Below are 144179 nucleotides of genomic sequence, written 5' to 3'. Positions count from 1 at the left end.
TCATTGAATTTTAATGTGCTTAATTATAAAAGATAAATAAGTTTAAATTCTTCTGAAAAAATAAAAAGAAAGTATCGTGCTATGAGCACAGGAATGTTTCCCCCCATGAACTTTCAAGACAAACACGAGAAAAACCCATTCGTAATAGAGGTAAACATTTAGTAAAACCCTTTCAAGTCGCTGTTTATGGCAAACGATAGGCGAAATTCCGGAATTTATTAAATAAATTTGATTATTCTCTTGTTTCTTCCTTTTGTATAGGAATATTTAATTTTCGTTTTAATAAATATTCATGTATTAATCGCCATTTATTATACAACAAAAATGTTCTAAAAATTAGACTATTTGTTCTTTTATTCAGTTTAATAAACGGAAACAGTCTCAATCGTTTCGTAGTGGTATTACAAACTTAAAAACTTAATGTTGTTTATACGTGCTACTTCACTTAAGAGGGCACTAAATGATCCTGCAGATCGCTTAGTATCCTCTTAAAAAGGCTAATAAGCGCATTTATTTTGCCGCTAATCCGTCTTTGCTTCATCGGTAATTCAAACATATCATTATAAGTTAATATCATCCTGCATGTTCTACCCGGCGATGAGTGTGGCAAACATCTTCTGAACTAACTGCATGATAAACACGTTTATTAGACTGTCAGGTAGAGAAAAACTGATCTGTATGATAAGTATCGAGAAGGACAAGTCTTTAGATTTTTTTATTTGTAACTCCGTCACGAAACGATTTCTGATAGAACTTTATTTTTATTTTTTCACTAAATAGATGGAAAATGTGCTCAATCAAAGTTTCTAACTGATTAAAATATAATTTAAAAATAACGAGTAATTATTTATTGTGACATCGTCTTAATGACGGGCTGCAATTTTTAATCATATTTTTAATTTATTTTATTTAAAGTATATGCTCTCCACCTCAAATTAATAGTGGATTGCCCCTGTATATCATACTTTTCCTTTAACGATAGAGTCGTGCCGGTCATGTATTAACTGCTTTCAGGGGAAGGAAAAGTTTTGAATTGAAATACTGACTTCCGGTTTGTATCGGAGGATCGTATATAGTTAATGATGGGGCTTCTGCCCCTAAAATTTCTATATCCAGTCTTGTCTTTCATCTATCTAACCCCGTTCTCGAGATTAAGGAAAGACAGACGGACGGACGACAGTGGGGGGATTTATAGGTCTACAAGTTTTTGAAATTGCATTTCATTTCGCCTATTTTTATCATTTTTCAAATGATGATTTTTAATAAGATTTCATACACTAAAATTTATGTGAAAAGTTTAAAGTAAAAATATTTTAATGTTATTATTTTAGTATCATTATTATTATTATTACGATAATATTTTGAGGTGTCTGTAATCTCGCACTGTTGTAATTTTATTGATAATATAATATTTCTCGAAACTTTATTATATCTTTTAAATATTAATTGTTAATATCGTAATAACTAAGCTGATTTATCGATGATGCTAAAACGATAATTCAGGGAGCCTTAGTAACATATTGTAATCTGGAATAATATGGATGAAACATAAACAATTATAATGCGATGACGAAAACAAAGTTCTGATTAAACAGCGAAAGATTTATTTTTGATTGCTCAATTAAACAGAATATAATAATAATAATAAATAAGTTTACTTAATCGATCTGAAAGAAAGAAATCTGGTAATCTATAATTGTATAGACGTGTTGCTTTTGTATACAACATCACGTAAACGAATTATATTGGACTATTTGAATCGGTGTCCTAGTTTCGTCATCGAGAGTACAACACTTCTGAATGTACTGTACAATACGTTTCCATACACTGCGAAGTGCCGTACGCTTTCGTAGTCGAGACCATCAGATGCTTCGGGGTGTGAACATTTAAGGACATCGACCCGCCGCAGGTTCGATCTCTGAGTAATGGTCGTAGGGCCGACCATCGTTTCTCTAGCTAGAGTTGTCCGGGTGCATCCGCCTCTTCTCTATCCATAAGTGGCCACTAACGCCCTTGGAGACACATCATCGATCGGCGGGTGGCACTGGCATTAGTCCCCGCCGCGCCTATCCCTTCGTTTCCATCTTTCGAGTTCCCGTAACCGACAACGGTCTCGTAAAACGAACGTATTATAGTGTCCAAAACTCGAACGTTTAAATTGGAAATGGGAAATGATGGAAGAAATTTGGGACTATGTGGCTTCCTTTAAACAATTTTCGAATTATGTATAGGTGCTGGCCCGTACGTATCTTGACACGGGGGTTCATCCGCCCACAAATCCGGGTGTATCCGGAACGACGCGTGCGTGCCGTCGTCGTGGAAACGGAACGTCGTTTCGTTTCCGGAGCGGCCCGTTTGGAAACGTAACGAGGAGAAGAAAAGTTTTCGCGTTTCAATTAGAGATGGAAACATTGCGGAAATAATCGACGACTGAAAAATTTTTTTTTTTTCCTTTTCCTTCTTTTCTCTCCCCTTTCTGTCGCCGCAGGAAATTTCTTTGCGTCCGATGTCCAAGAGACGAACTTGAATTACAATTATTCTTGTGTCTAGCGGTGCTGCAAATTCAGAAACGTTGGCAGAAGTTATAACTCCTACGAATATAGAAATACGGCTTGCAAAATTCCGCATAACTTCCTCGTACATAACATTAAAAAAAAAAAAAAAAAAAAAAAAAAAAAACAACTGGAGGAAGACTATGATGGACAAGGATGCAGAAAGATTAAGCTTAGTTCGATTAGTCGACCATTATTAGAAGCGAAAATTAGTCAAAATTATGTAACGTGTATTGTCACTTGTTTCAATAGAAGAAATATCTAAAATAATGGTAGACTTGTTCGTAATTCCTGTAATCGGATTCGTGTTCTTGCGAGGCATTCTATCGAATCCATACATAACAATGAAAATGAACTATATTCATACGAGTGGTGACCACGAGTAATACGATTACGTAAATTACGAATCAGTCAACCATTGTTTCGTGCTCCTCTGTACGTTTTATCGTATTGCGTAAATAATCTGTAAAATTATCTTATCGATAATCATGTTATTTTATATTTTTATTTTATTGATCTTTGTAAACGAATACATTAAGTCGCGTTTTCTATAAAACATTACTTTTCACCAACAAAACAAAAAGGTTCATGCTGTGTAAAAATCTCAAAGATTTTTAAAAAATACTTCAAACTGAGCAAACGATCGATTTTTTTTCCTCAAAACTTTTAAACTAAACACATCCAGTTTCTATAGATGCTCTCTTATAAAAGAACTTATAAACTTTCGAAACGGATGGCATGCGCCCTATAATTTTATCTCTCGTAATTCTAGAAAACGAAGGGTTGGAACCAGAAGTCTAATCAATCCATTAAACTGTAGTAAATTGAGACTCGTACGAAATATAAAAGCAAATTTCGATCCCTTAATCCGCCTGTTGAAGTTTATACTTCCTTATATAGGCTAGACATTATACGCATAGTTAATGAGCATTATGTCCTTTGTAAGAGCGAGTTAAGATAATTATTACTAAATACGTGAAGCATTCATTTATTTTTTATTTTGTAGCTATCAAATTTTATAAAATTATTACTATATTTTAAAGAAAAGACGGGAGAAAATGATAGTTGAGATAGCTTACCGATGGATCGAATCTCGACGTTAACCATCCGTAATACCGATACGTTAAATGTCTTGTCTACAAAAAGCGAAGAAAGCCGCCCTGTCCGTCCTCTCTCTTTTCGTCTCGTTCCCATGGTAACCCCCCGGGCCTGTGAAAAATGTTTCTCTTCAATTTAAGTAATTCAAAAGGATGATGAAATCTCGTCAATGCTAATTGGTCGCGTCGTTTGGCAGAGATGGCGACTGGATGTTGTTTCGTCTCCAGGTGATCATCCTCCGACCGGAGATGAAACAGGAAGAAAAAGAAAATAAATACCCAAATAAAATTATTCTGTCACCGATATTAAATTAATTGGAAAGAAATGGATTTAAAAACCAAATATATTTTCGTCTATGATTTACTTTTCGCTAGTGGATCCATTATAAATCTCATTTAATATTAATTAAAATTTAATTCCACTTTTTTACATAGTAATAATACGTTTAATCTTACCATTATACTCCATATATTCATCTTAAACTAGTCGAGAAAAATAAAGTAATAATTATGGTCTGGTTTATTATTAATTGCGTAGTAAATTAAACTTTATAGCTTTACTTTTTCATTTATCTTAATAAATAGAGAGTTCAACTTTTTAAACTACTTTTAAGCCTGTAAGATGGATTATAAATAAAATATTAAAGGGTAATTAAAAATATTTTACTTTTTATGGCAGAGAAATTGAAAACATTTTTCTTCCTTTGAAATTACATCTCCCTCTCTCTCTTCTTCCTCTCTTTTCTTTACGTCTTGAATATGCTTTAAAATAATGATTTTAAAAACTCATTTTCCTGGTTAATAAAACGAAAAACATTTTTAGTACTTCGTTTACCGAAATTGCTTTAAACTTCATTTTCATTTTGCACTGCATTTACAGATACAACTCAGAATAATATAATCTTTATTGACGTAATAAAATTTTAAAATCGAAAATTCTCTTTTTGTAGATCCTATATTTTCAATTTTTTTCGTGAATATATCAAAATATATATATATATATTTATTTATCGATTGAAATTTCTTATTTATTTATTTATTATTATTTTTTTATCTTTTGCGTTCTGGTAATAAATTTTTCCAAAATTTTTAGCACTAAATAATAAAATAAAAGTACGATTGATGTGAAAAAATTGTCATATTAAATTTACTTTAAAAATTCTATAAATGCGGGTCTCTTGTATAGCAAATATCTAATAATTATACAAAAATAAATGTATATGGACTCGACGTCGGGTTTCTAGTCAAAATGTATTTAGATCAGAGTATTCGATTCATAATATATAATTTCCCATGTGTACGTCTATCTGTCATTCTCCATATCGAAATAACTATTCATCGCTATTCATTGCATTTTGTTTCTATATACTTAAACATCTCGCTAACATTCAACTATATTTTTAGTATAATAAAACGATCGTTTAAACAGGTACACGTTTTTCCGCCCCGGGCTCTGTATAAAATTAACTAACACAATTTACTTCCCTAAATACAAAAAATAATAAGAAAAATTACAGAAGATATTAAACTTGTTATTCTTTACATTGCAAGAATTCGTTATTTTAAACATTATTATAAAAATTTTTATATAAGAGAGAAGATTTTCGTATGAAAATTCGAAGAATTTCGTCCTATATTTCCTCTTTAAAAATTAAGAAAAAATTAAAACACATGACACGAAGGAACAAAAGAGAGACACTATCAAATATTTTTCATTATTAGAAATAGATTTAATAATTTTTAAACTTCTTAAACAGTTTAAACAATATATTTTCGTGTGCTTTCGCTGTTAAATCTCCGTGCTTCCCCCAAAACAGAGGCTACTTGTAATATATGAGACGTAATAAAAAGAGATAAACAAAGAAAGATAAATGTAAATAATAAGTCTATTATTTTAATATAAAATAACAGAGTATTGTAATTCGTATGCAGTTTAGTAAATCGATGAAACATTTATTTCCGAATTCAATTTTTTATTTCTTAAGTCGACAACAGATGGCGATTAAGTAGATTATAAATATTTTTGAATTAAAATCGAATAAAAATCGAATTTTAATAATATTTAATCGTTGACGCAACAAATGGACAATATTTGTTGTAATTTTAAAGAAAAAAGCAAAAAATGAGGAAACAAAAATCGTTCGCTCACTTGTTTTACCTTTACGATAGACCACACCTCATTAGGCAATATTCATAAATTCGCGAATAATTCTGCAAATTTTATAATGATGAATAATTTTATTTAAACGATAATGGATTTTATTTTAAAAAATTTCAGGTAAGAAAAGAAAAGGAAAAAAAAAAGTGGATTAAAATAATAATTTTTTGTTGTATATTAAAAACTTAATTAATTTTTAAAATTTAATCTTTTAATTTATTATTATCTAAAGTCTTTAGACAAAAGGCATGTGTGAGATAAGTCTCGTCCATAATCCGAAATCGATAATTGTTATAATAGACTTTCTAATAACGTAAAAGGGAAAAAAATTTATTTTCATCCCAACGTAAACATCGAAAATCATAAAAATGTTTTTAAAAATAATAAAAATGAAATATTTTTTCGCTAGATAAATTAAGAGTAAAATTATTCAATAATATTTTAAACTAAAAAAAATTTTTTTAAAGTAAATAAATAAATATCATAATATAAAGTAATGAATAATTATTATGAATAAACTGTAAAGAACATAAAATGCACAGAAAAATTCTTTATTAATTGATTATAAAGGTAATGTCGATTAAGAATGAACATCCCATTAAAATCACATAAATAATAATAATAATGAATTGTTATAAGTTATAAAGTATAAAAAACAGCAGGTATTACAACGACATAATGAATTCACAAAGGATAAAAATACAGGGTGACAATAATTAACCCGTACAAGTTTTTTGCATCATAAATTTATTAAAAAAATAAAAATTAGGAAAATAACAGTAGATAGCAGTGACAATACTTTATGTATTAACCAGATTTTCAGCCGGTTTCAAAGTGGCCTCCTTTTGCCTTGATGCAGAGCCCCAAACGTGTTTTGAAATTCTTGGCGATGGGCCGCAGCTCTTTCGGAGACAATTTGTCCCACTCCCGGCGCAAGGATTGCTTCAGCGACTCCAAACTTTCATGGCGCTTAGAACAGGCCCTGGCCTCCAAAATGGACCACACACTGTAGTCCATTGGGTTCAGATTCGGCGAGTATGGTGGCCATTCCGCAGACAAGATGAAATCGGGAAAATGAGCCTTGCACACTCCTGAGTCTTCTTCGCTCTGTGTGTCGGCGCCGAGTCCTGCTGAAACGTCCATTTCGCACTGCCAAAATGCTGCTGAGCCCACAGAAGTACCACAGCCTCGAGAATGTCATGGTGGTACACATCTTGATTGATTTTGGCCCCTTGATCGACGAAAACAAGGGGTGTCTTGCTGCTCGCACAAATTCCGCCCCAAACCATGACTGACATTGGATTTTGTGATGTTCGATGACGGCTGAGCATCCAGGAGTCCCCGCGGACCAGTTCCTGTCGTTTTTATGGTTGTACGGAGAAAAGCTTCTCGTCTGTGAAGAGAATGCACTCCCATTGTCGACCTGCGGCCCGACGCTTGAGTCAACGGGATCTTTGGAGTCTCACGCACTTGTTTTCATCGGTGAGGAGCTGAACCTTTTGGAACTTGTAGGGCTTGAGTACAAGTTCCTTTTTCGCCATTAAACGCACCAATTCGCGATTGATTCTGATCTCACGAGCAATTTTTCTCATGGAGACCTTCGCATGTCAGTCAACTCGCTTTGTGATGATCTTGCGGTTCCTAGACGTGTTGACAGTGCACTTTCTTCCACGTCCGGGACGGTCACCATTGTGGCCAAGCTCCTTGAATCGCCGAACTGCATCTGAGACTGTCATTTTTGGAACACCAAGCAGACAAACAATTTCACATTGATGCTTTCCTTGCCGGAATAGCTTCAAAATTGCACAACATTTGTTCGACACCATTAAAAAAATAAAGAACTAACCCTTATTACATCGAAAGTACATCTACACGGGCAGGAAATCATGGAGAATTAAACAATATTATGTAAATTGGTGACAGTAAAAAAGTTCAGGTGCAGCATTGCTACAAACTTTGTACGGGTTAATTATTGTCACCCTGTAAAATAAAAGGTAAATTCATTTAGAAATAAACAATAATCTAAAATACATGATTACAAAATACGATTTGAAACGTAAATAGCAAATAATTATTATAAAAATGTAAATAATAATAACAAAAATCTTACATCATTATATATTAATAATTTAGATTTCAATTTTATATTTACATAGTGTAAATTAGAAATATATTGAATTAAAATGAAAAAAAAATAAAGATAGAAGTTATTAACAATTAAAGTGTGTATATATATTCTGGAACATCCTGTATATAGTCTATGTAAACTTTTATATACATTATGAGTATTGAAAAGTATAAAATTCTATAATTTTTAGTTGTATTTAGATACGTTATTGAGGAATATGATAAATAATTTTTAGATAAAATTATTCAGATATATATGCGTTAATTTCTATTCAATTAATAAATTTTATCATTAGTAATATTAGAGATCGGTAATTTTTTTTTACTTCTACTAGATTTTTTTCTTGAAAAAATTGATGATATATAACATTTTTTGTGTATTATTCATCCTTACCGTTTTCAATATTTTGTAAATTCATTTTTTATTACTATATTCACTATATCTAAAATGAGATTTTGAAAGAAAACTCAATGATCCTGAAAATAAAATAGCAACGATAAACATTGCGAAACACTTGGTATAAACGAAAGATCTATACAATATGTCATTTTGTTGATCTATATAATAACATCATAGACTTTATTTCACGTTAAGAGACTTTTTGATAAAAAGAAATAAAAGTATCGACTACTCCGGATATTGACTGCTATTTTGGTACTCTCTAGAGATATTATCATCATATTTCCATTTCTTAAATCGTAGACTATTTAATGTTAATTAATAAAATTATTATTATAAAAATTTGAACAAAATTAATTTATAAAAATTATTTATATTGAGGAAACTCAAAGAAGCATAACTGTAGCTTAATTGGAACGAGTAATTATTTATTATGACATCGTCAATACGCCGGGCTGCAGTTTTTAATTATAATTTAATTTAAAAATCACGTGACTTCCGGTCCTTACCGAAAGTTCGTATACAGTTAATACAGTTAAACTTTCCATATCTGGTCTCGGTTTTAGTAGGGTCTTTCCCCTGTACATCATACTTCTCCTGATGACAACCGAGTCATGCGGTCATTTACTTAACTCCTTTCTCCAGAAAATTTTGAATTGAAATCACGTATCCTTCTATTCAAAACCGGTAATTCGTATATAGTTAGTAGGATTCTGTAGTTTCTTAGATTTCTGTATCTGGTCTTGATTTTTATGTACCTTACTCAGTTCTCGAGATTAACGAAGGTGCAGACATCTGACGGACGACAGTGGGAACGGATAGTTCTGCATTTTAAAAATTGCAGTCCAACAAGTATTATTATTATGTATATATAGAGATTTTAATTTCCAAACTTTGAGTAATTTTATAATAATAACTTTCAGAATGTAATTCGTAAATTATAAATAAAACTTATATCGTTTTTAAAAAAATAGAATTTAGACGAACTAAACAAAAAGTGCTTTTAGAGTAATTGTAAGCCTATGTAGAATTTTTCTAATATACGTAGAAAAATAACGGTTTATCTCATTGAAAAAGAAAACATATAATAAAACTTTAGAATATATCATCATTGTTTTTATCAAGTAAATTGTAGAGTCTACAGATTTAAGATAACATTTCTTATGTTTTATTTTTGTTACTGTTGACAGTAGTCATGAAAAAGTTCTCTTCTATTGTCTTGATGATTCTCTAATGTTTTCTTCGTATATGTATTTCGACTTTTTTTATATCAATGAAATTACGCGTTGTAAAAATGTTAATAATATGGAAACGTTTGTAACTTTCTTTTGAATTTTACAGATTTGTTTTTTTTTCCTCTAATCGATGCATTGTTACTTAATATCGCATGTAATGCAACGTTATTTACAGCTCAAATGTAAGGATTGTTATCGTGGTTCTTAGATCCTGTACATGAGAAAATTATAAGTATTGAAATTTTAAAATGTTATCTAATTAGAGAGCGCATAGGAGCTTAACAATGGTAAAGCATAAAGATAGAGTAGATACAACTCAAAATTTGTGGGTATTACAGTTTTTTGTGCTTTGTCCATCCTCTTTTCTAACCGACTTATGGACAGGATTAGACCCTATCACTCGGACAGAATCCATCTCTAGATCGAGAGGCTGCGGGATGAGTGGGATGCGGGTTCAGAGAGAACGACTTGATCATCGATTCGGGAGCTAGTCACGACCTTCGAGGCAATGAAGAGCTTTTTTGGTCTAGGCCCGCAGCCGACGCTTGACGCGTGACAAATGTTAGAACTCATTATTTCCAAATTTCCTCTCTTTTTTCGGATTCAGACGTTTCTTTCTTATCTGGATAACCTTAATACAATAAGTTTCAATTAAATTTTTATATCTTATTCGAAATATATGTATATTAAGCATGCGGCTCAAAATAATAAATAATAGATTAATGTCTGTTCGAGTTATAAGAAAAACCTATTAAGATATTTTCTTTGATTACTGTTTTTTTAATAATTAGTTTTGCTTCAATAGTGTATGGTGATTAGAAAGAATTAAAGAAAGTTGCAATGACTAATCGCCGAAAGACAGACTCACGTGAATGATAACGATGATAATGATAATTAAGAATTGTAGGTTGATGTTCGGATGATGAATATTAAGACTAATTAGCTGAAATTTTACATGTAAATTATGAATAAATAATATACTTTTCTATTCAGCAGAATACTTTTTAAGTTTTCTTTTAATTAGTAATTTATCTAATAAATCGTTTTTACATTTTTACAAATAAGATTATATTTAAAATATAACATTAAAAAATAGTCATGTTTACGTAACTTAAAATATTTAAGTTATAAAACAATTAATACGGTTAAATAACTTAATTATTCTAAATCTTTGAAGCACCAGAAAATTCTGATGTACAAGTACAACAATATTTAAAAATAAACAAGAGAAATTATATGAAAACAAATTGAATAAATTATTTTTTTTAAATATTAAAATAAAGCCAGAAATTATAATTATAGCCAAATATACATTGTAAGTGAATTTATTTGTGTGTTGAATACATAAATTTTTATTGTTATTAATGTTTATGTCGTAATAACAGAACAAAGAACAAGTCATAATAAATTTACCTTCTTTCTTTTTGGATTCTTATAAATATTTATATCAAATTAGAATGAAATAAGAATATTATCTACTTTCCAATTAAGTAATTAAGATATTAAGGATATTTGATCAACATTATGTTAAATAATATTACGATTCTATAATTATCTACTTATATAATTACTTATGAATTATAAAAATTGCGTGAAGTTTTTAGAACCTATATTAATAGATAAAATATTAAAGATAAAGTAAATGTTATATTAATACAATAGCATTATTATCTCAAAAAAATGAAATTTTAAAGATATTTCTTGTAAATGTCGCATGAATAATTTATTTAACGCTAGTTCATTTACTTAACTTCTAATGTTCTGTAATTGAGTCAAAGTTGCTTTTATCTTCAACCCCATTAACATTAACGAAAGTTTATGCTAATTTCCAAAGTAAGTTTTATTTATAAATTTTATAGAAAATTGCTTATTTATCTTCTATTCCTTGTTATGAATTTCGTCATTTACTATTTAACGATACTCCTTAATGAAGAAGTGAGGATCATTTAGAGGAATGTGAAGACGTTACGTATCCATTAAGATCTTTTCTTCGGCTCGTTAAAAGCGCAAAATGCGGAAATTTAAGGATAACACTCGCTGAAAATATTATTTAACTTCTGTCCGTAACGAAATGAAATATTCGTTAAATTATTAATTAATTACTATGTTAATTTATCCCATAAATATTAATTTATTAAGACTGTACGTAGTAAATTTCTTCATACAATTTAACCTATACATTATTCAAATATCATATATCAAAGAATTTGTGGTTCAAATAAGAATAAAATTTCTCTAATGAATAAAAGATTCTCTAATTAATATATATGTATATATTATAATCCAATGGAATTGAGTTCTCTCAAGTAATTTTATTGGGCCTTTTATTAAAGATGTAAATAAGAATTTCCGGTTTTATAAGTTATGAAATTAAACCACAATTTTTACCTTAAATAACCGAATTAATTTATCACATTTATTTATGTATATAGTAGCTTTATAGTCCTTATGAGTTTATATATATATAAGTTGTATCAGAAAATAATTTCGTTCAGATATATATTGAGATTGATATTATTCTCTTATCTCAATGGGAACGTTTAGGTTCGGGTTCTGTGTAACGTTACGAATAATGACGTCATCCACTTCCGTACGCATGCGTTGGTAGAGTAATTCGCTTTATCCGACCCCCACGAAAGCGGGGTAGATGGACTCGACCGTCGTCACGGCGACGAATGAGGAAAAAAAAAAAAGGGAGGAAAGAACAAAAGCGGAGGATCGGGACGAAACGGGGGCGACGAAGCGAGTAAAAGAGAAAACAAGAAAATCCTGGGGGAGTCACGGAAGTGCGGGGAGGAGACGACCGAGTCGAAACTCGGTGTCTCCGGAAATCCTGCGGGTGGCAGACTTTGGTCCTTTGGGAAAATCGCGGATACCCCATTTCGGAGATTTCTCTCCGTTTTCTTTCTGGAGCTCTTTCTGCCGGCCGTTCACTCGATTTACTTCTTCCGCCGGCCAAATTCGTTTTCTTTTCCTACCGCGGGTCTCGGGCCAAAGGTTTGACCGACTGGAAAATTTAACGCCGAATCTTCCCTTTCCATTTCGTCCTCCGATCCTCTTTTGTTCCTCCACTTGCTCGGAAAAATCGCCTTTCTCTCGTGTAACCCTGCTCTTCTCCAATGACGCTACCACGCCTCTGGACTTTTTCGGTTTCGATTCTTTCTGGCTTACCATTAGAGAATCCACGTGCTGTCCCCTTAACTATTTAAAATCGGGATTAATTTTTTGCACATCCTCGAGAATTCCATCATCCGTTTCTCATCCTCTTGTTGTTTCTTTTCAGATGGAAGACGTGGGTGACGTCCTTTCCTAATCTGCATTCCGGTAAGTGCTTTCTACCTTTTATTTTCGTCGTATCCAATTTCGTTGCCGTTGTGGCTATTATCGTAATTACTAGTCGTTAATTTCTACACGACTCCTCCCAGCAGTAGCGAATATCGGGCGAGTCTCAGATAAGCCAATACGTGAAATGGCCATCTCTTAAATTCCATAGACGGCGTTTTCGTAAAAAAAAAGTACTTGTAGAACGTTGGCGGATCGACTTTCGACAGAATAAATCGAAATCTATTCGCGTATACGAATTATTCAATGATTTAAATGAATTTCTTCTCGATTTTATATAATAATATCTGATAATATCTGAAGAAAGATTTGAACCATGATACCCTTTGATGTGCATGCTTCCTCTCTTCTTATCTGTCGATAAAGATTTATTTGTTTGTTTATCGACTCTGTATTTTGGGAAGAAATGTCTTTCCGAGCTGAAAATCGACAAGATTTTTCTGCTAGATCCACCGTGAAGGAGGAAAATAAAATTATGTATTATCGAATAGCGTGTAACGAGCGTTATTACAGTCGTGGGATTTTCAATTTGAAACATTTTTCAACATTTATGTAGAAGAAACACTTTTACGTGTTCTCCTTATCTATTTATACGAATGAATATACAGATTTTATATTCATAAATCAATGAGAATAAAATCTAAATTATTTTAAAAATAATAGTTTTCTATATTTAAATAAATAATGTAGAGTTATCTCTTTTGATATTATATATAATATTGTATTTTAAAATTTATCTGTTATATATATATATACTATATATACTGTATTTTATTGCTAGCAACTTTAGTAAGTCATATTTATTAAATTTTAATATTTTATTAATATAATTTAGACGATAATAAATTATATAAAATTTCGAGAAAAAGTGCAAAAAGCCAGGAAGAATGGGTTATTCTCAGAAAACTCAAATAAATTATCTCATATATTTTATGAACGATATTTACAATTAAACTTTCTTATTAATCTACATAAAAATGATAAAGTAATTATACTAGACGAATATCGATCTTGATAATGTCATGTTTTTTTTATTAAAGAGTCTAGACTAATCTATAAATTTATTGCATAATCTTGCATAATATATATATATATATACACGTATATACATTTCAGAAACCAATGTATTAATTAACAATTAAATTATAAGTATGTAAAGGTAACTTGCGATAAATGTTTTTTGATTCGGTTACATCGTTTTCATACACTTCAAAAATGAGAAAATCCATGCATATTTTTTACACCTGCATCTTTAATCGTGTCAATTCAACATATCAAATTGTTTTATTATTATTATTATTATTCACAAAGCGAATCCTGCATGTTCAACTGAAGTAGCAATTATAATTGATGATGTTTTTGTATAACCAATATCAACATTTTTTTTATATGCACCTAACTTAGATAATGTCTAAACGAAATTTTCCTTAGTTTATCCTAATTACTTAATATTACAGAAAATCTTATTGAATAATTTATGAAATTAATTCCTGTCTCCAACTGTATTAACAAATAATATTTTGTAGTAGATTTATTTTTTCAATTTTATTTTCTTATTTCTCTTTTTTTTCACAGCAAATAATTTTCTTATTTTTTCGTTTATTTATTACTTTATACGTCATATTTTAAATAAATATGATAGATTTTTACCTTTTTTTTATTAAATATTTATGAAAAAGTCTCATGTTTTTTATCGAAATATTTTTGAAAGAGAATTATTAGTATTATTTTTTAATGTAATAAAATTGAATGGTTCATTATTCTTGTTTAATTTATATTCATTTTATTTATATTAAAATATTCAAAATTTAATGGGATTAAATTCTTTTTTTTTTCTATATTATTGTTGTTGTTATGAGATTGTTTACTTACTGTTTTATTATTATTATTATTATTGTTCTCCAACTATGAGGTTCTCATATTTTATTTTATGAAACTAAAATATTTCAATTAAATTTATCATTATATATTTTATTAAAATTAATTATTTCATTATATATTTTATTAAAAATTAATTATTTCATTAAATGTAAAAAATTCTTGAGAAAATTATATGTGATGGCTTCTTTTATATCATACACAACATGGGTATATCAATATAGAAAACTTTTCCAATTTGCAAAATACCCCTTGGGATCAAAGTTTTCATATTTTAAATATAATTTAAAGCTTTTTATTTTAATAAATTTATTTAATATTATGTTTATATAAAATTTCTATTACGTTGTACAGCGCATTCGTCAATTCATTCCTACATTTCGTCTTCTCTATCATTTAAAACAGAAGGGAATTTTAGGGATCGAAATTAAAAGTTTTCGAAAATATACATTGACGTTTTTCACATAATTCTAGATTAATCAACAACGTTTTCATTTGGATTTTTCAATATTTAAAGGCAGAAGTGATTTATTATAAAATTATATATACAGTAAAATTTATTTATTCGGAGGTTATTTATTTTGTGTGCATTTTTATCCAAATAAAAGACCCAGAAAATATAACTGCTGTTTAGAGGTGGCCGCTATTGGAGGTTCGACTGCATATATGCGTATGTTGAATTAATATTTCAAACGTTTGAGCTTTATATAAAATTCTATAAATTTAAATGTGTTTAAATAATGGCTGTTATATTATGCAAAACGTTTATTATATAAGCTTGAAGAAACTTATTCTCTTCCAGATTATAAATAAAACTTTCTAAAGCTGATTTTATTATTTACTTAAAATTTACTTATCCTATAGATGTAGACTATAAATACTAAATTAATTTTATATTCGACTCATTTAAATATTCATTTAGTTCGTCCCTTTAACCTTCATTTTTGAAAAGAATTAATTCGATAATTTAAATTTAATCCAAAAACTAAAAGTGCAGTGGTGCTATTATAGATCCAAATGGATTATCTGGAAAAGAACATTTCTGTAATGTCGTTTCAGAATCGAAAATATTACTAATTTTTTTGTTAGAGAATTTTGAATTGTATTGTCAATTGTCGTTTTTCATTATAAAACCTATTGTGATTACGAAATATTTCTCTACACCATGCCTTTACGTGACGTAATGAGACACGGCACATTGTATGTGTGGATATCATGCGTTGATCTCAAAAGATAGAAAACACTTTCGCATTTTTATTGAATTGTTTTCAATATCAAAGTGAAAATAGTAGAATTTTAAAAATCGAAATTACTTTTGAATACTTTGTACACATTTAATTGTATGATATTTACATACATAAGCATAAAAATGTTACTTCTAAGTAGTTAATACACCTCGAAAGGCGATATTAAGTCGAAATTTTTACATATATTTCTGGCATAAATAATAGCCCACATATACTGTTATTATGGAGAAATTAAAATTAATAATGGTTTATTTTAATTATTCAATAAGTTTTTTAAGATTTCTAATGCAATAACTGATACTTCTTTATTGTACAACTTATACGTCTTTATTTATAAAATTATAGCCAAGTTTTTAGAAATTATCGTAATTTTATATATGAAAAATTATCCAGAGAAATTAAGATGTAGATAACTTACTTTATTTAAAGTATAGTTCACATAGAATAAAAATATTTGTGGGATTTATTCGTTAATAAGGAAGGAAAAAAATCCATCATAATACAGAATAAAATAACTGAAAATAATTATTTTAAATTTAAATTCGCACTTTCTAATTTATATTCTTTTAATACATAGTTACAATAACGTATATTTATAGTAATTTGTGAATTGTGGATATTCTAAAGCTGTGTATTGTGTATAATCGTATTAGTTTTCCTTTAAAATCTTCTCAGCTATCCTCTCAGAATGCAAGACACGTACAAAATAGCGCCATTTGTTGGCTCGTCGTTGAATCACAAATCATCATATAAGTTAATTAACCTGGTTTTGCTAATGTTAATTTCAAAACTTCAGTCACTGAAGGCAATGGAAAATCACTTTGCGTAACTTATTTTCTAGTTAGATGGAAGGTAATAGAATTCTAATAGGTAAATAGAAGAGGTATTTCTGGACTGAAATTTATAGCTAGGTGTGTCTACAGACAGACACCCAGTCAACAAAAAGCGTGTGTGAATATTACACATTGCGTCGAATAACATACGGTTACAAAATAATTTCGACAGGGAGAATTTGATGGATAGATTCTGGCTTGGATTTTAAAATTTATAAAGGTTCACTGAAAAAAAAAGTATAATTGAAATGATAATATGCAGCTTTGAGAGTGATCTAAATGACAAATACGCAATTTAAAAACTATTTTAAGAATTATAAATATAATTACGATATTTTTTAATATTGTTTCGAATGTCTTAAAATGTAAGTATCGAGGATGTGTTATTGGAAGCAGAGTGTTATGGGAGACAATTAGAGAGGTTGGTACATTCGGTACAGGTAATTGTGCGAAGATTAAAGTACACTATTGCCTTCGCTGCAGTTATTATTCTCTATTTATACAGTTAATGAGCGATGAGAGAAATTATGAAAGAGCAAGAGTGGAATAGTTAATGATTTGAGATTTAATATGATGTGGCAATTGTGAATAAAAGAAAACGAATATATATCGTTGAAACATTACGAAATGAAAATCTTCCAGTGAAAGTTAACCATATTTTTTTTAATTAAAACAGATTTTTTTGATTATTTTACTTCGTATCTTTGTACTGTACAACTTGCACTTCATTCTGTGTTAAAACTAGTCGAAGAAACTCTCATCCTCCCTAGCGATGTATTTTATCATCATTAATAACAAAATATTTTCAATTATTTTCATTTGGAAATTCTCTTCTAAAGTGTAAATAATTTTTTTTTTAATATTTTACTTTTTCCGTCTTGTGGGCACTAAAATAGTTCCCTTTTAAAATCTATTATGAGTTTAGACAGGTCCACAATCGAATAGTGAGGGACTGAGCCAAATATCCGGAAACCATTCTAGGTTTGTATCTCACCCGTTGTTTATGAAGATTTTACTCCATTGAAAACAGTGAAAAAATCACTTGAACGAAAAAGATCATTTATTCCCACAAAAAAAAAATCATAAAATAGATCATATTTTTAAAATGCCAACTTTTTAACTAACAAAATTTATAAAAACATAAAAATTTTGCAACTAGATCCAATTCTAATTACTATTGAAAATTGAAACTTCAAAGACATACTTAAGTCCGATGACAATGCATTTTAATAATGTTTTAGGGGGTCATCCTACCACACCATTCTGCCCACTCCGAAATCCGATAAACCAAATGTAGGATCTAATCATGTGTATGTATAAATGCATTGTAGTGAAGTATATGTGGACGGGATCATTTCACCATACCTCACCCCAACCCTAATTATATTAAAATTCTTACAAGTATCGTACTATCAAAAAATTTCATTTTTTTTTTGTAAAGTAGCAAATAAAATAATAAGTATGCTCTATGAAAAATATCAATACAAGTAAAAAATGTCTGTTTTTTAGGGGGGAAAAGCGTTGTAAACAGCTGATAACTGATTTTCTGTTTCCGGACTGGTTGAAGATACGATGTTGATCAATGCAGAAACAGAAAATATTTTTTTCTTTCCCATAAAATTCTTTCTGTGAGAGCTTCAAACGGTATATTGTGCACGAAAAAAATGTGTCGAGTGAAATAATTAAAATTTGTTTCTATATATTTTTATGTATAGAAAAAGTTGCGATGCATTCTTATCCAATGATACAAGAGGAATTTTATAAGATGAGTTTTACTTAGTTTTTTCACAAAAAAATTCAGAAAATAACGACAAAATTTCATAATGCTTATTTTCTCAGCATACAATACTTATACCATTAACACTTGCATTGTTATTTTCGGTATCTTTAAGAATGGAAATTTGAAAAAATAAAATTTAAAAATAAAAATGATTCTACTTTATAAATTAATGCTTAAAATTTGAATATTATAAATATATCTTCTATTTTATATTTTTTTATTCGTCAAAAATATTAATTTATTGCACGTGTGATAGCCCCTAATTTTAGACTTTCATCTTTTGAGAAAGGTTAAAAAAGTATTGATATTTTAAATGTGCAATAAATAATTTTTATTATATAGAAAATAATGCAGTACTGAATATGTTTTTACTTAGCCTAAATAAACTTATCGCTTCATTACGATAATGAAAGTGGTGTGAATACAGAAAAAAGTTCCTCATTTCTTATAAAATGTCACATGAAAATGTTTTAAACGAATGGTCTTGGGTATAATTTAAAAAGTTATGTTTATTGTTAGACGGTAATTTGTCAAAATGAGATAGAATTGTTTTCTGTGTGAAAAAAATAACAATACGATATTAAGCTTTCGGAGAAGTTATCACGTCATCAGGAATTCTGTTCTAGTTAGCTGCTAGAATGTCGTGTGAACCCTGTCGTGTCAATATCCTTCACTTCTTTCCGTCCTGTAAGTGCAGAAAGAACTGTAAAGTCATAATTATGAATTAATCCATAATTTTGAACTAGTTCACAATTATGATATTCATAAAGTTTTCAAACATTTATGATTTCGTAATTGAATAAATCATTCCCAATGTCGTGATATGCTGCTGTCACGATATTGTCCGTTGAAAGGTAACTTTTTATTTTTATTATTTTTTATTTTTCCTAACGATACGAATAAAATTCTTACTCTTAATTTTATTTTCGTGTTCCAAAATGTTTTAATTTCCTTATTAAATTTATTATTAATTAATAAGAGATGAATGGCGTTAGCATGTTCTTTTTAGCTATTTAATTTCATTTTTACTATCTTACTATAAACCAAAAAATACTTTGTTGTTGCTTAATAACACTTCGGTATATATAATTAAAATAAGTAAATAACAATGTTAACTTACATAGGTGAGAATTCGATTTTATTATTTTGAAGCTGTTTAGTTATCGTAGGATGAGAAAAAACCTTAAAATATATAAAGATGTAACGCGAATTTCATATTTTTTGAATATAAATGATGTTAGTGAAGCATATATTATCGTCCTTTATAGATAGAAGGATTGAAAGGACTTTTCTTGTCGGAAGAAGGAATGATTTTCCTTTTGCTGTGCCGTCCGAATGAGATAAAAACTGGAGGAGACTAGTCTGCTGCACTTTTTCTAGTTTCCCCCAAACTGGAAAACAGTGGTGATGTTTCCGGAGGGATCTTTTACTTTGCTCCTTTAAAAAGACGCGATGAGATGACGATAACGAAAATCGATTATCGAAAAGTCGCATGCTTCATCGAGTAAATAAGAGAATAAAGACATCGTTCGATAACGGATAGTCCCGGTATTATCGGTGGCTAGACGAAAATATTTCTATTGTGCGATTTAGAGAGGGACAATAAGATCCAACGATGGGAAGAACGAAACGAACCTAAGTGGGTAGAAGATGATCGCCTTCATCCTGGCTACCATTCTGTTTACGGATCAGAATTACTTCGAAGGTCAAGTACCTGAAGGATATCGATTGCATAACTTATCATACCTGTCTGACTTTCTCCGATTGCTATGAGATTTCTCGAATCTTGTAGTAAAGTTTTGCCAGAACAAAATTTTCCTTGACGTAAAAATCATCTATCTTTTTTCCAAATGTTTCTTTTATATATAATTTTATGTATTATTAGATTCAAATCGAGAAAAGTAGCCGCATTCCTTAGCGAGTATTTAAAGGCTGTTTGTGTTCATTGGCTGAACAGATAACTCTTTATTACTTCCATTCCCGGTGCAATTTCTGATGGCCAGTTTAGGTAGATGATTGCAATACATTTTTTGTAGTTACAGTAGTTGGCTTTCCTCCAAAGTTGCCTTCTCTACTCTTATAATGGACGAATGTATACGGCCAACTTCCTCTCTCATTTTTAGAAGATAATGTGTATACGATTTCGGGGCTTTTAACCTTGTTTTGGTTTCTCTTTTTCTAACGTTTGAAGGGCGTCGGAATCGAATTTATGGGAACTTTAACTAAAAAAAGTAAAACTTTGCTGTTATATATTTGATACCTTCTTTTCGATACTTCTATGCCTATTTTAGTAAGACGTAGTTTCTGGAATTTTTCCTGTAAAAGCAAAATAATAGCATATTTGATCTTTTAAACATTACTTTCCAGCACAGAAAAACCGTCCGAAAACTTTCGAAATTCAAAAGATGTAACCATTTCTTTTATTAAGATTAGATCATTCAAGAATGGCCCAAATGGTCCAAGTCAAGATTGCAGTTTAAAGTTATATGCGAAAGAAAATTAAATAATAGATAACACATGAGAATTGAGTCTTAACTATCATTATAAACGTACTGTCAATTACTTACTTGGGAAAATAACGTGCCTTAGGCACATCGACAAACGAATTTCTGTTTCGCAAGAAAATCTATAATGGCTGGTAACAAATAATAATTAACAATTTCCATTCCTAGTAAATTACACTTAATTTTAACGTATAAAATACATTAAAATTCCTTGTACAATTTCATTTCTCCAACGATGAAAACTTAAATTAATGCAATGACGTTCTCTTTAAAAGGATAAAATATTCATCGCTGATCCACAACAGATCTTTATTTTCATTTAATTTTTAACAGATTGTTCTGAGAATCTATTAATTTAGTCCAATTTTGATTTAAGTTTTAATAAAATTCAACGTCCACTTTTCAATTTTTTTTTTGTGCCAGTTGACTTTCTGGTCTGCCACGATCTTCGATTACTTTTCGAATTCGCACAACTCTGTTTTAATTCGATTAGAGCTTTGTGCAGATCAAGACGGAAGTGAGACTCGAATCAGAAAACACGTAAAAAAAACTTAATTTAATAAAATGAATTAGTTTCATCCCACTGTTTTTCTTAGTTTAGTCTGATTTTTTTCCTTATGATATAAAAATATTTACAGACTAATTTACTAGATAAAGCAAACATTTAAAATTACACGGAAATGTAATATTGATATAAATTGCAAGCTATAAATGATAATAAACGTGCCTATAAACACAAATAAATAAATATATATGTGAGTAATTAAAATGAATAAATGTCGATTTTATTGTATTAATTAGAACCAAAGTTTGTTGTTGTATTTTTTCTCACTAATTCATTCTAAAAATTAAAATAGAGAAGTAATAATGCATTTGAACTTTCTTCTCTCCGTTTTATAATTATTTTTGTTTGATTTCACAAAAATACTGCTCAGTCGGGAATTGAAATAAAAGAAAACTGATCCGTGAACACAGCACTTGTCTAAAGTCTTAAAGTATCAAAAATTAAATTAAAAATATCATATAAAAGTACTTAGACTTGTAGGAGATAAACTATGATAATCGATAATGATTAATATTATATATCAAAAAATAAAAGCATAAGAATGCATCGTTAAAAAAAGTAACAAAGAATCTAAAATTTTCTATTACTAATGTATTATTGTAATAGTACATAAACTGAAATCTATCGTGTTCTTTTGATACATTTACAGCACATTGATCTCGCTTTTTCATTCACATTTTGAAATGTATTTTATTCTTTGCAGAAATTTTATTTCTTATCCATATCACTATTATGAAAAAAATTCTAGAAGTAATTAAGTAATGACGTGTTAGATTGAAATTATGCAACTTTCAATTGAAAATGTTTCCATGAAATCAGATGGCTGTCTATCAACTGTCGTTATCTCAACAACGTCTTCTTAAAATATTTCGATATCCAGAAATCGGAGGGAGATAATATCAAACAGATATGCTTTCTGTTTAGTTTTTTGAAAGAATCATTGGTTATTCTGATATCAGCTAAAATTATTTTGTTTTCGTTTAAATTTTTTGGAATTAATAATACTAAGGCATTTCCCCCCTTTTTCAATTTTAAAAACGTGTGAAATATTCAGCTATAGTAATAATTTTAGCTCAATATACAGTAGTGTTTTCTATAAGTATAGATTCTTCTACTAAAATTAATAAAGGAAAATTTTCTAAAGTAACCATAACTAACAAAATTATTGGATATTTAATTTCAGTAAGATTTGATAATAAATTCAATGAATGTTTCAGGATTTACTTCATACTTTAATCTACGCTTCTAAATCCAAAATAAGTAGATATTAAAAATTCTACAACAGACGGCGCGATTCAGAATGGAACGTTGGACCTCATTCTTAACAAATTCCAAATTCGGACAACATCTGGTTAGGAGTTGAAGTAATAAATACAGTAGCACTGTACAAATTTCCCACTATTATTTTTTACTCTATTACATAAAAGATCTTCATCTATGAGTGATGTGAGCAATTAACGATAAATTGAAGCATGTTACTACTAGTACTGCAAAAAAATTAACTCCTATTAACAAGAATTAAATATATATATACTATAATAGATTTTTTTAAATTATTAAATAATATAATACATTAAAAGAACGTTATTGTGACATAAGAAGGACACTTATTTTTCAGTGTTTTTATTGTTGTCGTTTGTCGTTAATAAACAGGTTACTTTTAAAAATTCGCTTTTTCTTTATTGGCAAGCAAAGATAGACAACAGATGTGCTTCGAAACGTTTTTGGAGTGATTTTTGAACAAAATAGAAAAAATCAGAATTTATTTATCGGAAGAAAACTGTGTCCGCTGGAAGTAATACGAGTAGTAATCAATAATGGTGAAACTAAAACAGTGCTAGCACAAATCATGTACATGACACTTCTTTCTGTGTAATGGAGACTATAGAAAGAGATATATTTACAGCTGAATATAATACCTTTCCTCGGAATCTACATTTTCATTTCGTGCATAATTTCCTGATCTAAAAAGATTGCTTCGGTATATTCAAACTTTTTCATAATTAAATAATTAAAATCAGTTATATTTTCGTAGTATGAAATACGAATTTTAATTAATTATTAAATAGTAAATTTAATTTTTATTTTTGCAATTATACTAATATATTATTTACTTATTATTTATACTAATTTTAAAATGTTATTTAACATTACTAAAAATGTGTGCTCAATATAGAGTGTCAAATACGCGAAAACCATTTTCATTGCAGTTTCTGATTTCCTTCCCTTTTTTTTTCTTTATAAATCTCGACAGATTTAGATAAGCTAAATAGATTTATCGGTGACAGATGGGAATAAATAGTTCCCATCTGTTCTGGGTTTCAATCTGATCCGAAACTTTTTCTAATCATTAAGACAAACAATTATGAATCAATCATTTCCTTGTGTGCCGTGTCTCGACATCTATTAGCTAATACTTTCACTAACATTTTTCCAAAACTATGTTTTGGTAACTTATCAGAAAGTAGTATTTCTAATATAAGTATTAACAGAACTTTATCGAATCAAATAAGTTTTGGCAAGTAAAGCATTGGGGATTTATTTCCATTTTATTCTTCAGAAGATAGCTGAAGTTTTTGTCATCACTCAGAATTATTCTGTTACGCTCTAAGTTCTTATCAATATTGTAAATTTTTTAAACTGAAATTTGAAAGATAAACTCTTTTAAATAAAAATTTGTGACGTATAACATTTCTAGTCACAGTTTTCGTATTTGATTCCAACAAAAATAACGTTACAGTAATTGCTACAGGTATTCTCAAAAACTATTTTTAAGTAACAGAGTAAAATCATGTACTGTACAGTACCATATTTCAAAAACTACCAATAAAAATGTTATATATACTTTATACTAATTAGAAAAAAACACAAATACTATCTACAACTGTGAATATTTCAATTTTATTTTACGTGAAAGAAATTCTGTATGACTCGTCTTCGCTTTACTTTTAAAAATGTGTACTTGCTCTGTTTCCAAATTAAATTGTACACTCAGTGAAATACGAATCAGCATCACTCATATTATATATGGTTTATATTTCGAAGAAATATTTTAATAAATTTATCGCTTTTAACAATTATTTCTACTTCAGCTTTTGAAATATTCTGCATCCATTAACTACATAACTTTTATAAAATTATTCATTCGAAGAATTTTATAAAAGTACAATTAATACTTTAAAAAATTACTTAAATACAGCATGCTTATGTTAATCAAATGCAAGATGATGTAAACAACGGATTAATATAAATATATAACCGGTTACATTTTCAAATATACTTAATTCGTCTATTATTTTCTTAACTCCTAATGCTTTTTTACTACACTAAACATACTTGCTCTGTTTTCCTTAATGAATATTTAGGATAAAGTATTGTAAGGTTCAAGTATTTCATCTAATTGCAGTGAATTATACGATAGTTTTTAGAAAAGATAATCGCCTAATACATTTAAATGAATGGTTCGATACATTGTGACAAACATATTCTTATAGAAATTTATCAAAGTAGAAGTTTCAACCAGCTTAATTAAACGTAAACAACCGGTTTAGTAACGACCATTATTTCTTTATACTTGTTTTACTTATGAACTATCATTAAATAATTAATATCAAAATAAAATTTTCCTCGATTATTTTAAAAATACAAATATTATATTCATTCGTATATTCGTATTATATATTTATTTCTTTCCTTGAGAATTTTTCACTTTGTAACTATAGTCTATGGTAAATAATAGGTTAATAATTGTCGTTTAGTAAAATAGCCTTTTTTTTAGATTAAAATAAGAATCGTGGTATATATTAATTATTAATTGAAATTGTTTTGTTAACACAGTAAAAGAATAAAGAAGTTTATTTGGAAAACGAATTGAAAAATAGTAGTCTATAGTAGAGGTGGTCTGAGTTTAGATTTTATTCAGGTGATTTGACATATCTCTCTCTGTTTCTCTGTTTTTACTCCCCACTACAGATGTTTCTGATGTGATATATCAGTAACATTTTAAGGCAGCCAGCAAACCGCAATGCCATATCAATTTCTGTTTGACTCGGTTTTCAAACAGAAATTTTGTTTTACATTCTCCTAATATTTTTCATACTTTAAACCCATATTATATAAAAATATAGAGAGCTATTATGTAATATAAAATGTTTTTATACATTTCGTATTGAAAATTAATTAATATAACTTTAATTTTTTTTTTAAATTTAAAAATATAAAGAAGTCTCTATCATAATACAGATAATATATGTGTATGATAAATTTTTATTTTAAAATACATATGATACAATATTGTATTTAAAAAATCTCGCGAATACATTTATTTTTCAGAATGTTTTTAGAATTAATTTTAGGATTTTATCACAATGAGTGAATTAAAAACAAGTGCAGAAGAACGAAAAGAGGAACGAACTTTGAGTTATTTTAATACACACTTTAGATGAAAAATATTAATTTTCTGTAGAAAATATAACTATTTTTAAAAGTATATTCTATTAATATAGGCAATTTCATTTTATTTTTAAAATATATAACATAAATTTAAGCGAATGTGATTTTGTTGTACGATTTAAATCTGTCTATACGATTATCCACATATACCAATCTCATGTCGAAATTTGGGTTTCTTCACTAAAAGTTTGGAACTCGTTCAGAATTATTGCATTCATAAAAACATATAAAAGCCATTGAACCATTGAGATGAAATGCCATATTTTATTTCAAAGAAACGTTTCTTTAGAGTAAAATATGTCATTTGATAGTGATTTATTCATACTGACGATTACACACGAAACAAAAATTTAATTAAATTTTATCGATATAATAAATTAAAATAATTAAATAAAATACGCCAACAAACGATATTTAATGTAGTATTTATTCTTAAAATTAGAACACTTCTGAAAAAATTAGAATTATAATATTATGAAGAAGAATTGTCACGAATTTCAATAGATATTGAGATAAAACGGGAAAAAAGCATAGTATTTGTAACAAGAAACTAATTTTTTTTCAAAAAATATAACATAAAAGATGAGAAAGCAATAAATAATTTGGAAATTTTGCTTTCTATTTTTGAATTTAATTCCAGTTAACAGATTTTACAAGAACAGTTATACAATATTTGAACTTACAGAATTTTTACTAACATTCCTCTTCCCTTTACCAACCATTTCACAGCCACTTCTAATCGATTGAATATTCTTATAATATGTCTAGATGTATTTAAATATGTAATATCAGATAATATGTTATTTAGACGATAGCATTAATGTTGTAAAAAGGTTATAATAAAATTTATAATTGTAAAAATTATCATTTATTAATCTTAGAATGAAGCAAACAAAAATTCATATCAGACAAGGATTATATTTTTTTCTAACACTTGCCCATTATAAAACAGTTATGTCAATGGAGTAAGGTTTCTTGATCCTTTTTATTTAATTTTGAGCCACACTATATGAAAGAGTGATGTGATATAATGTGAGTGAAAAAGTTGTGGTATAAGTGACAAAAAAATATATATATATATATAAAGTGTAATAAATGTCAGTAATATTCAAATAGATATATTTATTTATCTAATTTAATAAAATGTAAGTTTTTAAAGTAGCCTAATGCTAAATCTTATCACTAATATATTCAAGTTGTATTTTTTGTTATTTATAGCAATTTTCCACCGAACTCTTCATATTTTGTGGTTGTTAATGCTTTTATACAACGATTTCAATTTTAAAAATGATAATTAAGAATCGTGTATTCGAACCAAATTGGTATATAAAACTAAATTTGAACTTCCATTCGTCCAGAGCTGGACTTAGACTTGTTGTGCCTTAAGCTATAATATAACAGGCCCTTTCCCTCCACCAAATAATGATACATGTAAAAATGTGAGGACCTAAGCTACAGCCTCATAACCCGAGGCTCAAAAGTACATCTCATTTAGCACATGTGCAAATACGGCCCTGCATTCACCAAATGTCGGATGTCTGAGATGTCGACAAATGACGTCGATGTGGAGGACCAGAAGTCAGAATCAGAAATTAATTAATTAGCATTCATTTTATTTTTAACATTAAACTTCAGTGTTTAGTTTTTAATTTAACATTAAATCCTAGCCGGAAATTAGACATTAAAATTTTACTTCTGCCATTATATAAGCTATTTTTTTCAAGGATTTGTTATTACCGTTTTATTTAGTTATTATTAAAATATTTTTATTAATTTTATTTAATTAGTAGTGAAATATAATTTTAAGTGATTAAAATTCGCGTTCAATTCAATGTATTTATAGGAAAAAATTAATTTAATTTAATTTTATTTTTTAAAGTTAAAAACAGTAAAGTTGAATATCATAATATATATTAACAGATAATAATTCTGAAATTTTTATTATTTTTTATGAATAATTACGTTTTTAATATAAAAAAACATGTAATTGGTACTGTACAGTACATCATTGCCAATTGCTTTCACATGATCTGAGAAAGAGTGGTAAAATTTTAAGTTTTAAGTGGTAATGACTTAGGTTTACGGTCTTAGATCGTTTTGAAAATCGTAAAATATCATCGTGTGAAGATAATAAATCTTTTGACATCAAACTGTTTTCCGAGTTAAGATTATTTTTGTCATGTTCGATGCGGTTAAACTAGGTCTCAACTGCCAACTTATATTGTATGTAGGACACCTAAAAGTGTATTATTTCTCTCCATATTTCAACATCAATTCTTCAGAAATGTGATAAAACTTTTCTTTGTATACTGAAGAAACTCACACAAAAATGCTATAATAAAATTTAATTGTTAACTTTTGTAAAGTTTTATAGTAACGAGCCTGAACTATTTCATATTTATTATATATTTACAGTATAAATATTTTAAAACCTTTAAATTTTTTTCGTAATTACGTTGGCCTAGGTAAAATTTAAACGAATTTATTTTATGAAAATCCGTTAAAGATTTACAGTAAAACCTGTCGAGAACGGAATGTTAATAAAACGAAAACCTGCATAAACGGGAAAATTCTTCGAAAAACTGCGATTTTCTTTGTTAAAAAAAAACCTGTTTAAAACGGAAACCTGCGAAACTGGAAAAAATATTCAGCACTGTGTGATTCCGGTTTATACTAAATGATTTCTTTTGTAAATCAATCATTTAAATTTTTAACGGTTTTTATTCCTATAAATCTGAATTTTTTTATCGAGTTCCATAGATTTTATATGGGTTTTTATATTACTGTGTCCACATTTCATTAAAACGTTCGATATTTCGAAGAATTTTTCCTTCGAATCCATTCTTTTGGATAAATTCTCGTTGGCCAAACGAACAATAAGGTGTCACCTGCTGTGGGGGGATTCGAGTTGGATTGCAAACTGGATTCCAGTAATTCATCATGGATAATATACATCTTGATACCGTTTCTCATCCATCACCCATCTTGCCCGACTTTATTATGGATCAGACCCGTCCGTAATTGACGAAACCGTGGCTGGTCATATAGCCTTAATGTGCTATATAATTAATTAATTAATGAAAAACAAATTCACCATTTCTTCAAACGTAAAGACATATAATTCATTTAAACATAATTAAAAAATGATATTACTTCACAGTGATCGATAATTATACCATGTAATAGATCTAGTTGATGTATTATAATCATAATAGTAATATTATTATTTATTATTGCTACTATCCTAACAATAACAATATAAATCAGATCTCAACAGCAGATAGACAACGTAATTTCTATCCCAATTGACTTCTTCTCATTGCTACTTATTCCTATCATAATACAATAAAACCTGTTTAAAACGGAATCTCAATAAAACGGAAACCTGCCTAAACGGAAAAAATTTATTCGGTACTGTGACATTTCGGTTTACGCAGGTTTTACTGTAATATCATTAGCAATAGATCTTCTTGAAATATTCAAATTTACGTAAACTTAATATCGAAATGTACGAAATTCATTGATAATTGTTTTCTATAGTTTAAAAACACGTAGAATCTACTAACCTGAATAGTCGATTTAAAATGTAAATTATCAATATTCATATATTTGAGTAGTTACATTATTTGAATTAATATGGTAAGTTTTATTTATATCACAATGCAAGATTTCATACAAAATTTTATTCAGAATGTTTATAGAATGTTTCGTATTTATCGCAGGCGGCAGATGATTGTTTTGATCCTCCAAACAGATGTTTCTTTTTGGTTTCTCCTAAGCTTAGCAATTCAAAGTGAAAAATCTATGAAATCACAACATAAAAAACAGTTGTAAAAAAGACGGCCAGACAATAAAAACATGCCAGATCTATCCGCTAATGCAAAAGGCGGCCATTACAATTTATGATATAGAAAATTTACTAAGTAATAAAAAGCATTCCCTTAATTAAAATTAAAGAAATATTTTCTAATTTCTACCTTCTTAATCAAATAAGAACAATAAAAATTTCAAAATTTACGTTTTAATATGGTGAATTTTTATGAAGCGGTAATTTTATCAAAGTTATATTTATACGTTATATGTTCTAATTATCTAAATTTATTATCTTCAGTTCAAAATCTGTTAAACCCGAATTCCTTTACAAACTTGAACGATTATTTTTCTTTAATTCTTCATTTGTTACGTATAATTCTAATATTTTTTCGAATTTTGAAAAGACCTTTTGAATTACTTTATAAATTTTACAAGCAATGTCGCTAAAAAAGTTATTTTTATTCTCGATAAATTATTTATTTTCAATGAAATTCGTTGATGTACGCAATAATTAATTTAATTATTTGAATATGCTATGATTAATTTAATATATCTGAAATTGTTTATTGTAAATTTTTGTACTGTTTTTCATGTGGTTACTTTATTAATGACTGATATTAATTATTAAATAAAACATCAAATAAAAGATAAAAACGTTGGTACTTGTTATTTGTTTTAAAGTTTTCATTAATTCTTATTAATTTATCTTAATTATTCGGGATAAAGCAATAATTTATACTCTGTCAGAATAATGCCATTTATTTAAACTTTATATTAACAAATAAACTGAATTTTAGATTAAAGACATTTTCAAAATATCAAATAAAACAATTTTGAGTAGTTTATTTATTTTTTTTGAAATTTTTTTGAAAAATTAATTTATAATATTTATTAAAGTATTTGGTATTTGTATTAATTTTTAAAATGTTTATGTTTTTAACTTGAAAAAATATTATTCTCGAAAAGCACGTTTACATTTAGGGAAAAGATAGTTAAGTAAAGATGATTGAAACATTAATGTTCAGATATATTTTAGTTTGCAGATTCCATTTTCATAACTGAAGCACAAACAGTGCATATCGGTAATGTGTAGATGTTCTTCATTCCTTGTTTTACATGACTCTATTCAATTGAATTTTACTTGCTCTCTCTTGGTACGTTCTTCAGAATGATTACTTTATTCTTCATTTTTTCTTATGCAGAAATATAACATAAATAATTTTATTGTATACTTATTTTGAACAATGACGATACGCTAACTATGGCTATTCTTGTTTGCATTTTCATATCATGATATCGTAATTTTGTATCATATTTCTTATGAATAATTTATAAATATGTTTTGTTTGTAGATAATTTTCTTATATACAATAATAAATCAACTATACAATATCTTTATTATATATATATTGAAATATCTTAAAAATTAATGATTTAAATTTTTGTTGAATCGCTTTAAAAGGCTCATGCGAGGAAATTTTTTTAAAGTGGAATTTAAAGCACGTACAGTACATTATTTTTCATAACGCAGTTCATTAATTTTTTCAATATAAATACAGAATATATAACAACACAATAAATTAGAACCGATCTGTGGCTGAGTGGATGACCATTGGATTCTAATAGTTGGTCGCGGGTTCGTGCCTCGTCAATGGGTAGAACACGTGGAGTTTTTCGGCTTTCTTCACACATATAGCACATAAATAGAATATAGTTTCCTATAGAAAGTTCTGTCGAGTGGCTTCCTCCTTGGTAGATCATCCATATGTTGCGTTACCGTATCCCACCAAACCAAACTAATATGCCAGACTAAGGACTAACTGAACGTGTAGAAAATAAATATAAGTTTTTTTTTCCAATTTAGTTTCGTAATTGTTCTCAAATGAAGAGGGTTAACGCCAAACCCCTTACGAACTGACTTGAACAATTCAATGCATTGTCTTAACATTATGGAATTATTTATTTATTTAAGTAATGCTATAAAGCACGTGACGATTATTCCAAGAAAACAAGTAGTTCACCCCATAAGATTTGGAATAAGAATAGTATATTATAGAACCTATTCCGTGAAAGTACAGTTAAAATTAAAATCGAGTTTTGGACATTTCCGTAATTAATAATTTGAGAAATTCAAATTAAATGATAATTACGAAATAATTGGGACGACTTCTCCGTGTTTAATTCTTAACAAATCATACACAAAAAGTTAGAGTAATTATGTATTGCAAATAAATAATTTCTGTCAAAAAACTAAGAAAACGTTATGAAATAATCTATGGACACGATTCCTGAAAAACTATTATTCTAGTAACAAGTTTTGTACGTATTTTAATAACAAGTTCTATATAACTTCCAGTTTGTTATTAGAAATTATTTATGAAGAAATAAGTTTAATGGAGTGAGATAAAGTCTTTTCTATTTATTAACTCTGGCTATGTTTACAGATATTTTTCAAATTTTATTCTCGATCGAGCATGAGATACGAACTCTTTTTAACTTCCTGGACACAACGGATAAGACAAGATTAATTTAATATAGATATATTGTAGCATTATTTTTTCCTATTTTTCCAAAAGAAATTGAAAGAGTTGCGCTTTATAATAAATATATTTAATACACTTAACTGATTAATAATATTTGCTTAAGAACATTTCATTTTCTATTACAAAATTTATTCTTAATTTTTTTTTTTTTTGGTTTGTCATATGATAATTTTTATTATTTTTATATATTTTTGCATTTACTCTCAACATATTTGAAGATTTCTCCAGTATTTATTGTCGTATATAATGTATTATGCATTTTTATATCTTTTTTCTAAATCATTGAGCGTTACAAATATAGTTTAATTTTGTAATTAAAGCTTTTGCAGTTTAAACAGTTTATAATTAGGATAAATTAGGAAAAGAGATTAACAGTAATTTGTTAGAGCGATGTGTTAAGAAAAATCAAAAAAGCTTATGCCTTTTCTTGCAGAGAATATTACAAAATTAAGACTGAAACTTGAATGATGTAGCTTATAAATAAAATTTCTAATAGTGTTAAACGTAATGACAATTAAAAATTTATCTTTTGAGTTCTCAAAGATAAATTTTTAATAATAAAATAAAAATAAAATTATTTTGAAAAGTCAATTATTTGTAAGAATTTTTTTGGGGAGAGGGTAAGTTATGCATTCTAGAATCTTTATTATATATATTTATACGTTTATAACTTAAAAATGAAAAAGAAATTACCATATATCAATATGTCCCGAGATTAATTATGAAAATTTACTGTTTTGACTTCATTTTTATGAAGAAAGACCCGATTAAAATTTAAAATTGATGCCCCATGTGTAATTTTAATTATTTAATACAGGGATTTAAGTAAGTAATGAGATTTTATATTTTTAAAAATATTATTAAAGTTTTTATTTAACTGCTTTGCATCATGTCTGCAAATCTTGCAATTCAAATTTTACCACTTCTAATTAAAATATAACTTATATGACTTGCCTAAGTTCGCTGGCAATGCATTTTAATTAAGTTATATTTCAGGCGGTGGTCCCACCCGCATCATCCTTTCACTCCGAAACCCAATAAACATAACCAAATTTTAAATTGTGTGTGTATAAATGCATTGTATATGGTGGAGGTGAAGTAACACTCACCATCCTCCACTCTCAGTCTCGAAAATCATGAGCAATAAAAGCATTTTTCTTTAATTTTTTAAAAAATATATCAAAATTATTGTATTATTACAAGGTTTTTTTCTTATATTCGGATTCTATTCGCTAACTTCTTTGTAGAAAATGTCAAAAGTTTAAATTAATAACGTCACTGATGTAAGTGAAGGCACATACAAAGTGGTATATAAATGTATATGATAAATTTAAGAAATATTAAGAGATACGAAAGGGGGGAAATAAAATTTGTATTTTGCTAAATAGATTTTCGTACTAATTGAATTGAATGGATTCATTAGCATGAAACATCAGCTTACTTAGGCGCTATAATCAGCTTCAATTTTACTCATTACGGAAGGTCTGGTCCGTAATGACGTTGCTACCACGATTGAAGGATGGAAAGCATTGTTCCAACTTGAATTATCTAAACAAAATCCAAATCAAATTCGAACTTCGATACGAATTTATGAAAATATATAGGCTTACTACTAAAATAAAGCTGAATAATTATGTAACGATAAATAAAGTTTTTGAAACTTAAATTATTTTATTGAATATCTCTCTGGACCAATTGTAATAGTATTTGTAAAGCTGACATTCAAACGTTTATGATCGGTTACCTTAAATATAATGAAAACACACGGTTTCAAATTCTAGTTATTATAATTATATATATATTATTTTAGTTCATTTAACTTTTCTTCTTCTTTTTCAAATTTAATATCGTTCAAGATTCAACTCGCATAATCAAAACTTCTTAAAAAATAGTCATTTTTTATAGCTAATGACCTCTTATTCAAGCTTATCTTTTAGAAAAAAATAACCAGAACTTTTTACACACATTTTTTGTTTTAATTCTAGCCATAAAGATTCTCGGTAATATGTTTTTATTTAAGTAATGTAATTAAGAATAGAAGTACAAATGCACAGTTTAATACTAGTATTAAATTATAAATTTATGAAATTTTAAATTAGTGTTTACTGATTTTTCGACCAAGACAGAGAATTTTGAAGGATTTTAGATCAGGTTTAACACCGGATTAAAAAAATTATCACAATTATAAAGGTAGTGGCGTCGTTTGAATATCTAACCGATTCGATTGTGGATTTTACCTGTCTATAATAGGAGTAATTGTGGTTGCTCCCGCTTCCTATGTGTGCCTCTAATTAGTTAATTAATCAATAATTAACTGCATTCAATTAATTGTTTTCCTCGGGTACTGTACATAAATAACAAGTAATTATTGAGGAACGATTTGAAACTGTTCATGAAAACTACAGGACTCTGAATCGGATTCAAAATTTATGCTGAAATACCGTACTAATATCAATATTGATTCTAATTAAAGTTAATTCATGAAAATATGACAGATGTGATGTTGTTCTTGCTGTTAACACATGCGATTCTAAAACAAACTTGCCATGAAATTATACATTGGTTAATTGTGTATTATGCGTGCCTTCATATTTATGTATGCACTTACGGCTACGACATTAAAATGCAAGTAGATAGAGCGAAAACCCTTCGAAATTTGTTATATATAATTAATAATACACGAATAATAATGAATTACCCTAATTTTGCAAAAAAAATCTTTAAATGATCTAAAACTCAAATATTTTAAAATATTTTAATTTCCACATCATTTTTCTTTATATTTAAATGTTATATCTGTACATATTCATTTAATTAAGAAATATTAATTAGTTGTATCAATGTATTTTTCAATAGTTTACTTAAGGAATAAACATCGAAGTAATTATCTGAGAATGGAATTCTGTAATAGTGGAATGCATCCGGAAATTTGATTGAATTATAACAATTATTAACGAGTTTAAACATTTGTTTTAGAATAAGTATTTTAATTTTTTATAGGATTAATTTACTTGTAATTGCTTTTCCATTCTAAAAATATAGATCCGTAAAACAGTTTGTTGGATTCTTTATCTTTTTGGTTTATAAATGTGCTCTTAAAGACATATGAAATTATATACTGTATTTATAAAATTTAGTAGTCTTTCTGGTTTAAAAGAAATATATCTTTGTTAAAGAACATTTAATGGAATTTCACAATTTGACGACATTTCTTTGGTAAGCTACAATACGAACATCTTTTGAGGTGTATTTATTATTGGGCTGCAATTTGAAAAAATTGTAGACCCATAATTTTCCACTGTCATCCGTCTATCTTTCCTTACCCTCGAGAACGGAGTTAGATGAAAGACAAGACCAGATATGGAACATTTAGGGACAGGTTACCCTATGAACTCCCAATGTAAACCAGAAGTCACGTTATTCCAATCCAAAACTTTTCCCCTGAAAAGCAGTTAATAGATGACTGGCACGACTGTATTGCTTACGGAGAAGTATGATGTACAGGGGCAAGACACCACTACTAATTTGAAGTGGAGAGCATATATTTTAAATGAAATAAATTAAAAATATGATTAAAAATTGCATCCCGGCATTGTGAACGACGTTAGAATAAATAATTGTTCATTAACAGATATATTTATAAACTTTCGTGAATGTTTAACTGCTGAAACAATATACAAAACTTTCTAACAATATAGGCCATTGTAACTTTGTACTGAAAAGGTCTTTCTTTATTACTATTTTTATCTGTCAACTTTCGATTTCAGCTATATTTTGTCTATCAACTTTGATTCTTAATATTTGGACAAAACTTTTTTCGTTATTTTCTTATTTGAACGAAACATTTTAATAAATTTCTAGACTCCGATACCAAACAAACAATTTTATTACCGAAGGAATAATCCCGAACATCCCCACGGGAACACTTCCGGTTAGAGAAGTACTGAAATGAAATTCGTTTCTGCCAATGAATTGGCATGTTCCAATTAAAGTTATTGCTGGACTGCAATGTCAACGAAAGGATTTCCGAGACGTTCGATGTTTTATCGGTTCCGTCTACAAGACAGATCCTCTTCTCGGCATTCACTGTCGCTCAGTAAGTTATAAAATACTAACTGTTAAAATTGCATTAGGAGAAAAGCATTTTGGGAAATCTCCTGTATTAGTATTGAAAGCGGGAAAACAACTAGATCGATACTTTCTACATTGATTAGTGTGATTGCGGAACAGCTATTTCACTTCTGAGAAACATTTTTGGACTTCAATAAAGCGAATTTGGAAGTTTTCTTCATTGTAAAACACTACATTATTCCAATAAAATTTTAAAGGAAATTAAACTATGTGAATAAAAAATTAGGTTAATGTTATCTTAGGTGCCAAGATGGCGGCTCGTCTCTGATTCCAGCAAGGAAACAGTGGTACGCACGTTCTAACCTAACCTAACCTAACCTATTCTAATAAATTACCAAAATTATTAGCAACCAAATTATTAGAATAGGTTAGGTTAAGTTAAAAACGTGCATCCCACTGTTTCCTTGCTGGAATCAGAGACGAGCCGCCATCTTGGCGCCTAAGGTAACATTAACCAAAAATTATATCCGTGTATTATATTTTTTAAATGTAAAACATTAAGAAAAGACCTCAAAGATCAAAATTGTATTGAAATTGTCATTAATAAATGAAATTCTTGGGAATCGTAAAAGATAAATCAAAATTTTTGAAAATTAAACTTTAAATCATTATTATTTTTAAATGGATAAAAATGAATATTTCATAATTTTTTAATGAAATTATAAGCAATTTTAGATTTAGAAAAGCTATATTTTTTGCATTAATATTATCATCATTTTTAGAATTATTTATAATCTTTTATTTGATTGGAAGTTGCATATTTATGATTTGCCTTAGATTTCCATAGAACATGTAATATTTTATTTCTTCATATTTAATTTCTAATATATATATATATATTACATTTAATGTATAATTTCTTAATAAAACTACTTATAGCAATTAAAAACGCATCATTTCCTTCATAGAATTAAAAATTAAATTAATGCTTATATTCCAAAAATTTGCATATTTAAAAATAATAATTTACCTGAAATTTCTGACATAGAATATTAAATTAGTGGAGGGATTATGTTTTATTTTTATTTTTCCGTGTAATTACACATATAAACTTTCTACGACTTGAAAAATTTCGATAAAATTGCGATATATTTTTATGCGTATCCTAACCACGGAGTGGCAAGTACAAATTACCTATGCCCAAAAGAACTCATAGGGACCATTAAAAAATAATAAATTATGAAATTTTTCGTTATTTTCGTAAAATTAACAAGTTTTAAATAAAATAAAGCTGTTTTTCAATCATAAAATTATTTCTATTGCATATAAACGGTAGGTAAAATGATTCAGCAGAATATTGAACAGGATTTGTTAGTCCTTCCTCAATTTGATCCTAACTGAAAATTCGTTGGACGATCCGTCTTTCTTTAAACGATAGATTTGCATTGATAAATAAATAATAATTAGATATTAGCATTAATATTGCTAATATCTAATTATTAATTAAGCTTACGTTGTGAGAAAAGAGCGTAGAGAACAGTTATCTTGTTTTTCTTCAATGCTAAAGTTATGAACATCTTATTTAATCTCAACATGTAGAACTCCAATTCGTTTCAACATTACCTCAATTATTTTTGGAATAAAAAACAAACTGTTTAAATGTTCTTTATTAATTAATTACATCGTTGTCATTAAGACATATTTATTAATTACTAACTGAAATCAATCAATTAGGATCAGCTGACTTTAAAGAAATATATCGATGGTTAACTGATGCAACAAAGCTGAAATTTCGATGAACCGTCATCGATATATCGGCAAAAAATATCGATATTTTTACGAAATTCTAATGGAAAAAAGATGGAGTTAGCTTTGGGCACGTTATCATGGAAGATCTTGTTCCCTGAGATCCGAATAATTAACGATGTGAGGAGGTTTTCGACCAGCAAATTGTTTGGAAATTTTGATTTGCCGGAACTCGACACTGGGGAATATCGATTCTTATGCCGAAGGCGAAGAAAACTACGTTACGGACTTCACGAAAATTATAATTTTATGAAGCGTTGCGATTTTACCGCGTCATTAACTTTTCCTATTAGTCGATGTTTTATGACCTTCGTTGCTACTCGACGACGGAGCTCCCGACCCTTTGCCTCTCTTTTCTCTCACCAATTAATTGTTCCCGAGGTTTCTTTTGCAAGTTGCCACACTACTGTCAGGCGTTTCGAAAATGTTTGTTTCATCGCCATCCGCACTGCTGAAAAGAAACTGTGAAAGTCATAGGCGGTACCTTGTGTTGTCGAAACTTCGTTAAATATTGAATAACATATGTTATATAACCTTGCGTATATTTCTGTTGTCAGGTGGATGATAACGCGCAATGTCACACCTTTGTTGAGTTTGATTTATGATTGATTTTCTTATTTTCAAGAATGAATATTTACAAATTTTAAACGTATCAGTTACGAAATAAAACGTTGAAATTACATTCTGAAGAGATTATTATAAAGCATATATATATATATTTTTAAATCTTTTGATAAATTTGTCAATTTATTTACACTCCGTTATAACATTTAGAGAAATCGCATTTGAAAAATAAGAACTTTGCAATTATTCCCACAAAGATTTCACAAATCGACACATATTTCACGATTGAAGATTAAAAGTTCACGAATTCGCGAATGACATGCAATAACGAAAGAAAAGTTTTCGCGATTTATTCAAAACTTTACACGGAACACGCGGCGCAAAATAGGAAGAAATGATTTCACAAATTAAAGAAAACCATTCAATAAATCTAAGACAAACCGTTATCGCGGTTTCAATAATATTATTTCTAATTTTGCTTAGATCGTTTCGTTTCCTGTGATATCGTACGTTTTCCTTAATATAAATTTTAATACTACAATGGGTAAAAATATACAATACGAATTCTTCATAAATTAATATACCGTAATAAACGATGTTGTATATACAGTGAAAAGTGCTTAGGCGACCACCTGCATTCGACGGGCACCTGTCAAAACGGGCAAAAATTTCTGGCACGGAATAGTTTATACATAGAGTCTTCGTATAAGTTACCCGTATTAAATGACCACCTGTGTAACGCGACCACGGGCATCGATTTTTGCTCCGAAACAACATAACAACTGTAATAAGCGACCACTTCCGCGAATATATCCGGTCTAAACTATTGTTCGAACCCATCTGAACACCGTTTCCTCCTCCTAATATCATGAATTAGCCTAAACTCTTGTTGGAACCCACTCTTTCACCCTTGAAATTAGGTGCAGGTATTAATGAATTAGTCTAGCAACAAAGGAAATTCATTTCAGTTTGTTCGAAATTGTCCGAAAAACGAAAGAAATGCAAAGTGCTGTCGTTAGAAGATCATCTTAAAGTTATCGGAGAAAGTGAAATGGTTTATCAGAACGGCAATTAGGGAACTGTGGGAAAACGAAATTTATTTTATCGTAGACCTACAGTATTTTCCTTAGGGGTATAAATTATTGTACGCGATACAATTAACCGGCTGATCTCATCGTTTGATAAAATTTATTTTATTTAATTGTTTTGAAGCTCATATACAGCACATGTGCGATAAACAGTTTCTGTATCAACCTACCTTATTTCCCCTTTATTTTTAGAAAAATAATATCCAAGTAATTTTCGCACGCAAAATATTCAAAAACAATAAACAAATTAATGCAAAAATCAGTTTTACAGGCAACCTTCCTTTTTCGATTCTGCCATTGTCATTGGACAATCACGGAATGTAATGAAATCGTATTATGAGAAAAATAATAAAATCGTTTTATTATTAATTAATAATTTTTCTTGTTGTACTTAAGAAAATATTAAACATTAAAAAATATAGTATTTTTAATTTAAATTTTTTAATTTAATTTTTATTCGGGGAGAGAGATCCTCGAATCTTTATTTTGATATATTATGAAAAGAATTATTAAGGTTAATTTCGATACAGGTTATTACTTTTCAAGTATTTGTGACTGTTTTCGCAGAATCTATTTGTCTATTCATATACGTAAAACACCAGATCTTTTAAGCCTATCTTAGATCATTTGATCTTTTTTATTTTTAGTGTCGATTTGAGAACACGAAAATTACACAAATTAAGAAAAACAATGAAACAAAAATAAGACAATCGAACTAGAATTAGAATTAATATTATTGAAACCGCCATGAGTTTGTCTTAGATTTATTGAAAAATTTTCCTTAATTTGTGAAATCCACCGCTTTTATTCTGCATATTGTCGCGTGTTCCCCGTAAAGTTTTAATTAAATCGCAAAAACTTTTCTTTCATTATTGCACGTCATTCGCGAATTCGTGAAATCTTTATGAGAATAATTGCAAAGATCTTAATTTTTTTAAATATATATTTTGTTTTCGTGAAATCTTTTTGTTAAGTGCTGCAACGGAATGTAATTTAGCATGAAATTAAAATAAACACGATACTTTTTCCATTTAAGATCGTCGAAATTACAGTTATCCAGCATCAGATTTTTTAAAAGTTATTTCCTTGTCTTCCTATATTCCACTTCATTATTTTTATGAAAAGCAGAACTTAACCTGGCATTTTCCTTCTATCTCCGTCGTCTCAAATTTCAATAAATTTCTATATCCTTGGTGAAGAAGATGATAAGTTATTCGAATGGAGGATCTTGTTTTCACATGGGTCTCTACGACATGATATACGATCTTGTCTTTATTTAAATTTTCTTGGTTACGTTACTCACTTTGATTTATTCGGAACTGAACTATGAATATAAAATCCTGTGAAACTCCAGAGAAAATTTATCTTGTACCAATGAATCGAGAAGTGGTTCCCAAAACTTTATTCAAAACGTATTTTTGTATTATTTAATATTGCAAGAAAACAAAATTTAAAGCAACAATTTCAACTGCGTTAGCTTTCACATTTTTACGATAAATAATTCAAATTTATAAATATTGATACGGTCCTTTTATTTTTTGGTGTATAAATTGACTAAGTACTGATAATATAGTCGATTCTATACATTAATTAATCATCAGACATTTATTCTTGCAATGTTCCCACAATGCCTTATATCTAATTTAAATATCTGAGATTCTCCATCAAATTCCGATATTAATTATAAACTGTATTGGACAGACACTATGTATTACTAAAATTTTGTGTGCGTGTTTTAGCTATATCGTTTCCCGCTTATTATTTTATTTATATTTAATAACTCCGACGTGTTTACTATATAATGCAATCATTTTATATTGCACAATAAATATTCAAATCAGAAATGTTCAGTGTAAGTAAAACAGTTAACGTAGTCTTTAATAATGGAAAAAAATTGTAAGATTTATTGGCCATTATCGTAAACAATACATACTCTTCGTACATGTTGGAAATAAGCCAAAGGCTTTATGATACATGCCATACTCAATTAATTTCGCTTTTAATTGTTTTCTCTCTGACATTCTTCCTTTCATAATTGTTACCTAGTGCCCCATAGGCATCATACTTAACGCATACACAAAGGATTTCTTACTTGTTATATCTTACAATTCAATTCAACTGGATTTATTTTTTATACCAAATAATTGTTTCTGGTGCGTTACGCTCTGATTATTATTTATTTCGCCACTTTTCTTTGGTTTTAATTTGGAAACGATGTTCAAAAATGGAATTTTTAATGCTTCCAGTGTCAATTTATATTAATTTAGATAGATGTACCAAAAATAATCGAAAAATGTAGAGTATTATTTTAGAAAATTTGGAATATTTTTCGACAAAAATTTTTCGATAAATTTAAAATTTCAATATAATTTCCCGTGTTTGAAATGATGCCAGTTTTCTTCTTCCTATTTGGTAATCATTATATTTGTTCACTTTTTCCAAGACTAATTGTTATAGTTAAGTTCGTTTTAAGAAATGGCATATATATTAATGGAATTCAGCTATGAAATACATCACTTTCAGAATTATAATTTAAATTGGTATTGTACTGTCAAATCGAAAAAAAACCAGAAATTTCAATAAAATTTAGTGAATTTTTTAGTGAAATTGAAAAAAAAATATATTACAGAAGAGACAAAATTAAGTAAAAATCATCTTCCTGGTCATACAGATGACAGATGATCATCTGAAAAACAAAAATATCTTGTGTTTTCATCTTGATGTTTTCATGTCTACATTTAACTTATAGCAAGAACAAAAGCTGAAAAATGCCAGTTGTTGATGAATGCATTGAAAAAAATCATTTGACTTTGATATTTTGTGTGAAGTTGCAAACATAATGTGATTGAATTAATGTCAACGTGATCAAGCATCTTCTTCGATTTGTTTAATATACTGACAAGATCTATAAATCCATCTATCAAAGGTTACTCCAATCCCTAATTTCTAAATTGAATTTTTAATGAAAAGATTATAACATATACAAAGCTGAATTCGATAGCTAATTACATAAATTTTGAAGATAGTTGCCAATAAAAAGTAACTGATTAGTCAAATGCTGAAATGATTATGATAGATCATTCAATCGATTTTGAATATAAGTGCTCTTTGAATTATAAATTTTTAAAGATAATTTTTATAAAAGAAAATAATTTCTTAATTTTACAGTTTCTATGATTTTATTCACAGCAGGTCGAATGTGGCCGACATTTATTTGCTGAAATACTAAACTATGTTTTAACATGTATTAATACGTTTGACACAAAAAGATTTCAATGCATAGATAACTCATCAGCTATATTAAGTCATGTTCACTACTGTATTTTACATTAGTATGATGCTTCCATGACATTATTTACATTACTGTGCGACTACAGTGATTTGTAAGGGCATGTTCGACACTGAAACATACAGTGAAGGTGACTTTGGAATTACAAACAGTATCCTAGTCTCAACTTTCCGTGTCATATGTGCAGTTCATTAGTTACCAAAGGATCTGTTTTTTGATTTATATCTTACATGCTATGTAAATCTCATGATGTAAATGTTATTGATTTTGTGGTTACTTCTTCTAAAATTAATGCTTTCTGTGATATAAATTATATAGACACCAATTTAATGAAATGTAAATTATACATATTTTAAAATTTAAATTTCGTGCATTATAAATAATGACATTCATATAACGACAATGCGTGTTTTTCGTTATTAAGCATAAAATTATCCTAATGGAAATATTATTTCGTAGTATTGGCGTAAACTTAAAAATAGTTCTATTAATTCTTATGAAAAATACTACTTGTATTAGATTTTATTTTAGACTAAAGTATTTCTCATATCTAAATAAAAATAAAGTTCCTATTTAAACTTAATGTAAATTTTAAAAAATTCTCTTCGATTTTCCACGAAGATATTGCATTGCACCAAGGAATCGTTTGCCATACCACGCGGTTTCCTTCGACTGAATTTTGGATAATTATTCTCCGAAAACATCACAAGTGAGATGTATAATTTATAAAAATCCACGTTAATACGTTATCTAGCAGAGATGCAACATACCGTGGAGGAGTTAGTAAGCAAGTTCAAGTAAACAGCAGAATATACGTTATGTAAAAAAGGAAATATTTTATACTCGGTTTAAGCTTATAATAAAATTAACTGCGTGTATAAACATCTAAGACAGCCGCCCATTATTCTTAAATTTCTACTTTTATATAGTTTTTTAATCTATAATTAATAGACGTTGATTAATAAAATTTTAAATCTCTACGTAGCAAAGTGTTTCTTGTAAGCCTTTCGATACTCGAGAGATAACCTGTATCGAATAATTGATGTTACCGAAACATAAAGAAAATAGAACCCAAAGTGTGCGAGTAGAATACTTTTACTTTATTACACGCAAGAGACTCTTCAAATCAGACTTTTAAAAACTTACAAAATTCCAATTTTTTTTATTTTTTTTATTATTATTACCGGTATTCTATCTTAGAAAAATCGCAACTAAATTATTAAGAATATATTTATTTCGCTCCTTATATTTTCATCTCAATCATTTTGGCAAATGCATCAAAGTGTGACAGTGACATTTTAGAATTTATACTGTAAATTTAAGTAAGTATACACCTCGGTCTTTATTAAATGTAGTTTTTATTTTGTGGACTTGATAGAATCCGTACCAATATTAGTAGCGACAAGGATAAGCACTTCTCTGTATTAATTATTAAGACGGTCGATGTAATTATTCACACTATAAAATAAGACCTTATTGGAACGTATCTGTCCACGTTAGAAAAGACGGCTAACCTTAGAAATGTCCACAGAGTTGTAAGATAATGACTATTTTTACTGTCGACTAGGCGAGTTCCATTGGCCAATGTAAGTAGCAAGTTCGGTAACTATTCGATTAGTAGTTTAAACCGTCGTTTGATGTCCCTGTCGGAAGTGGGACGACGAGACAGACGGATGCGGAGATATTTCGTGCATCTTAAATTCCTAGCGAAAAGTAATTGAAGTTTTCCATTTGATCAACGTCGATGCGAAACGGGATCTGCCGGCGAAAAGGCGGAAATCCATTTAAAGGTGGTCGTGTTTACAGACCGTGTCTCTTCTGTAAAATGGCATTAGCCTAGTCCAAACTGTGGCGGAGGTAACGGAATATTTTTGAAGCGGTCATTTGGGACTATCTCGTTTCACATTCGAGACACGAATTTGGACGCGAAGAAAACTCTCATCGATCCCGGAAATTCTTCGTAATAAGTGATGCGGAGCGTGACAATGGTTCGATAAATCAACACCTTTCGTCCCGGCTATTGGTTACATATCGGGGAATTGTCAGCATGGAGAAAATTCAATTTGCTTTTTCGATAGATTCGTATTTTCCATTCATAGTCGCCCGTATAATTTTTCATTATCAAACGTAATTTATTTTGGGATTCGATGCGTCGCCTACCTCTAGACAACTCCATTAAAATATGTCACACGTCTTTCGTCTTTCGATGAGTTACACAACTCAAAAGACGTAAATGTTCGTATCATCCGATTCGTCTCTCGGCATAAATTACACTCTTAGAAATGGCGTGTAGCTGAAGAGTCGCGAGGATTTTTCGGATAAATCACGAAATAATGGCCGCGTGCATCGTCTACTGTACGATAGATTTTTCTACCGATTCGTACATAGAATTTCGATATTAGAATTCAGTTTTCCTTCATTTCAGACTTAAATCCATGTGCCAGTTAAACTTGTAATGTCGTTTACTAAGTTTATGTTATATTGAGCATACGATTTATTTCTAATTTCTCTAATTCAGATAGAGTAAACGCCTTTCCAAACCTTTCGAATTTTGCTGTATTCTACATCCTTACAATGAAATGTATATATATAAAAATATAGATAATCTAATAAACGTTGGAATCCTCTGAAAACATTTACAATGATTTAGCACCTAAGCGACGTAATAGTTGCGTAGTTGAATCTATAACGTTCGATTAAGAGGTATCCCCGTTCGAATGTAGGAGGAAAATTTACGTTTAATAAATAAAAAATGTGTCATTTTCAGCACTTATTTCTACACAAACATACCGAGTCACATTTCCGTCCGAGAGGCGCCGTCTCGCTGGAAAATTTCTTCATCCGATGCGAAAAGTCGACGGAAGCGGAAATGTTATTTCGAAGTTTGGCTGATATAAGGAGCAAACGTCTATTGTATGCCAGTAACGTGTTTACTAAAGGTCCCATCTTCGACGGAACCGGATAACTTTGTATGGACAAACGATCGACTGCATACTAAAACCATGCTGCACGGAAGCTACAAATTGCGATATATTCGTTAACCGTTCTGCACGCGATAGATCCATTACCTATCACTTTCTTTACCTAACAACATCCGGAAACAACTTCCTTCGAAGCTATTCCGATCCGTTCACTTCCGCATTTCCATTCCTTCTCATCACCCCCAACCGTTCCTAAATATAAACACGCAATTTACAACTCTACGCTCTCTTAATGATTTTCTAATTGAAATTTATAAGGGAACAAATCAATCGAGTCGATAATTATACGTTTATAATTCGAAATTTATTTTGATATTTACACATGTTTAGCTCTACATCACTATTCAATTACGAAATATTTTCAGATCTGATCGCTCTTAAATCGAAATAATCAAGAATTCTCTTTCATATATTTTTTTATTCGAAATGTTTTCTACTTTAACTGATTTATGGATGAACGGAAATTGTTGCGGTCTCTTTATCTGATTTCTTCTTTCCATTTATTATTTTTACTTTCCTTCCTTCGAGAGAATTATAATTAGGAAATTTCCTATTATTTACCAATTAAACGTTCTGTGTGTTTTATAATAAAATAAATATAATAAAAGTAAAATTTAATACGTATATTGTCTATATAGTTGGCTTAAATATAAAGTATTTTAGAAATTAACTGTACGGGATTAATTGGGAATTTTTTATAATAATAATAATAAAAAATGTTAAGATATAAATAATTATGTATCTAAATCATACTTTAAATTTATATAAAAAATTGAGCGTAAGTTTATTTAAACATATAAAATGAGTGGTTTCGTCACGAATAAAAATGAAATTATACGAATGAACTCTCTCCTAAAGATAAGTTATCAATTAAACGTGACATATACAACTGATTATAACAATCGACAAATATTTATGTTTGTAGGTATCCTTTCATGTGTTTTCTATAAAAATTTAAAATTACATTTAAAATACATTCATTTTTACATCGTATCAACGATATCGTAAATAATACTGTCCTAAGTCAAGAAACAATACCAGTTATCATCTTCACTAGGATGAAAATATCAATACTTTTCATATTCGGGAATTTTGCTGTTTTCAAAGCAAAGAAAATTTAAAATATTTTTCGAACGTGGCATTCTACAACAAAATTCGTCGATTTATACTATATTCTAAAATTTTTCTATGTCAATTTCGGACAAGTACGACGTAGAAAACCCGACATTGTTCACTTTTATTGATGTTAACACGCCATTATCGTATGAAGAAAGTAGTGATTTATAGAAACATATAAATAAATAAAAAAGTTCCGAATAACAATGTTTTAGAAAAATTTTTCTAATTAATATAATAATTCTAACGCACAAAATTATAAATAAAATTAAGAAAATTTAGAACCAAAAAAAAAATGTAGTGACTTATAAAAAAATATCAAATATGTAATTTTATTAGTAATTAAAATAAATAAATAACAATATTGTATTTAAGCTATTGCTTGTCTCTTAACAATAAGAAAAGTTTGCGCGCTTTCATATTGATATAGAAATTATTAAAAGTTGTTTTTATTTCTGTATATTATTAGGATTTTTCGGGAATACTTTCTAATAAAATATAATAAAAAATTTTAGATGCGTAAACAATTGCATCTTTAATTTTTATTAGTCTCAACTATCTATATTGTAACAAAAGCATATTTATTTAATATTATGAAAGACTATAAATAAACTTGATAGGTTTTATTCGAAAGTAGCGCCTGATTATCGAATTTTTATTACTGTTGAACATTTTTTCTGGCCTATAATATATTAATAGAATATTTCGTTCTTGTACAAAGTTCTATGAAATCAATAATATAAAAAGATAAAATTTAAATGTACTTTTTGCTGTTTTTTTTAACATTTAATTTTACTCCAAAAATATAAATTTAAAAATACTAGCATCTGTTATATATATATTTTATTTTTCTGGTCAGTGCCTTGTGACTAGGCCCAAAACTATTGGGAATGAAGTGTCAAAGAAAAAACAATTCTTCTATTCTTGCTGAAGGATTTCAACAATAATTCACCGGAAGAAAAAAAAAAAATATATGAGTTACTGAATATTTCTGAATACGAGAATGATGAATTGCACTTTGAAAAATATTTCTATCTTACGCAATGTCGGCGGAGACGGGAACACAATTTTTATATAAAATATATTTTGCGTTTAAATTCGGCGTAATCGTGTTATTTATTTAATCAATTTGGTTGTGTTAATCATCTAACAAATATTTTCGTGTTATTACTTCTATCGTTATCTCAGTAAGAGGTCAAGTGTTACGGAGAAACCAACGTTGGTCATTTGACAATTTCTCTTGCAAGAGGTTCCCGCGGGATCTTAATTCGACTTTGCAAACGTTGATTACATCGACAAGTAACACGAGAACAAAGAATATCTGGGTTACTTCTCGAGAAATTTTATCCAGTAAAAATTATTGTATGACAGAAAATTAAATGAAATAAAAAGAATAAAGATGTGGTCCGGGTTATTCGACCCTAGCTTTACGATTCAATTCGTCGAATCGTGTCGAATGAAAATGTATCCGCTAGATATTAGATTTGGTTTTTTTTTTCTTTCTTTCTTTCTTTAAAAAAACAAAGCAAATAACTTTAGTTCGATCTATTTAAAATTAATTAATTTAATTATCAATAAAATAAATGAATAAAAAATATCTTTTTTTTTCAAGCAGTGAATGAAATAAAATCCTATATTATGAACTGTAATGATATTTTTAGGAATTTTTTTTTCAATTAACATTCTTCGTTTCGGTGTTAAATTATGACTTACTCGTCTTCAATCGTTTTACCGATATTTAAATTTTTATCACGAAACACATAGAATCTTGAACATCTTTTTTATTTCGATATGCATTACGCAAATCGTGTAATACTGTACATAAATCATTTCAAAATATCTGTACTTTTTGCTTATAAAAGAAAACGAAAATAAGAACAAAAGATTAACAACAAAAGTAAATAAGTGACCCAAATTGATAGTTAGTATCAGATAATATTGCACAGGAGTGCCAAATCATCACTTTCTAGAAGAGATCCTAATAGTAACTTCTTCTTCCAAAAGATGACAGCACGGGTCGACTCTACAAAATAAACTCCTCCTCTGCAGATTAAGTTACAAAAATGATTTTCTTGCGACGCCTGACCTTTCAATATAGAATATTTTAAGTAGAATATGCCGTAGAGTTTATGCAAAATATGTTAAAAATAACTTATAATTTAATATTTATTAGTAATAATCTCGGGATGTTCGGTATCAAGCCTTCTGGCGACAATACACGTGCGAATTTCTATCCAAATAATGACTTAACGGTCAATATAACTGAAGATTTTTTAATAAGTTTTTAATTAAATATTTTACGCACTTTTCTACATTTTTTTAATACCGCTCGTATTACAACGTTTGAACGTATTTTTAAATTTCTTCTTTAATTTTACAAGTCATTATTATTGGTTTAATTTTACTTTAAAAAAAATATATAATTGGCATGCTTTAATAAAAGTTTAAAATTACAAATAACGCTTAGCATAATTAAAATGCAGTTGTTTGAAATTGGGCGACTTAAAACTGTCAATTAGAAAAACGTTTGATGCGAATTGAGAATTACATCCAATTAGAATTCACGGATAAAATCAATTTTGTCTACAATTCCAGAGTTGGAATTGTGGACATAATCATCTAGAAATTCAGAATTCATCTTTCGATTTCACATTTCTGTTCTTTTATGGTTACGATATTTTCAGTTTCATTTTCGAAATCTCTCGTATTTCCCTCCTCCAAGTCTTACCTTACAATACATTAAAAATGGGAGAAATTTGCCAAGCGGTGGAGAAATACAATTTCACATCACTTGATTAAATTGAAATTGAAAAATCTCTCACTTGTATATTAATAGAGAAATGGTTTATCTGAAAGAATAGGAAGATAAATTGATACAATAAGTAACGCCTTCAATTAATTAAAAATATATATGTGTGTGTATTATTAATGAATAGATTAATGTAAGAAAAATTCATCAATAAATCGAAAAATAAAATGAGAAAATAAATATGCAGAGGGATGAGAAGGTAAACGAAGTGGCATCAATATAATAGAAATATGAAGGTTTGATAAATTATATTTATATATAATTTTAAAATATTATTTTTAAACAAAATTCATAAATTATGTTTGGTATGTTTTAAATAATTAGAATTGTTGAAAACAGGTTATAAATTCTACTGGAGCGCAAAGGTGACGATAAATTATAATTGAAGAAGCGCAAAGGACAAGTAATTGGATTGCTTTATTACTTGTCGGTCACGCATTTTAACTGGAAAGAAAAATATTAAAATCTGATTTAACAATTATACTAATTCATTGAGCTATATTAAGTTTAATAATGAATTATTTTAAAATAAATTAAAATTGAAAGTGAAATAATATCATAAATGTTATACATCCCAATAGAATACAGCACTAATTAGTTAATGGTAGTGATTGTATGTGTTTGTATTGTAACAAGATAGGATAATTTAAAATGTGATTCAATTAAAATAATGAATTATTATCGGTATAAAATTTAGTCTGTAAATATTATAGAGAATAGAAAAATAATTGGATTTTTTCCTTTCATGATATTTATGATACGAAGGAATCATTAAAAAATGATACCGAAAACAAGTCAAATGATGACATCAAATTGCTGGAGGATGGTATTGCTGAAACGACGATGATGCATCTTTTCACTGGAAAAAATATATTAAAAAATGAATAAAACAGATCGAAAAAAACGTCCGAGTCATTATTTAAATAGTGATGATAATATTTCACAAAATAATTTCTGAATTTTATAATAAAAAATATTAAAATTTATAATCGTAAATTGAAAGAGCATTTTGTTAAGATAAATGCATCAGATAAGCGTTAGAGCAGCACGTAAAAATAATAACTTATATCCTAATCTTTCAATCTACCGATTGAAGATATGATACAAAAAAAGGAAAACATCTAAAGTAATTTATTAAACTATGCTAAACACTTGTTATCGTCATTACCAAGTTTTTAATTAGTTTATTACTATGAAGAGTAAACAGCCAGAGCCAAGGATCGCCGGAAGTTGCTAAATAAGAAGGGGAGAAAAAGGAAACGAGTGATAACTTTGAAACGGTTTTACACGTTCTAGATAGTAAAAGGGTTAATTTCAAGACAAATACATTGAGTCTTTTATACGCTTTTTACTTCTTAAAAACTTTTATTTCGTCATTTTCTCGGAAACATTATCGTCTTAAATTGTGTATAAACACGTTAAAAGCTGTATTATTCTTTTCATCCGTGTCCAATTTACCGCAAAGATCGTCTTCTCCCAGCAAAAGAAAATCCTCCAACCAATGATTTGTTTTTATTCCCGGTATTAAGTTATATTCATTTGTATGGATCGCGTTTCGTAATTTATGTATGACGTAAAAGACGTCGTCTAGGGGTTGTTTTCTTATGTTAGAAAGTTCGTTAGATCGGAAGTTACTTTAACAATTAATACTGTATTATTATTATTATCATCTATTTAGTATTTAACTGTTAAAATATCTAGGAAGTAATTAAATAATAATTACGTTGCATTGTATTAATTTATTTAAAATTATTATCCATAAACCTTTCAAAAATAGGTAATTCTTGTGTAGAAGGAAGTGGGAAAAATGTTCTAATTATTGAATACTCCTGTAAATTTATTCGACAATCTTTTTTCTCAGAATAGTTACAATTTTGTCAACAGATTATTTGTTTATTAGAGTGAAAGATCGATGATGGCCCAAATCTGAGAAAAGTTCATCATGATGATCCAAAAGTCAGGGTTATTCCCGATCGGGAGGTCGTCTCTCACACTAAAGAGACTCGAAATGTGGTTGATCTTAACAGTTTCAGGGGAAATTTTGCTCGATTCGAAGTTCATTCGACTTGGTTTACGCCGTTCTCTAATGTTATCGACCGAGTTGTCTTGTTTTCCTGAACATTCTCGTCGGTGGCTCCGAGACCGGATCGGGTTTCACTTTTCTAGCACCACCCGCCGCGAAACTCTACTGTGATGAACTTTCTTTTAGGTTGAAAGAAGCTCTTTTCCTCTGCAATCGGTTGTATGACCTAATTAAAGTGTGTCGTCATATCCGGTTCCGCTACCGAATTGAAACGTTTGGATTCTTCCGTCGTCATCCTTTCGTCGCCGCTGATTTATCTATTCGGAATGAATATTTTCCGGGGAATCTCGCGGGGCACCGAGCTGTCTCGAGTATTTAGATTGAGGTTAACATCTCGGCTTCTGTTTCGTGGTCGAACGCGCGCGACCGATTCTAGGAACGATATAAACAAAAAGCGAATAGTAAACGTTCGAAAAGATAAACATTCGATGGCCTTTTCTGGAAAAAACGGAGTTCTTTCTTCGCTCGGCGGTATCCAATTGCGCGAGGTCGAACGGAGGGTTTCACCAGCCTTCGTCTGGCGGGAAGACCCGTGACGTCACAATGCAGTACTAGGAACTCCGGACGCGCATCGGCTAATTCTCGGGGTCGAGTTTCCCCGATACCAAACACGTGAAGGATTAGATTGCCGTTAAGGAGACGAGAAGTAAACATCCAGATGCGAAAGAAGGCTAGCGGGAAGCAACAACTTTCCTCTTCTTGGCCAGAAGAAATGGCCCGGTCGATCCGCGCCGATACAGTCTTTGTCTTTCGAAACTACAGAACTTATTTATTTTCTTTGCATAGTCTTATAACGGAGAAAAAAATGCCTCCTCACACATCTGTCGATGAGGTGGCGCGACTGCCTACGTGCCATCGACTGCGCCCCAAATGCTTGCCCCCCAAGGAGGCCGGGCCCAGGGAGGAGGACCGACGTCTTGATAAGGTCGAGAGTGATCTGTCGGAGTTTATCGGGAGGCAGCTGGAAAATAGCGCGTCGTCGAAGATAAAGTAAATATAGACGGACGACGTAGGGCTGTAATATTTTTCGATATTCCTTTCGTTTCGGTAATTTTATTGTTTGCTTCTTTATATAATTAAATTAATTTGATTTGTTTTACGAATCTCAAGATTTTACCAGATCGTTGCCCTTCTAATCTCCTCTCTTGCAAGCTCTGTGATGAACTGAGGCAGATAAAAAGAAAGACAAATCACACGCGTGCGGTCTTCGCCTTATAAATGAGATGGATCTTTAGAAATTTCTGTTGATCAAACTTCGATTAATTTCATTGCTACAGGATTATGGTTCTTTCAGTAATAGCCTATTTGGAAAATTTTATTAATAAATAAATATATATAAGTTTATAACATAAAACTAAAATTATCTGAGTTAAAATTAAAATATTTTCCGTGTTTTCATTGTATCTAAAATTTAAAATATATTATTATATGAAGCGTATTAAATAAAATTGTTTGTACTCTGTATTTATGATAATAATTACTATTTTCATACTAAAAAATTTGAAATAAAATTGTTTAAATTAGTAAAGCTTGCGCCTAGACTTATAGTATTTTGCAATTATTATTATTGGCTTTATTTGCGTATTAAATGCAATTTTATAAGTTTATTTTTTTGGAATTTGATAAGATTATTTGATAAATGTCTCCGCGCCGGTTTAACTCACCACAAAGATGTTTTTCTAAATGAAATTTCTTTATTTAGATCCGGACGAAGGACACCCACCGCAAGATTCGCGCCCCAAAGGTAAGAGAATTTTATCGTTTTATTTAGGCTTTATACTTTCGATTAATTCTTTCCAAACATCTGTTTTGAATATTTCGCCTGGCTCGTTCGTTCACCCGCGCTGCATAGATACAGTAGCGTCCAGTTGATAATTATTCGTATTGAACCAATTCTAAAATATTTTGTCACCAACTTTTTAACGGTGAGGAATTAGTTTTCTATAAATTCGAAGATCGCTCTCTTCTGCGCGATAGTGGATGGGCGCAACTGTAACGACGCGAAGCTCGACGAAACACGCAGGAAGTGACGACTGTCGGCGGTAACCATGTGCGAAACACGTGTGGTAACGGAAACACGTGGTCGAAGTCGGGGTGCCGTTCGGTGCCGAGCGCGGTCTCTACGCCAGACGAGTCGACGGATTGTGGGCGGGCGGACCGCCGAAAAACGAAAGGATCGACGGAGCTTGTGACTGTCATCCCGGGACCCGCCTTGCCCGGGATCGAGGCGGTGACCAAATCCAGGTGAGAAACTCGTCCTCGTTTACTTTACTTCGGTTTTGTCATCTGTCGGCTTGGAATTGTAGAAGGCAAGCGCCGAATATTTTTGTTTCTGACGTGTTAACAGAGATTCAAACGGAAGATCTGGTATGACGTTATTAACGGGTTGAAGTCCACCTTCTAATTTTAATCTCTAAGCCCCCTCTTGACGATAAATTGCCCATTTCGAGAATAATCCAAGATCGAAGCGGGCCTTATAATAATTTATGCCCTAGATAACGCGTAGGCCCGCATCGTTTCGTTCCACATCCGCTTGGAAAGATCTCTAGAAATTTTTTAAAATCCTCTCTTCGTAAAAAAAAAGTTTGTAATTAAAATGCTGGAAAAACATTCCAATTTCGTTAAACACTGGAAACGATAAGTTTGTTACTGTCATAACTAAATGTTGTCAGTGAGATTCCTTGTTACGGGTGCGCTGGCCGACTGTATTGTTACGGAATCCACCACAATTGTCGTTATTCTAAGAAATAGAAGGGAAACGATTCGTGAACGTTACGAAATGTTGATATCATAACCGAAGTTACTTATATGTAGGTCCACACTTCATCTCGATCGCCACTTCTCGGCCGTTGACGTTTACCAGATTCGTTTCGTCTGGCTTGGTCTATATATATAGAGTTTAGTTGCTGGCATTCGGTTCGGAGTTATACTTGGAAAATTGTTAACCCTGCTCTATTTTCGACCTTAGTCTCCTGTCGGCGAGTTTAACAAAAACGTAACTGTTATGCCAGCGGATCGATAATCGAGAACTTTCCTTTGTCAGGTCAGATTGGCCCGCAATCTATAGATTACTTATATTACTTGTCCCAAGTGGAATAAATATCGATAATTTTTAAAAACCCGACAGATGGATTGGCTAATTATATCGTTCCCCCATTCCTCTGTTTACCGAAACTTTGACATATCCACTAACGAGAGTGTGACGTCGGAGATAACTTTTCATTCGACCGTCCGTCAAAATGTTTTCCACCCCTCAGATTTTCAACATACTCTAAACATCGGTTTCAAATTAAATCTATAATCACTTAACGAAATTTACAATGGATTATAAGCCGTGGCACGGATAATTTAGTGAGAATCACTGTTAACGATACGTTAAATCATTATTAATTTGAAAGTAACTTGATCTATTAATAAAAATAACTTAATTATAATACTATTTTAACTTAATTTTTCTTCATCTTTAAACGTTTATTTAGAGAATGAATAATAGTAAATGCTCTGTTATTAATTAATGTATCTTCTTAGTCACGAGGGAGATAACAGTTTAAATTTATTCATTGCCGTTTGAATGATTGTAATCCAAACATCTGTTTCTTATTCAACTCAACTTCCTTATTTATTTCAGAAGTCAAATAGTATTAAATAAGAAAATATTTTCCAATAAATTCAACGATATCTGTAAGAAATAATTCTCTTGTTGATTTGTTAAATACATAAAAATGTACCATTTAATATATAAAAAAACCCAGAATTTTGAAGAATTTATTCTAAAATATAACACAGTCCATTCCTTATTTAGCAATATTTTACTTGTTGTACAAAAGAGAAAGTTAGTTAAATAAGAAAATGCTCGAAAATAGAAACAACGAATTAAAAAGAGATGTACAAAGTCGAGTCTTTTTACACTTTGACATATCTTTGACGAGAAGCCATTAGGAATGTCTCTTATCTAGTTGTTTCTTGGATATTCTCGTTTCGTTCCTTTCGATCGTATAATCTTCACCTCTGATTAAAATACGAACTTTATCTTTATCAGTGAGAAGGACACAAGTGTGATTCGGATGAATTATTAACATACACTTACCAAGTTTTATATGTTCTTGTTAAAAAAAGAAATGAATAAAAAGCGTATAATAAATGGCCTATTCTGTAATTTTAATTTTTGTATATCTTTTCGGTATTTTGTAGTTATAGCAAAACCATAGCCAGTGCCATAACTAGGAAGGTGCAACTGATACACAGGCACAGGGGCCAGGTAGAAGGGGGGTCTTCGAAATTGACTGACAAAAAAATTGTCAAATATAGGGAAAATATAAAAATGTAAAAAACTATATACTAATAAGTATTGTAAAATGATTCATATAAACATTTAAACAGTGGTGGGCCATCTTAACTTTAGCATTTTAATGTTAATTAAAAATAATAACTTTAGTAATTAACCGTAGAAATATCGAGTTGATAGGTTTTTTTTTTTTTTTTACTGTATTTGTTAACGATAGCTTATTACGACTGTTGAATATAAAAGATCTGATTTGCATTGAACCCCTGCGAAACTTTTGACGTAGGTGTTTCAAATTTTCAATTGATTAACTCCTGTCTACCATTGATATCAATGTTCTGTATTTATTAATTAATAAAGGAGCCTTAAACATAAAATGTGCTTTATATTCTCTAGCTTGAGTGGCTTAAATTCTTCATCGTAAATTTGTTATTGTTATCGCAAATACTTTTAATAATGGAAACTTTACGAATAAAGGAAAACGCTTAAATATAATATATATTAGGTATATTTAAAAATGAATTCTAAATGTTATTAAATGCATAAATTTAATCACAAAACGGAATGTTTTGGTTGAAAATTGTCCTTAACACACCGGATATCGACCTAGACCTAGATTACGCACATTTTTTAATCTCGAGATCGATTTCGTTAGTTACGTATCGCCCGTTTCTCAGGATGTCCTTCAAATTTTTTGACTACATTACGTCACCAGCGTACTCCATTGTGTCGTCATCAGCTCGACAGTTTTATAGGTCTAATGGTTAAAATTAACCAACAGATGTAACTTGATAAATCTGAACACTGAAATATGCTATAAAATTGCCAAATAAAAGCTTCGAAGAATTTTTCTGATGTTGAATAACAAGATAATAGTTAATTTTATTTGAATACGATTCGGTTATTTGTTTTATATTGTCGAGAAACTTGGACTGTTGGAAGGAAGTTACATCTTGTTAATAGAAGACTGTTTTGTAAATAGCACTTAAATTAGTTTTTTTTTTAAGTTTAATTAATGATAATTATGCGCATTTCGTAAATAAATGAAGAAGACGCTTTTAAATAGTCAATATTATCGATAACACATCGTTCGAGCGTGTTAAATAAATTGGACACGTTAAGAAGATAGGTCTTATCGACGGTAGTATAAACCGGTTAGAGGTATTAGAAACATCATTCTGTCGTGATAATAAAAGTTTATAGGTCTAACTATTGCATTGAGTCAGAAAGTCTCGCCTTTCTATTGAGTACTTGTCGAAGGATAGTCTTGGCCCTCTGTTATTAACGTTAATTATCTTTTCAATATTTTGTAGAATGTAATTTTAAATAATTTAGATGTAGGCTAATTAGGCTAAATATGAATTTCTGTATCCTTTCAAAGCAAAAATTACAACTAAAACTTAGTATTTAGTTTTTTTTTTCTACGTTTAATTTTTAATGATTTAAAAATTTCAGAGAAAATTCTTCTAATTGTATTATCGAAAACGTTAATCTTCCTTTACATTTCGCAATTTGCAAACAACCGCTTTTGTAAATGTGAAATTAATAGAGACAAATTATATTTAAAATGAATAAATCATATTTATTTCTTATAAATTATCGAATAAATTTTCATTCTATGAGTCTACAATAGAAAATAACAAAATTTTTACAGTTGAGGTGTAGGGCCTATATAGAGATAAACATTAAGGAAATAAATGTATATATTTATACTAAATCCCAGACTTATATTATCCTGATTAAGATTTCCCTGATTATCAGGATACGAAAAAGTACAATATTTGTAACTTAATCTAATTAAATTTGGAAAAATTAGTTTTTACTTCTGATGAGAAAATCATAGCTTCCACATTAAATATAGGCCTACTGTATATAGGCTACTTAACTTATATTACGAGTTAAAACATTAGGGATTATTAATCAAAAGAACTTGTATATCGATCAATCTAAATCAGTTAATACTGGAGTAATCTTGTATTTATGTTTACGAATGAAAGTAGTATGCCTGACGCTGTCTGTTCTGATAGAACTATCTAAACGAAAGTTGACGTCATCGTTGGTAGGAAATTCGGTATCCAAAATGCTTTACTTCATCGAGGCTCTGACAGCGAAGTGCGGGTGCCCGACCAGACAAAATCCAGATGTTTTTGTACAGTACAGCGATATCGATAATGAAAATTAAGACGAAACAGATCTCTCTTCTCCATTTCCCGGCCACAGAATTTTGAGTAGACGTGAGCCTATTTTACTTCGTTTTTTTTTCTATGTAATTCATTTACATTCGAGAATTACGGATTAAAAGACTGATAGAATAATGTTTTATTATGTAATTTGCATATGTTTCGACCAACGAAGAACGGATTTATAACTTCTCGCGATCTGTTTGGAGGTAGGCTAATCCGACGTATTTTATTAAATGATTAATAGATCTCTTCTTTAAAGTCGTAAAGTTTCTTCTTTTATTAAAAGGATTATTTATTACAGAAATTATTAAACACTTCTTTAATAAAGTTATCTTTTATTAAAGAGTATTAACATACTCTTTCTTGAAGGGTAAACTTTTTCTTCACTCTCGAATGGACTGTTTACGGTTTTGGTCGCGACGAACTTACTTGTCGTCTATCTGCAATTTATCACCACGTCGTCTAGAAGAAATTTTTTCCACTAGTTCGATTGTAAAAGACTTACACATTCCTTTCACTTCGACATGTATTTTCTGTGATCCAATAACTTAAATTTCGATTAATAACGGATCGTAAAACTCGGAATTCCGAAGAAGTGAAACTTCACAAAGCTTACCTCTTTAGAATCCAATAAAATTACATAATATAATTTTTTAAAAAGTTATTTTTTTAAAAAACTATGGGATTTTAGGTCACAGAATGAAATTTAGTACGTTGGGAAGCTCTCTGGTCTATATTTTTATTTTTATTTATTTGTTTATTTTTTTTGTTAAATTGTAAATGATTAATGTCTAGTTTCTTGTATTGTTCATAATTGCTATACTTAAGTGTGACAATTAAAATTAAGAAAATAATTATATGTTATTATATATGCATTAAATACGCAAACTGCCACGCTCACTTAATTTTATGTACAGAATAAGTAAAATTGAGGTAGTTAAATTAGCAAAGAGCAAAATAATCTCAATGACTTACCATAAAATGGTGAAGTTATTTTTTGAACGTTAAAATTTTATATCTCGTTTATACTCGGATATATATTGTGTATGAATGAACAGAACCTTCACTACTCAATGACAAATAATTGTATGTGAACAGGAAGAATTTTTCTCTCACGGTTTAAAGCAACATGCAAGGTTAAAGAGTTTAGATGCGAAGAACTGGGAAAATAGTTCATGTAATTAAAATTTTATCATTTGAATGGACGAAATTTAGAGGTACCGAAATTTAAATTTAGAAAGTCGACAAAATTACTATTACTATTAAGCTCCCGTAGCGATCATTACAACTCAATCTCCATATTTCATGCCCTCTGAAATCATTAAACATTAACACGCGGTTACTGTAGAATGCAATTACGGTTTTAAATGTATCGGACCAACTCGGTTCTATCAATAACTGTATTATTGTGCCTCTGTTGAAGATTGTCATTACTTGTTAAAACAGAAGTGTAATTATTTACTGTTTATAAAAAAAATGAGAAAAAAAATTCAGAAGGGTATACGTACCCCCACTCTGTATCAGAGATAAAACGTTAGTTGTTTTGGATGATAAATAATGCATTTAATTAAAAAAAAACTGTGGTATAATTCTTTATAAATAAACAATAGATCCTATGTCATGTGGGATTTAAGAGAAATCGTTTAAATATATTTTTGTTTTTTACTTTTCTCATAAACACGAATACAAAGAAACGAGATTTCAGAAAATCATAAAACTTTGGGGTGTTTCTTCTATTTCCTAGAACACTATTAACGAATACTTTGTAATTTATTGATTGTTATATTCTTTTATTTATGTTTATTTTGTCAAAAAAATTATAAATTAAATTATTTTTTTTAATATCTAACTATAAGAGAATAACCGCACATTCTTTACTCCATTACTCAATTAATTAATGTAAAGTGATAATAATTTTTAAATAAGTTGAATATATTTTATACTAATTAGTTAACTTAAAAGTGATAAAATATTTTAAATGATGTTATAATTTATGTTATCGACTGAGCCAAATAATCGAATTTTATCGAATAGTCAAACAATGATATTATTGAAGTGACTGAAAAAAGTGTCGGTATAATGAATTAACGGAAACAGATATGTTATGTAGTCAGGAATTAATGCTGGAAATCGTGACGTAGCGATATAGATTTGTTTTCTCTCGCACGAAATAGGAGGAAGTAAATATAATAATCTACGTATATAGACCAATAAACCTGTATACAGAAGCTACCATTAAAGCGAATGAATCGACACGAATCGATCACTCAAACAGACCCGATAACTTTATTTTAAAAAATAATGATCATGTAAGAATTTAAAATAAATATTTCTGATAACATAAAGTATTAAAAATGAATAAAATAAATTGTATTTTTTGTAAAACACAGAATATATATAAAATATATAGAAAGTTATATATAAAATATTGAAGACCTCTTCAGAATAATCCGTTTTTATTCATGGAATATTATTATTTAGACTAAATTTTACCACATAAATCTATAAACTTTTCAGAAAAGATAAGGATATAATTCTATTTTACATTTATTTGTATCAGAAATTGATAATTGATAAATTATCGATCATAAATATTACATAGGTCTATATACATTTATTATTCACTTATTTACATGATCATAATTATTTTAATTGAAATTATGGAGTGAAAATAAAATTCTGAATGGCATTATACATCTACAGCTTATTAAATTCAATATATAATTAGTAATTCTATCAAAAAACCACTAAAAATAAAAAAAAATATATTAATTATTTAAGTTGTTGATAAAAAAATATAAGTTATATTAATAATTAAATGTTTAATTTATGTATTTGATGCGACATTTTATAATTAAATAACGTAAGATTTAACTCGATATTTTTGTAATAAATCATTTTTTGCTATTAGAATAAACGAGAAGCAAATATTTTTATTAATAATACGACTACTTTCTGTATTAAAAGTAAATTATAAAATTTAATGACATTAAAATTGCGTTTATTTAGTTTTATTTTTAAAATATTTTTACTTTAAATTTATAACTTTAATATTTTTTATAAGTAAAAAATTAGTTACTTTTAATTTTCTGACTTAAATTTTTAACAATTGACAGAAAATGAAACACTGTTGATCAGATAAATGCATTAAGGTCAAAAAATGGTTCTCCCTGTTGCATGTTCTATTGACTAGATCAGTAAAGAACCATACTCGAAGTATTTAACTTACATTTAATCCATATCAGTTACTAGAAACGTCTGTTCGTTTCTTAAAATTGATTGTATGATACAATTTTATTGCTTTATTTATGTTTGGAATCTGTTTTATTGAAGAGTGCACTACAAAGAAAATCAGTGCATAATTTCTTTACCAGCATAAAAAAGAAAAGATCTGTCGAGGAGAGGATGTACTACATCCTCCAAGTAACGTATACCTCTTTCTGACAATTTTTTCCTCTTCTAGTGCTGACATAATTTATGTCGCAATTATAATAAATGCCAGAACATTCACTAATGTTGATCTTATTTCTTATTTCTTTTTTGTTCCTCGAAATTATTAGTTTATATGAGATTGTTAATTTCATGGATGGAAAAAAATTTTCCCAGTATCTTGAATTTGACATATATGTTGTATACATTACTAATTCTCAAACGGTTATTTATAGCGATCAAATCGATGCTTTGTATTTTCTAATGAAATATAATATAGCTTTTGTCATATGCTTATAATCATTCATTTATATTCTATTTATACTCTGATTAGTTCTCAATATAGGTCTATCTGTGTTTGAGTACTAATCAAAACTACTAAAACGTAGTTTAGTTTCTCTTATTAAAATTTTTTCTCACATGTTAAAGGGCAAGGAAATGCTTTATAAAGAGAAATTTAATGATTTTTCATGGAAATGTAATGAAATAACTTTGGTTTCTATCGCTATCCTCCAACAAACGTTGACGTCAAAAAATAGTTTTACACTTTTATACAAAACATTTTATTATATTATTCAATAATATATTTTGTAAACTTTTTAAACTAAATTATGACATTTGTAGTTATGTAAATGTCTTACACTTAAAAATCAAACTTTTTCATTAAGTAAGACAAGGAAGTCCATTATGACTTACCAAGTTTGGACTGTTATTTTGACCAGTTTCATTCCCCCCCCATGAAATGACTAAGCAATCACCGAGAATCTAGATGATAGCTTAGTCCAAATAATGGTGACCATAATGGGTCTACTTTAAATTACTACCTTTACATTACTTTACATAACTACCTTACATTAAAATGTAAAGAAAGTAATAAACTGATGTTAACAAAAAGAACTCTGTTTGTTTAAAAATATCTGCACGATTCATTCTTCTAATTTTACATCTATCTTACGTTCTTTTCAGAGTTAAGTTACTGAACTTTCCTTTGATCTGTCCTCCTACTGTTTCATTTTTCATTATTCTCTTCTATATGAATTTATTCTTTTAAAGCAGATTATTATCTTAAACATAAGCTAATCTTTCTAATAAATCATTGTTCAGGAAATTATTAACTATTTTTTGCAAAGATAAAGGTATTTCTATGTAAAGTTTATTAATAGAAATTTTATTTATAGACGTGATTCATAAAATATCTTACCATCTTTCAAGAATTTAAAAGTAGGTAAGACCCATTTCAGTAAATTAATGTAACTGTTTTTATACTGTCTAATATTTGTTGATTTTGGAATTAGTTATGAGAATATTATCTGTACATAATAACTAAGATTGTATCTTAATCATCCTCTCTAATTTCTACGTTGAAATCTTTATCACATGATAAATTATATCACAAGCTGTATATATATTACGTGTGATATAAACCGAACAATAAATTAATTACCGTTTGATACGTAGACTATCAGGAAATATATTTGTAGAGAATTGAATTTTTTTTTAATATACAGAAAACATTAAAATAAATGCATATATATATATATCTACCGTTGCTGTATCATCATATTCTTTACATGCTTTAGTCTATATTTATTGATTATTTTATGTGAGAGTAAATTAAAAGAGACGATCGTGTACAGTGCTAGAGACTGCCTCATTGCCTTAGCGGGCCTCTTCTGCCAGATTCTTTTTTTATTTTTTGAACAAACGAAATATGTAGAATGTTTTTATATTAATTGAAGGTAGTCTTAAATATTTTAGTTTTTGTTAGCAAAAATAACATTAATTTGTAGGGGTTGAAACTGCTACGGGTCTGGGAAAAATCTCTAGCTCTTCCTCTCCCTCGACGGTCCTAATTGTATAAGTTCGTTAAGATTAGTTTGATTTAACTTTTACTTAATTGTTTTGCTCGTTTAATATGAACGAACAAAGAATAACGAAGTTTAGCTTTAAAAATGTTTAAATTGTGCGTTTTGTTGTTTACATTGTCATCAGTCCCATTAGAAAGAATACGTATATTTAACAATATCGTTAAATAAATAAATAAATAGACTGTGCAAAGAATTTTTAACCGGATGTAATATGTCGTAATGTATCTCATTATTATGCTGTATCAACTGTAGTGTTTTTAAGTATAGCGTATTTTTTAAATATTCTCTATTGCTGATTTGATCTTAAATTGCAATATAATACTTCCACTTTAGAGATAAATCATCTTGATTAAGACAAAACATGATTTTTCTCTCGAGCTTTTGCTATTAAAACTCTTTATATCGTCTTCGTAGCAATGATATGAATTACTTCAATAATGATAATAGTTTTTGTATATGTGATTATTTATCTGATGAAATTTTTCAATTGTAAATGACTGGATTTGAATATTTTATGAAATTCGCAAACTACGAGAGAAATTGGGCTACGTAAACCTACCTAAAAAGAAATTTTGTTAAAAAATATATTTTTGATAAATTTATATTTTTCTAATTTTCACACAAACAGCATTCTTTACAACATACATCTTTTGTAAAAAACACAGTTTTAGTAGTTAATTTGAAAAAAAAAATTATTTTTCTTATTTTCTTCCATAAAGCACGTCAATAACTATTATACGATTTCAATTGGATATCAAAGTATCGTGATATTACAAATATATATTGATAATTGATGACTTACAGATAGTTCTCCACCCTAAAAAATTAATTAGTGACCTTAAATTTAATTTTTTTTAAAAATTATTAATAGTCAAAGGAATGAGTGCATAAACAAAATGGTCAGATCTCACGGTGAGGGATCCGAATTCGAACACACTCCATACGTCACAAATTATTGTGTGTGGTATAAGAAATCCTTCTCAATCCCTCACTTCTGTTGATAGAATCCATTTTGATCGGGCCAGACGTTGAAAGGAGAAATCACAGTCTACAATATGATGGCGGCTTCGTTAATCAATCAAATCAAACTGCTATTAAATAAATGAAATACTTCGTTATTTATTATTGTGTACATTTTTAAGTGTTGAACATTATTTTTGTTTAGTTTTAATTTTGAATGTTCTATTAATATCGATGAATAAAGATGCAATTATGATACCTGCAGACAGTTTAATAATGACTACGATGAATTATATGTGCGAGTCTGTTATAACAAAAATTTATATTCCGAATAAATCACTTATTTAATAATAACGTATTCTATAATAAATTACACATCATAAACTATTTAATTTTTCTATTATTTTAACACAGTTTTTAAAAAAATTTTATTTGAAAATAGTCACCATCATACGTAAAATTAAGGTTAATTTATGGAAACGTTGATACATTATGCATGGATAATAAAAATAAAATCATGTAATCGCCGATTTAAAATTAGAAAATTGGTAGTATTTGCATAGTATCGATATTTATAATGCATAGAAATTCAATCTAAATGAAAAAGATTTTTAATATTAAATCAAGTTTGACATTATGTATAAAGAAAATAAATAAGTTTATTGGCTGTATAACAAAATGAAAGTTTAAGATTAGCATATGTATAGAATTATATAAAACGTATATGAAATTTATCTAGTATCAAAATATAGAAATCAATCAATATGAATACCAAACATATAGGAATTGGTTTTCTTTCAGAAATATTTTATACAAAATCAATGAATCGATGAGAATTTTATCTGTTTCTGTTTAAATTAAATTAAAAATAGATAAAATTTTTATTGATTCATTGATCTTGTTTGAAATTATTCTTTTCGTGAGAGGAATAACCAGTTTATTAAATGTTCTGAATTAATTTTAATGCTAAAGTGACTACGAGCGTGTTTATAAAGGAGTATGTATATGTATTTTTGAATAAAATCTTAGTTACATTGAAAAGGGAAATGTAAAAAAAAAAATAATAATCATAATAAAGATACAATCTGAGAACGGCTTCTTTCATAAAACTATAAACTTTAAGAATCTTGAAAATTTACTTTAAAAAGAATAAACTTTTGAAGTAACTTTTAAAACATGTTTTTGTAAAAGCTTTTATAAATTAAGAAAAAAACCATTCAACATTTTTATTTTATAATAGACAGTCAATACATATGCAAATATAATAAATAATAATTTTCAGACTTTAAGAAAAAAGTTTATTAGGAAACGAGAGAGACGTTTTAATAGAAAAATCATAAAATGTGTTTCAGATTTTTACTTTTCAAAATAAAAACGCAAAAAATGCATCAGTAATTGATAGTAAAATATAAAAAATATTCATATCTAAACATTTTCTTCTCCGTTACAGTTATCGTCATCTGACATACCGCCATTTAGAGCATCTGGAGCTGTTTTCAATTTTTTCAGTTATTTTTACTTACTTCATTGATGTCTGTCACTCGAAGCCATTTTGATTTCAAAAACAAAACAGAGAATAAAACTTTTCATAAAAACCGTTAAAGCGTAAGGATATGATTTTTTTTTCATTAAAGTATCGAATTTTCGCAGTGTTCTGTCAAACACGCTATTGCTATTTTTTATAAAACCTTACTTCACATGTTAACCGCTATATGATTCTGTTCACTTCAAATACTCTACATATAATTGGCATTAAATATATTTATAACATTTATTTTTAATGTGTTGTATACAATGCAGTATTTCTCCTATCTCTCTCTCTCTGTAGAATTTGTATTGTAAATTGGTAAAATGTATTTTCAGAACCTCAATAAATTTATAGGTTTCTGTATTTCATAAAACAACGTAATCCAACTTTATTTATCCGAGTATTATGATCTAAATTAAAAGAAGCACGAAAGTTAATTAAATTTAAATACAAGTTTAAAAGATAATCCGCTAATTCTGAACTATTATTCAATTTTTTATCCTATTTTCATCTCCCTGAAAGCTTCAAAGGTTTCACCGTTTTCCTCTCTTTTCTGCATTTTATTATCGTATTAATATTATTTGCTCAGTCAGTTTTATATTTTTAGAGGATAAAAATTATAAAAAAAATTGAATAATTTTATTTAATTTAAATATATAAATAAAATAAATTATCTTTTAACTTTGCAATAGCGAACATTGCAAGAAAATTGTAATTATAATTGATACAGTATATGTCAAAAATTTCAAATTCATTTTCTATTTTCTTGTTTCTTATTTTAATAAATAATGAAATAATTAATAAAGGCTCAAATTTAGATAGATTTATTCTATCGTAACATAATACAATGAAAGTAACGAAAGTTCAGTTCGAAAAATTCGGGTATATAAATTATTCGAATTTAAATTGTATTTAAATTATTGTTTCACAGAAAATTTAGAAAATATGTTATATTTAGTAAATGGATTTATATTATTTCGCGCTAAATTTGTAGATATTTATTTCTGTAAAAATAAAATAAACCATTATCCATTTTTATTATGTGTTAAGATGACGAATAGGTGAGGAATTTTTAACGCAGTGATGAAGTGGATATTCGACGATTCTTCAATTTCAAACTACTCGGCATTTATATGTAGAAAAGCAAATAATATTCAATCCTACAAAACGAAAACCATTTCAGTCACATTATCTTTCAAAGGAATGGTTGAATGTGAGAAAAATACAGAGATTTGATAGTTGATTAGATATTCGTATAACTCGAATTTTTCAAAAAAAACTTACATTAAGCCATAAAATTATTGAAAATAATACGGTAAAATATTTCAATTTAAATAAAAGAAAATAACTACACGAAAATATACGATGGCAACATCAAAATTTTAGAATCAAGGAAAGATTTTAAGATAAATTTAATAATATATATATATAGGCCTATATATAGTAGCATAAACAATACAAAAATTTCCATACAATAACTTTCAATTATTAAACAATGCCACTTATCATCAGCTGCTATGCATTTTTAATGCAATATATATTGTTTATTTTATAATTTGTGTTAGATTATTACATTGTCTTTAGATATATTTGAGACTTTTCATAGATGCTAATATCTATCTCGCCTGTAAGTTTCATATGGAAATTTGATCTTGATCTTTTTATTAAAAGAAAAAAAAAAGTGTGATTTTGAATTATTCTCTCGCATACTTTCAATCGTTATTTGTAATTTGACAAAGCTTATGCCAATAAAGGACATAGCAGCTGATGAATGTCATTATTGAATAATTGCATGTTATTGTATGGAAATTTTCGTAATGTTTTGTTAATTCCAATGCAATATATATAAATCCGTTAGACTACATTCGGAATTATTATACGGTATTTAGTAAATTTTTGGAAAAAATTCTTCTTTCTTCGGGTTTTTAAATAACAGAAGAAAAATTTTTTCTCTTAAAATAATACCTTTTGTTTTTAATTATTTGTATTAATAAAAGCTATTTTTGATAATTTTTTCAGATTGTGAAAATTAAAAGAAAAATATGCCATTCGTTCTTTTTAGAAATGTTGGTGTTTTTGCGAAATAACAGTTTATTTATTTTACACGATTTTTTTTGCAGCATTTTTACGTCTTTGAAAAAAGTAAGACTATGAAAAATGCTTTGTATGAGCTTGAAAAATGAAAGAATAGGATAAGCACGAGAAAGATGAAAAGAACAAGTAACATTTGGTTTTTGAACTGTATGGTTTATCTGTCTTAAAGATTGATTGATAAAAACACTACATTTTTTAACACAGATATTCTACATTTTTTAACACAGATGTTAGTTTTTATGTATTAATTTACAAGAAGCGTAGAGCGAAATTTTTATCAATTAATCTTTATACAGATAAAATATTCAACGTAAAATCAATTATTCTTTGACTTCAGTTTTTTTATGCTTATTTTATTCTTCCATTTAAATTTTTTATTCTTTCTACATATATTTCTCTTCCTAAGATAAAATGAAGAATTTATTCCGTAGGAGTTTCAATTTAATTTATTTAATTGGTATAAAACATATTAAATTACTTATCTGTTATAACACGAAATTAAACTTTTAAAGATATCGAATGAAAACGGTTAATTGCATGGAAGATATTTAATGAATTTAACCAACAATTGAAGGAAAAGGCAGTTGTCTTGTAATTACACACAGTCTCTTAACTTTTAGAAATTTTGTAGGTCAAGCTATCGTTCGAGCTATAATTATTTCGAATGCTATCTTCTTATCGCTCTTCACAGGAAAATTCTATCATTAAAATACGAAATCCCAAATTTTGGATGCACGGAAATGAATTTCTATTATCAATAGCAATTACGAATTAAACAATCTTTCTTAATATAAAATTACATTTATCTTTATAATTAAAGAAACTCTTCGGAGTTTATTCATTTCTTTTCTTTTTGTTTTACATTTGTAACAATTTTAGTAAGATAAAATAAAATTAGACAAAAATTCAAATTTAAATATTTAAATTTTTAATTTTTATAAATAATATTAACATAATCGAATCAATCAAAAGATATAAGTGATTGTAGTCATCTACAAATACCAAATTTTAACTTAAAGAATTCTTCACGGAAGAATAGCTGCAAATAAATATGTAAAATTATTGGTATTTTCATTCATGCTGAATTAATACAACATTCGAGACATAATAATCTGCAGATATAAGCATTTATTTTTCTAAATTTATTGAAATTTTTATGGCTGTATTTTTAAAATTGTTAAAGATGCTTAAAATTTCTTGTAACAGATTGAATTTTTTCTTTTCTTTTTTTTTATTTGAATAGAATAAATAAAAATACAGACTTGATAACTTTTTTATTCATTTAACAAACTGACAATAGATTGGTGTAACAATCTATTGTCTGTTTGTTAAATGAATTATATAAATTTACCTTTTTAAAATGACTTATTCAAAAGATAAAAATAACCTATTAAATTATTCAAATTAAAATTATTAAAATCATTTTTTATAATAGTAAGCGAGTATTCGATATAATATATAAATATTTAAAATTGTTCGTTAATATTGAGAATAAATTTTTGTAAGAATGCAATTATATCGCATTCACTCATGGAAAACAGGTAATTATGTATTTACATTATTATCCGCTTTCTGTATTATTATTATTACATGATTAAATTTTCGTAAGTATTATAGAAATATATAAGATATATATAGACTATCCATTTTATAGTAATTTATATTATTATTATTATTTAATTTTCATTTTTTACATAATTTTTAAGCAATGATATCCATTAAAAACTAATTTATTTTCATGTTTAACACTTTATCTATATTTCTGTTTGACCCGAACATACTTTATGATGATTATACAACCTAGTTCTGTGACGATAATTTCGTGATATTTTTAGAATATTGACTTTAATTGGTTTACATTTATTTACATTATAAAATTTATACTTATCTTTTTATTAAATTATATTAGTTCTAACGCAAAACGCTTGATGAAGGCCACCAAGTAAATATTAGCATAAATGATCTTTTCGCGACAACACCTAAATTCAGTTTCAAGCATTATTTTCCTCTTTAAATTAAGAAATACACTAAAAAATCAACCTGCATTAATTTCAATGATCTAGTGATTAAAATTTATAAAATTTTGATGATGTAATGTTCGTGTAAAAGCAGTAAAATGATCAGAAATGAGAATTTGGAACTGTTGGGTCTAAGAATGGAGACAGATGGATACTCAAAGCCGTCAATCTATTTGAAAAAAATTTGGTGGGATATTCAAATTTTTCTCGCATGATCTTGTATGATGCGCTTAATATAATGTTACATTCTTAAGTCAGCACATGTTTACAACCAGACTTCAACTATAATCATCTTAAAACAAAAAGAAAGAAAAATAACGGGAAGAAAGCAACATAGAAGAGAGGAAGAGAAAAGGATAGAAACAGCAGGTAAAAGAGAGCAATGGAACAGAATAAAAATGGAAAAAACAGAACACAAGGTGCTTCGTAAGAGTGGCAGAATGGCTCAGAGAAATGAAAATCGCCAAAGAAAGAAACCGATGCAACATCAAGGGCTACATACCGCTGACTACAAGGAAATAACTTGCCCTTTTTGGAATACAGTGACACCGGCGACGGATAGATACAATGCTGTATTTGCCAAGTTTGAATGGATAAACTTCGTTTCGCAGATTATGGCCAGAGAACTGCCTACCAATATTTCGCGAGTAAGGTTCTAATAGAAAATTGCGCTCTTCTTTCTTATATCTCAGAACTCGATTTTTTAAAATTATAAATCTGTTTGCTTTAAATAACTGTAGCTGTAAAGCATGTTGAAAGTTGTATAATAAAGAGTAACACTACTTAAGCTACAACGCTGTTAAATGTGGCCGTCATAAAGTATCATAGGGCCACGGGTACTCATAATAGCCAGTTGCAGCTTTTTTGGTAAATTTTAAATAACTAAGTTGTCACTTTGCATAAAGATGGGCATTCAAATTATGTACTAAACTAAGTGAAAAAGATTTCAGATATTTGTACAATGTTTGTCGTAGCATAAACAGTAAACAAGTATGGTCATCAAGGGGATTCTGCCATATTGTATTTTATAGTTTCCGTTTTTCTCAGAGATTCTATTACATAAATTATTCGTTCGCTATCTAGATGTATCGTATGTCATATAGGAGGGGAAAAAACTAAATTGGATAAATGATCCTTAAATTTTTTTGAACCTCATTAAGTAATTAATCGGCTTCACAATATTTAAATGACATGAAATTTTGATAAACCGCATTATTATATTTTCCGTTGGCTAATTCGCAATCTGATAATCGTCGACTTCTCGCTTCGTTACCCGTCGATAGTCACTTTTCCGGTGCTGATGAACCGGAACGAGGCACGTGTCCAGGCACGTGCATATTTCCGGTAGTGACGAACGCGCCGATCGGCGGCTTTGTCCATAGGCCACTTACACCGCTTTTCTCTGATCTGTGGAAGCCCATTAAAGCCCGGTGCGGTGAGAGATCTTTTGTATTCGATACCGGGGTGATCGGTCGAGCATAAAATGGAGAACGAACCGCTATTTCCGGAAGGAGACTATGTTGGACTGTGTCGCTTAAATCCAATCGAAATGTAGTGCATGCCTAACCGACTTTGGGAAAAAATTGTTTGTATATTTAGTCCAAAAAAAAAACTGTCCAATATCATCATTGAATTCGTGAAAGACTCCCATTTTTACGTCTCTCGAATTTTGTTTAATCTTTCAGTACATTTAAATTAAATAAAATGAACTCACAACTCAGATATAGCAAATGATATCCGTTTAATGATATTTCTTTTATTTAAAGAAAGAAAAATTCATTTATTTTATAAAAATTCTAATTTTTAAACAGTCATTGTATATAATCACTGCATTTATCTAATTTAAAACATGTTTCAATACGCATTATCAAAGCACTATAAAGATTTATTTTAATTTTCCTTCGGTCATTTTCTGAAATATAGTTTAGCGATCATTTTAGAAATCAAATATAACTTTTCCAAAACGGATTGAGATTTTTATAGTATCTCAAACATCTTAAATTCTACGTAGAACCGCATATTTATAATCAAATAGAAACTTTTTACAGAATTACTTTAGTGTATTGATAAACAACTATGCAATTTAAATCTTGTTCTACTCCGAAATTCCAAGAACAAATGCAAAATCATGAAGCGACCTTCACGAAAAACTGTTGGCGCTAATCGAAAACCATTGGATCAAACACCGATGTGAGCATCGTTATGAACATTCCCTAATCTATAAATATTCTTTCAGCATTAAGCTTATTTAGTAACAATTATAGACAATAAAAGTAACAACAATTATTATTTCTTTCACTCTATTGAATACAAAAGAAACAAGGCATTTACTTATTTTAGCATTCTGTACAAGCCTTACAGAATATTTAGATAAATATTTACAAGAGTATAGAATATTGTAAATGTTATATAAATATTATAAAAACATCAAGTAAATTTCATCTTGATAATGTCGTTGCGAATTTACAATATTGAATTTTAAAGTTTATAAGGTGATTACCTTTTAACTACGTGAACATTCTCGATTATTATTCGTAATGTTCTTATAATATACAACTACTAAAACCGTTACTTTCTCACGTAAAACGAATTTATACGCACTTTTTCAAATAAATATTAATCTAAATAAAATATATTTTCTCTTCAAATATTAGTTTAATGCCTTCACAAAAACACATTCGTGGTAAAACAGTTACTGCAAATTTCAAATGTTAGGATAAAAACTACTGCTTTAAATATTGATATTTTGGTTAAAGTTACCCATGGTTCCAAAATGGCGGCTCGTCTCTGATTCCAGCAAATAGAAGAAAGGAAACAGTGGGGAAGCACGTTCTAACCTAACCTAACCTATTCTAATAATTTTGTTTGTAATAATTATGGTAATTTATTAGAATAGGTTAAGTTAGGTTAGAACGTGCTTCCCCACTGTTTCCTTTCTTCTATTTGCTGGAATCAGAGATGAGCCGCCATTTTTGAACCATAGGTTACATTAACCGATATTTTAGTTAAACTATGCTGATTTTCAATTAAAATGAGAAAAATTCGAGCATTCTCATTATATTTCATTCAGTTTATTGTGTCGATTCGTATTAATCTAGGTCAATGCTTTAAACTTTTAATGTAAATATATTTGAAGAACGTACTGCAATTTGAGAGTAACCAGATTATGAATTTTTGTATATTCGTTTTTTCGTGTTTTTGTTACTGTCGCAACCTCATAAGAGTGTAACAGTAGTCGAGTAAGAACTGATAACTTCAACGCATGGTTTCCATGTTGTATAGAACATATTCCTCATTACGCATTTGAAAAAAAAAAAACTTTACGTGAAATTTGAAACAAATATTAATATTTAAGGTCAGTTTCACAATGAAGATTTCAATTTTTTTGCGTAAACTTCAACTTAATTTACTCTCAGAATCTTATTTATGCAAGCTTAAAACTTGTATGAAGAGAACTTGGTACTTGTAATTTTCGTTTTCCACAACATAAAAGCATTCTGTATTTAAATATTAATACGGATTTATAAAAAAAACGTTAAAGCGTGATATTTTAGTGACTCACAAGCTATTCAAGTCAGTCTATAGACATTAAACGATGTATTATTACAGTAATTAGTTTTCTACATCAGATCACGTTCGTTGTAAAATGTTTACGTTACTTTAATTAATTACTTAATTAATTTTAGGTTAAAAAATAGATTATAAAATGATTTATAACTTGTATTGTAACACATATTTAATAATTTACTAATAATTGTGTACGAAAAATTATTATAGATTTACCGCTTCACTATCTTCCACTTTATTGCCGTTTTACGGGACAAAGTTAAAGTATGTTACTTTAACTTTACGGCCCTCTTCCACACCACTAACGCGTTTTGGGAAAGATAACCGAAAGGTCAACGGGATCTTTCCACCATCGTTAATTGGTCCCAATTCGCAATTTCGTCGAAAATAGAACCTAATTACAAAACCACGTGACAAAAATAGGCGAGTCTCTCACCTTTGGTAGTTACCATTGATAAATTGTTATTCTTTAGAAGATACATAAATTGTTACATTTGCAAACCTTAAAACTTATAAAGTACAACTTTAATTATTAAGAAAATAGGCTCATATTTAATTATCTATTCGTAAGCAATTTCGAATTATTTGCTACGAATCTCAAGTATTTTATGATAAACTTAACAATCTGTGTATAATATTTTTAAACAATTTCTATTGTTTTGATCAAAATATTCATTTTAAAATTATTTTATTTATATATTAACAAAACGCATAGATTATGTATTAGACGAAGAGTAATATGTTGTGTATAGCCTTTATATAATCTGAATTTAATCTAATTTAATTCGTGTCGAGTGATTTTTGATGAGATGTCTTAAATCTTATTGTCGAACTTTAATGTTTCATTTTGGAGAACAAGAGGTTTAATATTTTTCGCATTATTCGAATCGCTTAGCATCTTCTACATTATACAAGTGATTTAAGACTGCTATTAAATATGAACATTAAATATAATATAAATTAATGGGTATTAAAGGGTCGTATTATATAAATTAATGGTTATCAGCATCGCGATTATAGGCTACAGTTTGTTAAAAAAGTAATTCAGTCTTTATAGGGTAGAAAGAACACATACTGAGTAAAAAACACCTTAGTAAACATATATCGAAAACTCAACCGTTTCTGAGATAAATAATCCGACAAAGACCTGGAATTTTCGATAGAGCTTGCGATTCTGTGAGATGCCAAGCGTGCACGGAAATGGAAGGAGGACACGTGAAACACCTTCTGTAAATATCGAGATAAAGATTCTTCAAAGTTATCTTCTCTTTGCACGTCGCATGCAATATGTTGAAGCCAATAAGTCAGTCATGATATTAACATAAATAGTTAATACAGTATCTCAGAAACGGTTGAATTTTCGACCTGTGTTTACTAAGGTTTCTTTTTACTTACTACGGTATGTAATAGTTACTTTATAAATCAGGAGTCTCTCTGAAGTGGTCGATAAGGCATTTTTTGGATCGGAAATTAGTCAGGGATAGATTGAAAACGGTTTATTAAAAAATATTAGTTCAATGGGTTATGTAGCCTATATTATAGTCCAGGATGTTGTAAATTTGCACACTGTAAGTTAGATCTTTTCTATGAAAACGGTGTATTAATTAATACTGGCTTACTATATTTATTTATTTATTATAAAAGAAAAACAAGAGAACGGTCGATAAATTCACGAAAGAACGACAATCAAAAGTGTTTGGGAACCCCTAACATAAATGCTGAATTTTTTTTTCAATAATTTGTATTTATTCTTAAATGCCTTTATGAAAAATAAAAGAAATTAATTTGATGAGAAAAGTAGTAAAATGCATTTAAATTGTAGTATATTTAGATTAAAAAAATTTCTCTGTAATAAAATAAATTTAACATTATATATTGATAAATTTACCTCACACAGGCTGGCTGGTAGATGTTGCAGAGAATGAAAAATGAGGTTTTTTTTTTCGTAATGAAAATAGATATCTCTACTGTCAAATACTCACTTATGTTAGAAAGATGTGAGATAACTTAAACTAAATGATTAACTCGATAGAAAAAAAGGCGAGTATCCTATAGTTACAATAGTCAATTAATTTTTTATTGAAAGAAAACGCAAAAAATTATACAATTCCAGAATTATAAATTAAATATTTAAATTTTCTAAATTTGCAAATAGAATATAAAATTAGTATTACAGATTTAATTTGTCTCCCTTTTTTCCCCATTCATTTTTAAAGATGTTTCTTCATATAAATGGTCATTATGATTGCGATGAAAATAACGACTTAATCATTTTTTTCACGTACAGAATGTGATTTATATCTTAGAAGATAAAGCATTCGTCAGTAGAAAAATTACTTCTAATGTAGTGAGTGACATATTAAATTTAGAAAAAATTGTATTCTGATAGTATTGTTACCCTTAATATAAATAAGCAATTTATTCTATTGTAAATAGATAAGAGAAATAAAAAAACTGGAGCAGTCTACTCTTTTTCTGTCTATATTTTTGCCAGTAAAAGACAATAGAAGAAATGACTATCTCCGATTTTGTACCACGAATCTCTATCGATCGAGCATTTGACGGAGGGGAAACAAGTCGCTGTGATTTCTGCTCAACTTGTTGCACAAAGAAGCGAATACACCTAAGTCCCAGGTGCTCACTCTTTTCGAAACAATAGGTAATGTACAGTACAGTCAATGGCACATTACAGCTTCACGGGACCCAGGCGAATTTGAATCAGGGGACTCCAAATACAGCGTTGACTTCAGACATTTTTCTCAGAAGAATGTTTCGGGAAATTATTTTCTTATAAAAGGTTGGTTTGGGGCCCCCCGTTGCGGGGCCCTGGGCAATTGCCCTTTTAGCCCCATAGAATAACCCACCACTGTGTACGGTCGATAAAAACTGTCGGATCTTTGTAGTGGAGAGCATCTGAGAATCCCAATTGTGTGCTTCATATATATTATAAAAAAGAAAAACAGCGAATGCGACTTTGGTGGCGCTTCGAGCAGGGGGATGGTCGGGCCGAAAAGGGACGTGTATAGAAGGCGGTCGCTATCAGTGAAAGGCAGACGCGGGCTGCGGCCGGTCGATTTGTCGCGGCCACCGACGTAAATGTTAATGTCAACACTTATCCGGCATTTATCTCCGGCAGCCACGCGTCCCGGGGGACGTTGGTTGCCGTTCCGCCCGCCTTTCCTCTTTACTAGAGCTTTCGTCAACGCTGCGGTCTTTTGTTATCCCGTCGGCCGTCCTGAGATTGATAGTTCCGGGATTTACGCCTTCGGTCACGTGATGAAAGATTCTCGAAACTCATCCCGCCGACGAAGTCGGAGAATGATCAATCCGCGTATTCCGCTGTTACCGCAAACTCCTATCCGGATAATTCTCGGTTCTCTCTCGCCGAAAAGCTACCCACTCCAGAGAAAATTGAGACATTTTCTCAGATGGAGACAAACAAAAAACAAAACTAATTACTTGCAGAATGGTGCACGGGATTCAAATATCACTTTTTTCCCCCTTATCGAAAGACGCAATCAACAAAACAAACTGTTTTTATTTGATAAAACTTTTCAGTACGTACAGTACAATGTTTTAAATAACTTAATTCGTCGCAGTTCTATGCTAATTTATCAAAACATTATTTAAAAATGTAACAGTTTTTATATCCAAAGACATGGCTGAGGACAAGTTACATTCAGACTGAATGCCGAAATTGTTAAGAGTTTTTATTTATAGTTGGAGGTTTTCGCTTGTAATCTCCATTAGGAAGAATGGACATGTAACCTACAAATTTCTGAAAGTCAATTGTAAGAATCCAATTTTGAAAGAGTTGTAATTATTCCCTATCGCATTTTATATGTTTTAAATTTGAAAAGAAAAATTAATAATTTACAATAACAGTTCTTTTTTTTGTAATTAAATTTTGAATGACTTTTCTGTAATCAAGAAATAATAGAAGTAGATGCGAAATTCAATATAAAACAACCTAATTTTCATGTTTAGATAATTGATAAATTAATAATAAGATCGATACGAGAAGAAATTGTTTTAAAAAAAATACTGTTTATTGGACATATAAATGGGAGGATGACATTAAATAAAAGAATTTGGTAATATTTCGCGTGTTTAAATATTTTGAAAATTAATTAACTTGATAATTAAAATACTATAAAATTAACACGTCCGAATTTTTATATTAAAAGTTAATTTGAAATTATAATAGCCTTTTAATTGATGCGAATTTCGCATCTCTTATAATTATTACGTTGTAATTCTGAATTCTTTTCTGCTCTTTATTCTCGATTCCACTTTATTCCGTAAAATCATTAGTGATGCTCGTTCAAATCTGTACGTGTATTTCATACTTTTCTTAAACTTTTATAAGGAATTATGCCATAGAATCACGTACCATATGATGTCTGTCGGAGTATAATTGGCTACGTATGGTTTACTTTGAAGTGGTTGTATATGAAATCGCTGACGATTTCTGTCGTGATATTTGACACGGGATTACTTGAAATAAATCCTGAAACATAGTTCCATAGAATTTATTTAAGAGGCTATTAACAGTAAACTTTATCTGTTTAGTAACAGAGCATTTAAATAAATGAAGTATTAAATATGGACTGATTTATGTAATAAATTTATTCTATATGTTGTAAGTCTATATAGGTTTATTAAATGTATTATAATAAATATTTATTGACTTTTATGTAAAATAGCACTATAAACGTTAATATTATGTGACGTTAAATGGATGTGTTACGATTTAAACAATTATAAACTTATTTAGAAATAATACCAAAAGTGAAGCTCAAGCTTGTTAAATTGTTTCCATTTTACTCCAAATAAACAAATAAATGCATTTACAAAATTTACAAATAAATTTTTATAAATGCATAGTATTAAATATTATGCATCTACAAAAATAAATTAAATATAATACTTAAAAAGATGTATGAAAAATAGACTTTAAAGAAGTAATTAAGAAAACATTAATTCGTCGTATCATTAAATCGATAAGTATATAATAAAATTTATAAAAATATTTCTTATTAAAATTAACTTATATTCTTAATTCTGATTTTCTTCCATCCATTATATTAACGGTTTTATATCATTCAGTTATTCTTCAAAATTGTTATATAGTTATTCACATTCACCTCAAGCAAGAGTAGTCTAATAATAACAATTTGCAAATTATCGAAATCCGGATTACAATCGTTTTCTCCTCATTACAAGTGCAAATCAACAATTGAACGGTACTTTATAAATTCTTGTATTTAATGATAATCGAATGGAATTAATTAATTATAATATATATGTTAATATTTCATTGATTAGCTTTTAGCGTTTTGCTGAATAGAAAATCGACGAAAATGTTTGCAATCTTCTTAATTGTACAGTTCCATCTCACAATTTTGACAATTATAGAAAAAGTTTCCAGCATTATAATAATTCTTAGGATTTTTGAAAACATTTTTGGATCTCACAATCTTTATCTGATTTAATCGATAATTATTGTGATAAATCCGGATCTTCACGTTAGATCAAATGTATTATTTGGCTTACTTAACTCGAAAAAAGGACCAATTTTTTAAAAATTTGTTTGTATATTTGTATAGGCTATATTGATTGAACTATTTTAATATGCTTAGTTTCCTTATTTAATTTAATATAAAAATTGAATCATTAATAACTTTAATGAAACTTAAATTTCTTTACTTTCTTAAAAATAGTGATTTTTAAAATTATCAAAATCGATCGCGAAATTGTTTGAGGGGTTTCTTTTTATTTTCCTATCTAATAAATGAAATAAGATACGTTCAGAACTGCTTTATATATAAGTTTTCCCACGGAAGACGACGTGTTCAAGGATAAAGTACTAAGAAGATTAAACGCATTGGTTAATTTATTCGTTTGGAATCAATAAAGATTGTAACCCTAATATTTTATTGCATAATAAACATCAGATAATACATAAAACTTTTTTTTTTCTCTTTATGTAATTCTTGATTTTCTAAATTTTAATATGTATTTATATACATATGAAATTTAAAAAGAATCATGTCATATTAATGCAATCAAACAGTCGATAACTTCTGTTCTTGTCATGCAATCGATCGTGGTAAGTTTGGTCTTCTCTTATTTATGGTTTATGATATTGTGTAAGATATTTGTCGTTTACGACGAATTATAGTCATATTCCGTCCTGTTATATTCTACTTATTAATTAAAGAACTTTTTATTTATTGTTTGTAGTAGTTTATTGTCTTAATTTTATTTTACTAAATTTATTTCGAATTTTCAAAGTATCTACATATCGAATACGCTTTAAAAAATTTGAACCTATAGCCTTATGTCTGGTCATTTTTACATATGCTTATTATTTAAATTTTCTGATCCTAATCGATCAGGGTATTATAAAATTATGCAGAAGATACATTTACGATTGTACTAAAATATTTACGTAACTCTAACATTGCGTAATTTGGACTTACGTAAATGGGAAATTGGTTACACACAAAAATGCTAATTAAATTTTCTCTTTATAAATATAAAATGCACACGGACTAATTAATGGTTAACATATAAAATTTCGAATGAAAACAAATGTATTTTTGAAAAATAAATAATGATCGAATGAATATTTATTTGCGTTAAACCCAATTGGCCTCTTTTCCCGAACCATATATGGCTTCAATCGTTGCCAGAATAGTCTACATATTTATACGCCCATCCCTAAAATACTAGTCGGGAAAAAATTGGAAACATTCTTCTGTACCAAGCAATTGGAATCGATAATTAACATTTCGTTCTCTTTTCTCCTCCGCTAACTGTTTTTATTTTTTCGGCAGGAGAAAGAAAATTATAGTTGTATCCGGAAAGGACCAGATGAGCACTCGGACCGGAACTGGAAGGTCGAAGAGCCCGCTCCTCGGCTATTTGCTGCTGACGGGACTTTTGTGGGCCCAACGGGTCTCTTCCGACCCGCCGCCTACCGGTAAGTTCTTATCGTCTCATTTTTTTATATGTCGCGTTCGATTAACGAATGCCGAATTTCGTTCTCGATGATATTTACTAAAAGTAAAGATGAGAGAAAAATTATTTTTATATTTTAATTATTATATTTCATTAGATAATTATTTAGTGACAAAATACGCTTCAAAAGGGAGAATAAATACATTAATAATAATTATTAATCGGTACAATACAATATTGTGTTGTTAATATTATTATTAAAGGTCAAAAGTTAAGAAGGTAACGTGATACAACAGTCACTAAACTTGAAGAAGTGTAATAAACTTATAGATCACTCGATGTATACGGTTTCTCTCGAATAAAACGCTCATTATTACCGGTTGTCCGAGAGAGGAAAAAAAAGCAAGAAGTTAATTTTTGTGTCTTTATGCGAAAATGTTTCGATAAGATTTAAAGATAAATCTAATTTGTAAGCTTTCGTAATATATTCTTAATAATATTTTTTTGGTTATCGAATGATTAAAACACGGCACTTCCGAAGGAAAATAGTGCAATGTTTATCCTCGCACCGGTGAATAGAAGCATTTGTTTCTCTGTCCGCAAGAGTCACGTGATCGTTAGTTTCCGAAGCCGAAATTCGATACGCATCGAAAAGGTCGCTCGCCTCTCAGCAGGAAGAATAACCAGTTGGTGCTTTGCTCGGCGTAAACTTTTGTTTTTATTACTACGAATCAGAGATTAGTAATTTTGCAAGTTGCGCATATCACAACATGTTACGTAAATAGAGAAGTTTGTCGTATGTTTCGCTTTCATCGATTGACCTCGAAGTCTTCGCCACTTTACTGTTTTTCCAATGCTCGGATCGAAGGTCGCGCCGAACGACCTCCGAGGTTTCGGACGTATCGGGTTACGTTTTCTCTGAGAGACGACCGCAAGAAAACGCTTCTTTGTTTCGAGTATTTCCCCGAACTCGGACATCGAAACAACGTGTCGAATTTCGGACATGGCCTCGAGGTAGATCTGCGGTCAACTCAATGTTATATCCATTAGAAAAATGTGTTTCGACTCATTTGGAGGTCGTTATTTCGAGGTCTCTCTTTGATCATCAAATTATGCCGAATCCGTATGATCTAACCAATTCTAGTATACATTTTCTAGTCTTTTTTCATAAGCACGTTTTCTTTCTTGCAATTTTTAATAATTACAGAGGAAGAGATGCTAAATTACTATTTATTCGAAGTACACTTCATTACCGATTACATGTGTTAAATTTCTTTCGATAGATCATTTTAGAGAGATTTTTGAATGGAATCGTATGAGAGCTTCAATCTCCGCAAGGAGTAAAGGACGTACTTATCGGATCCACTCGACCGCGGTTAGCTTTCCTCAATCAAACGTATGAGAAACATAGAGGTTCTTTATCTCGTCGGAAGAGATAAAAAGACACTCTTAACCTTTGTTTATTCTATAAATTTCACGTTCTCCAAACATTACAGAATCGGATACTTTTCATCGATTGTAATTTGACAATTAGGATAAAATTATCAACGATTATCAAGTAAAGGGTTTTATCGCTTCTTCTTGGATAGAAGTTTGCTCAGTCTTTCATTTAAATATTAAAAATATATAACGAGAAATGTGTGAAACATGCCAAAACCGTACGTTGCTAAACAATGAAACTCTGTATTCTATTTATAATGCAGAAAACACTCTCGATTCAATATAATTAATTATTTTACTTAACAGCTCTGAGTCTGTAATTCGTATTGATGACTAAGACCAAAAAAACGAAAATGATTCTATCTGTAGTTTTCAAATACTTTCGACTAATTAAAATTTGGAAATGAGTGCATAATTAACAATTTCGGTTTTTTTTAAATTTATTTTTGTATTTAATTTGTTTATTGAGATACTTCAGTAAATATATTGTTTTATATGTTACCATTTTCAGAAAAGAAATATATTTTTCAACTTTATTAAACTCATTTCACAGAGGTTAGTTTTGTCAACGAAACACGATGGGAAATTGCAAATGGCATGTGCAGTTGACAGTTGTTAAAACAAATATAAAATATGATATTATTAGTTTTGTAAAAGGCAAAAGAAAAATCATACAGCATGTGAAATCAAAATTCATTCTTCAGCTTTAATAATAATACAGTACATCTAAACTTAAAGGAACTAAGTAGAATAATGTTTAAGGCCTTATTCTGTAAGTAAATTACAGTTATGAAAGGCTATACTTATGCAAGTGTTGTTTGATTATTATTTTTTACTAACTGCAAATATTTTTTTAAGACACAACTATAAACTTTTAGTTATAAATTCTCTCAATAGTTGAGACCTAAGTAGTTCTATCGGTAGGCTAAATCTGTCAATGAGCATGTTTCTCGACTTAAAGACCTGTAAAAAATTCAATTAATTACAAATTATTTTAACTAATTTTTTGTTTTATAAACAATTGTTTATAATTTATTACTTTGTATTTGAATACGAGAGCTGAGGACAATACGTACAGTACAGTCTCTAACTATAGTATTTTCAAACAGTATCCTTTCTATTGATAAGCAATCGGAAAGAAAATTAAAATATTAAAATACCTCATTCAAAAATTATATTTCGAATAAAATTTTCCATTTTAAATATTTTATTCTCGTTATGTCTATCTGTATTGGATAATTTAAGGAATATTCTATTGTGTAGGCCTATGTATTTTTTTTCTCCTAAATCTGCATAATTTCAACACTTAATAATTCTAATAAAGGTAAATAATTATTTTTATAAAATATAACATATTATCTTGCGACAACTAAAAAGGATATCTCGCAGGATACTACTATTTATGACGAATCAAACTTGATACCTGAACCATAATGGAAGTTGACCGGCCGTGCGCTGAAGGTGTTCGATAACAGCTCTGGGGAACAAGAAACGGGTCCTGACGAGTCGAAAAATCCTAGGAATTTTTGGGGGTTGATCTGTCCCGAATATGTCGAGCCCATCTCTCGTTATCCAGCCGTTCCCATTTGTGGCACTGGCCGAATTCATAATGAATGATTAAAAGAGCCCTCTTAGTTATGGAGTAGAGTTTAAAAATGAAAAAAAAGTTTTTCAATAAAGGTTTTAATAAAAGTTTTTCGATGAACTAAATAAATTTTTAAGAAAAATAATTTTATAGAAGATAAATTTCGGAAATTTTCAGCAGCTCAACTGTACTTTGATGAATAAGTTACCTCCACGTGACATGTTAATCATCCGAAACTCATTACATTCTCTGTTTCAAATCATAATTTATTCGTAATTAAATTCATTAAATTATAAATAAGTAAAATTCACTTAAATTTTTAAATGATTAATTAAGAAGTGCATATTATTAAAAAGTTCAGCTACGCTGTATGGTAACGAAAATCAATTCGCTCTTGATGAGTTTGAAAATGCTTTTTGTAAGTTTCAATTTAGTTATGAACTCATTGCTCAAAGATTTTTAGAAACATTGGGGATAAATAGACTTGAAAAGTAAGCAATATTTTAAAGTTTACAGAAATTTTTATTTTATCAAGGTTATAAAATATACGCCAGAAAAGTAGACAAGTTAAAATCTTGGTATTTAGCCAAGATTTTTCTTTTAAATAAAATTATGAATAATTTGAAGAGAAGTTTGGCTACGATATTCTTACTTGTACATATGATATAATATATTAATACAAATATCTTTCTTATTAATTCTCTTGAAACACCTACTTGCATTTATTAAGTATCGTATCTATCGTATTTTTACGATCACAAGATACAATCTCTGTAAGTGCTTATGATCATTATCTTTTTGATCCCAAAAAAATAGCGATCTTAGATCATCATCTTGTGATCACTATCGTTCGGGCCATATACCTTACAATCTGTTGGTGCTTGTGTTAGTTAATCAATCAATCAGTCTGTCATTTGAGGTTAGACTTTGCCATGCTTGCAACCACATTCTAAACTCTAATTTCACAATATAATTTTACAATTGCTCTTGTAATTGGAATATTGTTAACAAATTTAGTTTCATCAATCATCTAAGCGCTGCTGATTCCAAATTGAACAATGATTTCAATCGCTGTTAGGCACATTGACAATTTAAAGATTTGTGTGTGTGGGAATTATTCTAATTTCTTATTTTCATAATAGTTTTAAAAATATATTAGAATACGAATTTTTTTCCGGTTGTAATTGCTTTAAATGTTCTGTTTTTCAAACAAATGAAATGGTTTACTATTTGTATGAAGTATAATTTTACTCAAATAACATTAGTGTTATGAATGGTTTTATAGATGATGATACTGTCCTTGTTGAATTATATTCGACAATTATGAATCCGAGTAACATCTTGTTGAGAATAGAATTACATTACAAATATTGAAATTAATATCTCATTTCATATCTTGTAAATCTATCTCCTAATGTAGGCGGTTTTTGCAGATGTTTTAATAGGAATACAGTTTCCTTATATAAAAAGAAGAGAAAAATCTGTTTATAACTAATGTCTTCATTGTTCTGTCACAGATCGTTATAAAAATCAACGTGGTATCTCCACTTACTTCGTTAAATAAGTTAAATATTTATTTTAAAAAATTAAGTAATAGACAAAATATTTCAGATAATTTAAGGTTATAGTTCAAATTACACGCCCTTTCAATTAGCTACAAATATAAATGAATAGTAATTGTAAGAGATGTATATTATCACGACTTCATTAAAATAAAAAGAAAGTCTTACTTGTAACTATATAGGCCTACGTTACATATAGGTCAAACTGTAAATTTTTACATTACATATTAATTTACAAGCAGTTTATGTGATTAATTATTAAGTTAACTAGAGCTTATGTAATTAGCTACAGCTCAATAATAGTTTTTTCAGTTATTTTTCATCATATTTAGAGAAGGAAATAAAATTTAGCATATTTCATAATAATTTAAATTAAAAAATTCTATATGATTAATCTGAGATAATTTATTAATTGCTTTACACATAAATACAAATATTATAACAAAATTTACAATGTGTATTTAGAGGTATTTGCTGAAGTATAGGTCATGTCAGATTTTGGGATGATTCATACTAAAATCCTTTATTAGTAAAAGTATTAAAGAGCTCCACGTTTCAATGAAGTATATCTAGAACGATAAAAAGTACTATTCCATTGATAACTATCGCTATTACTGTTAGTAATTATTTGAATTTGTAAAATTTCATTCCTAAAGACGTGTCTGACACTCACTGTTCACGCTGTTCACTACTATGGGATTAATGATGGAAACTTTACGGTCCATAAAAATGACCGAGTTATCGCTCATAAAATTCGAACATCTTAAAAAGCTTTTATATTTCAGCTATCGTTAATTTTATAAATCTGTAATTTACTTGTACAGGATCTGGTTTAATTCACACGAAAGGATAAAGAAAATAGTGGTGAATCGATAATTTAATGTCTATGGATTATATATGAGTGAAATTAATAAGTCGTGTTGTAAATATTAATTTATAATTTGATGTCTTTGGATCCGGAACTTGAGCATAATATATAGATATTCGATATAGAGCATTGTCATTCGATCCGATCAGTAGGAGTTGCCTACAACATACTTATTTAAAAAGTAGTAACCAGGCAGAAAATATCACCAAATGATTCAGAAAATAAATAATATTTTCTGAATCATTTGGTGATATTGATAGTAAGCTTCCATGGAAGATTCATTATAAGAACATTTTGAAAATGGTGTTCGGCTTCACGACTTTGCTGTTTGCAATTTCACTTCTTCGCTATTTGCAATCATAGTACAAAACGATCAGTTTTAGAACTTTTATGATTTAAGACATGGCCTATGAATACAGCAAAATTTTCTCTACTCTATTTATGTTAACAGAAATAGGTTATTTATTCAAATTCAAAATAGAATTTCTTAATATTTCTCTGAAATCTTCAAGATATTTTAAGGATGGGCAGCTTTCTTATAATAAGCATGTCTTCATTCTCTAATATTCATTTATAGAGCAGAAACATTATTTCTATGGCTCGTGTTAGAAAAATAGATCAACGCTGATGTACCGACAAATCTGGATGGTTCTTCATAAAGTTTTAATACTGTTAGTATAGCCAATTTAGCGATTTTGTTGAATTCGTGTGTAAAATAAGATCTTTTCGTAGCTTTAATTTTTGAAATTCAATTATCGTGCAAATAACTACGAATTTACGAATAATAATTTTTCCATTTTGAATTTCGAGAAAATAATCTGAATTATTTCATAATATTTTACTGTTTTAAATTTCACTTTTGTTGTAGGATAAGTTCTTGTAGCATTTGAGTAAAGAAAGTTGAGTTTTTCTTGGAATTCTATTGATCTGAAGAGCAATTGTTATTAAAATTAGAACAAACAAATCCTTTTCCCTGTGTGAATCGAAGCTTTTTTCCTTTCTATGGTTTGCAGAGTTAGTTTTTATTCCTCCGTACTTCTTTCTCAAATACAATATTTATGGAACACTTCTAAATTCGCCCACCAGTGGTACACAAAACCACTAAACACTGGTGTTTCGTATTTAGTGGATAAAACTACGAAATACTTAACACCGGCTATGAAGAGTTTTCCGAGTTTATCCATGTGTCTAACACCTAAATAGAGGCTAAACTCCTATACAAAGTCTTCTAGATAAATTGCACATGTTTTATTTTGTCGTATTTCATCAAATCAAACCCCTAAAATCTGGCTTATAAAATAATTTTATTATGGCACATATAAGAACAATTATAATTGAAAATGAACAAATAAGAAATTTAATAAAAGCTTCCTCAACATATAACTTTTTAGACAATGTAAGGACACATAGGTTTCGAACTCACCATTGTCCTTGCATTACCATATAGATGATTATCACTCCAATGATAGCTTGAGAGTAAAAAGTTAATGATGATACGAAATACTCCGATTTTAGATTTGGTACAATAGTTTATTCAAGCTTACTGTACACTTCGTAGAATAATAATCTACTTTATTACTGAAAAACTGTCAAATTAAACTGTGGATATGAACTGACATTATGAATATAATTTTTCGATTTGTATTATAAATCAAAAAATATATATTTGCAATGAACCGTTTTAATTATACAGTTGTGAAATGATATAAATTTAGATTACATTAACAAATATACTAGGTTTTAGACCATTAAACTAATATCATTAATTTTATTTACGTTAGGTACATTTAATAAATATACATAATTTATAATACTGTATATGAATTAATTTATAATTGCTAGTATATTTAACGTCGACAATAAATATTCTTTATTACGAAATTCGTATCAAGGATAATAAATTTTCATGTTATACATCATGCAACAGCGGATCCAGAAATCTTTTGAGGGGTGAGGAAAGTAAATAATATGTCTTAATAAATTTTTTTCTACCTGAAGAATCCGGCTTTACTCGAGAAAAACTCTCAGGAAGGGGTCTGTGCTCCGAGCACCCCCAAAATCCCCATTGATATCACGCATTAACAACAAAAGATTTTCGTATCTTTTATCGATTCTGTGAATTCAGAATCAATAAAAATTGAGAAAATCTTCACATAATTCACTGATAATTTTATATTTGAAGGAATCATTAAGTGAAATTAAGAGAAACGTGATGTGAAACTTGTAATTGATATCAACATCCAATCAATAAATATAACGATACGTATTATATCTTTCAGAAAGTGTTCAATGGTTGGAAAAAATTCTCAATTGACCGACAGTATAGATCGCATTGTTTTGGCTAAAAACTGAAAAATGAAAAGTTATAATTCTGGTACAAAATTCAATATTAAATTTTAAATAATTCGTGGTACTTAGACACTTCATCGTATAAGAAACTAAACTGAATAAATAGTCAGAACGTTTTCAGATAACATCGAAAAATTTACATTGTAAACTTATGGCAGAGTAAAAAGTTTAAAAAGTGTACTCAACATGAAATTCGATAATACTTTATCAAAGTAATAAATTATTAACCCATTAGCTCAATAAGAGTAGTTTTTGACGTAATTATTTCAGACCATCATCAAATTTTATGAATTTATATAAAGTTCTAAATGATATTGTTATTCAATTCATTTTATATTTTTCTTATTTTTTTTATAAAAAAAATGAAATAGCAATATAATCTAACTTTTAAAAGGAGATTTCATATATCCACCAGCATGAGTTGTGCCTGTTGCAAAGGAAAGTAGGCCTGATAGATCTTTGCAATAGAGATTCAATGACGAAGAAATCACAAAATTTTAAATCAGCTTAAAATAATTTAATATAGGACATTATTTGAATACAAAACGGTAAAATTTTGAAAATATTCAATACGACTCGGATACAAATTGAATCTGTAACGAAGGAGATTAAATTAGGGTCCTTTACGAACGAAAAGAAAAAAATTTAATTAACTTTTAATTAGAGTAAAACAATTGTAGTTACTATCGCCAAATTGACTTCCCAGAAATAGCCTTTGAAAATTTGAAAAGTGTACACACAATGAAACTGAACTCGATACATTATCACTTGAACTATCCATTAATCATTTATAATGCGTTACCATAATTAATGGAATACAGTCCACAAAATGGATTTACCTCCGATCAATTGGATTTATTGTAGAATAACGTTGATCATACATTATCATACTGTGAGATCGAGAAAGATACAAATATAGTTAGCAATTAAATAAATAGATAATTTATAAATGCCATTTTGTCTATAGGTAACATTGCTTCATTCTGAATCGTATAACACATCAGCCGTTATTTTCTCATATACAAATATTCAAGTTTAGAAAGAATTTTCGTGAAGAAGTAGAAAGAATGTTTTTATGTGATAATTTAGTGTGTTAAGATTGAAGTAAAAACAATTCGAAATTTCAGTATAAACACTGATTTCTCATTATTAAGAAATATTTATTATAATTATTATTATATGATAAATTCATATATTTTCGTATTGTTTATTTCTACAAATGGCATTAGAAATGTTTTATCTTCGATAAAAGAAAAGAAAGGTTTTTGTGTTAAATAACTTACATCGAAAAGCTAGATCTATTGCTATATAACCCATATAACTCTGAAATTTGTTACAGATTCTCTTTGTTAGGCTGATTTATTGAATAAACACGTAGCTAGAATGATCAAACATCACTAGGAATCGATATTCGTGAAGGATATTTCGATAAAGAAGACTTCCTTCCTCTTCGATTTTTCTAGCTTTTGATATCTTTCTTTGGAGAACTGATCGTATCTCTCTTTTCTGAACGTTCTTCAGAGGTCGACTGTTTTGTATCGATGTGTTTTTGGTAAATGAAAGCAAAACACAGATGTTAAAAATTGATTTTCGATTCGCCTCATTTATTGTCTTGCCAAATTGAAGAATTCCAGTTTTAAGTGCCAAATGATGTAATAGCAATTTTTTTTTTCCTACAAACGACAATGCTCGGTTTTGTTACAAATACAGCAATGTAGCGTATAAGAAGCAGTATAAATAGATGGAAGAAATATTTAATATTTATCTAAAATGATTTTATTCTGTTAGATGGTTGGTTGCAACAGTTTATAGTATTTCTTTTTCCTATAAATAGAATTTTCACATCCAGAATTTCTTTAAACTCGTTTTTTCTTATTCAGTATCCACGAAATACTTCATTTTATTTTTGTTTTTTTTTTTACATAATACGAGCTAAAATTAATTTGTAATTGTTTTATTATACCAGAAGAACATTGAAAAACTTGAAATATCGAGACTAATATTAATTAAACGGACAAAGATCTGTAATAAAAGGACAATTAGTCCTGTCCTTTGTTACAAGGTGATAAGCTCGTAATTATTATGGAAATTACAAATTTTACGATACATTTAATGTTATTTAATTAAAATACGGAAAGATAAATTCGGAAGAGCAATAACGGCAAAAGAACAAATTTGTTTTGCATAAATTAATAAACATCTTATCGGGTATTTAATATTGATAATATAATATCATACAATCAATGTAATAATAAAGCATTGAATGTTAAATTAAAAGAAACTTTATTTACGTGTTCTAGCTTTAAAATTTAAAATATATTTTCAATGAAATCACTCAAATCGAAATTAATTATGTCTTGTCGGGTTATACTTGTTTTTCTGTTTTGGATTTTTCCAAATACGACCGATATCCGGTCCTAGTTTTCAATTTGTTTATACAGAAAAATCTGCTGCGTTTGTTCCGGTGTTTATCATCTATAAATAGCTAAAGGTATTTTTCTTAGTTGCTTCTCGTTAGATAAACTTAATGACTCAATTTTTGCTAAATGCTAAGCGTTAATTAAGTTGGATAATTGTTATGAGAGAGGGAAAAAAAAGGGAATTTTAAAGAATCTGCAATGTAGGTAAATTTTCGTTTTTAAGAAGTTATGTAAACATGATAGGAAAACGAGTAGAACTTGCAGAAGTGGTTGTCATTCTTACAAAACAAGATAAGCTTTGGGAATTGAGATTAACGTCTCATTAAGTTTACATTGTCTTAAGAACGAGTCAATATAAACTTTAAACTTTCAAGAATATGAATAAGTCTATAAGTATTAAAAATTTAATAAATTCTTAAAAAAATTATTTAAAAATTCGTTATTCGATTGTTCTAGTTATTTTCGTCTTCAGTAACAAAGAGAAATGAATGAGTATTTAATATTTCCTCCATAACCTTAGCGATTTTGACAGTTTTTTAAATTGCATTTAGCTAAAATAATATTAAAATAGTGGGGTAATTCTTTATATTAACTAAAATGAATGAATTTTATTTTATGAAGCAAAAAAGAAACAAAGTATAAAATTTAATAGTAAATTCTTTTATACATTTTAATAAAATATGGTATAATAACTATCTTCAAAATTATTTTATTCAAATATAAGCTTGAAGATAAAAGTTATACATCAGAACTTCTAGTGCACGTATAAATGGCAAGTGGTTCCCTGCACGTAATGATGTACTACATCCTATAAGACCTTCTTGACGTAAAAACAATATCATTTCTCATTCGATCTTTCTTTATCAATGTTTTTAAGTTTGAATAATGTGTGATAGCTATAAGAATATTTTGAAAAAATCGTAAAAATGTGAAATTATTGATGCGATTTAATCGTTTTATGCTGAGATTTTAATTTAAATTTTGAATATGAAACTAGAAAACTAGTCAAAAGTCAAAAAGTTTACATTAATGTTCTAATCTAGTAACCATCTTTTCGTTTTGAACATTCAAAATACATTTCTGTAATTTAAATCTGACAAAGTCAATGATTAAACTTACGGTTACTACGTTAACAAAATGAATTTTTTTCACTAATATACACTAATCAATGATTTATGACATGCTAATGTACTGATAAATGTATATTATAAGTCTTTATCATCAAAAAATTTCACGATTAACCTTATTAAATTGCACAAAATTGCGATTTTTAAATTTATAATTTAAAAAAATCAAGAATTAAATTAATCTAAAATTACAGTTAGCGATATAAGTCGTACTGCAATGACAATTATCAAGATATTGGGAGATTTATCCAAATTATAATTCTAAATCAATAATTTCTTAGCAGATTTTTACACGAGTTAATGTTCAAATTTTATGTACAAAATTAAAACTGAAACAAACAAAATTAGGTAAATACATGGCCTTTTAAATAAAGCTAATACAAACATAAAATAATATTTATACGCATATTATATTAATCATAATTATCAACAGATCAATAAAATGTCGATCTTTTTATTAAAACATTAACGAAATTTATTTCTTTTTAAATTAAGTAATGTATTCAATACATTAATTTAAGAAATTTGAAAACATTTCTATTAAAATACCAAAGAAATGATAAAAATAAGACGTTTACAAAGTCTTTATACTATAGTTTTTAACAGTAATCACTTTTATTGTTTGATGCAGACAATAGAATAGAATTATTTAATAAGTTACAGATTTAAAGCATTTTGCTTAATACATAAAGACGGATCCTATCAAAAGCCAAGCACATCTTACTTCCTAGCTTGAGTTTCGCAATCTTTATTTATATATATATAATTTATACCCTGGGGTATATATTTATAGGTTATTTAATTTTTTTAGAAAATGCTTTTTTTTTAAATAGCGTCATAAGCGAATATCTGGATTAAAATCACAGGAGAAGAATGGAATAAACAAGTCTCCTGTCATTAGAATATGATTTTAAAACATGTTACATACAGGCTACAACACAATCCTTAAAGCATGCTGAACAGACTAGAACGTTATTCGAAATAGGATAATGAATTTCTAAGTAAGATAATGATTCGCTTTACTATTTATTATGTAGCCCAGAAATAAAAATAGAAACGTTTTCATTTTGGGATAAATATGATTTGCATTTACAATTGTATAGGCTAATATAATACCATTATGTATGAATAAATTTATTTAGCTGCATATTCAATTTTATTTGTGTCCCTAACGAAAAGTATTCATTAGGAAAATTCGAAATTATAAGATATTATTTCGTATAATATAATTACGAATCATTATTTCATTGGTAGAATATGAATGATCAATATAATAGAAATATTGAATCATCGTTTCATTGTTAAATTATGCCATTATCTCAGACTTTTTAAATTACATTATGAATATAGAATTTTATCGATTATAGATATGTTTTTATTCAGAACATTTGTTATTATAATATATATATATATATTTTTTTTTTCTTCTTGCTTTCCTTAATTATATATTTGATGGCATCTGTGAACATTTACAAATGAAATGATAAATGCAGTAACTTAATGACTACTTGCTACTGAATTACGTGACTAGATAAGCTAAAACGTTTCAATGTTTGATAAATAATGATAACATCACATTAAACAAATAAATATTAATATAAAAATCCGCGGTTTGATTCACTTTTGAACACGTCATTTCATTCGAATCTTCTCTTTAATCATATTTTTAAAATTTTATTACAGATACAATTACAAAAAAAATTATTTTGTATAGAGATGATTAAAGATAAAAATAATCCCATGGTCAACACCACTAGTTGAAAAAATAGACACTATTTTATTAGACAAATAGAAAATATATTCTAATGAGCAACTATTAAGTAGATAGGCCTACTTATAAATATTTTGTAACAATTATTAATGTCAAAATTTTGTGAAATAAAAGGAAAATTTGTTTAAAAACCAAAAAATCGAGAAAGACAATAGAAAATGTATTAAGTTATTCAATTGGATTCAATTCAGATCATCTTTTGAACCGAGTTAAAAGCCTATCCAAACCTACATTAATTTTTATCAACATAATTGTTATAAATTCTAATAAATGCAAAATTTATCTATTTTCGTACGTCATATAAAACTCTTCGTGACCATCATAGATTATATTGTATCGTTGACTCTCAAGGTGTCCTTCATCGTACCCTTGAGACATAGTTTAAAAACATCGTTAGCCTGGAGTGTCGTTAGAGTCAAGGACGAATTTACTGGCTTTTGGTCTCGAGGCAATCAAAATGTTGAGATATACTAGATAAAAACATTAATTTCCATCTTTAAAAATGGTTGTTAACTTTTGCAGCCATACCTTCATAACAAAATTTTAACAAAATAATAATAAAAAATAATAAATCGGGATTTTAATTCTTAAAACAATGCCAGTATTTGAAATACAATTCTGGAATCACTCTCAACAAGAACTGTAAAACAAACAATTCTTCTGGTAACATTTTTCTTGGTAAAAGTTATCGCTACAAATTGAACTACACTGTCTTCGAGACTTGTCAACGAATTACTCTTAAACATTTGATCAGGCTGTTTACAGCAAAGTAATGGTCAGTATCGTTCGAATTCATCTATCTTCCTAAGATAATCGATTGTTAAACCATTGTTAAACTTTGCTATGTTCTCCTAATTATTCTCTTCCAATAGTAATTACAACATCGATAGAACTTTGACTTAAATGTTACCTAAAAATAACCAATACGTTAGATAAAAATTTCCAATAATTAAAAAAATAAATGAAAAAATTTAATTCACTTTCTTACATTTAATTATTTTCACGGAGACCTTAGGCAACCGCTTTGGTTCCTCTTTAAATTAAATCCGGTACGGATTGGTAGTGAATCAAAAACGGTTTCCAATGAGCTTAAGTTAATAAGATAAATTTAATTATCCTTCTACCGTTTCTTAAACTATTTTTTATTTGTTTTATAATAATGAAAAATCGGTTGAAATCATTGAAACTTGTTAATAATAAAGTTTTGTCTAAACACAAACCTATTACTAACGAATTAAATCTATAATTTGAAGTTGCTACTGATTAGTTATTATATAGTTCTTTACATAATTCTTTATATTAGTTTATAGAGTACATACATATTTACAAGACATTATTCTACTTGATATATGAATATAAATTAGTGCAATCATATAATACAAACAAGCACATCTATTGTATAAGCTCTGTACACTTGTGTGTATCTTTTTAAATCAACTTTTTGTATATTTTATAATTCTATTAACATAAGTAAATATTTTTATTCGAATAAATATAGAAAAAATGCATTGTTATATACACTGTTTCCACATATCTACACTATTTTTATTATGAATATTTTATGCATTCTTCTGATAATTATATATTCTTAAGCATTTTGTGTATACTTTTTAGAATAATAAAATAATAAAAATATTTTAACTTTTGTTTTAATTTAAATTGGCATTCGACATAATGCAATACAAAAAAAAAATTTTTTAAATCTACAGCACTTGTTTATTTTTTTAATTCTAATAAAAAATGTACTGTACAACTTCAAATTAGCTAAATAAGTATTTAATAATCTATATTAGAAAGTGGATATAAACACAGTTACAAGCGATTAAGCAGTCTTTATTATTTCATAAAAATCTTTTGGAATAAATGATATAGAAAATAACGAAAAACGATCGTTTGTAGAAGCAATTCCATTATGTAGCAATGAATAGAAACGTTGATTGCTACAAGTTTTGAATTTTATAAAACTTTGTATGGCACTTTACTAAAGAGTTAAGTAAGGATTAAAAAAAAGAGGCTTAACAAAATTGAAATAAGTAAATTTTAGAATAAAGAAGTGGAGAATATTATGCATTTATGGTACTTTCAAAATTACTGATGTTTATATTCACTTAAAAAAATTTATGTTCCAATATCTTAAATAGATTTTACAGAAAATTTTTAAAAACATTGTAGAAAACTTTAAGAATAATCACGTTCACGTTTCGCTTTAGACAAGATATAAAATTTTAGGAGAGAATGTATCTTAAGATTTGACATACTTAAAATTATCTCGAAGATAATATTTACAAATCGTTCTTGAAAAATATATATCATATTAGATGAATCATACTGAGATGTAAAGAAAACAAATCGAAATTATAAAAGAAACTTACTTAGTATATTGTTGTATTGGATTTTTGGTGCTCTCATATTAAATTACTATACTGTATCATCCGTAAGTTTCATACCCATATACGTCGTCTGTTGTAATGGATGAACTGCATCATAAAAAAATTTTACATTGTGTTATATAAAATATATATTACGTTAAATAAAGTATACCTAAAATCTAGAATCTATCTGCTGAAGTATACCGCTATCATAAGTCAAGTTGATCCTGATTTATATACTGTAGATCTTTTTACAAAACTTATCTACAGAGATTGTTCAATTTTTTCTCGTCTGCTGCAGAAAACAATATATATAATTTCACTATAAACAAGAAAAGTCTCTTTGAAAATTGGTTTAATGAAGAAAATTAATTTTTTTTTTTCCATTAAATGAATACAAATTTATTCTGTTTTTGATTTTAACACTACCGTATGTATTTAATTTTGTTTTACCATGGCTAATTCTCATATCGCATTAAAATAAAATCTTTTATAATGGTAACTTTCCAAAAAATACATACAAATCTGCAAAAAATTCTAATTTAATATTTTGTATAATGTAGCCAGACCCCAGCAAATATTTGCCATAGAGCCGGCAGACAGAACAGCTATCGTTGGAGCCAAAGTGGTGCTACCTTGCAGGGTTTTGAACAAGGTCGGTACCTTACAGTGGACCAGAGATGGATTTGGATTGGGTTCGGATCGAGAATTACGAGGATTCCCTCGATACACAATGGTGGGGAGCGACGAAGAAGGTAAAGATATTTCGATTTCTTCTTGATTTATAAAACTGATTATTATATAAATATATAATATAATATAATAAAAATATAATTATTCAATTCAAAATCACACAAAGTGTAAGGTATCATTGTGGCAATTTCTGTAGAAAAACTGAATTGAACTATTCGCGGAGTTAAATTTTTAGCATTAGTTCTATTGCTTAACATGTCTAATAACTTAAAATCGTTCAGATACGACAACTTCGAGCGGGACTCTTAATTAGAATTTAATGGAGACTAATCATCGAGAGTGGTTAGTACATAAATTCGTCGATTCGCCGCTAATGTCCGACACAGTGGCATCTGTTTTACTAATCAATTAATCGGATATAGCTAACCATCAGCTCCATTATTGATGGTTTCTTTCAGAGATTTCCATTTTTTCATAGAAATCTACCAAGTTCTTCGACGACTATGAAAAACTTTTGAATATTGTGGCCGTTGGCTATTTTCCATTCATATAAACGTTCGTAGTTTTATATAGGAATTTCGTACACCGCATTCGGCTGATTACTTTTTTGTTTTCTAGGTGACTTCTCCCTGCAGATCACGAATGTCAATCTGGATGACGACGCGGTTTTTCAATGCCAGGTGGGAGCCGCCGAAGGAGTTAAAGGAATCAGATCCAGAAATGGAATATTCACGGTATACGGTAAGTAGTAAAGCATGAAATTCAAATATTTCGTACCGTAAATTGAAAAATGGCTGTTATCTTATGGTATAAGCCCACATCACCATATCTATTTCACAAACAACATTATATACAAATCATAATTTAAACCATAATGACTCTCTTTAAGTCCCATATCGTCAATGGCATATTACTATTAATATAAGCATTTGCTTAAATATTTTACTTTCATTTTCTTAAAAAAATGTCTTCGTGTATCGAAAATACTTGATATTCGCTTAACAGTCGAATCTACAGTTTAGAAAATTTTACTTTTCGTGTAAAAATATCTTCGTCCAAATTGCTTTCTCTCCACTGATAAGGAATTTGTAATTGCATAACTCAATGCTAGATATATCCTTAGGAAAGTTTTTACGATTCAATGTGATTCAATGTTGACTGATGTAAGTGCCAAATTTTCCACTCGACTTCAGATAGCTTTTATGGTCTAGTTTCTAAGGAGTTTCAAAAATCTAAAGAAGTGAAAATCAATATTTTGTAACTGAATTGAAGAGTACTTTTACAAACCAATTACTGAATGAAATTTGAAATGTTTGACAACGTAAATAGCGAGCTCTTCTGCAATATTTTTTGAAATATTAATGTTCGACCTTAATATTTCAAAAGAGAATATATTTTTTCCAGTGTTAACTTTGATATTTGAAGATGCAAAGTTGACAAAATAGAAAACTGAATATAGCTTCATGAATAAATATGAAAACGGATAAATTACTCGCGAAGAAATTTAAAATATTAAGAAGATCTATGTTAATATTTAAAAAAGATGATGAGATATTTATTCCATTATAAATTTAACACAGGGTAAGGCCGTATAAGAGTACGTACTTTTGAGATTTTGTCTTCTTCATACTCCACTGTAAAGATAAATTTGAATTTGATACTACCAATTGACTCTTTGAATTGTTCTTAATGAATTAATGTATTTGTAAAGTCAGAAAGAAATGTTTTGCATAGACTGGGAGATAAAAATAAAACTCTTACAAAGCACATATTCTTAGAATAAGGTAGATAAGAGTACGCAGTATGGGATCTAACAGTATGCACTCTTTAAAAATGATTCCTGAGTTGTAACTGTACTTGACCATTGGTTTTTATGATGCCCATATGTGATAATAGAGAAAATGATTTTCAGATAAAATATTTTCACTTCTTTTACATTTAAAAAATTACATCCTTTACAGCAATTTGATTCTTCCAGATCAGAAAATTTGCGAAAATCAATTAGCAAGTCATTATCCTGATGAAATAATTTGATTAATATTTTAAGAAACATGACTTGTTGGTGTGGGCACTTGCTGATTTAGATAGGAATGCTAAGTTAATAAACAATTATTGAAATTTTGGGTTTTATTGATTTCAATTAAAATAAATATTTTACATGAAAAGAAAAATTCTTGAGATGAACTAGTGGAAACAATTGGTATGGAAACAAATGGCAAACAAATGACTTGAAATTCTAAATTTGTAGAGTTATCTGTTTGAAATATTCTCAAAAACGTTTTTGAGAACAAATTTCTGAATGTAATTGTATAATTTATAAAGAGGTTTGCTGTGATTTGAGCTTCTTCGAAATTTTCTTTAGTGAAAAATAGTTTTCTCTCGTTTTTTTCTCTTAAAACTTCCCATTTTTATAGCTCAACAAATAAAATAAGCATAGGGGAGACCGGGGCTAGTTGTCACAAGGGGCATGTCGTCACAGTGCAAATATCGCCTATATAATCAAAACTGAATGGTCACGTCATCTAGGAGTAGGTTCGTTTACCTCTCGCCTACGTCATTATAAAATTCGAATAATATCCGTTGCATTGTTTTCCGTTAATTAGCGGTTAAAAGGTTTACGGCAAGTCGCGTAAATTTTGACGCATCATGTCTTGTGACGTTTGAAAACTTGCAATTATAAAAAGGTGAGTAACAACTGTATTTCCTATTAGATGGGTCCTTAATGTATATGTACTGTACATTATGAGCAATCGAATTTTCTATTTTGAAATTAGAAACTATGAACCGATTTGTTAAGGAAGTTCATTTGGGGCAAATTGTCACACGTCGAACGGGGCAACTTGTCACTAAGACCGACTCATCAGAAGAGAAAGAAAAGACCTTCTGTTTGGTTTGTGGTGAGAGTTTGATCTCACGAGCTATGTACAGATGTAAGTCCATATTACGTTTGTCACAACTGTGACTCTGAAGACAATATGTAAAGATTCGAGTTACTTGTCTTTCGCAGAATAAATAATAGTAAATTAGTAATCTATTTTATTTATAGAATTGGCACGAGTAAATGTCATACTACGCATAATTTAACATAACCAAAATAAACTCATGAATTGTGAGAATTAGACCATGTGACAACATACCCCGTCTAGGGGTATGTTGTCACATGTTGTTATATGTTGTCACAGGGCAACACAGTTTCTAAAATAGTTAATAACTATGACAAAAAATTTATTGAATGTTCATATACAGTGAAAACTGCTTAGACGACCACTTGCATTCGAAGGGCACCTGTCAAAACGGGCAAAAATTTCTGGCACGGAATTGTTTATACATAGTGTTTTCGTATAACTTACCCGTATTAAACGACCACCTGTGTAATGCGACCGCGGGCATCGATTTTTGGTCTGAAACAACATACAACAACTGTAATAAGCGACCACTTCCGCGAATATATCCGGTTTAAACTATTGTTCGAACCCATCTGAACAACGTTTCCCCCTCCTAATATAATGAATTAGTCTAAACTCTTGTTGGAACCCACTCTCCCACCCTTGAAATTAGGTACAGGTATTAATGAATTAGTCTAGCGACAAAGGAAATTCATTTCAGTTTGTTCGAAATTGTCCGAAAAACGAAAGAAATGCAAAGTGCTGTCGTTAGAAGATCGTCTTTCTCATCAGAGAAAGTGAAAATGGTTTATCAGAACGGCAATTAGGAAACTGTGGGAAAAAGAAATTTATTTTATCGTAGACCTACGATATTTTCCTTGGGGGTATAAATTATTGTACACAATACAATTAATCGGCTGATCTCATCGTTTGATAAAACTTATTTTGAAGCTCATATACAGTACATGTGCAGTAAATAGTTTCTGTATCAACCTACCTTATTTCCATTTTATTTTTAGGAAAATAATATCCAAGTAATTTTCGCACGACAAAATATTCAAAAACAATAAACAAATTAATGCAAAAATCAGTTTTACAGGCAACCTTCCTTTTTCGATTCCGCTATTGTCATTGGGCAATCACGGAATGTAATGAAATCGTATTATGAGAAAAATAATAAAATCGTTTTATTATTAATTAATAATTTTTCTTGTTGTACTTAAGAAAATATTAAATATTAAACAAATACGGTATTTGTAAAGATAAATAAGATTAAACTAACGAAAACTAAAACCAAAGTGATGAAGAGATACTACTGGCTTGTATATCAATGACATAATACACATAACTGAGGAACGAACGAAAAGAACCAAGTTGAATTAAGTTGGAAAAAAGAATGTGCATTATAATCGAGAAAATAGAGTATTGTATTAATCTTTAAAATATTAGTATTAAATCTGTCTTATAAAATCATGACGATTCCTGTTAATCGAGTTATCCGATAAGAATAAAATACAATACCCATATAGTTCTATCGTCGAAAAAATTTGCTTATTTTTGCCCACTTCGGGTTTTGTTTAGTGAAAATGGCTAAAAAAGTGCGCAAAATACGTACGGAAATGCGGTATTACAGCATCACCTGTATTGGACGACCACCTGTCTAAACGACCACTTTTTGAAGGAACCGCGGGTGGTCGCCATAGATAGGTTTTACTGTATTTATTATAAACCAAACCAAAAGATATGTAGGTGTATACATTTTCACTTAAACCTAAATTAATTGATATTATAGACCCTAAAACTAGAAATGACTAAAAACTGTGGCAAGTAGCCCCGGTCTCCCCTACAATTGACATTTTTTCCCTTATGATGTCTAAGAGTATGCATCATCAAGACCTTTATGAGTAAGCGCATACTCTTGAATGTATCTGTCTTTAATTCAGGAAAAAATATCATAGTTGGCAGTACTTTACGCATCCTCCAGCAAATCCCACCAAAACCTAACAAAGCAATCTAAACTTTCTATTGTTAAGCAAAAACCACTTCCACTTTAAAGATCTCAGAACTTATTATTTCAAGGTTAAAAACATTTCGGAAGGAGGTTGAAAATTGCACTTTGCTGTTAGAAATTGTATTTTCTGTTTTATTTTAACTTTACATTTAGAAGACGAAAGCACATAGATTCAATAAGAAATAATGGCATACAACAATCTATTATTCGTATTACTTTGTTAAATTTCATTTATTTAGCTTACACCTGCCTATTGAAGACTATATAAGCAAAAGTCTGTTTTATTTTTCGTAATATCTAGTTTTTGCAATGTTTCCAGTACAGTATCTGATACCGTCTCTAATTTTGTTCACTGTATTTCTTCCTTTATTTTTTTGGCATTTGCTAAGTGTAATCCTTCTTTCTCTAATGTATTATCTTCATGCATGACATATCGAAAATATGAAAAATATTGTTTGCGAATCATCGCTTCTAGGGAGCAGTTAGCTTTGATTTAGCCCAGCACTTATCGATTTATTCTTCTTGCAATCTATGATATATTGAATAATAGCCTTGTAACTCGGCTTCAAGGAATAAGTTTTCTGCTAATTTTATTGACATTCAAATTCGATTCGTTTTTAACTTGATTTTTTTTTAAATAGTTTATTATATTTATTTAAATGCATATTAATAAATTCAATTTCATTTACCGCATCGTTTCAATACTTTATTGTATTGAAAGAGCACTTGACAAACAAATTTTTTTTTTTTTCAAATATTAAATATTTCTGATCCTGATATATTCCTGCATATGATATTTTCTCAGTTTTGATTTAAAATTAATTCACATGGAAATTACTTTTGTAGTTATCATACCAGTAACCAATTTCATAATAAAATTGTTTTAAAATTAAAAATAAATTCTTATAAATTCAATTACAATATTTTCACGCACCTCTTCGAGACAGGAGAAAATTTGTATTGACGTATATTATTCACTTACTACAAAGTATTACTAACAAAAGTAACATAAAGAACAAAATTAAATTTTTGAAACGACAATAGATAGTCAGGTCAGAAATATGAAATTGTTAAGTTTAATTTTTTGTTTAATTTAAGAATTTAAACTCTTTAAGTTCTATTTCAGACGGAGAAATGAAAGTTAAAATGTACAAATCGAAATTAATTATAAAACCCTGGAAAATATGTTGTTATAGGCTATACCTACTGACGGCCGGATGGCCGAGCGGTAAAGGTGGCAGCCTACCGCTCTGGGGGACCCGGGATCGAATCCGAACGGGTCGAATAATCCCCAAGAATTTTTCGGGGGGTGGTCTGTTCGGATATGTCGGGCCCCGTCCCTCACCACCCGGTCGCCCATTGTGACCCTGGCAGAACCCATAATGGGCCTACTAAAAGAGGCCCTCTTAGTGCCCACAGGGCGGAAAGAGTTAAAAAAAAAAAAAAAAAAGGCTATACCTACTTCATATGCAAGCGTTACTGAATAAGTTAACTGTACACGGCCTGATAACCAAGACGGTTAAGGTCTCAACCTAATGCTCTGGGGAATCCGGAATCGAATCCATACGTCTGAAAAACTCCAGGAATTTATCGGGAACTGTTCGGTTCCGGATATGTCGTTCAGCATCGTCCCTCACCACAATGGCCTAGCCTAACCCATGATGATTAAAATGCCTGCTTGGTGCCCATAGAATGGAAAAAGTCGAAACTGAAAAGTCTTTAACCTTTTAAGAAATTTTAAATAATTCTACGAAGTGACTTTACGCATTTTTCAGTGTACCATAAATTTTTCCTAAGCAAAAACTTTATTAAAAAAACAAGAAATTTATCAAAAAATTTGAAATATATATATCTCTACTTGACCAATTAATCCAATAGTGCTTGACGATAATTTAAGTAAAAACTGGTCTTACAGAAAATTATATCTAACTCTCAGCAAATAGAATAAGCATGAAAATGTGCTTAAAGTATCTTTCATCACAGAAACTAAATCAGTGCCAGTTGTAATATTTTCGTTTGTGAATAATTTAAAACTGGAGTTCTTTCATCGATTTGTAAACAGGAAAGAATCTCTACTCTCTTTGTATACATTACGTCAGGCAAACAACTAAAACTTTCAGTTTAAAAATGATCTCAGTTTAAATGTACTGTTTCAGAGACATTGATTATAAAGTAGTCTTAGTAGTCAAAGTAAGGACTTCATCTTAAGAAATAAATAACTCACGATTATATCTTTTTACTATAAAATTTATATTGTTTAAACTTTCAAAGGTCATTCATTTTCTTATATTAACTTAAAATTAATAGCTCTGCTGTCGTACAAAGACTAAAAAAAATCATCACATTACTGTATTTAGAAATTTTTATTTAGAGTCTAAAGATTTTGGGAATGTAGGAAACTTTGGAGTGAATTGGTGGAGTAATGCAACACAACACGTGGACGATCTACCAAAGTGGGATGCCTCCCGGAAGGATTTTCTATGGGAAACTGCCCCCATTTAATTGTTAGACAGGTAGAGAAAATCCAGAAAACTCATGTGGCCAGCCCGTTGGTGAGGGACGAACTCACGAATAATAATTCCCGTTTCCAATTCTGAATCATTTCATAAAACAGCGTGACTGCGTAAAAATAACGTATTTTTGACGTTAAAATCGTTGTTCTACTTTAAACCACTTTTCAGTTATAGTAGTACATTAAATCAGTCATAGGCGCATTCACGCACACACAGATATTATCTCAAAAAATAATCAAATAGCTGTCACGACACGCAATGACGTCCACTTTGTCTCAGTGAAATTTCAATGATATTTATTATTATTATTTATTTTTTTTTTTTTAACGAAAATGACACTTTGTTTCAATTTATTAAGTACTTGTAGATGACAAAAACAACATTAAAATTGTATATCTAACTTAATATTTATCACGTTATTTTTGTTTGGAATGTTTAAGTGTAGTCAATAATTCAGTAACCATTTAGTAACGATATTTATTAAAGTCGTTGGCTGTAATATTGGCACAACTTTACGATCTTATGAATTTATTGTTGTTTTATGTACATCACTTACTTCAGAATCACTGAGAAACGAATTGTAATGGGGGAATATGAGTAACTTTTAAGCAGAATCGAAATAAAATATTAACTTTCAATCTGTTTTTCGTAACAAAATTGCGATGCCACAGACGTGTTATGGAATGGATATATATTTTAATAAATTCTGCATTTTTTAAAAATTAAATTTAACTATAAAGTATACAAACATTGACTTTATAATTTTATTAATCAATTTTCAGCCTATAGTAAATTCTGCAAACTTTTACACATTTAATATCTGACACAAAAGATTTATATATAACTTATATATATAGATCTTTTGATATTCTTACTTAATCTACTTATTCACTAAATACCGTTAATTTTAAACATTTACTTGACTATATGCACAATTTAACGCATGTTGCTTTCTTTCACATTTGAAATCGTCTAATTCAGTTTAAAAAGAAAATCGCACACACTGATAACAAATAACGAATAGTAAAATAGTAATTACAACTTACTATTTTACAATAACACAATATTAGGCTAAAATAATTCTTTAAGGGTGTTACAGTGAAGAGTAAGTTTCGATAATACTACGTAAATTTTCGTCTAGCCATCGTTTCTAATGTTAAACTAAAACTCATTACTTTTAAAATATATATCGTAGTACTATTCCAAGCGTTTTTACAATCATTCAGATAAAATTTAGAAAAAAGAAAAGAAAACTAACAGATGTTGTAATCATAAAGTAAATAATACGTAAAATTCCAAAATGTTTTTTAGTGTAATAATAAATATAAACTAATCTTCTTCAGCCAGAGATACTGGTAATTAATTGCTTTACATTTCACAGTTTATTGTTTTCCCGCTAATAACTAATAACTGCTTTATTCTTAGATTTTATTCTGTTTTCGTTTTGCTAAGCTGTTTTCTTTTTTTGCTTTTTGTATTCTTTGCAAAAGGCAAAAAGGTTTCAATCGATTGTTGTTTGGGTCTTTCGAGCAAGCCAAGCAATTTCCGTTTTGTTGGTTCAGCCGTTGAAGTTCCCAAGCGCGTTATTCAATTGTTCACGTGTTTTCTTTCTTGCGTTACAAAATGGAGAAAGTGGTAAACGTATTTTCAAAAAATAATACGAATATATTAATTTTTGGAATAATAAAACAGGCATTCATTCGAAAAATTTTCTCCTTCGCCAAGCAATTTCTCTCCTCTTTTAGTCCTAACCGTCAGTGGAAGCCGTTACTTATTCAAAATCAATGGAGAGCAACAACAACTAATAATCAATCTGATTAAATTAATCTAGCATTCGAAGATCAAAACTGTTAATTTTTGAGATTCCTTCTTCGCTTAAAAACTCATTAATCACAGATTCTTTCTGAAACCGTATTGTCTGTGGATGTCGCATGCCATTGTCTGACATTATAGACACGTGTGCGTCATGCATAATAGAAATTGTACGATGTCGGATTTTAATAATAATATATTAGAAAATATATATCAAATAGTTGGAAAAAGTTATGTGAATTAAGTTTGAAATTTAATGATAAATAACAGTTATTTCTATAAATCTACGATGATAAATCCGCAACAAGTTCACATCATAACAAATGAATAGTGCTTTTAGTTATTAATATAAAAGTCTAGGATTTATTCTGATGAAAAGCATGGCCTTTTGCAAACAATTCCAGATCTAATCAAATCATTAAAATGTCTAAAAGTCTAAAAATTTAAAATAAATGCTTTATAATAAGATTAGAATGGGAATATACTTTAGAGAAAATCGTAACAATAAATTTAGCTTGTAGTTATCACTTTTAAAATTTTTAATTGTCTAAAGCGAACGAATTATTGTAGAAATTACAAATAATATGAATTCAAAACATTCAATACTGTAATTATTAAAATTATCAATTAATATTCTGAGAAGTAAAATAAAATTCTGCCTTTAAGAGTACACTTAGAGGTCTCGATAAGTATCTTTACTAATTAAAATCGAATGGTGTCGTTCCTTTTGTTCTTTCATAAGAATTAGTGTTTTTGTTAGAATACCGAAGAAAGTATTTTTAGAAGAAAAACTGAAGAAAAATGATTTCATATCGAAATATGAAGACACGCTCAAGTATTATTTTATAACTTAATAAGCAAATAGTAAAAACAATGTTATACTCAAATATAAAGGTTGTGCAAATTTTTAAAGAGACAATTCAGTTTTTGGAAATAAAAATTTTAAAAATACCATTTTCAAATAGAATTATTAATTTGTACTTATTTCATTTAAATCAGATATGCGAAATTAGAGTAATATAGACCTAACTTGGTAAAACTTTCATGCACAAAACGCACGTTAAGTGAAGCTGTACTATATATTGCTTGGCCGAATTTATTGGGTAATTACAATAATAATTTGTTTATTTGCATAACATGTTTATCTTCGAAATCTCTTGTGAATAGAATCCCAGAGCAGAATTTCCGCAAATATTACATTATATACGCTTACGTCTCGTATGTCGAGATCTATTTCCATACAGGATTTGTTACTACTCGATAATATCCAATTATTTACTGTAGGGTTTAAACAGCCGAAAATTCGGCACATATAATATTACTAATATAATTAATCTGGAATAAGATTTCATATAGGTGTTACTTTAACGCGAGCTTGTTATAGTTTTTTTTTATTACTTAACGTATATTTGAACATTATCGTTATTTTTTTTTAATGCCATTAAAATTATATCGTGGTTCTGACATAAAAATCAAATCGATTATAACAAGCGCAGAGGATTTCATTTTTGTCAAACACTGTCAAGCAGGCGTATTTCCTTGTTTAAAGTCATCTTATATATGGATGAGAATAACAGAGGATATCCACTTACTAAAATCTCTAACATATCATATGGATGCCCTTGAAAACTGATTAAGGCGCGATGTCTGTCCATCATATTCTTTCTTATCAATGTAATTCTTAATTTTTGAAAGATTTACGGATGTAGGACCGTCTCGACAGGGATTTACGTAGCAGCATTTACGGCCGTCTGTCCCTTCACACCGGATCATATTACAGAGAACAGCTGTGAGTACGATCAGAACCCTTCTCTGAACCAATCAAACTGTTCCGAGAACAGTGCACGGATCCGACGTAATCGAAGCTGGACGACCGATTTCCCCTTCGTACATAAATTCAATCCGTCATTTAACTTCTCCATAGGAATCGGCACCCGATCATGCACGAGAGAAAGATGAACTCAAATTCATCCTTCTGATCTCGCTGTAAGTGCAGCCGCACCACACCCACCTCTCTCTTAAAAACTGTTGTGCATTTGTTTTTAAGAATTAAAGGAAATGGAATAGGATGATTTATAAGTTGTTTTCTTCGGATCAGATTGGAAGTGTTGTAGTCCGTTAGTACGAGAATTTTAAAAATTTCGAATTTGATTTGTGACAGCGCGACTCCTTAAACGGGAAGTTTTATGACTGTCATTTTTACCGCAAATGAGAATCGAGAAATTGTTATTAAAGTTTACAGTATCAGTAATATTGTTTTTCTTTCGCAGTACCACCGGAACCGCCTCATATTGTCCAAGGAGACTTCCTACGGACCACGGCCGGAATGACGGTGGAATTGACCTGCGAATCCCACGCGGGAAAGCCTCCTGCCGAAGTAAGTATCCTTTTTAACTTTTTTTCTTTACTGCACTATTCGGTCAACGATTTCACTTCCTCTTTACACGAAACTGAATCCATGTCACTATCCCAAACACAAGTAAAATTCTTTATAACATTTTGCCATAACAGAATTTCGTGTACAGTATATTATGCAAAGATCTTTCTCGTTATTTAAAACTAAAGGATGAAACCGTATTTTACAACGTAGAAAGAAGATATGTAACAAAACATCATTTCACTGTATTTGATTATACCGTATACAGAAAGTTCATTGATAATAACTTAAAAGCATATTATTCTTATGTAGAAACCAGAAAAACACGTGCTTTTCTTACCAGCATTTTTCTGAAAGTATATGATTATAAACACTTAAAAGTATTGAAAAATTAGAACAAAACTTAAATAAAAATTTTATAATGTATTAAATGTACAGTACGTTATAGAATCTCCTATTATTAATTAACTGAGTGAATTTTTTCTGTTGAATTTTCCAGCTGTTTCTATGAAAAAACTTTGATATTACTATTCGTAATCAGATTTTTATTATGTAAATCAATTTTCCAACATAATTTGCCTTTGAATATAGTCATAGTTTCAAAGTTTATTTGAATAAATCAACCATTCGATTCGTGATAAAATTAAAAAGAAAGGAAAACCTATAAGCTACTCAATGCTTAGATCTAGTTTAGATCTTAAATTTGGCTTATCCAAAGCAACAATTCCATTGAATTCATTCAATGGAATCGTTGCTTCATGTCTTGAGGGGCATACTATGGGATGATTTGATCCTAATCTTGGAAGAACACAAGAGAGAGACTACAAGAAAAACGGTCGATCCAGAAGAATGTGGACAGAAGACTTAATTCTGAAGGTTTTCCATTCCAAGAGTAAAAAGTTTTTACTCTCAGCAATATCAAAATGTTGTCTCCTATTCTTTAGTCTGTTTTAATACATAAAGATTGATCGTCTTGTCGAATAAATACAAAAGGAATAGACTTCAATTTGATGTCAGAGAATTTAAAAAATGTTTGCCAATTTCCTGGAATCTCCTGGCTTCCCCGGTAGAGACGGCAACTTTAACAGGAATGGGCACAATTAGGTGACACTTTAAAGGAAGTTCAAAATCATCTAGAACTCCATGATATACTTTACCTTCATTCTATAAAGAAAATAATAATTTTTAATACTTTTAAAATGCATTTTAAAAAATAGAATTTTTGTAATCTTCCAAAATAATGAAGTTCTTCAAAAATCTGCACTTTTTTTTACAAAACTAAATATTTATTTAATTGATGACAAATTCAGCAATTTACAAGCGAGATATCTTTAAAAGTAATATGTGATTCATTCTAATATTAAGTATTCATGATTTTTGTTTCTCATTTAAAAACTGTATGTAATCATAACATTTGAAAAATTAAAAACAATGCTAAAATTGAGGTTGTTTCCTCATGTAACGAACGATATTAGATTACCTAAATACATGATGTAACAGAATCCTGTGTCATCGTTTGAAGGATAGATAACTCTAAGATAGCTTAACGACTTTTCCTAATGATATATTTTGTAGCGGTATCCTTAAAAAAAGAAGATAGAATCGTTTACAGACAATATTACACTCGTTTATCTGAATGAATGCAGGCGAAAACAAGTAAAGATAGATGTAACTTTTTGAATACGCTTTGATAAAGTATATGATAAGCAAAAACTGTTAACATATTTTCAATTATTCCTTTACAGTTTTTTAAATTGAGCGTGAAAGAACATAAACAATAGCGAAAATGAATAATAAATTAAATACTTCGTGTTCAAGAGTACTTTTTCACTTGAGTATATTTAATTCCACTAACATAACTCTGATCTTCATTGGTGGAATTAATTTATTCAGCCTACTGGTACCTTCAAATTTGTTGGCTTATCAATTCTGTTAGAATTTGAATCTTGTTAAATCCTCTACTAAAAAGTGAAACTGCCCTATCTGCCGTCAAGAATAAAATTTTATAAACCGCATTTAGCAAAGAATGAGGTTCAATCCGAAGTTAGGTATGGTTTGAGCGATGCGAGGTTCTTTTCATTCAGGTGAGAAAACGAAGTTGCGGTTGAGTATCGAAAGACCGAGATGGGCCATTCACCCTCGGGATAAAATTAAGTATTTTCTTTAACGTTTCTGCTAAAAATAGAGGACGACTTCTCTCGTTATAAATTTGGTCCTAATAGAAATAATAAAATGTAGGAGAAAAACAAACGTAAAAAAAAGGCAATTACAAAGTGCACAAACTTGAAATGAGTATTTTGTCATGTAAATTAGTCCTGTAGTTACCTTCATTACTGTCAGGCACAATGACTCTCGGATATATAAAACAAGATAAATGCGAAGCAGTTGGCCGTCGAGGGAGATTACGTGTAAGGAAACCTTCGAATAATGACAGTACTTTCCATAATCATTCCGCCGTGCATAGATAACTACTTCAATCATCCGTTTCCACTCGTTTTCCGGCTTTGGCTTCCGAGTGTCGATGGGAAGAAAACAAAAAGAAAGTAAATTGGACCGGCTAAAATGCTAAAAGAGTTTTCCGGCAACTAGAATGATAATTGTTCTCGTCCTTTTCTCTACCATGCCGTAATGGCTTCTAAAGAAGAAACAATTTTGACCGACTGCGCTTTAACGAGTAATATCAGTATGCGGCCGGTAACGAGCTGCCTAATCCCCCTCGCTAATCTACCAGATATTTCTCCTTAATATCCCTTACTATTAATTGTAATATCTCGCACGCATCTTTGAAACGTCTTCCTTTTAAGCGGATGATGCTACTTCATTATCTTCGTTATTTCGAAAATTTTAAGCAGTTCGTTAATTGTCAAATGTCTCAAATCAAGAAGAAGGGGAAAAAAAAACCGACCAAAATTCAGTAATGGACTTCATTAAGAATGTACAGTACGTTATCGAAATTTTATGTTAATCCAAATTACAGTTGTCGTGACAAAATTTTAAAATCATTTGATGTAATTAAATATTTAGCGATCAAAATAAATATTAATATTTTATTATCCAAGACTTCACACACTTTTACTATGTTTTAATTTGCTTGAAATCGTCATATCTATTTTAAAATTCTTCTGATCTTGAAGTTTGTGATTCATGTGTAATCCTGAATACTAGATGTGTTCCCACATTGATTTATAATTTGGGAAATTATTGAAGATTACGAAAACTACTTTACTTTATACTTCAATGTTTCAAAATTAATTTGAAAAAAAGGAAAGCCGATTTTAAACATAATCTTGTTCTCTGCTATAAAGATTTTTCCGAACTAATGCTACTTCTAAATAGCTAGATTTTATAGCAATCGAAACATTCACGGCCTTGTAAATTGTCAAAAGTTTGAAATTTTACTTTGAAGAAACGTTGAAGTTTAATTGTAATATCGTTATAAAGCCATATAACTAATGCTCCATGAAGATTAATGTTATATAAAACGCTTTCTTTGAAACGTTTCTCGCTCTTAACGAATAATGTCTTTCAATTTAAAAAAATCATATTTTTAGTAAACTAGAAATAAATTATGTGTAAAAGGCACGCAAGTTTGTAGACTTTCAGCAAAACTGTAATTCAATTTTCTGATATTTAAACTGCTATCGTTTTTAGCTTGATTTTGACTGTTTAATTAAACTTTCAATAAGTCTCTTATATTCGCGGTAGTGTCAAAACTGGCGCATAAATGAAAGTTTACAGATAGTAGATAGGGTCACATAGGCCTATTTGCTAATTTATCGATAACGGTATTTGCCAGCTGAGTTGAGAAAATATTATATCCATCGTTCTAACCTAGTTTCAGGCAGTTTCGTCCATATTTACACACGTTCTATATGTTCTGTGTTCACTATGTATGTTAGCAGTTGTAATTTGATCTTCACTAAGCGTGCATCATGTCGGAAAACACATCTTTTAGAAGTCATTTTCATCGTTTTTCATATTTCATCTACTTTAAATCCGATAAAACACTTTTCTTTTCAGCAGTTGGTAAATGAACACTATAATAAATTTTCAACGAACTCAATGACGGTGAAAAGATAGATCTTTTATATCCCGTTTTCCAATTGTGGAAGTTGAGTATTTAACATCTGTATTTATGAAATCATGTTCTAAAAGTTATTCCTAAGCGTAATGTCGATAAAATGTAGGCCTATTATAGTTGTAGTTAACACAATTTTTTTTTTTATCATGAAGTGAACTTTTACTATATTCAATTATTATTTTCCTCCCCTAAAAAGGGTGAAGGGAACGATGGTGTCAGTTTGATTTAATTCTAATTTTTTCATATTATTCTCTTGATACAGCTTAACTTTTTTTACGAAAATTTTTTGGAAAATGTCAACGATCACACCTTTAAAATATTAAATTAGTTCTATAATCGGATATTTTCGTGTCTCTGTAATCCCAGATAATATCAGCTTTACTCTATTTGAAGGCACCATAACCTATTAACCTGTATATTTCTGGAAAGTCCAAATTTTTAAAAGAATCATTCGATTTTATGATAAACTATCGCCATTGTTATCTGATTTTAAAATGAATCGATATGTTTTGAAAAATGCAGAGATGTGTGATAAGAACTTTACGTCTAGTTGAGTAGACAATAGGAGAAACGAGCAGACTAAATTCAGAAAAAATCCAAGAATATAATTCTCAATATCGATAGGTTATATATAAGATAAAATGCATTACTACCGTATATACACTTTGAAAAAAATCCTTTCAGGATTTTCGAGTTTTATGTCTCTAAAAAATGGCTAAATAGAAAAATAATAGCTAAAATATCAGCTTTGACAAGAGAATCGTCCTTAATTAATCTTTTTAAACATGGCTTGCCAAGTTGAACTTTTCACGCATTTAACTTTATATTTTTTAAATAAAACATATATACTCAAAAAGCATGTTGTTTAGAAATGAAAAACTTCCAGTTTTTTAAGTTATTTCTTTAAATTAATATATTCTTTGCTGAGAAAAAGAAAACTCTAGATATCAGAATTTGGAATAGGAAGTGTCATATTTTATTGAGACACGAATTTATTTTTGCGATTTTTCATACGGATATATTAGATTCTTAATGCGAACCTAACGTGTATATATATATATATATATATATATATATATACACGTTAGGTTATATATACTTGGTATTCTGAAAAGAAAAATTTATGTAGGTTACATATTTATTCATTTTTCTTGATGCATGTATAAAACGATATGAATATAATTACTTTTATTTTAAAATTATCTAAGATTAATTTGTTTAAGGTAATGTTTTTTCCCTCTAAACTTAAAAATAATTAATTTAAAACGAACTGGTCATTATCTATCCAAGCCGGATTAAGTAGCCTTAAGCATAAATGCCTTAAATATTCTGATGTCCTCTCCTGTATGCCAGTGTTTGTGTATGTTTGTATATGTTATCTATTTGTTATACATATATGTATAATGAAGAACAATAACGATGATTATATACTGTATATATATGTATATATGAAGTCCTGATTTGGAATAATAGATTGTCTTTTTTAAAGAATTTTGAAAGTTACTCATCATGAAAAAACTGTCACAAAATATCTAAAAAATTATCTATAGGCCTATATTCAGCAAGATTTTTTATACACAAACTAATGCGACTACGATTTTTGCATTTTTAATCAAACGCGTGGTGTATTTTATTATTTATTAGTTCTTGTTTCCAATTTCTTTTACTCTATAAAGGTGACTCGAAGCATTTCGAAGTTAGCCATTGTATGCTATCGAATCTACAATAAATATCATGAAAAATTCTTTATCCCAAATAGACAATCTCATTACAAGTCTAATCTGCCAAACTGACGAAAATTGAGTTCAGCTAAACAGTCATCAATTTGAATGCAGTGTGCTGCGCATTCAACAATGAATTTTCTGTAATTTATGTACTTTTTAATACTAAACATCTGATGGATAATTGGCTACGTTTCGAAAGGATCATGGTTTGTTTTCGATTCAACTCCTGACAAATTTTTCACGAGTTGCGTACCGAGTAACAGGATGTCATGTTCATCTCTCACCATTCCGCCACTCTTTGATGGGTTTGTTGAAAAGTGCCTTCAGTTCTCACAGGATGGAAAGTAAAACGGAGGGATTTGCAAATATGATCGATTTTATAACAATTTCCGGAGATTTATATAATATTACATTATATTCAAGTTACTTTAACTGTACTCAACTTAAGAACTTGAACAAAATAAAAATGATAGGAGTTAAGAGATTTCTTATGAATTTAAATAATTTTTTTTTTTATCAAAACAATCACAACGAAAAGTTATTAATTAATTAACACTTTAGAAAAAGTTAATATGGTAAATCCTCACATAATCGTCTATAGGCAATAATGAAACGTTTTTCAATAAAAATAGACTTGGAAAATTGCATTCAAAACAGCTGTGCCAAAGGTCAGTTACGCGAGGATTTACGTTAAGATCTTTGACGCAAAGAAATATGTTTGGTTCCAAGTCTAATTATATTCTGTTATAATTCGTTAATAGTTAACGTGGTTGGATGGCGATGGGAACATGGTGACGGGAAATATAGAATATACCACGCAAACGTTGAGCGACGGCAAAAGAGCCAATGCCGCTCTGAAATGGACATTGGTGCCTAGTCGAGAACACGATGGAAAAACTTTTACTTGTAGATCGGAAAATCCCGCCTTGAAACAACCCCTCTATGCCTCAATGAAAATGGAAGTAAAATGTAAGTAGTAGTAATCACTTTCTTGCTTAACAAAGTGCGTAGTTGGTAAGTCGATATTCATCTTTAATTAATTATCTTTATCATTTTGTAATGAGTTTGTCATTGTGATGTATTAATGATACGTTCATGTTGTGATTCAATCTATTCCATGTTGAATTACTAGAACTTGTGATATACAGCAACTTGGAATTAATCTCATTAATTTCAATTTCAATACACATATAAACGTAACTATATAAATTTAGATAGTGTTCAGATTCAAATAAGGATGATTGGTTACTTATTTGTATGTTAACATTGTTATAAATTGATAAAATGAAGTATTTTTATATTTGGCTTTTAGCCAAAATATATTATATTTCTGTACTTATTTTAGAATTATGTTTTTTAATAACAGCAATAAATACATCAAATAGAACACAAGGAAAGATATAATTTTGTGAATTTTCTAAGTAAAAGAAACAGATTGACAATTATTTTTACAATTTAATTTTTAGGTTGCTTTATTTCTTATATTATTTTTTTAATTGGCTCAGTAGTTAAAAATTCTATCCGATAATAATCAGAGAATAAGATTTATACAGAAACTAAACTGATCCCACAATAGATCATACTAACGAACATAATCTCTTCATTGTGTTCTTTTTATAAACAAAAACAAATTTTGAACAAAGATTTTTGTTAATCTTTGTTCAAAATACTACTTTTATGAATTATTATGTGTACATATTAAATTAAATGAATATCTTGTTTTTTTTCAAATAATTATTGAAAAAATTATTGATCTTTGATAAGCTGGTTAAAATCAGTAATTCATTTTTTTTAATTATATTCAAACAATAAAGATGGTCTGATTGTAAAAAATTCTTGTAGAAGATTTTACAATACTTCTACACATACAGTACAATACAGAAGTCAATCCTAATTAGAATCAGAAGCAAGCTCATATAATAATAATCAGAAGAATCGTAATCCAGAAAAATATGACACTTCTGGATATGCATAACTACATTACTTTAATCATAGTAGAACATATAACAATTATCTCACAATTCAAATGTTCTTATTTACAAATTATTCTTACATCAAATCTACTAGTAGTAGTTTTTGTGTCATTTTTTTATTTCTCTTTACTTTTCTATGGTAATATCTTTATCCACTTTACATGCATACTGAATCTTCTGTTCTGTTTTGTTGTAATGTCAGAATCTGTTTTCAGTTTAATATTTAAGACAATAAGATTTTTACCAACTTCTTTCCATCCATTCCATGATAAACCAAATTACTTTAAATTTGTCAGCACTACTGAGAATATTCAGCTTTTCTGTAATAGTAATATTAAATATTCCTTATTTTTATTGTTTTCAACTGTTAATTGTAGTTATTATTAGAACTTTCGTGTCTGGTGATTGATAACTCTCATTATATAAACTGTAGCTTTGTCTTATTAACCTGTTATGAATCTCATTTTCTAGATTGTTTTCTTCATAGAGTCTCTATGTAAATTATTCTTATTTTTCATTTTCTAGAAACAATTTTAATGTTCTGGCTGGTAGTTTGAAACTCATTGAATACATTTAATAGTGGTGGGTTTACTACTTCGAATAAAAATCGTCTTATTGTAAATGTTAGCATCTTCAATTTTAAAACTTTGTCAGAAGTTTTAAAATTTGAAATACTATCAATATTTTTAATTCATTAGTATTATGAAAAATGGACAAAGAGCTTAAAATCCTTTCTGTACCTTTGTTTGACTCAAAATCATTAACTCAATTTTCCTTCTATATCGAAGCCTAACTTCTGAAATGCATAATGTTTTCAGCTAACTCTGAAATTAAAATCAATGAAATATAAAATAAAATTTAAAACAGCATAATTTACTGAAAAGTATGTGCATTCAACTAAATACTATATTATTCTGTTTTTGTTTTATTAACAGAAATAGAATAATATTTAGTTGTATGTACTGTACTGTACATAATAGATTAATATTTAGTTATAATTAATTTCACTCTTTGGCTGTATAAATAAATATAAATATTTCTACACACTATACATAAATATCTACTTAAATAACTTTGATATATTTTTACATATAGATGCTCCTGAAATTACATTGCATGTTAATCAAGAGAAAATTACAGAGTTAGAAAATGTCAAATTTACATGTGATGCTGTTGCTAATCCAGCAGATGTGGTTTATAAATGGTATAGGTAAGTAAATTTTTACTCTAAATAAATATATTTGTAAATTCATTATTAAGAATTTACAATTCTAATAAAATAATTTCGGCTTTGGTTGGTGGTAGCTTTATATGTTACGGGTTGGCTGTTGTTTATCTGTAAAAGATGATATTATAGAAATGTAAAAGACAATATTATAGAAATTGATTTAAAAAAAGTAAGCTTTATTTTGTTATTTCAAAATGACTACCTTCAGCAGCAATACAAAGATTCAGATGGTTGAGCATGGCTTTGTGGATGGCGCATAGCATTCCTGGTGCATCATTTCACAAGCCTTTCACATGTATCTCCATTTTACCAATATTGCACAGCAATGCTAGGTATGAATCATATGCTGATACTTTTAGATGACTCCATAGGGAAAAATCCAGAAGTTCAAGTTGGGAACATGGTGGCCATGGAACAGGTTGTCCTATCTCATTGTTGCCAAATCATTTTAAGAGCCACTGATGCACATTTGTCTAAAAATGAACTGCTGCCTGTCATTGTGTTGATAACAAATCTTCTGTAGTTGCACTAATGGCAAGAATATCAAATCATTTATCCATCATTGTGTTTAGGATGTTCAGATATAGATTACTATTCAAAGTGCCGTCAATGAATATGGAACCAATAAGCTGCACACCCCAAATTCCATACCAGATGTTTAGGATAAAACACACTTGGTGTTGTGTGCATTGTGGAACACATACTGCTCAGTGGTGCACATTGTTATGGTTATACACTCCATTGAAGGAAAACAGTGCTTCATCAGTCCATAAGTAATGTGGTGAAAGAGTTGTGGTTCATCATGCTATAAATTTAATATTATGTTGCAACATTCAATCTGTGGAACATTCTCTGCATGATGTGCTGGTTGCAGATATCAGCAGAATGTGTCACGTCAAGGCAATGTCATATATTTGTATTTACTGCGGCCATACAGACTTGCTGTTTCACATGTGCTTGAATGCAGATAGGCATGGAAGTATACCAACACATCCACATTATTAAAATGAGTACAACCTAATCCATGACCCCTAACTGTGCCAGCAGTCTGCAAAAAGCAGTGAATAACACTCATAATTGTTGTATACATTGATTGTGGAGTAGCTGGAAAATGGTCATAAAATCTGCATGCTGCTTCTCTTGCATTTTATCTTGTTTTTCTGTGTACAATAACCATTTTACAGTATTGTTCATAAGTATTCATTATAAGGCACTGCCACTGTGCTTTTAACAAGCAGACAGAATTTGTTGTTAAATAATAATAGGCATTTATAGTCCATTGATATGTGGCGATTGTTCGCCATGTTTGTCCCTTAACAGACAATGCCCTTTGTTTGTTGCTTTCTCTAATGGTCCCGGTAGACCCGGAGGGGACGATTAACTCCGCAAGGGGGACAGGACAGTATAAATAGCGGCAAGGCCGACGGAACAGGATCTTTTCTTTTTCGGAGCATCGGAGAAGCGAAGGTAGCACATCGACGGTCTCGCCCATATACAGGGTTGTATACGGTATTTATAATAGTCTTTATGTAATTATATTCGTGTCGGGAAAGAAGTAATTTTTGTCGCAAAAACTTGTATTTTATTTGTAGTCCGGTTCAATCCAGATGTAAACTCATTTTCTATTGAAAGAAAAGGAAATAAATCTTACAGATAAATATATAAATTGAAATTCTTAGTTTCATTGACCAAAGATTCAATTAAATTAAGAATATGTTTTAATATTTGTATTTATAATTTTCTGATTATTAATAAACTTTTTCTTTATTTATTAGGAATGATGAAGTAGTAGTTGGAGATCAAAATACAGTATATGTTATTCCTAGAATTACAAAGGATTTTAATGGAGATACCATCAGTTGTGAAGTTAGTAATTCAGTAGGAACAAGTAAATCTACACATACATTAAATGTTTATTGTAAGTATTAAAAGATTTTTCATAAGCAGAATGACCAACTCTAATGATAGTCATTTTTATAATTATCTTTGATTTATATTGTAATTAATTTAATGATTCATTGATTGTTAACATCAACTTATACAATTTCTGATGAGAAAAATTAATATTAAAACTATGACATATTTCTATTATACAAAATTAGTCACATTTTGTTCATGTTACAATAAATACTAATTGTTAAATTAATTATTTGTCCAATGATTTAATCATTGTGGATTTTATTTTATAAAATCTTATATAATTATATTTTTTATAATTTTTATTTTTTAAATACTAAAACTTTAATAAAAAAAACAATTAAATTCAAACATATAAAATAAAAAATTTGTCCTAGAAAAATTACCAGTGTATACATTTTCTGTGTTAAAAAGATTTCATTGCTGTAATTTAATATTAAAAAATCTATGAAATGAAACATTGTTAGTGTAAAAATAAAGATTAACAAAAGAATATTGTTTTCTGTGCATTTTTTTCAATGCAGCCTAGAAATTTTATTTTGAACATAAATGATGATAACATAGTAACATAAAATGGAATATTTTAGAACCTTTAATCTAAAATGTAGATTGAGGAAATGTTCCCTGGCAAATGGTATTTGACAATATTATAGTTAAATACAAAAAATTTACAAGATAAAACATTTTTCAAACACATCTCAAAGAAATGCTTTTATACAAGCTTGAAAATATTCACTGAATGTTTTTGTTGTAGTTCTCCATCTTAAAAGCATACTGTTAGGTAAATAAAGAATTCTATATTTTAAAAGTTATATAAGAATATATTTGAATTTTTTAAAATTTTACCTAAAGAAATGTGTATTATATTTTGACTTTTGTAATTGACAAAACAATTTACTGTAAAAATTCATATTATTTCTAAATTGCATATATTTTTTGTAATTACTTTTAACTCATTCCTACAATTTGTAACTACTATAAAACATTCAGCTTAAAATTTTTATTCTATTATTACAATAAAGTCTAAAGAAAAGAATAGAATGCAAAATATTTAAACATTTGTACAATATTAATATAATTTATTATATTAATAGCCTATTAACAAATTTAAATTTAAATCTTGTCAAACTGAAAAATCATAAACATTTTTTCTACATAACCCATCATCATTTTCATATATTTATTGATCAAATTCAAACAACTTTTAGAAAATGTTATAAATATCATTCTTATTTGTCATAATCATTCATCAAATGTTTCTATCAATTTTTATTTATATTAATATTTTATAAATAAATAATTATAATGGATATTGAATTGGGTAATATTAAATTCAATTGCTGTACAATGTTAGAGTGCATTTTTTTATATTAATTTTGTAAAATATTTCTGTTTCATATTTTTACATTTTTTTAAACATTATATTTATAATGTTTAAAATAAATTTCTATCTTTAAATTTTGACAATAAAATTAAATTCAAAGAAATGTTTCCGATACAAAAACAATATTAATACTGTATTAAATATAAAATAAAATTAACCTTAACATAATAATGCTATATACCAGATTAATTAAAAGTTCATTATAGATATGGTTCTATTAAGGAGTCAAATTTACATTTTATAACATTATATTATACTATTATATAAGTTGTTATGCATTAAATTTTATATGTAACTTATAAGATTTAATAGGTCTTTGCAATTATATAAAGACATATATGATTTTTTTAAATAATTCTCAAAGTGCATATGATATTATTTTATATTATTGATAAAACAATGTTATTTAATTTCTTTTAAAAAACTCTGTTTTATCTATATTACTCTATAAATAACAAGTATTATACATTTTATATTAATCTAAAGTTGGTCTAAATACTGAAAAGATTCAGAATAAGATGTGTCACAATTATTTATAAAGTTAACTATGTTAGTAAAATGAAAATATAAAAAATTATATAAAACTTTTATTATTAAATTAAAACATAGCAGACTTTTGAGAATTTTTAGTAATTATTTTATTATAATGTTTTCTATAATGAAATATTATAATGAAAGTCTAATGTTATAATGAATGTTAATAATGAATGAATGAATATAATGTTATAATGAAAGTCTATATTAATTGTAAATATTTCATTGATATCATCTATCTGAACTTTTATAACTTATAAGTAATTGTCAAATTATTTTTATATTAGCACTTTAAAAGATTTTAAATATATGTTAATATTACAGTAAATAATTATTATAAAACTTCATAAATAGAAATACTCTGATTTACAATTAATCTTTAAAAAAATTTTTTATTAATATACTTATTGTAAAAATTATATATTCTGTTGTATCTCATTTATTATATATATAATATTTACTAATATTGCAACCATTTTTTTTTATAATTAAATTTTTATAATAAGAAATAATTATAAAATTATTTCTTATTGTAATAATAATTAACATAAAATTTATTTGAATAATAAAATTAATAATGCAATTTATTCAAATTTTAAGTGTCCTGCCAATAAAATAGAAATACCTGAGCGAGATGCACTTAGGAACGTTATGTGTCTGCACTTCAAGAGAAACTGTAGTTGGGCATGTAGTTTCTGCCACTGTTTCTTTAACTTCAGTGCAAAGTATAATAAGTTTTTCACAGTCTCCATCTTGTAGTAACACAATAATGTTCCTAAGTGCATCTTGCTCAGGTACAAAGCATTTCCACCATGTCTACGAGGGATACTTCCAAATGTGGAAATATATATACCTTACTTTGAAATTTGTATTTAATAAAATAAAAATTAAAGTTCTCAAAATATGTCTTTTTTTCAATACGTAACCAGTTCAAACACCATTGTGGATGTAATAATTCTTAGGAAATAATGGTATTTGGACCGGTTACATATTGAAATTTAAAAAGACAGAATAGAAGCAGATGTATAAATAATATCTCAAAACAGTTTTCTCACAATTTACTTCAAAATTAGAAATTTTAATAAATTAATTATTATTGCAATATTAATAAAATAGAAATAAAATTTAAATGTATTAAAATATATAAATTTAAATTTTATTTCTATTTTATTCATACTTACTGACAAATATGCATTTTTTGTCAGTTTTGTTATGAGTAATATTGTTATTAGTACAATGTAATTAATGTTTTAATATTTATAGGTGTTGTGCATGGTGCATGTATTTATATAATACTATAATTAAATTTACTGTATAAATATATTTTTTATAGATGGACCAGTATTTAAATCATCTTTTGAAAACATTGCTGTTGACATTGGCTCTGATATACATTTAAAATGTGATGTTGATGGAAATCCTACACCAGAAATAATTTGGACATTTGAAGGATCTCCAACAGTTCTTAGTACACAACAAGAATTAATTATAAAATCTGCAACGATCAAAGATGCAGGAAAATATACATGCCGAGCATCAGGAAAGGGATTTGCAGAAATTTCTGGTGATGTTATGGTTTTCATAAAAGGTAAAATTATTTATATTAATCAAATTTTTAATCATTTACAGATACGCCACTCTTTCTCAGTTTTTTTCTATTTATAATTGAAATATAAAACAGTACCATTACGCTTGTTGTATAAGAAAAGTTCATTAAACATTTAATGAATATTTAAAATTTTAAAATTCAATCATAATAATTATTATTTGTTTGAATATTAGAATAATTACACATTTTTTCCTTTAAATAAACAGGTGCTCCTAAAGTCATTAGTGAATCAATTCAATATGGAGTTAAAGGAGAATTAGTAAAAGTAGAATGTTTGGTAGAATCTGTCCCACCTCCAACTCGTATCACATGGTCAAAAAATTCTCAGGTATTACGAATCTTTAATTACTCTTTTCATCTGTAATTTCATCATCAAATTCTTATTAATTTATTTAATATATAATATCAACTATTTTTATGGTATATGAACAAATTTTAAGTTATCTATTTATTTATAGCATTTAGACATAGATAACAATGAAGGATATGAAATTGTTGAAGAACCTCAACCTGATGGTGTAAAAAATATGTTAGTCATCCATAATGCTGAGGATGACCATTTTGGTCAATATAATTGTTCAGTCTGGAATGAATTTGGCCATGATAGTCTTCTTATCACTGTTCGCAAGCAAAGTAAGTATATTATATATAATTGGCAGATTTTTATTTAATTACTACAAAACTTTATAATGAATAACCCATAAAAGAGCATAGACTTTTATATCGAGACTGCATGAAAAGTATCCTTCTAAATCAATTTACATATATTTAAATTAATATATGCACAAAACTTACCACAATTATATGATACATGTATATGTATATCCCAGATGACCTAGAATTTATATTAAAGGTATCTATATAGCTCTGACAGAAAGTTTTCATTTATGCTTTTCAGATACTATTTTTTCTATTATTTACTGTAAGATAACAACATATTTTTGAAATAATGAAATCACATGCTAGTTGTGTATAGTAATAAAGAAAGTTATATCAGTATTCAGTATTTTTGATATGTAAAAATATGAAACAATATTAATTTAATTCAAGTTTTCTGAGAAGTAATTTTGTCTAATTTAGTGACAGGTATATTATTAGCAAATGTATATTCATTTACTTGTAGAAAAATGTGTGTGTGTTCTTATAGCTGTCACTCTTATTTCAAAATTTAATTGAAAAGTTGTTTGATAAAATTCTATTGCATTGTGCTGTATTTTTCTTAAAATGTCTATTTTCAAGCTCAAGCAGTACTTACAGCTCATTAATCATTGTAACATATTAACTTGATTATTATTTTTTATCTCAAAACAATCCAATAAAATTAAATATTTTTATGTTTCAGTTTTGAAAAAGTTAACGTTATCATTGGATATTTCTTATGAATTTAAGCAAATAAAAATATTGCATTTCAGTAACAAAAAACAAACATTAAATTACTTTGAAATGTTTTCATATCTATAAATAATTTTTATTGTTTTTTAAAACATCAGTTATTATAATATTTATAGTAGTAAAACTTTTATTAAGTTAAATACATCGTTGCTTTTTTCTAAAACAGATATATCATACAAAATCTCTCCTATGACAAAAAACTTTCAATTTACTTTCAATTTATTATAATGTTATAGAATATGTTTCTGAAAGATATTTTCTTTTATATGAAATATGAAATTGATCTTAATAGTTAATAAAATATTTTAGATATTAATTAATCTACACATATGAGGATATGTGTAGATTAATTAATATCTCCTTCAAAGCTTCCACTTTGAGGAGCTAGATTTGAGTTTAAGTTAGATCTTTTAAAAATTTTCATGCCTGATCTCTAGACCAGATAAGTCAGATTTTCTCTCTCACCATCCAGCTGTAGCATTGTAGACTTATTAAAGTCACGATGAGCACATTAAAAGTCCTCCTAGTTTTCACAGAATAGATAGTAGATAGTAATGTGTGTGTATATATATTATATAATAATTGTTGTTATCAAAGATTTTTCAACAATTTTTATTTTATGTTGATATATTTTCTGATATTTTCATTTACAAGTATTATTAATAAATTTTACTATTTTCTCAGCAGTTCTTTTCATTAATATTCTTTTAGTTTAACTTTCCTTTTTTCTTCTCATTTATATTTATCTTTGTATGTCCTCTATTCACATGTATTACTATAATAAATTAAACTTATTTGTTGTACTGACATTTTATTCATATTCTTGCTCTTTTCATTATATATTTTTTTGTTCATCCATTTGTCATCATACTCATTTGATATGTAACTCACAAAAATAATAAATCATATTAACTCTAGTAAATTATTTTTCCTATTTTCAGAGAGTTTGCCTATGCTGATAATTCTCTCTGGAGTAATTGGTGGAATTGTTCTCATTGTCTCAGTAACTATAATAATAATTTTATGTTTGAAACGAAAATCAGTTGTTAAAGGTAAATACTATTAATTTAAATTTTACTAATATAAATAATGTAATATAGGTAATTTTAAGTTAATTATTTGAAATGTCATGGAGAGAATTCTTAATTTCTTTGTCACATGTAATTTAGTAATTTCATATTTGAAAGAGTTATGAAAAATAATTACCCACACACCACAATTCATAATTCCATAATTGCATATACTGACTTGGCATATTGAAAATAACCATTAGTAATATGTAAGAAAATCATACATTTAAAAATTTTCTTATCCAAGTTTTTGAATTTTATGATAGAAATGCTGTAGTATTTAAAACAATACTTTTAATTAGTGTGATGTGAAGAAATTAAAGAAAAAAGCTATAAAATTTTTCAAAAATAGAATTTATTTGAAAATATAATTTAAAGGAAAAATATTTAAATACAGAAATTTCGTAACAATTGTTAATTTTTTACTGTGATGTTCTTAAACATCTAGCAGTTTTTCTATTTTAAGAGGATTAGCATAGAATTTTGACTGAAATCTTATGTTTTATATATATATTCTTCAATAAACAAAGTTCATATTAGTAAATTCCTGTAGCATACATTTATAATTGTGTTTATTAAACAAAATATTGCAAACCAGTTAGTTTCAATTGTTACCATAAATTTAACAAAAATGAAATAAATAATTAGAGAATAGAACAGATGTAATATTAAACAGCTATTCAGTATGAAGTAAAATTCATATTTTAAAAGCATTTCATGCAACATGAATTTTTAATTTTTTTTATGCATTTTTTATATATACTAACAAAAAGTATAATTTGTTCATTAATTTTATAACTTTTATTTCATCCACAAATGTTGAGCAGTTCTCTATATTAGTCATAACAATAATAATTGAATAATGCACTCTATTAATGACAAATAGAATATTTCAGTTAAAAAGTTTTTAAATTTTAATTCAAATGTATTAAAAAGCTATTTTCTAAATTTTCTACAATTTACAAATGCTCTTATAAAAATTTTTACATTGTATTTATTTTTTCATTTAGATATTTAGTCACACTTTGTAATTTCTTTTTTGACTAAAGCGAGTTCTCTTTTTTATGTGATTCTGAAGTTAATAAAATACCTCATTCAACTTAAAGCCTTTTTTTTTTTGTTTCCAGTACTGCTTAATAATAAAGAAATGTTTAAAGACAAATTTTTTCAATCTAGGCAAGATCTTCAAAGCCCTAAAGTCTATGTAAAATGGGATGCATTTTGGAATGTTAACGAAAAAAAAAGGCTCTAAGTTGAATGAGGTTTTTTTATCAGTATTACTTTTCAGTCTCATTTGGTATGAAGTTATTTCTCCGTTGATTCTGAAGTTAATGGGACCCATCATTGCAACATTTATATTTTATTTACAAAAAGTTTGAAGTTACCCAACTCAATGATTTATCCTCTATGAGAAGACCAAGTTTTCATGGAGTAAAATATTACAACAATGCATAAACAAAGTGTGAAAGAAGCTGTGGGTTCAGTTCTGCAATACATATGGACAGTGTCATAACTAGGCATGTGCAACAAGTGCACTGGTAAAGAGCCCAGGATGAAAGGGAACCCTGAAATGGAGGTATCAATAAATGAGCAGTATTATATTTTAATTTTATAATTTTAAATTTTGCTGCCATATGGACTGAATCCATAATGCTTTTGGTAAAAGTTAAAAATTAACAGACCCTTTCTATTGTATTTGTTTTTTATTTTTATATATTTTCCGAAAAAGAAGGAACCAAAAATGTAATGTTGCACAGGGATATAAAAAGCTAGTTACAGCACTGCATATAGAGATTCCATTGTCGTAACATAATTATCATAGACAATGATAATTAAGCATAATGTTGGGATGGGAAAAAAACTTGGTTGAATCTCAAACTGAAATGAGTAATAAAGTATTGTTTCGGTTAGAAGATATAACACAGTAAGATTAGTTTCCATCAGTAATCTACTTTATTCAAGCTGTCAACTTACATAATAAATAACTAAAGGTGGTTTTCATCACCTTGAATCAAAACAAATGAAGAAGACTATCCAAACATGGAAAGGCAATTCATAGTTAGAGGAAGATGTTAGAATGTTCTGCTCCTTACAGAGATGTAGATGCCCTGTAGCAACTAATGCCCATGTAAATTCTATTATAGCATTCTGTACTTTAAATTTATGCAGTATTTATAAATATAGTCTGCTGTATTTTGTTTCTGAATCATTCCTTACTTTTCTCTCATTTCTCTTTTTTTTTTATTTCATTATTATTATTTTTTTGTGGAGGCTCCTGGGCACATGCTAGGATACCTGCCCATAAATCTGACCCTACCTCCTTGCCAAGAATTTCTATAAGAAAAGGGACCAGAAAGATAAACAACTTGGATATATTCAAGAAACCTTAAATGTGAATAGGTTTCATGAAGACTAATTATTTTAAAGATACTTCTTAATGATAGAATAAATGAGATGAATTAATAATAAACTTTTTTTTTATTTTTCAGTTTTGGAGCTTACAAATATGTGTTTCTACAATTAAATATATTTGAATAAAGCTCCATTTTTTTACATAGGGTTCTCCAGAGTCACATAAAAAGAGAACTCACTATGTTTACATTTTGTCACTTATCAAATGATTCAATTTGATATCATTTCTGACTAAAAAATATTAACTGATGTCAAATTACATCATGTATTCAGAATTTAAAAATGTGAAAAACATTCCAAGATCATTTGATAACAATTAACATTTTTTCTGCTATTTAATATTCTCTCTTCTACAAAGTAAATGATTGCAGAGGACTTGCCATTTATTATCAATGATTTTAAGTGATGTATTATATTAATGACCTTATATATTTCCTACTTTTTATTACAATCAATAAGATTTTAAAATGAAAGTAAAATGCAATAGGATTTTTATATTTAAAGTCAGTAATCTAATTGGTAGGAATAAAATTTAAATTGTGTATAAGTGATTAGAAATCTTAGTAAATATATTCAATGATTGTCATTTTGTGAAATTGCTTGGTAGGTACAAAATTATCATATGAAATGAAATGAATAAAATAGAAAGAAAATGCAAACATCTGTGATTATATTGCCAAAAAAATATAAACTTCAAGTTTGAGAAAATTTTATTTTCAACTATACAAACAACATTAAATTAAATCACGACTAATACTGAGCTATTGGCTTTCAAGTGCACTCACTATTCCATATTTTAAATTGTACAATCAAATAGCTTATATCAATTAGCTTTTAATCCCTTTTTAATATATAATACAATATATTTATACAAATATATAGTATATAAATTTTAGTGAAGATTTATCATACACTTGAAACCTTTAATGCCTTATATATCTCCTAAAATGCATTTTGGCCACTGGAAAGTATGATGTACAGGAGCAAGACACTACTAATTTGAAGTGGAGAGCATATATTTTAAATTAAAAAATTATTAAAAATATGATTAAAAATTGTAGTTTGGCATTATGTCACAATAGTTGTATTATAGTATATTATCCCTGTTAAATTCTCTCATAAAAGATTATTATAATTTGAGTTTTCACTGGAACAGACAAAAAATAAATAAATATTCTTTTATTAAATTTTAATCTGTCATATTGACAATTAATAACTGTATTATTATAAATTTAAAAAATATATTAGTATTGAAAACATTTAAAATTGGATGAGCAGTTTTTTCATTTAGTCTTCTCATAGATAATATTCTAATTTTAAAAAATTCAATTTTAAAATGATTAGTTTAGTCATCTTTTCTGTTCATTAAAATATGATTTAAACAAAATACTTGTATATGAATTCACTAATTCATTTGTATGAGGATTTTCTTTCTATGAACCAAATTACATTTAACATATGCTACTGAAATAATCTGTTTATTTGGATCCTATTTTTATTTTATAATTGAGTGTATACAATTCAGCCAATAATTTTTTTAGATAAATTTCATAAGAAAAGATCATTAAGATAAGAAATTATAATTACTCAATTTGAAAAAATAATTCAAGATTAATCTTGACAATTTAATAATTTACTTTAAATCAAAGCAGTGTTAGCAATAACTTTATCCTGAAATATGTTCCAAAAAATTGATTTATTGAATTCATTAAAATAAGACAACAATGGAACGTTATTCTTATTTATGCAATATATGTTTTAAATTCTTCCTGTCATATGTTAACTAAACTAACTTACAGACATTATGATCATATCATCAATGATTATAACAACAATTAAATAAACAATGCTACTACCTGATGCAATGCAATAACACACCAATCATTGCCATAAATCATTGGGCTATAATTTGAATTTAACAATTAAATTGAATATTAAGCATATTCAAGGACACTGAAATTAGAAGATATCAGAGTAAATAATTATAGCCTGAATAATATACATGTCTGAGAGAATATATTTTGGAACTTTTGTGGTTGTTTGAGCTGTTTTAACCATCTATCCTATATTAAGTATTATATAAATTTCTTTAAAATGAACATAAAAATTTTTATCAAGTTATTCTTCATGGCTTTCAGGCATCTGTTTAGAATTGTTTTTGAGTCCTTCTCCACATCATTCTGTTATGTCTTCTATCAATTATTTCATATTTCATCATTTACATCAATAAATCTTACTTTCCTTAGATAATTTTTTCTTCTTGTTCTATCTACTATTCATTTCATGGCTAGCTTTATGGATGCTGATTTTGATTAGCTAATCTTGTGGTTAAATTCCCACGTTATGTATAAATATAACCATTCCATTTCAATTTCATGCTCATAAAAAGTGATGAATGAGGCTGAGTGATATTGGTTTATGATGAAGATCTGTATCAATAGTACCAATCAAACAGTTATATAAAATTTAAATCATGAAATTATTACTTAAAGATTTGAAAACAAAAACAATATTCTTGAAATAAATTATTTTCAAAAATTATTCAAATTATTATTACACTTAATGATTAACTAAAGGAAATTAGAAATTAAAAAAGTAGTAAAGGGAGGAAAAGTTGGTTTTAACAGGCAATTCAATAGACAATAATAATCTGATTAATTTTTCATTAAAATAATTTCAAAATTGATATAATTTATACGTTTTTAAATATTTTGCTTGATAAAAATAGCATTGACTTTATAACATTATTGATTGTCACTTATATTTAGTACCAATACTTTTTCTGATGTGAACAGTGTATAAAAAATGAAAAAAAATCATATTATTTGTGAATTAGATATATAAATTTTGTGGTTTAAATATTAAATTTTTCAGTAACTTTATATGTATTAAAGTTTGCAATTATTTAATATTATATATATATATAATTAATAGACACTTGATTCTTGAATATTCAAAACAGTTTACAAAAAATAAAAAAGTAGAATGTGTAATATTGTACAGTACATACCACAGAGTACATAGTACACAGAGACCAAACTCTCCATGTAAATGGAAATCACTGTCATTTGTCAATTACAGCGCTTAAAAAATTGATCACATACATAACATTATGTTAGATTTTCAGTAAATTAATTTACTTTAAAATACAGTAATTGCATTACAGTATTTAAGTGCACAGTGCTTGATGTTATATCCAAAACATAAAAATAAATGAGTTTCTGAATTATTTCTGGTCCTATCAAGTTTCCACTGTATACATAATTAAAGCTATTTAAAATGCAATGTATTGATTCATTTAATTAGTTATTTTATAATGTAATATGACAGCTCTAAATTTTCCCATGTTGTATCCATTCTGAGTAATGTGAACAAATTAGAACAATAATATTTATTTCAAATATAAATTATTGACCATACATAATTTTTTAATACTTATGAACAAGAATTCTTATATTGTAAAAATCTCTATCTTGATATTAACCCAGCAGTGATGTAAGTTCATAAAAAACACAAATGTTTTCTCTCTACTTCTAAGACCTACTTCAGGTCACAAATTTCAAATATATGGAATACCCAGCTCTTTGATGTTCAAATGTGTCAAATGCAGAAGAGCATACATGTAAATTCAAATTAAAATACTCTAAAATTCACCAATAGGATGTGTCGAAGTATAGAAGTTTGTATTTATGAACTTATATCACTGCTGGGGTTAAATCAAGGTAGGGAGTTTTTACAATGTTGTATAGCTCAGTTTTTGGAGTACAGAACATTTTTATTTTTTTTAAGAATCTCTGTAAAAATAAATATTTTTTGTTGCTATAAAAAATTTTCTTCAATAATTGCAGTACATAAAATTTAAGATTTACATTCCTTAAGTAATCATCATATAGTGCATTGCATACATAATAAATAAAATGTGTTTGAAAATATTCATTAAACAAATATATCTGGATGAAAAACTAAAATCAAATACACACCATTAAGAATGGCTGTTTTTTTATCTAGTTTAATGAAGAATTGCACATAAACTTAATTCATATAATAGTACTGAAAAAACTCAGGTGTTGAACAGTTTGTCTGTTATTAAAATGATTAACTCAGAATGAATATGATCACTTTTTATCAAAAGAAAAGCTATATCAAATGGCATTTAATTAAACTTAGAATTTAAAAGAATTTCCCATTCTTGTGTAATATCCTTATATAATTACAACACAGCCTAAATTAGATGAGAAATAAATTATGATTTACATAAGCTATATGACAGATGTTCTTTTGGAAAAGTTTTAAATACTGAAATCAGATATAATTAATTTTTTAGATTTAAAATTTTATTACCAACTTCAAACAACTTTAGATTTGTTAATTAATACAGAATGTAAATTTAATATATGGAATTTTCATTAATGACAAAAATTAAACATTAACATAGAAATAATTAAATTATCCAAAATCAAAAATCATTAAGTTGTAAACATTTTAAAACAATAACAACCATTTTCATGGAATTTATTTAACTTTATTTAATACGTTAAATTTACTTTTTCTATAATTAAGTTTTTTAAAATTTCTGTAAATTAAATTTAGATAACATTTATGATTTTTTAAAAAACAAAAAGTTTTTAAATGATTTTTTTGTAACATTGTAATATAGATCCTTGCAGGCTTAATTCTTTTCCCTTCCATTGGTATAAAAGTTGATTAAAAATTCAATGAAATTCAAGAATGTATGAAAGAGAGAACTGAAAATATAATAAATGTATTAAAACAGTTGGCTTATTAATACTAAATTGATAATATTGGTAAATTCAGTAACACAAACATAAGTTTTTGTTTGTAACTTCATATATTTCCAAATCAATACTTCAAACAAGTGGTCTTTCTTATTGATATTTTACCGATAAAAGCAAAATTAAATATGTTTTTTAGTCTTTCTGTAAGTTCTTTCTTTTAGCAATATTAATTCTTTAATTGCTACAATTACATAGATTATTTCAAACCTTGAGAAAAAATAAATACATTTTTAAATTACTGGAAATATTGGAATAAATGCTATGTAAAATGTAAAATTTTTTTTAATAGATTTTATAACAAAATGCAATAAAACCCATGTAAACTGGAATTGCATCATACTGAATATTTTTCCACTTTAGACAGGTTTTACTGTATGATCAGGAATATAACTGTATGATTGATAAATATGTATCTTTAAAATATCTTTGTCTTACTAATAATCTCAATAATTGATGTTTGTATGATGATCTTGATGCTGTTTGATATTCCAAATTATTTTAATTACTTAACCAGAAATTTAAATTCATGTAATCAGGTTTTAAAAATGCATTTTACAAAGTTATAAAGAATTGCTTTTATTCAAATTTTATTGAATATGTTTAAAAATTTCACAAATTCATATACAGTATAATCAGAATTAATTGAATATGGGCCATATATTTGTTGTTTGATCAAAATGTTAATATGCAAATAAAAATGAATAGTAATATTAATTTACTTCATATAAAAATTCATTGAAAGTAAGTGATTTTTTTTTAATATCTAATTAGGAAATTATTTTTTATTGATTTAAGAAAAAAGTTTTAATTTGAACAGAAAAATTTGATGTCAGTAAGATCTCTTAAATAAAATAAGTTAACGCAATTACATTTCAGAAAACTTAGTCCATTTGTGGAGAAAGCATAATTATGAATACTTATGATCTTAGGGATTAGATGATCATTTAAATAATATATGTGTCTTTTGTGTTCTTAGAGACTATGATGTAGGGTACGAGCAGTGGAGCCTATATAATTTGAATGGCCCGTTTTGATGAAAAAGGAATTTTATACTAACACCACTGCTTTCTAATCAATCAGGTGGGTTTTTAGAGTTGCATATAGTAAAGCTAAATTCCGTAGGCAATTATATTTCACAAATGCTTGTTATGTAAAGTGCATAATGCGAGAAATTGCAGGAAAGGACAACTATTTTGAAACAGATATAAAATATAGTTTTAAAACTGCATTTATTTCTAATCATTGAAATAATTGAAAACAGTATCAAGATATATGCATAATTTATTTCATTAAAATATCTATATCTATTAACTAATTTTGCATAAAATTTTCTTGCAAGCTGAATATCACATCCATCAATATCCTACTTGAAAATGAAACTATACTCATGAACATAAATAAATCTATATTCTAAAGAATTCACTGTTATGATAAAAGGATATATATATATCTAATGTAGGTATTTAAATATTAATCAGCAGATCAATAACATATCATTAGTCTGTCATCTTGTGGGATACAATTATTTTTTCTTAAGAATTTCTTAATCTTTTAGTCATGAATTATTCTATATATTTACTATAATTTCTACTGATTATTTTTATGCTTCATTCATTGTTTGTGTATGCTTCAATTTACAATTTAGCACTTTAGAGTATGAATAAGATGCTATAAGCATCTTAATTTAATTGTGATTATCATTTTGAAAGCACAGAATTGTTATTTGTTTTAATCAGAATAATATATTACGAGATTAATATTGATAATTAATCTATTTTCCTATTTTACTTTTACTAATAAATACCCATTTCTATATTATTTGCATGGACTAAACTTTTATGTATCTAAAATTTCCTTGGTAAGTGGCATAGAATACAAATGAGTTTTTGTACTGTACAGGTACTGTACATTCCATATTCATCTTAACTGGCACAGAATAATCTGATGCTTTTTAATGTTTTTAAATTCTTATTAAATGCCTTTCTTGATTGTTTATACAAAGTATTAAGAATATATTACAAATGTTTTTATTCTGACATTTGCAATTATCTCTTAAGAATGGAAAACTGATTTTGGTAATATCAATGTAACAATATTGTTGAAATCACTTTTGGTTTTGAGTTGAGTGATATATGATATAAATTGAAAAAAAAAACAGATTTTAACTTTGTGCCTTCAATTTTTATACTTCGCATCAAATCAAAACCAGAATGATTATTGATTGAGTCTTATTGATATATTAAAGACTGCATTTTATATTATATCTTTTGTAGCAGATAAAAATAAAATTGAGAGATAATTGCAAAAAGTGCACAATCCTATCATTAATATCTAGACATTTGCTTTTCTACAATCTTTATTTATTGGAATATTATTAGAAGTGCTAAAATCTTTTGATTTCTCTTACAAACTCTACTGTCTGCAAAATATTCTCTGGTAGCATTTTACAGAGTATATATGTTCTCTAAAACTTTCCACTAAGTATTCTTCAAATCACTGACTAATTCATTTTTTGATTCTCTCATGTATTTAATGATCTAATTTATCTCATAAAATTTTCAAAAGCTGTCCAGATTAATATCCGGCAGCCTGTCCAATATCGGTTTGATAATGTAAGTCTTCCATAATAGGAACAGTATGACATTGAATATCATTCTCTTAACAAAAACATGTGCTCAAATTGCTGTTACGACATTAGTAATTTTCGAAACACTTTGGCAATTGTTATTTCATACAATATAACCAATGATCTAAAACCAAATTCTGAAAATTGTTTCCAGACTATCACACTGTCTCGATATCAAATGATAGGATAGTGTGCAACTTTGTGTTGTATTACGGACAATTGCTTTAAATGTTTTGTTTCTGTGCCAAGTTTATATACCAAATATTGTCTGATTTTTTCGGCTATTATAAAGTAATCTTTTAATTTACTTACGAAATTTGGACTAGAAGTAGGAAGTGTCACAATCTTGAAAGTATCTTAATAATTAGAATTAATTTTAATTTAATAATTTAGAAACATCTAGAAGAAAAGATCAACCTGAAGCGGGATTTGAACCCGCAACTCCTGCAAGCCGGGCAGGTACGTTATCAGTTATGCTATCCAGGCTCTGAGCCAATCTTCACCTCTAGACATATATGTGTAATATAGAATTAGTATATAACATACAGGTTACATTCGTGCCATACTGATTAGGTATATTTCTGTGCAAAGACCTTTTATGGTATTCAAAGTAATACAGACAAAATTTTATAAAAATGCTTGAAATTTACATATTTTGTAAGCCAGTATTGCCAGATTAAGTAATTTAATTAATATAGTATCCTAATCCAAAAAAAAAGTACCTGGCAATATTTGGTTTTGGTTATTTTGGATCAAATTGACAAATAAATATGCATTTATCAATTTGATCTAATGTGATAAATGACAGCAAATATTTTATGAATATAATTCAATACATATATCATTTCACACTGTTGATAGATGCATTCAGATTAGGAACAAAATTTTAATTCTATCATTATCAAATCTTTCTTAATTCATTATTCATTAAAGAATTTACTTGGATGATGCTATTTGGAATTGTGGGATGTTAATGAGAAATATTTTTTCTCTTTGCAATAGTCACATAATACTCTTATACAAATTCATCATCTAATCTACAATCTCCATCACATTCTAAAGCTAGCCAACTACTTTTAATTCATCTTGCTGTGTATTTATGTTGTTGTCATTGTCCCATTTTCTTGTTTTTTAATTGTTTTTATGTGTTTGTTTATCATCATGAAGTGTTACCCTTTGTCTCACACTCAGCTTTATGTAATCAATCATCTGTCAATTATGTTCTGTTGTTTCACTCACTTTGTCTGTCACTGTTTCTAAGTTTGACTACTGTCAACTTATAACAGTTTTGGTAATTGGTAACACAATCTTTCATCTACAGAGTAAAATATATAAAATATATTACAGAATTGTAGAAAAATAACATTTGATCACTTCAATTTATAAAATTCAAAAAGTTGAATTCTTTCTTTTGAGTATTCAATGCAAGTTACTATAGGAAATTCATAATGATTTAACTGAAATGCATTTCAAATGTGCAAGTTATATACAAAAATATATAATCATCTATCATATGCTTGCTAATGATAGTTTAATATCTTGCATCGAAGATTCAGAAATACTGGAAAGTACAAAAAAAAAAAAAAATGAAAGAATTAAGTTCAGTTTATTCATCTGAAATTATCTGATCATTAAGATAGTTGCTCATATTTTTTTAATGTTGTCTTGGATGATTTTGGATTCACATAACTGATAATCAAGTAAAGGTGTTAGCTAGAAGCAGCACCGTAACTAGCCTTTTATGCGCCCGGTGCGAGAATCTGTAACTATGCCCCAAAACTATGACCCAAAACTTGGTCCAGGTCATTTCTGCACCCCCCAGGGTTTACACCCTGTGCCTGGGCATCGCTGGCACCACCCTAGTTACGACACTGGCTAGAAGATTTAAAAATTTACTTCATCAAAAGCATACACAAATTAAAGTAGATGTAAAAATTCATTAAAACAAATTCACTCTATCATTAGTGATTCTGAAAAGAAAAGAATTGTTAGTTTATCTGAATATGACAATTTCTTATTAATTGTATCTGAAACAACTTATATCTGAAATTTGAAATTAGAGAGAGATGCAATTTACAAATTTGAATTTCTTTAAAAGGGTAAGGGTAAGAAAATACTAGTTACTCAAAATCTGTAGGAGTCAGTAAATCAGTTCAGAAAATGTATCAAAATGCTTTTTAGTTTTGTGATTTTGAGACATTACTCCAATTTTTTTAATATATATTTTGTCTTATCACTTCAAAAAGATGGAATAATCAGATATATTTGAATAGAAGAGAAAATAAAGTAAATTGAATGACAAGAAAGAATATACATTGAGATACAAAACTATAAGAGTTTATCAGAAGTTTGTTTCATTTTAACTATAAGGGTTTAATCATAATATTTGTATAAAATCAAAAGTTATGCAATATATAAGTTAGTATCAGGTTGGCTACATTTATATGCAGAGATTACAATTAAGAAAACATAAAAAATTGGTAATTGAATAAAAATTTGCCATTTTATAATAATTTATAAATTAATACATTTTCATAAAATTTAGCATATTGCCAATTATGATGTTTTGTACTTTGTATAGATGTATGTAAATAAATGCATTAATAATGATCCTCTGCATTTCAAAACCTGTAAATTGTTATCAAATTATTAATATGAATTTGGAAATGGTTAATATCAGATGGATTATTTGTATTTATGTATATCATGCAGTTACATTTACTTATGTTAATTCTAAGGTAATTTATCCAAGTTTATTTCTTAGATTTTTGACAGTTATAACTGAAGAAATTTTACTGAAAGTGAAAATATAATATATTTTTATGTATAAATAAAGTAAATAATAATACATGATTAATAATAGTAATTAAGCAAAAAGAAAATCTGTATAAGTGTATTTATTTCTAAATAAAATACAGATCTATAATCTGTACTGAATGTTTTTATTACTATTACAAAATCTAGATGAAGATTTTGGATCAGAGAAAAAAGCCAAACAATCTGATTCTGCATCTTCTGGAGATTCTGATTTGAAAGCTGAAATTAGAACAGCATCATCATTATCAAACAATGAACATGAAAGAAGTTGGGAGGAAACAAGTGATACAACAAGGACACATGACACACAGGATATATATAAATATTCTGCTGATTATGCAGAACCAACTTTTCCTCCAAAAGCTGTAAGTATTTTAAACTTATCATCCTTAATATTCTGTGCTAACTTAAACCAGCATTTGTACATGAAAACAAATATTCCTTATTAACATATTATATGAAATGGATAAAATGTTTTTATTAAATTTATATAAGTTTCTTCAACACAAACTCAGACTGTACTTCTTAAATATTATGTTTATATAAGTATTTTTCATCCTATAAATGATATATACCGTATTTACTCGCATATAAAATAAGGTTTTTATTCATTTTTCATTGCTTAAAAACCTAGGTCATCCTACACACGTGAGCAAAGGATTCTTTGCGTTTTTGCAATAATTTTTGTGAACCGTGTGTTTGCATTTTTTACCAGATGCTCATCCTCTGGTGTTTAAAAAAAAAAGTATTTTATCTGGGTCGTTTCATTCTTGTGTGTTGTCAGGAGTAAAGATAAGACGAATAGGAATAGCAAAGCTTTTGAATTGAATTCCAATTTGAAATTCCAAAATCACACGGGAGCCCGATATAAGTTTTAATCCATTCCCACATGAAAACAGATGATTATTCGGAAATCAGAATTCGGAGAAACTCATAAGTATAATCGACGGAGTGTATTTGACTGTTAAGAATTGGCAAAAAAGGTTCCCAATTGTCCAACTTTACGTGAACAAATTTTGTCATCGATTTTACAAGATTTTTCCTTAAAGTTTAAAATGCCAGTAATTTTTATGGGACAATGTGTGCATTTACGTGCATTTGATATTTTATTTGTGATTAAAAGGAATAACATTAGAATTGTATTAACAAATCTAATTTCCTTTATATTGATCTTTAAAGTCAATCTCACATATAGCAAGTAAATACAATATATCATAGAGAAAAAAACAGACAAAAATAATATAGAACAACAACAGTTCAAAAATATATTGTTAACAGTTGCCTTAATGATCAATATAACTTAAGCATAACAGGAAAATTTAGGTATGGCTGTTTACTTTTTTTAAGATATGAATAACCCTTTATTGGAGTTAATGCAGTTACAAAATCATAAAATAGGATGTCTCCAAATGGCATAAAAAGCATAATTTGGCACATTGGGCATATGAGCAGTGAATATAATATTTTTCCAGTGGATCAAAAAATTATTTAAATTGATTTGGTTTAGTTATTTTCAACAAGTGCTGTTAGTGAATTACACTTAGTTATGCTGAGATACTGAAAACAATAATAAACTATAAAAAAATTTAATTGGAAATTAATTTTTTTGTTACACAATCAAAATTATTAAACTGAAAATTGAAAAATGATAAACAGTACATTTTAAATTGTTTATTAATTATCTATTTTTGCACTTTTAGTTCATAAACATCTGCTTTCAAACTGAGAGTGTAAAGGGTAATTGGAAACAGTTTGGAAAAATTAAAATATTTTGAAAACAAATTTTATTGGTATTAGGTTATTAGAAGTTTCTCAAATTTATAACTTTTCGTAACAAAAATAGAATTTAAAAATTATATTGCTGTATTAACAATCAGCATATTTAAATTTTAAAACATTTTGTAACTTTAAAAATACTAACATTTTCGGTCTCCCATCATCTGAAATAACTGATTTTAAAAGTACTGTAAAGTGTGACTAACAATGTAAAGGCAGCCATTTTGCAGTGATTTTAAGCCATGTAAAAAAGTTTGCTTTGGATTTGCACATAGAAAGTGCAATACATTTTCATGTAAAAGTTGCATCTGAAATAAGGAATACTGCAGAGACTTCAAATATCCTAGGATTTTCTCAAACATTCCATTTAACTGAGACCAATTCAGATCAAATACTGAAATGGTGCACGTAAGATAGAACACCATGTTTTCAGACAACCTGTTTAGAAATTGGGTGGCAAAAACTACAAACATTAGATCTGTACCTATTGAGTCCACTATTAGAAAATATTTGGTCAGCTGTGGAAAACTGATTTGAAGGAAACTGTGGTCAAATGTCAAGGTAAGGATATTTGCATGGTTGTCAATGAATCTGTAGGTTTAAAAATCAAAAGGTTGTCAACATATTTGTTGCTGGAAAGTGAAGATGAGAGACCTCACTTACTCAAATGCCAGTTTTTAGACCACATAAATGCCAAGACTTGTAGTCTGTGTAGAGTTCCTTGAGTCTTGCTTTTAGGCATTATCTAGCATAATTCCAAAAAGTAAAAAAACATTATTTCGTTTTTCCATAAATAAATCAAAAATATATTCTGCTCAAATCATAGATAAATATTTTATTTATTTCTATCTTAATTGTTAACTATTTAAATTTTGCTAAATGAATAATCAAAAAATTTTTTATTTTTCAGGATACTCAAAGTAATAATGGATACATTCCCTATGTTGATTATTCAAGAGATTACAATCCACCTTCTGTTCATTTAAATGCTAGCAGAGACAGTGGTTTATATGGAAGTTCACCTCAGTCATTGGATGAACTGGGTCATTCTATAGATCCTCGCTATCGTGCCAGTTATGCCAATCCCTATCTTCGAACTTCCCAGTCGAATTTACCGCCACCTCAGGGCGTTTATGTCACTACATGGAGTGGGAGTCCGACTACGCCCGGTCCTAATACTACTCAGAATCGTTACATAACTGCTCAGCATTCACAAACACACCTCAAACCGGGAACTCTAGCGACCCATGTTTGACATCTATCAAATTCTGTAAGTCAGACGACTGCCACCATTTGCTCAGTCAACAAAAAGTGAAGTCCAGTTTCGTGATCAATATCATTCAGTAACACGAAAAGGCTTCCATTAGTATCTCAAACTACCAAGTTGTTAATCCTTGGTTCTGATGTTCAGCAGGGTTTTAACATGGGTTAGTTGTTTACCCATAAGTCCAAGTAAACTCAGTGCCAAGGAATGTCCAAAGAAGTTGCAGGTGAAGATGTTTCCTCCATGTACAGATAAAATACAAGACAGTGATTGTTAAAGTATAGTAATGGGACAAATTAACTAATTACAATAAAGTTTGCCTCAAACAAAATCTCTGGGACATTCTTGTTTCCAATTATCAGGGTGAACAGTCATGAAATACTGACTACTATGCAATAAAGTTGATGTATGTTGGATGCTATTGTTAGAGAATATAATAAAAGAAATGACAAAATTATAATTGTTAATGTAAATCTCAAGTGTGTGCCAGACAAAATCAAACCGGAGCTATCTTGACCGTTATTGTTTGTGGAACCAACAGAAACTTGCATATTTCAGTAACTCTGGTAATTATAACTACACTTGGACCACACCGTGGTAGAGTGTTCGAACAGTGGTGCTTAACATTTGTGTTACTTTCCTCAACTATCGGTTATTTGCCACTTTTGTATTGTTACATCAGTGTCTTTGATCAACCAAATCAGTGCTTCTACAATATGTAACAATAATCCAAACAAGGGTAGATTTCTCTTGGATTTCCAAAACTTAAACATTCTCATCATCATCATCACATTACTGTTTCCAGTGCCGTTGTGAATCTAATTATCTGGCATGTCCTCTATTGCCTTGTTGTTGGGTGAACATTGCAATTGCAGCTCATCCATTGAGAAGTCAAATTTATAGTATTTGTTTTCATATATAATTTTACTTTTGGTGATACATCAATAGTGAAAATTTTAAAAAGTTAGCATATATATATTGTAAGCAGAACATTTTCACAGATAAAATTGAAACATTTTGTACATTTAGGAATTTTTAAAGATATCAAAGTAAAAAAGAATCATTCAGTAACATACGCTTCCGACAAGCTTTTTGTTCACTATTGATGGATCGCTTGCCATTTTTATTTACATCGGCATATATGTAATTTGAAGATATGTTTGTTTTGTTCTATCGCTGTAAATTTTGTGTCTTTGGACAAGTCGTGTGTCCTCGTGGACAATATGTTGCCAGTCGAGCCATCGTTAACTTGCCTTGTAAATATATGTACAAACCAGTAAATAGCCATTCAGCGATGGCTGCATCCCAAGTATTTATGATGTTGAATTCGATATATATCGACATCGCCACTTTATATTTTTCACTGTGAATGACGTAAGCAATAAAGTTTCAGGAAATTACATTTGTGTTTTGTTTTATTCAAAAATCAAGAACTTTTGTACTATGGTAATTGAGATAGAAATTTATTCCTAATACACAGAACACAGAAATATGTATTTGAATTGATTATAACTGATCATATTACACCACTTTATGTGACTTTGTGTAAAATACTTTCATCTAGATTAGCAATCTAAAACTTTTGCTATTCAAAAATAAAAATCTTGTTGGAAACTATTACCTAATACTAAATCTCATTTGTAGACTAGGTAAAAATTTTACACATTATCATATGCTTATGGGCATAAATTAAGGATTACAGTAAATAAATTAATGACCATAATATACAATTTAAAAAATAATTTATTATGTAAAACTTCAACTTTTTAATAAAAAAATTATGTATTTTGATGGATATTGTTAAAGATTTGAAAAAATATATTCGTCAAAATACATAATTTTTAATATTTATTGTATAATATAAAATAACATACTGTAGCACATTAAAGTAGAATAACAATCTATTAATTGGATATATACACTACTGACCAATTACGTTACATTGATTACAATAAAACATAATACTGTACTATAAATTATCATTATTATTATATTATTAATGTTAACTATTTTTTATTATACGATAAATGCTTATTGTTAATGAAAAAGTATTAAAAATTTATGATGATAATTCAATTTTTGTGGGACCTTGACACTTGGGGGTCCAGGGCCTAAGCCCTATTAGTCCCTATGTAGATCTGCCCGTTCAAACCACTATCTGTGACGTGATACTGTGGAATTTGACTTTCCTCGAGATCGGGTTGGTCTGAGTTCACCTCGGAAGAAATCAAATCAGAACTGAAGAATTCGTCACGGCTCTTCTTCTGGAGGAAGCAACGATTGGAGTGAATGTGATAAAAGAGATATCAATGAAACTTATCAAGGCAAAATACTGAATCTTCTGATAAAGAAAACTAGAGAAACAAGAGACAGCGAGGTAAACCGTCCTGGGTGGAAAGCAATGACACCACGCAGGTGAGTGCTATCTGCTACCTCATCGCAGTAATGATATAGTGTGTCTACTTCGCGCTATATCATTGTCGCAGTAATTAAGTAAAGATTTAATTTAAATATAATTATATATATTTTTTTTTAGTTTTAATTATATTGTTTATTATTTTTTTAA

The 144179-nt window shown here is 28.3% G+C and overlaps 1 protein-coding gene across 2 annotated transcripts; it reads left to right on the top strand.

The window, feature by feature from the left end:
* The first annotated feature begins 54160 nt into the window (after positions 1-54160).
* On the top strand, positions 54161-143013 carry rst (roughest). 2 transcript variants are annotated; one of them, XM_067282202.1, is made up of 15 exons: positions 54161-54577; positions 81105-81250; positions 97283-97474; positions 98031-98153; positions 108904-109010; positions 115577-115784; positions 117884-117998; positions 119792-119934; positions 123185-123439; positions 123667-123788; positions 123919-124093; positions 125794-125904; positions 136150-136215; positions 138721-138938; positions 141260-143013. In XM_067282202.1, exons 2-15 carry the CDS (start codon positions 81142-81144, stop codon positions 141602-141604), a joined length of 2289 nt encoding a protein of 762 aa, XP_067138303.1. In that variant the 5' UTR covers positions 54161-54577; positions 81105-81141; the 3' UTR covers positions 141605-143013. The 2 variants fall into 2 exon arrangements, with proteins under 2 accessions (XP_067138303.1, XP_067138304.1); XM_067282203.1 differs by lacking the exon at positions 136150-136215 and having other exon boundaries at positions 54164-54577.
* The last annotated feature ends 1166 nt before the right edge of the window (positions 143014-144179 follow it).

The sequence above is a fragment of the Centruroides vittatus genome, unplaced genomic scaffold (assembly GCF_030686945.1).
Source record: "Centruroides vittatus isolate TY-2023 unplaced genomic scaffold, ASM3068694v2 contig_943, whole genome shotgun sequence".
In the NCBI taxonomy this organism is placed as follows: Eukaryota; Metazoa; Arthropoda; class Arachnida; order Scorpiones; family Buthidae; genus Centruroides; species Centruroides vittatus.
This window is presented reverse-complemented; position numbering and strand designations above follow the sequence as displayed.

What these genes read in the sequence shown, in the direction of transcription:
- rst (XM_067282202.1), top strand. Translation starts at nt 81,142, where the DNA reads ATGAGCACTCGGACCGGAACTGGAAGGTCGAAGAGCCCGCTCCTCGGC. An exon ending in TTCCGACCCGCCGCCTACCG is followed by an intron (nt 81,251 to 97,282) that starts GTAAGTTCTTAT and finishes TGTATAATGTAG; the next exon opens with CCAGACCCCAGCAAATATTT. An exon ending in TATCACTGTTCGCAAGCAAA is followed by an intron (nt 124,094 to 125,793) that starts GTAAGTATATTA and finishes TCCTATTTTCAG; the next exon opens with AGAGTTTGCCTATGCTGATA.